Source organism: Gallinula chloropus, assembly GCF_964237585.1.
Source record: "Gallinula chloropus genome assembly, chromosome: 22".
Lineage (NCBI taxonomy): Eukaryota > Metazoa > Chordata > Aves > Gruiformes > Rallidae > Gallinula > Gallinula chloropus.
In genome coordinates this window covers 7,096,327-7,229,666 of record NC_140107.1, presented here as the reverse complement: position 1 = coordinate 7,229,666, position 133,340 = coordinate 7,096,327, and the positions used below count along the sequence as shown (strand labels likewise).

General features: G+C 59.9%; 12 protein-coding genes and 2 long non-coding RNA genes across 18 annotated transcripts in view; 3 read left to right on the top strand and 11 right to left on the bottom strand.

The window, feature by feature from the left end:
• The window catches only part of TCEA3 (transcription elongation factor A3), a 6,825-nt gene extending 130 nt beyond the window's left edge, over positions 1 to 6,695 (bottom strand). The window contains exons 1-14 of the mRNA XM_084274250.1: positions 6,464 to 6,695; positions 4,790 to 4,852; positions 4,571 to 4,676; positions 4,123 to 4,294; positions 3,840 to 3,908; positions 3,571 to 3,639; positions 3,364 to 3,447; positions 3,037 to 3,114; positions 2,776 to 2,930; positions 2,417 to 2,472; positions 1,408 to 1,563; positions 702 to 848; positions 532 to 603; positions 1 to 400 (exon numbers count right to left, since the gene is read on the bottom strand). The exon at positions 1 to 400 is cut by the window's left edge and continues 130 nt beyond it. Coding sequence (XP_084130376.1) covers positions 392 to 400; positions 532 to 603; positions 702 to 848; positions 1,408 to 1,563; positions 2,417 to 2,472; positions 2,776 to 2,930; positions 3,037 to 3,114; positions 3,364 to 3,447; positions 3,571 to 3,639; positions 3,840 to 3,908; positions 4,123 to 4,294; positions 4,571 to 4,676; positions 4,790 to 4,852; positions 6,464 to 6,532 — 1,305 coding nt within the window. The 5' untranslated portion in view covers positions 6,533 to 6,695 and the 3' untranslated portion in view covers positions 1 to 391. The remainder of the gene's footprint in view (positions 401 to 531; positions 604 to 701; positions 849 to 1,407; positions 1,564 to 2,416; positions 2,473 to 2,775; positions 2,931 to 3,036; positions 3,115 to 3,363; positions 3,448 to 3,570; positions 3,640 to 3,839; positions 3,909 to 4,122; positions 4,295 to 4,570; positions 4,677 to 4,789; positions 4,853 to 6,463) is intronic.
• Positions 6,696 to 7,439: 744 nt separating this feature from the next.
• Positions 7,440 to 24,914, bottom strand: ASAP3 (ArfGAP with SH3 domain, ankyrin repeat and PH domain 3). The gene is made up of 26 exons (XM_084274067.1): positions 24,713 to 24,914; positions 20,984 to 21,056; positions 20,435 to 20,580; positions 18,631 to 18,705; positions 18,290 to 18,339; positions 17,853 to 17,979; positions 16,059 to 16,144; positions 15,251 to 15,326; positions 15,037 to 15,123; positions 14,628 to 14,737; positions 14,021 to 14,090; positions 13,218 to 13,305; positions 12,777 to 12,825; positions 12,490 to 12,677; positions 12,233 to 12,366; positions 11,739 to 11,833; positions 11,295 to 11,475; positions 11,004 to 11,089; positions 10,788 to 10,903; positions 10,636 to 10,703; positions 10,387 to 10,494; positions 10,027 to 10,270; positions 9,660 to 9,933; positions 9,090 to 9,234; positions 8,768 to 8,890; positions 7,440 to 8,498 (listed from the first exon to the last, which is right to left on the bottom strand). The coding sequence occupies exons 1-26, from the start codon at positions 24,833 to 24,835 to the stop codon at positions 8,424 to 8,426; spliced, it is 2,997 nt and encodes a 998-aa protein (XP_084130193.1). The 5' UTR covers positions 24,836 to 24,914; the 3' UTR covers positions 7,440 to 8,423.
• Positions 24,915 to 27,708: 2,794 nt separating this feature from the next.
• E2F2 (E2F transcription factor 2) lies at positions 27,709 to 35,129 on the bottom strand (the record flags this gene model as incomplete). The annotated part of the gene is made up of 6 exons (XM_084274143.1): positions 27,709 to 28,194; positions 28,478 to 28,592; positions 28,749 to 28,919; positions 29,037 to 29,256; positions 29,655 to 29,742; positions 34,845 to 35,129. 6 exons carry the CDS (start codon positions 35,127 to 35,129, stop codon positions 27,709 to 27,711), a joined length of 1,365 nt encoding a protein of 454 aa, XP_084130269.1.
• An 8,481-nt stretch (positions 35,130 to 43,610) lies between these two features.
• ID3 (inhibitor of DNA binding 3) lies at positions 43,611 to 44,885 on the bottom strand. The gene is made up of 3 exons (XM_084274201.1): positions 44,392 to 44,885; positions 44,160 to 44,231; positions 43,611 to 43,921 (listed from the first exon to the last, which is right to left on the bottom strand). The coding sequence occupies exons 1-2, from the start codon at positions 44,710 to 44,712 to the stop codon at positions 44,175 to 44,177; spliced, it is 378 nt and encodes a 125-aa protein (XP_084130327.1). The 5' UTR covers positions 44,713 to 44,885; the 3' UTR covers positions 43,611 to 43,921; positions 44,160 to 44,174.
• Positions 44,886 to 53,036: 8,151 nt separating this feature from the next.
• On the bottom strand, positions 53,037 to 54,896 carry LOC311200155 (peptide methionine sulfoxide reductase MsrA 1-like; the record flags this gene model as incomplete). The annotated part of the gene is made up of 6 exons (XM_084274336.1): positions 53,037 to 53,333; positions 53,477 to 53,583; positions 53,879 to 53,983; positions 54,163 to 54,282; positions 54,407 to 54,475; positions 54,824 to 54,896. The coding sequence occupies 6 exons, from the start codon at positions 54,894 to 54,896 to the stop codon at positions 53,175 to 53,177; spliced, it is 633 nt and encodes a 210-aa protein (XP_084130462.1). The 3' UTR covers positions 53,037 to 53,174.
• A 2,352-nt stretch (positions 54,897 to 57,248) lies between these two features.
• On the bottom strand, positions 57,249 to 75,603 carry YTHDF2 (YTH N6-methyladenosine RNA binding protein F2). The gene is made up of 5 exons (XM_084274187.1): positions 75,329 to 75,603; positions 74,983 to 75,007; positions 74,618 to 74,697; positions 68,969 to 70,555; positions 57,249 to 58,233 (listed from the first exon to the last, which is right to left on the bottom strand). Exons 1-5 carry the CDS (start codon positions 75,353 to 75,355, stop codon positions 58,210 to 58,212), a joined length of 1,743 nt encoding a protein of 580 aa, XP_084130313.1. The 5' UTR covers positions 75,356 to 75,603; the 3' UTR covers positions 57,249 to 58,209.
• A 1,213-nt stretch (positions 75,604 to 76,816) lies between these two features.
• Positions 76,817 to 86,575, bottom strand: GMEB1 (glucocorticoid modulatory element binding protein 1). 2 transcript variants are annotated; one of them, XM_084274382.1, is made up of 9 exons: positions 86,144 to 86,575; positions 85,108 to 85,190; positions 84,046 to 84,170; positions 83,152 to 83,255; positions 82,571 to 82,725; positions 81,511 to 81,639; positions 80,728 to 80,865; positions 79,532 to 79,654; positions 76,817 to 78,549 (listed from the first exon to the last, which is right to left on the bottom strand). In XM_084274382.1, exons 1-9 carry the CDS (start codon positions 86,269 to 86,271, stop codon positions 77,843 to 77,845), a joined length of 1,692 nt encoding a protein of 563 aa, XP_084130508.1. In that variant the 5' UTR covers positions 86,272 to 86,575; the 3' UTR covers positions 76,817 to 77,842. The 2 variants fall into 2 exon arrangements, with proteins under 2 accessions (XP_084130508.1, XP_084130509.1); XM_084274383.1 differs by lacking the exons at positions 85,108 to 85,190; positions 86,144 to 86,575 and adding an exon at positions 84,881 to 85,002.
• LOC311200195 lies at positions 78,168 to 80,145 on the top strand. Its single transcript, XR_014617809.1, has 2 exons — positions 78,168 to 78,257; positions 79,783 to 80,145. It is a non-coding gene; the product is annotated as an uncharacterized lncRNA (long non-coding RNA).
• A 1,572-nt stretch (positions 86,576 to 88,147) lies between the features above and the next one.
• LOC311200087 (discoidin, CUB and LCCL domain-containing protein 1-like) lies at positions 88,148 to 97,918 on the top strand (the record flags this gene model as incomplete). The annotated part of the gene is made up of 15 exons (XM_084274255.1): positions 88,148 to 88,253; positions 90,846 to 91,067; positions 93,122 to 93,289; positions 93,674 to 93,725; positions 93,924 to 93,996; positions 94,231 to 94,364; positions 94,542 to 94,579; positions 94,702 to 94,896; positions 95,626 to 95,744; positions 95,837 to 96,005; positions 96,112 to 96,204; positions 96,385 to 96,475; positions 96,680 to 96,717; positions 96,895 to 97,017; positions 97,371 to 97,918. The coding sequence occupies 15 exons, from the start codon at positions 88,148 to 88,150 to the stop codon at positions 97,805 to 97,807; spliced, it is 2,058 nt and encodes a 685-aa protein (XP_084130381.1). The 3' UTR covers positions 97,808 to 97,918.
• A 566-nt stretch (positions 97,919 to 98,484) lies between these two features.
• TAF12 (TATA-box binding protein associated factor 12) lies at positions 98,485 to 104,324 on the top strand. Of its 2 annotated transcripts, XM_084274170.1 has the most exons (7): positions 98,514 to 98,581; positions 99,516 to 99,662; positions 101,093 to 101,344; positions 102,235 to 102,312; positions 102,605 to 102,719; positions 102,939 to 103,027; positions 103,880 to 104,324. In XM_084274170.1, exons 2-7 carry the CDS (start codon positions 99,594 to 99,596, stop codon positions 103,913 to 103,915), a joined length of 639 nt encoding a protein of 212 aa, XP_084130296.1. In that variant the 5' UTR covers positions 98,514 to 98,581; positions 99,516 to 99,593; the 3' UTR covers positions 103,916 to 104,324. The 2 variants fall into 2 exon arrangements, with proteins under 2 accessions (XP_084130297.1, XP_084130296.1); XM_084274171.1 differs by lacking the exon at positions 99,516 to 99,662 and having other exon boundaries at positions 98,485 to 98,581.
• Positions 104,325 to 105,313: 989 nt separating this feature from the next.
• Positions 105,314 to 106,641, bottom strand: LOC311200040 (ras-related protein Rab-39B-like; the record flags this gene model as incomplete). Its single annotated transcript, XM_084274200.1, has 2 exons — positions 105,314 to 105,746; positions 106,427 to 106,641. The coding sequence occupies 2 exons, from the start codon at positions 106,639 to 106,641 to the stop codon at positions 105,314 to 105,316; spliced, it is 648 nt and encodes a 215-aa protein (XP_084130326.1).
• Positions 106,642 to 107,091: 450 nt separating this feature from the next.
• LOC311199995 (ras-related protein Rab-42-like) lies at positions 107,092 to 108,491 on the bottom strand (the record flags this gene model as incomplete). Its single annotated transcript, XM_084274142.1, has 2 exons — positions 107,092 to 107,506; positions 108,232 to 108,491. 2 exons carry the CDS (start codon positions 108,489 to 108,491, stop codon positions 107,092 to 107,094), a joined length of 675 nt encoding a protein of 224 aa, XP_084130268.1.
• Positions 108,492 to 109,313: 822 nt separating this feature from the next.
• Positions 109,314 to 114,476, bottom strand: LOC311200136. 2 transcript variants are annotated; one of them, XR_014617801.1, is made up of 7 exons: positions 114,358 to 114,476; positions 112,935 to 113,055; positions 112,150 to 112,316; positions 110,977 to 111,070; positions 110,354 to 110,412; positions 109,911 to 110,024; positions 109,314 to 109,584 (listed from the first exon to the last, which is right to left on the bottom strand). It is a non-coding gene; the product is annotated as an uncharacterized lncRNA (long non-coding RNA). The 2 variants fall into 2 exon arrangements; XR_014617802.1 differs by lacking the exons at positions 112,150 to 112,316; positions 112,935 to 113,055; positions 114,358 to 114,476 and adding an exon at positions 111,436 to 111,659.
• A 2,258-nt stretch (positions 114,477 to 116,734) lies between these two features.
• Positions 116,735 to 132,066, bottom strand: TRNAU1AP (tRNA selenocysteine 1 associated protein 1). Of its 2 annotated transcripts, none has more exons than XM_084274305.1 (9): positions 131,914 to 132,066; positions 128,229 to 128,326; positions 127,365 to 127,464; positions 124,664 to 124,716; positions 123,179 to 123,310; positions 120,727 to 120,846; positions 119,109 to 119,271; positions 118,513 to 118,546; positions 116,735 to 117,233 (listed from the first exon to the last, which is right to left on the bottom strand). In XM_084274305.1, the coding sequence occupies exons 1-9, from the start codon at positions 131,938 to 131,940 to the stop codon at positions 117,097 to 117,099; spliced, it is 864 nt and encodes a 287-aa protein (XP_084130431.1). In that variant the 5' UTR covers positions 131,941 to 132,066; the 3' UTR covers positions 116,735 to 117,096. The 2 variants fall into 2 exon arrangements, with proteins under 2 accessions (XP_084130431.1, XP_084130432.1); XM_084274306.1 differs by having other exon boundaries at positions 119,109 to 119,196.
• Between the last annotated feature and the right edge of the window lie 1,274 nt (positions 132,067 to 133,340).

Here is a 133,340-nt window from a genome sequence, read left to right as displayed (position 1 = left end):
CCTCCACGTTCACCCACTGCGTGTGCTTAGGTGAGGAAGGTGTTTGTGGCCCTTCCCCACCCCTGGGACAGCGGCACAGCCCCACATCCAGGAGGCAGCATCCCTCCTGCCCCCCCAAGTCCTTCCCCCAGGGAAAGGCAAACTGCCCAGGTCAGACCAGAACCTCTTCCCAGGGCCATGGCTGCTCCCCTCGGGCCCCTGGCACAGCACAAGCCAAGGACAGGTGTTTAAATGGAGAGTCAGCTTGGAGCCCAGTGCAAGGAAACAGGGAGTGGGGATGTGGGGACCAGTGCTGCCCCCATCAGCCTCCCTCCCCACCGCAGCTGCCCGGTGTGGCCATCACAGCATCCATCATCTCACATGTCCCCTCCAGCCCCATCGCCAGGCACCGTCAGCAGAACTGCAGGAGAAGCAGAGCCAGGAGCAGACAGTGAGTCCTCACCCAGCCCTGGCACGGGGTTGGGGGGGCTCTGCCCCCTCCCAGGGCCAGGGAAGGGCTGGGGCACAGTGATGCCCACGCTGGGCACGGACCTTCCAGCGGTTGCCGCACTCGTTGCACAGCACGAAGGTCGTCATGGGCTCGTCGGCGCTGCGGGTCTGCACCTGGCAGGGAGCAGGGGGCAGGCTCAGCAGAGACCCCCCCAGCCCAGGGGTCCCCAGGGGCAGGGGGAGGGTGATCCTGGGGGGCTTCTGGGGCTGACCTGGTTGTAGGTGCAGTTCTTCTTCTTGCATTTCCCACACTGGAAGAGGTCGGTGACTGTGCCGCCCGTCTTGGCCATCTGGTGCTCCCGAATGGCTTCCTGGGTCATGGCATTCCTCAGCTCCTTCAGCTCATCGCTGGCCATCTCCTGCCACCCACACAGCAGTGTCAGCTCTGCCCAGGGGCTCACAGCACCCCCACCCAGCACCCCTGTGACCCAGCACCCTCCCCATCCTCTCCCAGCTGGGGGCTGATCCTGCTCTTGGTGCTTGCCAGAGGGCTCAGGCCCACCAGATGAATATAATCACCCAGCCTCAAACCAAAACTGGTCCCTGCAGGGCCCTGACACCCCCCCCCCATGGGTGTCAGGGTGAGTTGGGGCTCCCAGGAGGGTGATTTGGGGACCCCCAGTTGAGTAGGAGGGACTGAGGCCTGACTGCTGCTGGGTGACATCCCATGCCTGGCTCTGTGATGGGACTGGGGAGGGGGTTATAGGGCTCTGGAGGGGGGTGCCAGACAGTGCCCAGATCTTTTTGGCTGCTGCACCCATGGCCTGATGTTCCCCAGGCCCCAGCCAGCACGGGTGGGACAGGGAGATGCTGGGACAAGCCCAGTGTGGACACCACCCATCCAAGAGGAACAGAGAGGCTGGGTTGGGGGGTGGGTGGGGGGGTCTCACAGCCCCCTGCCCCCCAGCCTGGGCTCACCTCAGCAGTCATGCGGGCGATGAGGCCGGGCAGGATGGCCCCGCACAGCACGTTGCGCCGCAGCCCGGGGTTCTTGGGGTCCTTCAGGTTGCTGATCCTGCTCCGCACGCGGTTGCGATACTTCATGTCTGTGCTCTTCAGCTCCTGGAAGATATGTGGAGCCTGTCAAGGAATCAAGGGGGCAACGTGGGGCTGGATGGGGTGTGGGGGTGGCTGAGCCCAAATGGGGTTTAGTCCAGGGGGAACACGCTGGGTGCTGGGATCAGGCTGACCCCCCCCACCTCCTCGGGGGTGGTAGGATAAAGTACAGGGGGGATGGCAGGAGGGAGGAAAATGACTTTGCATTTCCCTGCTGTGGCACCCAAAGGCTGTTGGGGCACAGGGACAGACACCAAGCCCTGTGCTAGGACACAGGGTCCTGGAGCAGAGGACTCAGCCTGCTCTCCTCCTCCCAGGGTGGCCAAAAAGCCACCAGCTGCCTGCACAGGCGGAGAGGCTGAGGTGGCAGCTCTGGAGTTCCATGGAGCCCCAGGCACACACGTCCAGCCCTGGGATGCACCAAAGCCTGAAGTGTACCCGGGAGGAGAAAGTATCTTGGGGCTGGTCCCAGTCTTGGGGGGCTGCCAGGAGACCCCAGGCTTTGAGCTGGGGGTCAGTGGAGGTGGCTCCATCCCTGGCCGACAGCACAGACACGGCACAGCAAGGGACACAGGAACCACAGCCAGCCCAAAAAGGAGACCTGGGCTGGCTTTGGGGTTTATGTCCCAGGGGACGAAGGCAGGTCCCTGAGCAGAGCGGTCTGGGGGGGCACAGAGACCCCTGCGCCGAGCCTGGCGCCCGAGGGATGCTCAACTCGGCATCGGCATCAGCATCTGCCTCTACCCGGGCTCGGGGCTCCCTCTGCAGGCGATGGGGGCAGCGGAGCCCGTCACCCCCCGTCCTGTCCCACCACCACGTGCCCCCCTCCGCAGACGCAGCCTGGGGCTCCCCAGCCCCCCCAAAGGATATGCTCCTCGATCTCCGATGCCATCTTCTCGCAGTTGACACCGAACTCCTTGTAGTCATCTGGAGGGCAGAGGCCAGGGGTGACTTTCAGGGGTGAAACCCACTGGATCTCCTCATGCACCAAGAGACCCCCCGGGCAGTAAGATCTCACCTCCCCCCCCCCTCAGCTTGTCCCAGGCACCCCATCTCTAAAGGAATTCCCATCCTGAACCTCCCAAGACCTCACGCCCTCATCCAACCCCTTCCCAGAGACCCTACCAAGCTCCTCCCCCCATTCTGGGGCTGCACATGGAGCTATAAGCCCCTCAGCCCCAGCATCCCCTCAGCCCCAGCACCCCTTCAGCCCCCCCCAGCCCCACTCACCGCCCATGCGGAGGGCGGCCGTCAGCATCTCGACGCACTTGTCCCGCACCGAATCCCCCGTGAGGTAGCAGGGGGCCAGGAAGCAGGGGCTGGGGGAGAAGGAGGGGCTGGTGGGGGTCCGTGGCGTCTCCACTTTGGCCTTGCTGCTGTTGGCTCTGCAGAGGGGCACATGGGGAGGACAGGCAGGCTCCAGGGTCCTGGCAGAGCCCCAGGGGACCTGCCGGGGGTCCCGCAGGGGTTTTCGGGGGGGGTCTCTCCTACCGTTCGTCTTTGCTGTCACTGGAGTTTCTGCGGGAGCTGGTGGGAGCTGGTGAGGGGCTGGTGCCCACAGAAGCTCTCCTGGGGGGAAAAGTGGTGATGGCACCAGGGACAGGGCAGGTGTGGCAGGACCTCAGGCACCAGGACACCAGTGGGAGCAACAGGAATCTCCCCAGGGGAGGATTCGCTGCTCATGGGGAACATCCCAGTGCCCGTGGCAGGATCGGGGCTCCCAGCCCTCCCTACCCACCCCATGGTCAGAGCATCCCCCAGAGGTGACCCCCCCCACCAAAAGCAACCCCAGGCTGCCTGCTGATGCCCCCTCCTCACCTCTCCCCTGATGGTCTCTTCTGTGGGGAGGAAGAGGAGGAGACGGACGAGGCAGTCGAGGTCCTCGAGTCAGCAGAGTCTCTCCTGGCAGGACGAGCCCCATGTCAACAGGGACCAGGAGAGGGGTCCAGGTCCAGACCCCCATCCGCCGGCTTGCAAGGGGCTGAGGTCCCACCTCTCCCATCCCCACCCAGCCCAGGCTCTCACCTCTCCTTCTTGCCATCTGGATGTGACTTCTTGAGGGCGGCAGCGGAGCCCCGGCCATCGCTGGACCCTCTGCACCGCGGGCACCAGAGGGAGGGAGAGATGCTCTCAGCGAGCATCCCTACCTCCTGAGCTGCACCCTGCCCACCCATCTGCACACCTCAGCCTCCCTCACGCTGTCCCCAGGCCCCACCAGTGCCCAGGCTGCCAGAAAAGCCTCCCCTGGGCAGGCAGAGCCCAGCATGAGGGTCAGCACATCCTTCAGCAGGTACCTCTCTGGGTTGGAGTCTGCAGAGTGGCCCCGGGGGGCGGTGGTGTGAGAACCGGACTTGCTGGGCTTCCTAGGGAGAGAGGGAGCAGGGCAGGGTCAGAGGAGCACTGTCCTGACAGGCCTCTTCCAGGGAACGAGCTGGAAATATGCTGCTAGCACCCGTGGACAGGCAGTGATGGAGAAACCACACCCCCAGGGACTGAGCAGGGGGTGGGCTTGTATCAGCCCCACCGACGCCTTGGCCATGCAGCTGGTGCCCCCCGACACCAGGCAGGAGCCCCCACCTCTCCTTGTGCTTCTCCTTGTGCTTCTCAGATGAGGTCTTGGGGTGCTTCACCCCTTCACTGGGGCAGCTGGGGAAATCCAGCCCCTTCTCCTTCTTCTCCTTCTCCCCGTCTGTGTCCTTCTCCTTCCTCCCATCCACATCCTTCTCCTTCTTAGGGGTGGTGGAGGACTCTGGGGGGGAAGGATTTGGGGGGGGTCACAAGCACATCTCAAACCAGCACAAGGCACCTGGGGAGCTGCATCCCAGGGCAGAAAATCCACCAGTTCTCCCCTTTGCCTGGCAGGACTGGGTTACAGCAGCTGCCATGCACAGCCAGCTCACCCTGGGCCAACCCTGACCCCATCCCCCAAGAGCCTCAAGGGTTTGGGGTGCCAGGGGAGGGTTGGGGCTGGGAGGGGGGGGTTGGGGCTGGAGGGGGGATCCTGCCTCTCCCCAGCATCACTCACCCAGCAGCCGTTTCCAGTTCTTGATGAGGATCCTGGCAGAGGCCACCACCTCTTCGTCTGAGCAGTGTTTCCGCACCGAGTTGACGGCCACCCCGATCCGCGTGCTCTGGGGACACACAGCAGGATGTGCCAGCTGGCACGGGGGGGACACGGGACAAGCCACCCCCATGGGGTGTCCCCCCGGCCAGGGACTGCCACCCCCCACCCAGACCCCCTCACCTGGAGCAGCTGGATGGTCATGGTGTAGCCAGTGAGGGACCTGAGCAGATCCAGCGCCCCTTCCTAAAGTGGGGAGAGACCACAGAGGCCCTTGAGGAGCCAGAGGGAAATGGGGGGGGGGGGCATGCTGAGGCAGCACACATCCCTCCTTCCCTCTCGCCAGCACCAGGGTGGGCACCCCCAGGGGACCCAATAGTTCCCTGGGGACCACTGCCCCCCATCCCCCAGTGATGCGCTCATACAACACCCCCAAATCCCAAATCCCACTGGATCACCCCAGCTTGGGGTCACCCATCCCAGCTGGGAAACAGGAGCTTCCCTTAGAGCTGGGGAAAACCCCTCTGTATGAAACCATGGGGGGCTGAGTGCCCCCACACAGGGGTGGGGGGGTCCATGGGACATGTGCCCATGGGGTTCCAGCCTGATCCTGGGTGCCCAGGCTAAACATAGCCAAACACAGCCCCAGCACCCAGCCCTCCTGCTCCAACGAGGTATTTTTAGAGCCCCAGCAGCAAACGCCAGCTCACAGGTATCCCCCCCCCACAAACCCCAGGGGATACAGCCCTGTGCCAGGCTGGACCCCCACCCCACCAGGAGGGGCTGGATCCGCCCTCCCCAGCATGATGGGTGAGGGGATGCCCCAGTGCTGCAGCTGGACTCAGACTCTGTCCCCCTCCCCAGGTACAGGGTGAGGGGTGGGGGGGGCTGGGAGGGGTCAGTCCTGACCCTGGCGTGGTTCTGGGTGGGGGTCTGACTCAGTCCCAAGTGTTGTCATCCCAAAAAGTGACTGGATCTGGGAGGGGTGGGGTGTGGGGGGGTGGCAGCACTGCACACACACCCCCCCCCCCGCCCCTGCCTGGGAGCCTGCACCTCCTTGGGGCAAAGGCCAGCAGAAACGGTCAAATATTAACTCCAAGGGCCGGGCTCACCTCTGCTCGGCCACGCGTCACCGGATCACCAGGATCCCCGGATGGATCCTCACTGGGTGCCAAGGGCTGGGCGCCCCCCACACCCCCCAGCACACCACGGCCAAAGCCACCCAGGACCCCTCACTCAGCCCCCTCCCCTCCCTTTGCACGCCTGTGCTCACTCGTGCAACCAGCAGGGCTGTAGCTGGGCCTCGGGGGGGTTGTGCCCACCAGCCCCCCCCCCCCTCCAGGAGCCTGAGCTGGGGGCACTGGCCCTGATCGGGTGTTGGCGGCCGGGACGGGGGCCAAGCACCTGTCACCCACGTCCAACCGTGGTCCTGCGCTGCCGAGGGACACACAGAGCTGCTGCCCCAGGATGGGACAGACCCCCCCCTTGTCCCCAGACCCCACCAGCCAGAAGCAACAGGGTGTAAGAGAGCCCCAAACTGGAGGCAAAACAAAACACCCCTGGGGGCCCTGATATCACAGGGCTGGGCTGGGACGGCACAGGCAGCACCCCCAGGGTGCTGGTGGCACATATGGGTGCTCAGCACTCCCTGGACCCGCTCAGCACCCTCAGAACCACGAGCAATCCAGGGGTCACAAAGCAAAACACCCCCCAACATGCTTCCCCTCCCCTGTCCTGAGCCACCCTGCAACGTCCAAACACACTTGCACACACATGTCAACGTGCACACACGTGCCCACACGCACACACACACCCAAACACCCCCCACACACACCCCGTGCACCCGCTGGGCCTCACCGTGCTCTTCCTGGCCACCATCTTATCCAATTTCTTGGCGATCCGCACCAGCTCCTCAGCAGGCCCCATCCTGGCCGCCCCTCGCGTGGGCGGCCGGCCCAGCCGATGCCAGGCCGCAGCGGGCAGAGCTGGGCGCTGCCAGCATAGGGGTCCCGGCTGGGCAGGAGCAGAGAGGAGAGGGGGGGAGAAGGGGAGAGAAGGAAGGGAAGGGAAGGGAGAGAAGGCAGAAAGGAGGTGGGGCTGTCCCAGCCAGTTATAAACTCCTGCCAGGCAGGCGAAATAGCACGGGGGAGGGCTAAATATAGCTGGGAGCAGCGGGCAGGGCCGCGGCTGCCGGGGCTGGGGGGAGGCGCGTGGCGGGGCGCACCGGGACACCCGCCCGTCCCCGCTGGAGGGGACCCCAGGGTGCTGGGGGCTGGAGCCCAGCGGTGGCAGGGAGAAGGCCCAGGACGTGGCTTCGTGGCTGGGATGGCTCACAGCCAGAGGTTCCCAATGGATGACGCCCCGATGGCTCCCCGGCCCTCCCAGTGTTGGCTCTGCCGACCCCCCAGGGGTGCCAGGACCCCCCCAGCATCAGCAGGCGCAGCAGGGGGGATGCTGTCCCCAGGTTGGAGTGGCATGGGTGGGTGGGTGACAGCCACCATGCCACCCTTGCTTGTCCCTGTGCTGCCACCCACCAGGGGTGGCTGTAGGGCCAGTGCCCCACTCCACACCGGGCTGGATCCATCCCAGCACCCGGGAAGGATGCCCATGCCCCTACCCCCAGCCCAGCCCCACAGCAGCCTGGCTGCCTAAAACCCCACCACTGCCCCCCCCAGATAGTGCTCCCCTCCCTGTGAACGCCCCAACATGCCCTGGCAGGTCATGGAGACCCCCCAGTGTGCAGGAGCCTCTGTGGTCCATCACTGGAGGTATCAGGGATGGGGACTGCCAGCCAGGGGCACTGTGCCCCCCCCACACTGCCAGGCACTTACAAAACCAGCGGCTTTATTAGAAACCAGAGACAGAAAACAGTAAAAAAAAAACAAAAACAAAAGGTTTTGAGATGAAACATTTGACGCCCAAAGGGGAGAGGGTGGATTGGGGGGGGATTGAGGCAGGTGGAGGCTGAGACACCAGCACCCTGGTCCCAGAAAAACCTACAAAAGCCCCTGGCAGAGTGCCCCAGGGCTGGGGGGTGATCCAGCACCCCCTCCCCAGGCAGGGGACATGGGCTCTGCGGTGCTACCTGTGTCCCCCCCCAAATCACGGAATGGCATTTCACTACCAGCTCTGGGGAAGCTTTGAGACATCCCCAAGCCCCAGCAGCCCAGGCAGCTCCCAGAGCCTGGGGGCAGGGGTGGAGACCCTCCCAAGCCCAACACTCCCCCCACCAGGTTAATAAAAGCCTGTTCCATTCCCTGCCCCTCTCAGAGCCTTCACAGATGGGGTAGAGGAGGGGGCCGGGGGGTGCACTGCCACTCCCCAGCCCCACTTCCCCCCTGGGGAGGGAGGGAGGGTCCATGGGTCCCTGGCAGAGGGTGAACGGCACCAAGCGCAGCTCCCCCAGCCCCCATCCCTTGCAGATAGGGGAGAAGGCAGCCCCAGGGATGGCCAGAGCCCATGGAGGGACAGGAGAGCAGCGGGAGCTGGGGAGACTGAGAAACCTCAGCCCATTAGTGCAGTGAGTGCGTCTGTTCTCTGCCCTACCCACAGGGTGAGCGGCAGCCACTCAGCTCCCTGCTGCTGCTGCCCATGGACGGTCTTCCAAAGGGGAGGGGTGTGTGTGTGTGTCTCTGAGCCCCCTTGGAGGGCAGAGTCCAGCCGGGCTGGGTGGTCCCAAGCCAGGGACATGTGTCCGTTATGGCCTGGCTCTGCCAAGCCCCCAGCCCTGGGGCTGCACCTGAGCCCTCGGCGGCTGGTGAGAGCTGCCTGGGGTCCCAGCACGGGGACGGGGACAGGAGGGGCCACTGCTGCAGCGTCAGTCTTGCAGGAGGTGGACGAAGCTGGCGGGGAAGACGCCGGTGCGGGAGCCATCGCCCTCGATGAAGCCAACCTGGGGGTGGGGGGTTAAGGGGGTGAGGGTCCCGTCCCAGGCAGGGGAGAAGCTTTAGGGCCAAGATCCCAACTCCCAGAGGGATTCTGAGAGGCAAAGCCATGGAGACACAGCAGTAGGAGCCCCCCCAGCCCTCCTCCATGCACAGGTGGGGTGGGAGACCCCCATCCACACACCCCCATGACCACCCAGACTCTGCTGGAAAAGAACTGGGAGGAGAGGGGCCAGGGTGGGGACCCCACCATCCATCCCTGCGCCCCGACACTCACCCAGCTCTGCTCGTCCTCCTCCCGCGTCACCACGATCACTTCCCCCTTGGAGAAGGTCAGCTCCCGCGCCTTGTCCCCCTTGCAGTCAGCCACCGCCTTCACCCGCTTCTGCCTCCCCTTGGCCTGCAACCAGGTGGGCGAGGGGGTGACAGACCACCCCCCCAGGCCACCCCCAAGGGCGGTGCGGGGCTGCGACACCCCCGAGCCCTCCATCTGCCACCCCAGGTTAAGAGGAGCTGGGATGCTTGGGGATGCAGCAGGTGACCCCCCCACCCCCACCCCATCGCAGCCCCCCTGAGAGCCCCCACCCCATGGCACCTACCGGAGCAAATCTCCTGGGCATGGGCACGGGTGGCACCTTGCTCAGAGCGGGGTCCTCAGGGCCGCCGGGGCTCTGGGGGGACATGGCTGACCCCCCCTTGCCCACCATGCCGCTGATGCGGCGGTACGAGCGCGTGCTCTCTGAGCTGCGGGGACAGGAGGGCTCTGGATGGGACCCAAGGGACCAGGGTCCCACCCACAGCCCCCCAGGGGCTGATGGAGAAGCACCCATCCCCCCCTCTGCTGAGCCCTTCCCACCCCAATCTCCAAAAGGAGGGAAAATGCATTCGGGGTAACTCGCATCCCAGTCCCGGTGTCACCCCCAAATAACCTGTGTCACCCCCAAATAACCTGTGTCACCTTCTCCAGGGACAACCCAGCACCCCGTGACCACCCTTGTCCCCTCCTGTGCCCATCCGCTCCCCTGGGGACTGTGTCAGGGTGGGGACCCCTGTGCTCCATGACCCCCAGGGACAATTTGGGGTTCCCTATGGCCAAAGAGGACCCAGCAGGGGTTCAAGCCAACCCCCACACCCAGTGCACCCCAGGCTGGAAGGTGGGGGGTCCCTACCTGAACTTGACGGGGGGGATATCGGGAGCCGTACTGCCCGGGGGAGGCTGCCCGGGCGGGGGGCTCAGGTCCGGCCCCCGCCGGCTGCCACCGCTCTCCATCTCCGAGCGGGTCTCCCAGTACGCTGCCCGCCGGCTCTCGGGGGGGCTACGGGCGCTGGGGGCCGGGGGGCTGGCGGTGCCATCCAGCGTGGCGGGCAGGCTGCGCGGCGCCGGGGCCTCGGCCGGCCCGGGGAAGTGCGGGTCTGACGCCTGGCGCGGGAGCTCCGGGCGCTCTGGGACAGGACGGGACACACGAGGGTGATGATAGACCTGAGGGCTGGGCAAAGGGACAGCCCGTGACCCCCCCACCCCCCCAGGAGACTCACCCGTGGGGCTGTGGCCGGGTTTGGGGCGGGAGCCGCCGCGCGTGGGGTTTTTGAGGGGCAGCGGGGGGGGGATCTCCTCGCTGTGGGCCCGGCGGGGCGCGGGGCGCGAGGGCACCAGGATGCTCTCGTAGGTCTTGTTGGTGATGTCCATCCCCATGCAGCTCCAGCGGGTCTGGGGGCAGGCGGGCGGGGGGCTGGCGGCCAGCGGTGACGTGCCCTTGAAGGAGCGCTGGAGGGGGCTCACCTGGGGGCAGACACACAGCTCCAGGGCTGCCCCCGCCACTACCAGCCCCCCCACAGGGTCTGCACCCTCCCCCCCAGCCCCTTCGTGGGGACATGGGGTCCCTCCCACCGCTGTACCTTCTCCTCCAGCTCGTCCTCACTGTCGTAGGGGAACTCCTGGGGAGGGTCCCAGTCGTAGTCAACATGGATCTGCAGGGAGAGCTTCCCCGCCTGTGCCTGCTCCAGCTGCCGGACAGGGCAGGTCAGGGGTCTCAGCACGGGGGAGACAGGTCCCAGCAGCCCCCTGCCTCCATGCCAGCCCCCCACCAGCACCTCCAGTGCCTCTCCCCAGCCTGAGCACCCCCCACCCCTCTCCATCCCACCTACCAGCTCTTCACACTCGCTGTGCTTGAGCCTCCTCGCCACATCCAGAGCCGTCTCACCCGCCGCGTTCACTGTGCAAGATAGGAAAGGGGCTGGATCCAGGCTGCACCCCTGGTCCCAGCACAGAGCCTCACAGCCCCAGCCCAGCCCCATACCCATGGTGAAGGTGGCTTTGCCCTTCAGCAGCAGCTTGAGGCAGTTGGGCTGGTTGTAGAGCGCGCCGTAGTGCAAAGCCGTGTTCCCATCCGGCGTCACCCGGTCCAGCGTCCCCCTGCACGGGACCAGGGGCAAGAAACTCAAGGCTCCAGAGCTCCCAAGCATCAGGTCCCTGTCCGTGCCCATCCCGTGGGGCAGCGGGCGGGGGGACGTACCCGTTCTGGATGATGAAGTCCACCAGAGGAAGGGAGGACCTGTCGGCGTGACGCACGGCCATGTGCAGTGCCAGCTCGCCCAGGTCCTGCCACGAGACAGAGGGGAGAGCTGAGCTGAGGATGCTCATCCCCCCCGAGGTGGGCTGGAAAGCAGAGCTGGGGCCAAGGATGCTTCACCTCCCCTAGGGTGGAGGGGAGAAGGGCTGGACCCGAGGATGTTCACCCTCCCAAGAGCACACCTCCACCCACGGGCCCGGAAAACCCTGGCCACAGGCAGGGAGAGGGGCTCACCTGGCCCTCGGGGCTGGCCAGAGGCTTGGCCAGATCGTGCCCCTCGGCGAAGGCCTGGAGCAGGGCCAGGAGGTCCCGGGCACGAATGGCTTCCCAGAGGCGGTGGGGGTCGTCGCGGCCGCTCCTCTGCACGTAGCGCCGCTCCAGGTACTTGGCCAGGATGTATTCCTTGCGGGCTGCCCTGCGGGGAGGGCGCGGGGCACCGGCTCAGACCCGCACGGACACCGCAGCTTCCCCATCCCACTGCAGCCAGAGGCACCTTGGGCTCCTGCCTCCTCCTGGGATAGGGGGGGAACCTCCAGAAAAGGTGCAGAGCCCCGTGATGACACCACGATGCCACCTCCCCCATCCCCACGCTGTCTCAGAGCTGCACAGAGGCACCGTGCCCTCTTCCTCCTCCTCCTCCCAGCCCGTGCCACATCCCCAGGCCAGTGGCCAACTCACATATCGCTGCTGGCTGAGGGCTTGGGGCAGTCCTGCGTGGGCAGCGTGGCCTCCATGATCTCGTTGAAGCGAGTGTTCCCGACGCTGACAGCTAGCTGCAGCAAGAGAGGGGTGGAGGGGGGACAAGCTCTGCTCACACACTGCTCCAGCAGAGGGAAGGAATCCACTAGATCCACTCAGGATCTTTGTGGAGAAGCACCTTCCCCGGGATGATGATGTCTGTTCTAACAGGGGGCAGGTCCTGGGGGGCTGCTAGCATCCCCTGGCCTTAGCAAGCGGCTCTGCAGAGCCCCCCCAGCTCACCAGGGCCACCACGCTGGGGGCTGCAAACTGCTGCTGGGGAAACTGAGTCAGGTTTGCAAAGCACTGGAGCAAACCAGGCTCTGATGGGATGGAGGAGGAGGAGGGATGAACTCAGCATCCCAGGATGTTTGGGAGCTGCAGAGGGTGGTTACCAGCAGCCACGAGACCTCCAGGCTCAGGGAGCAGCTTACCAGCAGCTCAGAGGTGCTGAGGACATCCAGGGTGAGGGACTGGATGCGGGAGTAATGCACACCCAGCTCCCGATGGATGCCGGAGCACTCGATGCACGTCAGGATGCCCAGGTTGGTGGAGAGCCACGTGGGGTCTGTGGGGTAGGGGGGAAGTGGGGTGGGGCTCAGCACCCAGCCCCATGGGATGCTCCAGTTCCCCCCCACAAGGTACCCAACCCCACCTGGGGATGGGGGTGGCACCCTGAGCCCCAACCTACCCGGGGCCCCGCAGTCACAGCACTGCTTGTTCCCTGGCATGTTCTTCACCTCGCCGATGACCAGCCTGGTGAGCTCCTGCACGCTGCCGTCCGCCCCGCCGCCCGCCGCCACCCCGCCGCCGTTGGGGTCCCCCTTGAAGGCGTTGCTCAGGGCTTCGTCCTTGCTGTTCTGCAGCACCGAGACCCACCTGGGCAGGGGGGAGCCCCGTCAGGAGGAGGAGGAGGAGGAGGAGGTTGGGGAAGGCTGAGCAGGATCTGGCGCTGCAAGGAGCAGGATGGGCACTTACACAACACACTCCTGCTCGTCCTCGGCTTGGAAGTGATACGTCCTGTTGTCTGCAGGGATGGGGAGAGGGGGGAGAAGGTGAGGAGCGGGATTGAGGGATGCCCAGGACACCATGAAGGAGCTGAGACCCCTCCAAATGGGCTGCTTGAAGCTCAAATTAAATAATGGCATGACATTCCATCAGCTGAGCCCTGTCACAACCTCATGTCGCCTTGGGCTTGCGAGATCTCCCCAGAGAGGTTGGTCCTCCCTCTGCAAGACAGCTGGGGAGATGCCCAAAGCTGGACTCAAAGGGCAAAGGGTGCCCAGGTGCCGCTGCAGGGCCAGTGGAGGGGCAGCCATCCACTGGGGATGCTCTCCTCCCACGTCAGAGTTCCCACCCACACCCAGGCAGCTCCAGGTCCAACACCCCCACCCCAGCATCACACCCCGGGGCACTCACGTGTCACCAAGTCGAAGCATTTCTTCTCCTCAGCGTGGGGCCGCACCTGGCAGGTGAGGAGGTTCAGCTTGACCGGGGGGCGGTTTATCTGCAGGGCACGAGGGGCAGGTGAGAGGACTGGGGGGGGGGAGGCCAGGACATCCAGCACCTCCGATGGCAGCGCCGGCGGGACAGCTGCCACTCCAGGCGGCCCCTCTTAGGATACCCCAGCCAGAGGGACCCCCTCCGGATACCCCGGCCAGAAGGACCCCCTCCGGATACCCCGGCCAGAGGGACCCCCTCCGGATACCCCGGCCAGAGGGACCCTCTCTGGATACCCCAGGCTGAGGGACCCTCTCCGGATACCCCGGCCAGAGGGACCCTCTCCGGATATCCCGGCCAGAGGGACCCTCTCCGGATACCCCAGGCTGAGGGACCCTCTCCAGATACCCTGGCCAGAGGGACCCTCTCCGGATACCCCAGGTTGAGGGACCCTCTCCGGACCCTCTGCAGGACAACGGGCCCCAAGTTGTCCCCGAGCCGCCGTTCACAGCCTCCACCACCAGGCGGCAGCACTGCCCCCACCCCCCGTTGGTCTTGTCTGGACCCTCAACACCCAACTCGCTGCCCCAGCCGATCCCAGCACCCCTCCCAGTGCCACCCATCAGCACGGGGCTCCCATTCCACAGGGTCCCCACTCCACGGGGTCCCCATTCCACGGGGTCCCTACTCCACACACCCGGCCCCAGTTTGCACTGGGCTGAACCCAAAATGCAGCGGGTGCTCCCAGGGCCTGGCCCATGGGCCCCCCCGCTGCTCCTCACCGTGCTGTGGGAGATGGTCAGGCAGCCGTACTTCACCCCACACTTCCTCTTCTGCCAGACTTTGCGGATCCTGAGGAGGAGAAGGAGGAGGAGGAAGAGGGAGGAAGATGTGCTGCACAGCCCTGCTCACCCACCTACACCCGCCTCCCGAAACACCCAGGGCAGACCTCACTCAGTGGTGGTTTTCAGGACGTGGGCTTGTTCCTCCTCTAGCTCACAGAGCACAACACGTACCCCAGTGTGCTGGCCACGGGCCACGCTGGCCAACAGCACCCAGACCTGAGAGCCCCAGGGAGCTCAGGGGCCTCAAAACCTACCACTGAGAAGGTGAAGACACCTCTGGGGCTCAGAGGGCTTGATTTTTCACCCCAGGTGATCCAACCAGGACTCCTGTGCTCTCCATGCCCAAGAAACAGGGAATCTCCTCCCATCAGCCTCACAGCACAGAGCTCCTCGGGGTGAGCCTGGCACCCAAAGATCTAACCCAAATCCCTGCACCCCGGGATGTCCCAGCTCGGGGGCTTCCCATGAGCCTGGTGCTCTCCCAGCCCACAGCAACACCAGGACGAAGCCAGGAGCTCCCCAGGGAAACACCTCTCGTCCTCACCCATCGCTCTTCTTGTAGAGAAACCCCGACTTCTCCGTCCCGTACTGCTTGTTCCCCTGGTGCTGGTGGATGCTGTAGCCGCTGCCTGAGTTCTTCCTGCTCAGATTCTCCTGCGCTCCAGGGGCAGGGGGGGTAATTAAAAAGCCACATTAGAGGTGCCAAGGCGGCTGCTGCCCCAAGAGACCTCACCCTTACATGGGTGCAGCACCCAAAAGGATGCCAGAGACCCCCAGCCCCTCCCAGGTCTCTTGCTCTGCTCACACAGATGTCCCTTTGGTCCCCAGCCCCCCTTTTCCCTGCTGTTCCCCATCACCAACCTAACGCTGGGGCACTCACCCCTCCCTTGGCACCCAGCACCCTCCCAACCCTCCTTCCCCATCCCCCCCCTTGCCCACCCTGGGGGTCTCACCTCCTTGTTCTCCAGCTGCAGGATGCTGCGGAGGGAATCGCGGGTCTGTGTCAGCTGCTTCACCTCCTCCTCCTGCGCTTGGTGGAGCTGGAAAGGGAGGAGCTGCCCTCACTGCTGCGCTGAGTGCGGGCGGTCTCAGGGGCTGGTACCGGCTGGGGTGGCACCTCAGGGGGGCACGTCTGAGCGGTGCTGGATGACAGGCTGGGGGACTTACCGCATGAAGGGACACAGCCAGCTTCTCAATGAAGGGGTAGAGGTTCTGGGCAGCCTTCCAGCCGTCTTGGAAGAAACTGGGCATTGATTTAACACGATTAAGATGCAGATGGGGAGGATGGGGGGTGGGGGGAAAGGAGGGGATTAGAGAAAAACCTGGCAGAGACCATAGCAACCCCCTGGGAAGCTGCTCTTGCTTTGTGGCTCCTTGCTAGTGGGACCTGGAGACACCCCACCAAAGGCCCAGCCCAGCCCATGGAGCCTGGATACCCCAAACTTTTGGGGGGGTTGGGCTGCAGGATTGGCCTCTGCTCAATTCCAGCTCATCTCACTGGAGCCCAGACCCTGGGGGGCTCCGAGTCACAGCCCCAGCTGAGGGCACCCTCTTGGCCAATGCAAATGTTCCCTCCCCTGCCTCAGTTTCCCCACTCAAGAGCTGGGGGAGATAACATGACCCCCCCCAAAGCAGCAGGACAGGCCAGGGGATGTTGGCCTGTGCTCCCAGCGCCCTCATTCCCAGCCCCAGGGCTAACAGCAGAGCTGAACTCATCCCTGGAAACCTACCCAGAAACCAAATCATCGGATATATCCCAAGCCAACCCCCTCCCCCAGCCCCCACGGACACGTTTGCAGCTCCTCAAGCCAACAAAGCACATTACAACTCCTTGGATGCAACCGGAGAGCGATGGGCTCTTCACCGACAGCCTTACAGAGGTGGGGTGGGAGGAGGGGTCCCCAGAGCCCCAGGGACACCCAGGGGTGACAAGAGATGCTGGGGATGAGCCCCCCCCAACCCAGGTAGGACCTACTTGTGCTGAGCATGGAAAAACTTGATGAGGCTCTGCAGGAAATCTGGTCCCTGCTTCATCTGCGACTCGCTGGCTTTCAGCAGGTACTGGAGGAGGAGAAGACGCCCAGTTAGGTGATGGAGACAGGGACCAGCTGATAGTATCCTAGAGGAAAAATGCTGGGGCCTGCCTAGCTCCTGCCTCCCTTCCCAGGGTTAAATCGCTGGCTGGGCTTCAAGAAGTCGAGTCACGATGTCAGGAGCTGAAGGCAGCTCACTGGGGACCACCCTCAGAAAACCTGGCTCTGGAAGCCCTCCAAGCCCTGAACAGTTCAAGGGCTGAGGCAGGCCCCCGGGGCTCCAGCCAAGCACGCTGCTCCCGCTGCTCATTCCTGCTGGAGTTAATAAATAACCAAAACCCAGAGCAGCTCGTGGAGGGAGGGAGGGAGGGAGGGGGGAGAAAAAGAAAAGGAAAGGAAAAATAGCTCAAATGTTTTTTAAGACCTGACCCCTCTTGCTCCCAAAAAAACCCCCGTTCCAAGCGGCGAGCGCCTGCGGCACGTCAGCCCCGGAGGGCTGCAGCCCTCACAGAGACAGCCTGTGGGACAGAGGGTGTCAGCTGGCTGCCTCACACCCACCCATCAGCTGCGGGCAGAAAACACACAGAGCCTTCCTCACCCCCAGCACAGCAAGCAGGGGGCGGTGGGAAGAGATCCCCCCCACCACCACCACCACCACCACCCTGGGGGCTCCTCTCCAGGCTGGTGCAGCTGCTGGAGATGTTTCTGAGTGGGAGCTGCAGCCCTGAGCTCCAGGGGGTTTCCATGGTGTCAGCAGGATGGAGCCCCTGGGATGGAGCCTCCCCGGGGTCACCTGGGCTGAGGAGGTTGTTGAGTTGTTCTGTGCCAACTCGGAGATGCAAAGTCAACGCAGCATCCAACCCGGAGCCCTGGGGTGCCTGTGCCAACTGCCCCCCCACCCCAACCAAATTCCCAGCTGGAAGAGGCCACAGGTCCCCAGGTCCAGCCAGGGACCTCCCTGCCCTGCCACACCCCTGAGTGACGGTGGCAGGGAAGAGTTCTGGCCAGTGCTGGCTGAGACCCTCGAGCAAAGGGATGCTCCCAGCACCATCCACCCCCACGGCCCCCAGGGCTGTGAGACGTCCCATGCTGGGGAGGCACAACCACCCAGAGACCAGAGACCAGCACCCACCCAGGACAGCGCTCCCCCCACCCTGCTTCCCAGCAGGCTCCCAGGGAAGCACCGGCTCACACGCAGCTCTTTGTGGGGCTGGGGCAGCGGCCCCCCACCCCCGGCCTGTCCCTGTGCTGTTATTTATCTCACAGTGGTGCTATTCAAGGCTGTGACTCATCTGGCCCAGCCCCAGCTCCCTGGCCCCGTACCCGGCCCTGGCCCCGTTGCAGCAGCCCATCCTCCTCCCCACACACCCTGCCCCACACTGAGGGGGGGACATGGGGGCTGCACGGGGTCCCAATGCTGCTGCCAGGCTCCTGAGGATATGGGACACCCCTGGGACAAGCCAGTGGGGACTGGGCCCCTGCTCTGTGTCTCTCTCAAGAGGTTTATGTGGTATCTGGAGCCGACATCTGGGTTCCCTCCTTGCTGGAGGGCCTGACATCGGGACTCCATCCTTCACCTGTTCCCATCCTGAGCACGGACCCCCAGGATGGCTGGGGAGCTGCAGCCACTCCTGTGGGGCTGTGCTGCTGGTGGGGATGGGGACAGGCTCCACGCACAGGGGTCCCCTGCACCCCAACAGCCCCGTCGTGCCCCCCCTCCCCAGCACAGCCCCCACCTCACACATGTGGAGCTGGAAGAGTCGCCGCTCCCTCTGCATGTCCTCGGCCACCTCGGCTGCCGACGGCTCGGCCTGGATGAGCCCTGCCAGGCGGGCTCGCTCCTTCTCCTTCTCCAGCTTCCCCCTGAGGCAGGACAGCAGGTCGGGCACAGCCGCGCTCCAAGGGGGTCCCATGAGGGGTGGGTGTCCCATGAAGGGGTGGGAACCCCATGAAGGGGTGGGCATCCCATGAAGGGGTGGGCATCCCATGCCAGAGGCCACAGCAGGGATGGGATGAGGAGGAACATCTCCAGCCCTGGAGCTGGGAAAGGCTGGACCAGAGCCCACCCAACAGCCAACCAGCACCGACCAGTGCCCAGCACCAGCCCCGGGACAAAACACCTCTGTGCAGGGTGGGATTAGGTGGATTTTGCCAGAGGCAGCAGGTTCCTTACACTTTGGTCTCGTAATCCTTCCAGGCCTTTTCGATCTGCTTCTTGGAGTCCTGCAGCAGGAGAGAGGGGATGGCAGCTGTCTGGGAAGGCACTGAAGTGGCTGAGGGCTTTGCTCTGCCTCCCTGCACCCTGCCCTGCTCCCTGGGGGCCAGGAGCATCCCCACCTCACCTTCACCCCTCACTCCTGTCATGCCCAACCCTCCCTCCTGCCTTCCAGCCCCAGTACTTGCTCGGTCCTTCTCCTGGACACAGGACCTGAGCTTGTCATGGAGGGGGGGGCTGGCTGCAATGTCCCCAAACAGGTGACATGCCACCCCAGGGACAGTGCTGGGGGGACTCACCAGGCGGCCATCCTTCAGCTGCCCCTTCAGCAAGCTGTCCAGGGGGAAGGAGACGATGTTATTCAAGTTCTGCACCTGCAGAGGGTAGAGACAGGGTTACGGTGTGAGGGTCCCCACCTCAGGGCAGGTCACGGGGCCCCAGCTCCTTCCCAGTGCTGGGGTACCCCTGCCCCAGCTCCGGCGCTGCCCCACGAAGGGTTAAGGCTGCTGGAAGAGGGCCGGACCCAGGCGCAGGCAGGCTGGGGCTTGTCTGGCGCTGGCTGCAAGATGTCTGACTGGGGCCCTTCCCACACACACACCAACACTGAGGCTGCCAGAGCCAAAGCTGCTCCCCCATCGCCTCCCTGTCCCCCCCCCCACGGTACCTGGCGATGCCACCAGCAACTCCGTGATGCCAGGAATTCCCCCCACGGCTCCAGACATCAAAGGAGCTTCCCAAAACATCCCCTTTTCCTGGGGTTTGGGGACAGGAGCATGGCCAGCACCGTCCCCACCGGTGCCATACAGGGCTCCATGGTGGGGACACAGGGGCCAGCTCCAGTCCTGCATCCCTCTGCGGGGCAGCACCCTGTTTTGGTGCTGCTGGAGCGGCTCCAGCACCCCCCACCCCTCCCCACCGTGCCAGGGTCTCTTTTAAAGGCTCCCAGAGGTTTTGGCCCAGGGAGAGACCCAGCTGTGGGGCAGGACCAGCCCCAAATGAGGCAGGATGGGGCACCCCCCTTTGGACAGCTCTGGGGTGACAGGGCACCCCGCTTCTGACCCTGGGAGGGGAAACCTGGCTCTGCAGATCCAGCTGGGGGTCCCAGCACGTGATGCTGCCCGGGGAGAGGAGGGGGAACGTGGCAGCTGCTGTTCCCATGCTGGCAGCATGTGGGGCAGGAGGTGGTGGGGGTCTGGCACTGCCCCCACCCAGGAACGGGTCTGACCCTCTGCCAGGACAGTTCCCACAGCCCCCCCCACAGAGCAGGGGGGTCTGGCCAGGCTGCAGCAGCAGGGAAGGGGAGGAGTGGGGAGGCCCGGGCTGGGGCAGAGGAACACACTGAAATCCCAAATTCTTGCTGGGGGAAGGGCAGCCGAAATAAATCTCCTCCCTAAGCAGAGCCAGAGGCCAAACCCACCCTCTGTGGGGGAATTCGAAAGCGGCTGGGAGGGGGGGTGCCAGCAGCACGGGAACCCCCCAAGGGGCCTTGCCAGGGACCCAGCTCCCTCCAGGAACCCACTTCCCCACCGGAGCCGTTCCCGTGGTGGGGAAGGTGCTGCTGGCTCAGCTCGGAGCTGCTCCCCACGGCCCCACTGCGCAGCCCAGCGTGGCTTTGATTTACTTCTTGGCAGGAGAGATCAGAGATGCAATTGATGTGAAGGGAAAAAAACCCAGAAAGGAGGAGGGAAAAAAAAAAAAAAGGGAAGAGCAGCCCCAGCCACCCGTGGAGTCCCAGCAGCAGCATCCCCAGCCAGGCTGGAAAACCAGCAGCGGGGGGAATGGGTGCTCTGGGAGCACCAGGAGTGTGTCCCCAGGCCAGGGCTGGGAGCTGGGGATGGCCAGCCACAGAGGAGGGCAGCTAAACTGGGAGGAGGGCAGCTAAACTGGGAGGAGGGCAGCTAAACTGGGAGGAGGGCAGCTAAACTGGGAGGAGGGCAGCTAAACTGGGAGGAGGGCAGCTAAACTGGGAGGAGGGCAGCCACACCGGGTGGTTTATCCCACTCCAGAGGGATCCTGGAGGTTTTCCCAATAGCTGGATGCAGAGAACAGCCCCAGGCTGCCCCAGGGACCCCCGTGGTGTCACCCAGGGTGGGTGCAGCTCACCAGGTTCTTGAAGAGCGCGGTGACCTCGCGGGTGAAGACAGCCAGGTTGAGGAAGCCAGTGGAGAGCTCGTGGTTGTTCTGGGAGAGGTGGTTGTTGCCGAAGCTCTCCAGAGCCTCGCTGTACTGCTCCTCGTTCTCCACGTGAGCTGCGCGGGGAGACACCCCTGAGGGACGTGGGGGGGCCCCTGCAGCACCCCAGCCCTGGGAGGTGCCCACGGGATGAGGTGGCTCCAGCACCTGGGAGGATGCTGGGGTGCCCCAAAGCCCTCTGTGCCCCCTCCAGCACCCACTTCCCCGAGGCAGAGCTGGGCTGATCCTGCTGCTGTGTGCCCCAAACAACCTCCCCAAGATTCCCCATCTCCCTTTGCACCCCTTTTCCATCCAGTTGTGGGCTCCTCACCCCATTGCCAGGCTGGCCAGCACCCACGGCCACCCAACTGTCCGGCTACATCACCCCAGGGACAGATGTGACCAGCGCTGGTGCAGGATGGGACCCCCAGGGACCCCTCCACCCTGGGGACACCCATCAGCTCTCCAAGCACAACTCACTGAGCCCGGAGACATGAATGGCTTTCACATATTTCCTGATCCTCTGGAGCACAGCTTGGTCCCCATCCAGGCTCTGCAAAGCAAAGAAAGAAAACAAACGGCGCTCGTTACCCCTGCCAAACGCAGCCACCCCCCAGCACACCCCCCACAACCCCCCCCCCCAGCCCAGCTGGGCCCTGGAAAGGCAGCTCTGCCATGCAGATGTGTGGGGCAGCAGCCAAGCTGCCGGGCTGGGAGAGGAGCCGGAGGCATCCCGGGGATGCCGGAGCCGCGGCGTCCAGCCGGTCCCCGGCCAGACCTGCGGTCCCTGTGGCTTCTGCTGCCAGGCAGGGCTTTGGCTGCCCCTGGAGAGCGGGGCTGGGGGAGATGGCAGCAGGGCGTGAGAGGCTCGGCGCTTCCTTGGATCCCAGCAGCTTCCAGTAACCATGGACAACACTCCCCTTTCTCCCACAGGGGCTGCTCCAGCCAAGGAAGGGCGGGGGGAAGTACCACACAGCACCAGCACACCAGCCCATGCCCAGCACCACAGCACACATCCCCATGGCTCAGCATCAGGCATGCTGGGAGAGACCTGTGAGGATGCCCAGCTCCCCGCAGAGCTCTGTGACAGACCCAAACCCAGAACCCACCTCCCAGCGATGCCCGACAGGCACACACATCACCCAAACCCCACAGCTGGGGATGCAGCTTTCCACAACCCCCCCCTCCCAGCTCCTGACCGTGGCCCCCAGCACCACAGACCTCCCCACAGCCCCTGCCAGCCACATCCTGCACCCGCTTAGAGCACTCCCCACCCCCAGCCTGGTCCCCCTGACTTTATTCCATCCCTCCCCACCCGCACAGACCCCGTTTGCCCCTGACCAAGCACCAGGGCAAACTCATCCCACCCTCAGTGCTGCCTGCAGAGCATCACAGCCATCAGGAAAGGGTTAAGGGCGGCTTGGCTGCAGGTACCAGAGGCATGATAACAGGCTGGAAATATTTAGAGGGCGTGAACAGCAAGAAGGGCGAGGGATGAAACCGCGGAGGAATTACAGTGAAGAGGCTCTCTCTCTCTCTCTCTCTCTCTCTCTGCACTCCTGCTCCTGAGGAAGGTTTTCAGGCTGATGTCAAGGCCAATTTCCTGACAGTGGGGTCAGCCTGGCCTCGGCCGCTCTCCCAGCCCCTCACCATTGCACGGGATGCTGCAGACAAGCTCTGGCCAAGAGGAGCTGGCTGGAATGGGATGGGGGCCGAGGTGGGAGCCAACCCCCCTGCCTGGAGGGGTCCTGCAATGCATCTACAATGGGGAGGGTGTTAGAGAGCCACAAAGCCCTCTGTGCCCCCTTGCTGCACCAAATCTGGGTGCCCCGGGCTCTCTGGAGCAGTGGGCTGGGGCAAAGGCATCTCCTGTCTCTGGGCAGGAGGGGGGTGCCAGGGCTGGAGACAGGGATGCCCCCAGCTCACAAACCTGGCAGAGCCTGGGGAAGGGGAAATCGAGGCAGCAGGAGATGCTCTGGATGTGAGGAGGCACTGCATGAGCAGGGGGAAGCAGCTCCCCAGTGTGCCGGACTGGCTGCTGAGACCACAAGCCTTGGCTGCACAGGGACAGCCCTCTGGAGCAGGGACAGTGATGTCTGTACCCCCATGGCACCCATCACCCCTGCCCCAGCTCAGGGATGAAGGCTCCTGCTTGGGGAATTGGGGGACCTCAGTGAGTAGGGACAGAGCACCAGAGATTCCCATGGGGACAGAGGAAGGGACAGACCCACACCTGCAGCACAGCCAGCCAGGCTCACAGCCTGGGGACCCCAAGCAGCCACTGCCACCCCCACCCAGGATGCTCAATGGGGGCCATTCTTCTCCCTCCCTCCCACCGCTGGCTCGTGCCGCCCGGCGAAGGAACCGCTGTGGGTACCAGGGGCCAGAGCAGCGGGGATGCTGGGCCAGGAGCAGGATGCGGCGCTGCCACGGGTGCAAAGGGCAGCACATGGCAGGGACATGGTATTATTTACGTGGTGACAGGGTGAGCTGGGAGCCCAGCTGCCAGCTCTGACACTGAACGTGCTGGCAGCCCCTACCATGTCATCCCTGACCCAGACCAGAGGTGGCCAGTCCCATGTGACATACGCACAGCATCCAGTCCAGACCCAAGCACCAAGGGCTGGATCCAACCTCCCAGCCCCTTCCTGAGACCCCCACAGCAGCCCCAGGGACCCCAAATCACACAAGGCCCCAGGAGGGATAGCCCTCTTTAGTCCCATGAGGGAAACTAAGGCACAGAGCTGCTCCAACCAATGCCAGGGTGTCTCCTCGGTGACAAACACCAGCCTCCAGCCTCTGCCCTACTGACCCACTCCACTCCTGCCCCCCAAACATGGGACCAGCTCCCAGAGAGGTGCATGTGGCTGTGCCTCAAAGGCAGCAGCGCCCTGTCTTGGGGACCTGCTGGGACACAGTCACCCCTTCCCACCCAGCTCACTCCTTCCTGCTCGCCAAACTGCTGGCTGGGATCTGGGGTGCTGACAGGGAAGACTGAGGCTGCGTTTGGTCTCCCAGTGCTCCCCAAAGCCATCACTGCTTATTGCCCCTGCCCGATGCTATCCCCCCATCAAGGCTCAGGGGGGTGGCAGGGGCTGGGGCTCCTTTGGCTGCATTTCCCTCTTCCCCTCACGCTGCAGCACGGGGATGCTGAAGGCCTGACACTGGTCCAGCCCCCCCAGGAGGATACCCTGAAGTCCTGGGTGGGAATGCCTGGGCTCAGCCCCACAGCTCCAACGAGGGTGGTCACGACTCCCAGCTCTCAGCCGCACTCATTGGAGCTTCACTAAGCCCGCAGAGACCCCCGCGGCTCCCAGGGGATGCCTCTCCCCCCATCCCCATCCCCCCCTTAACCGCAGCCTCTCCGAGCAGCCAAACAAATTCCTGCTGCTTCCTCCTGGCCGGCGCTGCCTCCTCATTCCCGGACAAGAAGACGACCCAACGGCAGCGGCCAGCACGTGCTGGCAGGGTTTGGGATGCTCCACACTGTCCCCCCAGATTCCCAGCTGGGGGGCGCCCATCCCGCTGCCCCCGGGGATCCCGGCAGCCCCGGCACCGGGGGCCCCGCGCTCCCCGCCAGCCCTGGCTCCCCTTCAAAGCCATTCCTTCGCTAAGAGGAGTTGGCAAAAGCCACGGGACCAGCTGGAAACTGCCTGTATTCCAGGCGGGAGAAAGGGGGGGACGCAGGCACCCCACCACCTCTGCCCATCCCTCTGCATGGGGTTTCGGGGGCGGGGGGGGGGGGGTTTAGTACAACTCCCCAGGGTTTCATCACGGCGCGGGGTCGGGGGGAGGACACAGTCCCCCGGGGACACCACATCCCATCAGGGAGCTCAACCCACCCCCGGGGGGATGTCCCGGCCCCTGGGTGGCACCTGGAGACAAACCCTGTGCGGGAGCTCTGCCCCTTCCTGCGGGCCTTACCCCCCCGACAGCACGTGTGGGGCTGCTCAGGGGGGGCACAACCAGCCCCCCACCCCAGCCCGAGAGCCCCGAAACACCCCCTCGGGGTGCCCCGCAAGCAGGGCCGTGCCCACCGCCCCTCCTCTCCTCCCGGGTCTCAGCGCGCGGGGGGGGGGTGGGACCCCCATAACCAGAAGCCCAAGGCAGGGAGGTGCCCCCCGGGGCGGGCGCTGGGTGCCGGGGCGAGGGAGGGTGTCCCAGGGGGAGCGCAGCCCGTTCCCTCCCCCCCCCCCAAGCCCCGCTCACCTCCTCCAGAGCCCCCACCGCCCCCCGGCACTTCTGCATCTTGGAGGCGAAGGCGGCGGCCGGGGAGCTGAGATCCTCGCCGGTCACGGCCAAGAACTCGGCCACGCTGAGCTGCTCGGGCATGGTGCGGGGCGGGGGGGATGCGGGGCGGGGGTGCGGGAGGGGGGGGATGCGGGGCGGGGTGGGAGGGGGGCACAGGCGGCAGCGCCCCGTGGGTGCCGGCGGGACCCGGCTCAGCGCCCCATGTCCCGCACCGGCCGCGGCTCCGCCCCCCGTCACGTGGGCAGCCCCTCCCGCGCGCCCCTTAAAGGCGACGAGCGGCGGCCCCGCCCCCGACAAGACCCCCCCCACCCCCCCCTCCCCCTCCCCGCCCCGGTGCCGGTGGGGTCCGGGCAGCGAGGGGAAGGGGACAGTCTGGGGTGCTGCTGGATCCCCCCCCCCCCGCCCCTGCAGCCCCTCGGTCCGCACCCGGCGCGGGGGGAGGTGGAACGGAGCGGCCGAGGCCGGGCCGGGGTCTCCCCCCAGCCTGAGGATCGCGGGGGGGGCGGGGTGGGGGTAGGGGGTGGGGGGGTTAACCCGCCCCCCCCCCCACCCCGAGCTCTGGTTTAACTGGAGGCCGCCCTCGCCCCGCCTCGGACCCGCAGCCGCTCTTTGGGCAGGGGCGATGCCCGGAGCCCTCGGCTCTTCACGGGGGGGCTCAACGACCCCCCCGGAGGGGACCCCGCGGCCACCCGGCCCCTCGCCCCACAGATCCGAGGGGCCGGGGTTTGGGGTCCCGGACCCGGGTCGTTTGCTCTTCCCTGAGGCTGGGGGGGCCCAGACACCCCCGGGCAGGTACCGGGGGTCGGGCACGCTGCGAGCACGGGCGGGGGGGGGGCAGGCTGGAGGGAAGGGGACAAGGAGCCTCAGCCAACTCTGCGGGGGGGCGAGGTTGGATTGCGGGCATCCCCCCACCCGCCCCTCGCAGCAGGAACCCCTCAGCCACGGTAAATCGGGAGGTGACAGACCCCCACCCCCCACCCCGTCCCCTTCACTGGGTCTGGGGTGCCATTTGGGGAAGGCCCGGCCCCCGCCGAGGTCCCAGGACGCGTCCCTCGGCAGAGCTGGGACAGGCACAGCTCAGACGCGACGGGAACAGGAGGAATTGGGGGTTCCCCATGGGTAAGAACGACCCCCCCGCCCCCCCCGCAGCCAGGCACCCCCAGAGCCTCCTCAGGGGGACACAGCATCTCCCCCGTGTACCGCGGGGTCCCCACGGGCGCCGGGCTGGGGACTTTGCTGGGGTGGCCCCGCCACCTCCTGGCCGGCCCGGGGACTGCGGGGGGGGGGGGATCACACAGCCCGGGACACCCCCAGCCGCTCCGGGACACCCCCAGCTGCTCCGGGACACGCAGCCCCGCGGGGGTGTGGACAGGACCACCGACGGCAGTTTGTGCCCCTCACCCGGCTCACCTGGCCTGGAGAGCTCCTCTTCTTCCTCCTCTTCCTCCACCCCAGCAGAGCAGCGATGCGATGCCACTGTGTGCCACGACCCCGGGTACCGCCAGGCATCACCCGGCACCACCGGCATCAGCGGGCGACACTGCAGCTTGACAGGAGCAGCACCCTGGGAAGGACCCCCCAGGGTCTCGCTCCGCAGCCTCCAAACCTGCCCTCAAATCAGGGGGCACAAGCCCACCCAGCCCTGGTTCCTGCAGGGACCTGGCCCCCAGCCCCAGGGCTTTTCCCAAGCTCCTGGTCCAAGGGGCTCATCCCGGCTGGAAATCAGGGATCCACAGCAGCTCAGACCCGTTTCATTCGCTGCAGCCATCACCTCAGCTCAATCCCCTTCTCCACCAGCTCCTCCTGAGCTCTGGTCAGTCCCAGGGCCCCAAACCAGCCTGTTTCACACTGAAAACAGGAGCAAAACCAGCCCAACACCTCCATCCTCCCAAACCATCCCAGCCTTTCTCTGCTCAGAGGAGAACATCCCCTTGTAACTCCAAAGATTTATTTTATTTCACCCCCTCCCAGGCAGAAAACATCAAGTGCCACAAGTTTTTCCACACCAAAACACACTCCCACCCACGCCACCCCCAAGCCAAAGCGCAGGGGAACCAACCCAAGGAAGGACAACTTAAATACACTCACTTAAAGAGCAAAATACCAACCCACCCCCCCCTCCAACGCCAAAAGGGGGGGGTGCTGCCCCCCCCCCCCATATAAATACAGTGCAATAATTACAAACATTTCACTATGGCACAATGAAAAGCTGCGTCCAGCCCCCTGCCCAGGGGCTCATCCCACACCGCTCCCCAAGCCCCTCTCCTCCACAAGTGATGCTCCAGCCACCAGTTGATAGCATCCCTCCTCCCAATATACTCCAGTTTCAGTACCGCCAGCACCAGTCGCTCTGAGACTGGAGGGAGCTGGTAGGGACTGGGGGAGATGTGCCACAGCCCCCCCCCCCCAGGAAATAGTTCTGGGTCCCAGCCAGGGATTTGCTGGAGCCACCGATTTCGGAGGGGCAGCACCCACACATGAACTGAGCTGAAGGTCACTACAGCTTTGCTGGTTACTGTTCTAGGGCTGCCCCAGCCATAGCAGGGGGGGTACCCCACCCAAAAAGACCCATCATGACCCCAAAGAACCAGTCTAACTGAGGAGGGACTGGAGTAGTCCCAAAACATGACATCCCCCCCCTACATGGCCCAGTCTGGGCAGGGGTTTCTCTGCCACCCAGAGGTGCCCCTAGCCTCACCCCATGCACCCCCAAAGGCACCCCCAGTCTGCCAGCAGCCCCAGGGCAGTGGGGCATTATGGTGGGGGGCATCAGCACCAGTGCCCCATGGTTTATGGCTAGTGCTGGGACAGAAGACATGAGCCCCCCATCACCACCCTCAGAAAACTCAACACTCCCCAACCCACCACACACGGTCCAGCTGCCCGCAGAGACCCCACGCACTCGGGACACAAGTGACCAGAGAGGGGGACAAGGCAATGGGGGGCAGGGGGACTCAGGGCTTCAGCAGGTCCCCAAGGTCGTACGCCTCGAAGAGGTCACTGACACCCTCGCCCTCCAGCCCCCAGAGGTAGTCATCCTGTTCCAGGGGGGGCGAGAAGGTGACGAAGGGTCCCGAGTCCAAATGGAAGGGGGCACAGGGCAGCTGGTCCTCTGTCTGCTGCAAGAGGTGCTGGGGCGAGCCCAGGAGCCCAGTCTCCACCTCCAGCAGCGAGCTGGGCCCCCCTGGGACAGTGAGAGGCAGAGATGGGGGTGAAGAGGGGGTTCTTGTGTCCCCCCAGCTCTGGGGGATGGCGTGGGGCGGCTGTGGGGCTGGCCCAGGGCTGTCCCGTGGGGAAGGCGGTACGGTGGGGTCTCGTGGGGAGGTGGGGGTGGAGGGGAGGCCGTGGTCCTTCGTGGGGCTCTCCTCTGCGACCTCCTCCGGGCAGAGGTACACCTCGATGGGGCCACTGGTGCTCTTCAGGTGGAACTGGAAGTTGTCCTGGGGGGGGGGGGGCGGGTAAAGGCTCAGAAGGGCACCCATACCCCACCCCACTGCCCCCAACACCCACAGGGCCCAGACTGGGCACTGCAACCCCTAAAGGGACCAGCTGAAGGTCAGGGAGTCCCATGGAGACACCCCAAAACCACCCAGGGGCACGCTGGGCTGCCCTCTTGGGATGCCCCAGAGGAATCTACCAGGGATGGTGGGGCTGCCACAGCACCCACAGCAGCACCCACGGCCCAGCCCCGAGGGGGGAATCAGTTCCCAGCCCTGCTCGCACCTCGCTGAAGTCTGACACCTCCAGCTGCGTCTCCGGTGGCGCCTTCACAGTGATCAAGGTCTGCTCCTGGAAGGTGCTGATGGCCCGGAGGTCCTGGTGGGTGACGTACGCCAGCGTGGGCAGGGAGGGTGTATAGGAAAAAACAGGGCTGCGAGCAGGACCCATCCCCACAGCGGCTTCCACACACCCCCCCAGGCTGGAGGAAGCTCACTGGAGGAGAAGGGGCCCAGAGGAGTCCCCAAGCCCCTGTCCTCCCTCCCCATCTCCCCACCAGCAAGGATATCTCTGGTTGGCTTCGTCATCGGCTGCCTGCCGGAGCTGCAGGGCACAGTCCTGCAGCAGCTGGTCCAGCGTCCTCTCCATCCCGGCCAGTTCAACCAGCTCCCCCCGCAGCGCCTGCTGCTTCGCCGTCACCGCCACATCCTCAAAGATCCCTGTGCCCCTGCCAGCCGAGACAGCACCTGAGCAGCAGCACACCCCACACAGCCCCCCAGGCCACCACCTGCCCCCCACCCTGCCCCACCACACACACACCCCCCCCCTCCCCAGTGCCACCTACATCCACTGGATGTTGTTCTTGGACTTCTTGCGGATGAGCTGGATGCCCTCCAGCACGTTGGTGATGTCGTAGATGCGGCGCTTCTGCACCTCCAGCGCCTCGGCCGCCCGGTTCAGATCCACCACACCATCGGGAGACTCGCTCAGCAAGCAGATGAACTTCTTGGTGAGCAGCCCCAGCGAGGTGTCGTAGCGAGTCTTCTCCCCAGGAGACTTGGGGGCTGTGGGGAAAGCAGAGACAACCCCATCCCCTCCTTAACATGGGACGTGGGCTGGAGGTGACACGGGGCTGGAGGTGACACGGGGCCGGAGGTGACATGGGGCTGGAGGTGATATGGGGCTGGAGGTGACACGGGGCTGGAGGTGACACGGGGCTGGAGGTGACACGGGGCTGGAGGTGATGCTAAATTATCCCCAATCTCCTGGAAAAACAACCCAGGAATAACCCCCCCACACACACATCCCCCATCCCTGGGAGTTTCCTGCCCACACCCTGCGTTGAATTGGCTGGGAGAGCTGCTGAGCAGCAGCAAGGGGGTGCTGGGGAGCAGCCCACGGTCCCCACACCACCCACGGGGTCTCTCCCCCCACAGGACCCCCCCCCCCCAGCACTACTTACTCCTGGGGCTGGGGACATGTGCCAGCGTCCTGCCCTTCCCCTTGGGTGTGAGAAATTCGGGGCCCTCCAGGTCCAGCTTCCTCTTGGCCTGGAGCAGGAGAGAAACCTCATCAGGGCCGAGCCAGGCACCCCCCAGCCCCCCCCCCCCCCCCCGCTTCTCCCCAGGGCATCGGCCCAGTGCCGGCTGCCACAGCCCGGGGGGGGGTGTGGGGGGGTGGTGTGGGGAGGGGAGACCTTGCAAGAGGCTCATCCGGTTGCAAAACCCTTTCTGCACCCAGCAGGACGCGGGGCAGCCGGGAAAGCCGGGGTGGGAAGGAGACGGGGGTCCCGGCATCCCCCCCCCCATACCCTCCATGGCTTCCTGCCGGCTCCCGGCACAGCACCCAGCCCGGCCGGGCGCTGCCCCGGCAGCCGTGCGGAACCCACCGGGATTTCCCCTCGCCCCCAGCTCCTGGCACAGCTCCCCGGCCGAGCCCTGGGAACGCAGCAGCTCGCAGGCCGGATCCCCGCCCTCCCACCCCGCACGCCGGCTGGTCGGGGTGCAGGGTTTCACCCCCCCTTCCCCTTCCCCCCCCCCCCCCTCCTCGTACGGCTGGAGGCAGCCGAGGGCACCCAGCTGCCACGGGCACACCTGGGGCCGGCGGGGCTCAGCACCCCCCCCGCCCCCCAGGGACCCACAGGGGACCCGGACACGTGCACCCAGCTGGAGGGAAACTGGGGCAAGATGTGGGGGGGGTGGGTGCGGGGTCCTTCAAATGCTGTCCCCCCCCGCCTGGGCGAGCAGCTCCTTCAGATCACCCCCCAAGAGACCCCTCCCCTTCCTCCAGCACCACTCGGAGAGGAGAGAGCCAGGGGGGTGTCGGCAAACCACCCCCCCAGCCGGTGCAAATCCCTTCACATCCCCAGCAGAAAGCAGCCCCCAGCCCCATCCCACACCCCCCCAGTACCTGCTCCCAGGCCGGGCTGTCCCACAGGGTCCCCCCCAGCACATCCCGCATGGTGCCCAGGTCCCCGTGCCGGCTCCGCGCGGCTCCCTGGGGAGCGCACCCCACTTTGTGGGGAAGGGTTGGGCACCTCAGCGGCAATTCCCACCCAAAGGGGCCGGCGGGAGAGATGCCGGGGGCTGTTTTCCACCCCCCCCCACCCGCCCCCGGGGAGCCAGGTCGGTCCCAAGCTCCTGTGGGAATCCGTTCCCTCCCTCTCTTCCCCGAGCAGGTTTTTCCCCAGCGAAGGCGCCTCCATCCCCAGCCCCGCGCCCCCGGATCTGCCCCCGAGCTGCCGGCACCCCAACGGTTAATGCCGAGCGCATGGGAAACACCTGCCCCGGATCAGACCCCAACACATCTGCCAGCACGATTTAGGACGCTGGGGGAGTGGGAGGGGGGGGGATCATCCTGCCCCCCCCCCCCCCCTTTCTGCTGGCAGACCCTTGCTTCTCCAGACACTGGTAGTCATGGCCACCTGTGTGTCCCCATCGCTGAGGGGGGGGTCAGCTGCACCCCATCTGGCCAAGCAATGGGGAAACTGAGGCACATGAGCAACACAGGGCAGGTCCTGGCATCCCCAGCCACCTCCCTACCTCCCCCAGCCCCCCCAGCCACAGCCACCAAGGTGGTCTCCCCTCCCCACGTGCAAGAGGGGACAAAGGGGAACCCCTGCTCTGCTCCCCCACATGCAGTTTGGAGAGCAGGGTCAGGACCCCACGGTGCTGGGACACACCAGCCAGGGACAATGAACAAGGGGGTCCCTCCTGTGTCCCAGCTGCTGCCCCCCCCCCCAGCCAGGCAGGATTAGGCACACGACAGCTGAGCGTGGCACGGCGAGGGGCTCCCAGCGCCCTGGGGAGGGGAAGGGACGGACCAGAGCAGATGGGGGGAGGCAGAGACCAAACCCCAAGACCAAGACACCCCCCTCCCCACTCTACTTGCCAGGTCTCAGCCGTCGCTTCCCAAGACAGGGGGTGACACACCAGCTACACCCCAATAGGATGCTGCGGAGGAGACTTGACCCCCACCCCAGGGTGAAGGCAGGAGACTGCTGGGGGGACTGAGGGGGTGGGGGGGGGAGCCGGGCCCCCTGCCAGCTCTGCCTGCCAAGCAGCCCTCGGCCCAGCCCTGGCGCCAGGGGCTACACCCTGCGCCCAGCCCAAGCATCAGAGCAGCCCTCTCCCCCGGGGGGCCACGGCAGGCTCCTCCTGCCAACGCTGCCTTTCAACAGCACCCGCTGCCTTCTCCAGGCTTGCCCGGGCCCTGCCCTCCTGCACCCCCCCCCCTACCTTCCTGTGCCAGCCCAGCCACCCCCCTCCAGGGCGTGGGAACACATCACCCGGGGATGGGCACTGGGGGGGGGGGAGCATGGGGCACCCCTCGATGGTGCCATCACACCAGGGACACTGCCCGTGCCAAGGGACTGCTGGATCAGTCCCCCCAGGTGCAGCCACCCCCACCTTTTGGTATGGATATGGGCTAGTGGGGCACAGGGGAATGCAGAAATCCCAGATTTGGGGGGGGTTGGGGGGGGTGAGGGGAGCTTTCAGCTCCTGGCTGACACCAGCCCCACACCCAGAACAGGGACACTTCACCCTGCTCTGGGGGGAAGGGCAGTACCCCCCACCCTGGGTACCACTCTGAGACACAGCTGGAATCTCCATCCCCTCCAGCAGCCCCGTCCCAGCACCAATGGAAAAGGCCTGGCTGGAGACATTCCTGGCTGGAGATGTTGCCCAGCGCAGAGGAGCTGGGGGCTGTAAAGCCAGAGCCAGAAAAAGCCCCTCCAAGGGCGCCAGGACAGGACAAGGATGACATTTTCCCACCCATCCCAACATCCCCTCAGCCCCCTGCATCCCCAAAATTCCCCCCCCCCGCCCATGCAGGGGATCCCTCAGTGGGATCAGAGGAGGCCGAGATCACCCTGAGTTACCCCCTGGGATCCAGGGTGGTGCTGAGCAGGGGGGGAGAGGGCTCCAGCCCAGCACCCATGGGGGCTGCCACCCTCCTGCTGCCCTGGGTGCTCTTTGCACGGGTGGCTCGGCTGTGCCAGCTCACCCTGAATCCTCAGTGGACTCTGAACGCCCTTTACCCAGCACAGAGGAGGGAGGGAGAGCCAGAGCTGGGGCCTCACAGCAGAGACATCGCTCTCTCTGGGACTCCTTAGCAGCCCTAACGCCCTGGAGAGATCCCACAAGCCCAGGAGCAACGCAAATGCTCAGGGTGGGATTGGCACAGGCGAAAACCACTCCAAAATACTCCTTTTCGGGGGAGGGAGCACATATTTACCCACTCCAAGATACTCAAATCAGGGACTGAGGGAAACCAGAGACTTTTTGTGGCCCCTGAGATGACCCATCCTGCTTTCCTCTGGCAGGAGCGGGGTGATGGGCTCCCCCCAGCTGGACCAGGTGACCCTGGATCATTTAAACGGCGCAAACCCCGTGTGCAGGTGGGAGCGGCTGCAATTGCCCTGGCCGGGAATTGGGAGGAAACGCTCATTATCTGATTGCCCCGGATCTGCACACAAAGGTTGTGCCCATAAACGGGGTGTGGGGTGGGGGGAGCCCCAGCTGCCAGGGCTGCGATGTCACCCCAGGGTTGGAAATCGGCGTCTCCAGCGCCAGGAATGGGGTCACGACGTCAGGGGATGGGATGGAGGCAGAGGGGACACTGCTTGTCAGCCACCAAGGGGGATGCAGGAGGACTTTGCGTTCCCAAAGCACCCCCTGAGCCCCTCGCAGACCCCATTCAGGGCACAGCCGTGAGCAGGAACACCCCGAGTGTCTCCTAGCTGGGCCCTGGCATGGGTGATGATGATGATGGTGATACTGCCAAAGAGGCCATTAGCCCAAAACCAGCTCTGTAGCAAGGGAAAGGGTACTGTCTTTAGGGGAGGGGGCAGCAGCAGGGGTCTCTCCCTACACAACAGCCCCTGGCGAGTGCAGGATGCAGCATCTCACACAGTTCAGAGACAAAGAGGCCGAGGAGGAGACAGGTGGCCCTGGAGCCCCCCGGGACAGGGCTCACCATGGCCCCAGCCAGCTCCGCAGGGGCGGCACAGAGGGGGGAAGCACAGACACCTCCTCTCCCCCAGCCACAGCGCTGTCCCCAGCTGGCACCGAGCATCAGGGACCAGGGGAAAGGAGGGGAATGAATAAATAAATCAACCCTTGAAAAAACGAAACCCAAGTTAGCGGGGTCTGGGATCCCTCCCAGGACCCAGGGAGAACAGAGGCTCACAGTGAGGGCTGGACACGCGCCCGGGCTGGGGTGGCAGGAATTAAATGCCAGCTGCCAGCGGGGCCGAGCGGCTGGGGGCTCGGCAGGGGCTCTCCAGGAGGAGACATGGGCTGGCAGAGCCACCCGCACACCCTGATGCCGACCACGGCGCCAGCGCCCAGCCCAGGCCTCGGCTTCCCCATCCAGGGGTGATGGGCTCTGCGAGCACAGCCCGGCCCTGGGGGACAGGGACACGGCCCCAGCCCTGGGCTGGGTGACAGGGACACGGCTGGGACAAGCAGCCCCTTCCCCACACCAGCCCAGCACGGCTCCCAGCATCAGGGCCCCCTGGTTCAGAGCCTCGGGGTGTCCCACGGGGGGGTGGGGATGGCTTTAAATTCACCCCCCAAAAAAAGGCCTTGCGAGCTCCGCTGCACCCGCAGGCAGGAACCAAGCTCGGGCAGCAGCGCTGAACCCCCCCCCACCCCCCCACCCCCACCCCCACCTGCCCGGGGACGGGTCACCCCGGGGGTGCAGCCCTAACGCGGGGGAGGCGGCGGTACCCCCGCCCGCGGAGGCCCGAGCCCGGCCCTCGGCTCCCCGGCGCGGAAGGAGCCCGCGAAGGGCCTCGCAGGGCCGGTGTGGGGCACGGCCCGAGCCCTCCGGCTGCCGGGGCGGGAGGCCGAGGCCGGGCGGGCCCGGCGGAAGCCGGAGCTCTGCGGGCAGCGCCGGGCGAGGGGAAGTTGAGAAACGTTCGAGCCATCGCACCGCGACTTGTGATTTCCAACCTCACCCCCCCACCACCACCCCCCGGGAGCCGCCCGAGGGAGCCGCAGACCCCCCCCCCAAAATCAGCTGCAGAAAGCCTGCAAAGGGAGGGCAGCGTGCACCCTGCCCCCCCCCCCCCCCCGCACCGAGCCCCCCAAGCCCCTCGCCCCACCGGAGCGGTGCCCAGGGAGGGGTCGCGGGGCAGACACCTTACCGGCAGCCGTCCCGCCGAGGCCGAGCGCAGAGTCCTGAGCTGGGGGCTCTGGGGGGTGGCATAGAGACACCCCTCCCGCGGAGCGGAGACGCTGACAGCCGCCGGCGTGTAGGCTTGGGCGAAGCAACCGGCAGGTAGCGAGGGGCTACCCAAGCTGGAAACCCCCCTCTCCACGGAGCCCATCACCGACATGACCTTCTTCGGGTGGTGGGGAGGAGGGGGGAGCGGGAGGGAAACGCCCCCCCTCGCCGGGGCGGGGGACACTCCCCTGGGGAGCCGCAGCATTGCAAAGTCCTTTCCGAGAAGCCCAGGCCGGGGGAGGGGGTGCAGAAGCGCCCGGCGCTTCCGCAGCCAAGGCGGAGAGGACGGGGCGTCAGGGCCTCAGCGGCGGCATTGCGGGGCAGCGCCGGCCGCTGACACCCGCCGGCACCCAGGGACACCCCAAAAACCCTGCAGAGAACCCGCGGCGGCGGCGCCAGGACCGGGCGGGAAAAGCCGCCTGCGCCCCGCCTGCCCGGGGCGCGGCCCCTCGCCCGGTGCCCCCTGGCCCGGGTGGCCCCGGCCCCGGTTCCTCTCCCGCCCGATCGCGTTCGGCCCCGATCGCTCCTTTTTTTTTGGTTGTTTTTTTTTTCTTTTTTTTTTCCTTCTCTTTCTCTTTTTTTTTTTTTGCCGCCAAACGCGTCCCGCGAAATTCGGATTTCCCGCGGGCAGCGCCGCGCGCTGATTGGCTGCCAGCGCCGCAGCCCCGCCCCCCCACTCGGCGCCGCGCCGGGAGGGGCCTTAAAGGGGCCGCCGAGAGGCGAGGGGGGCGGCGCCCTGTATGCAAATCAGGGGGGCGTGGCCTGACCCGGGATGGGGCGGGGTCACTGGGGTGGGGATCCCGGCTGGGGTTGATTATTTAGGGCGCCCCCCCCCCTCCCCAAGCCCGCTGGGCTCCAGTTTGGGGCTGTGACCGCCCCCCACCTCCATCTGCGGCCAGCTGGGCTGCGGGGGGTGCGTCTGTTTGGGGGACAAACCCTTTTGGGGTGCTCCAGGCAGAGCCTGTCTGCCAGCAGCACCCCCCCCTTCCTGCTCCCCCCCCCCCCGCGGCAAGGGCAGGGAGCAGGCAGGGGTGGGCACTGCTGAGGGGGACACCCTCAGATTCGGTGTGAACAGGTCGGTGCCCTGGTTCAGTCACACCAGTTTAGCCAGCTCACCACCCACTGTGCCCAGTTCCAGCCATCGGCCACCCACCACATGTCCCTGGGGTGCACCAGGTCTGCCTGGCAGAGGGGATGGAGAGGAGGGGGTACGGGCTCCCCATTTGGCCCACGGAGTATTTCAGGGTGCAGCAGTGGCAGAAAGCACGGAGGCAAAGATGAATCCCTGGGCAAGGGCAACTCCGAGACTTACTGGGACCAGTAAAAGGCCACCAGAGCTGCTGAGCTGAGCCACAGTTTAATCCTGCTGAGGCTGCAGAGCCACGGCAGTCAGTTCCTCACCATCTCCTGGTTCTCCATCAGTATCACACACACACACCCCCCACCCTCCTCCTCTCTGCCATTCTCCTCTCCAGCATAAGGCAGCTTCACACCCAGGTCTGGGATGGGGACGTTCATCTGCAGAGATGGACTTTCTTCCAAAGAAGCTTCCTAGAGGATAGGCAGACAGACAAACGGACACACCAGCACCACTGCCTCGTGCTGTGGATGAGGATGGCCACCAGACCTCCGGACTCCAACTCAGCTCGGGGGAGGACACACAGAACTTTGCCAGGCGCCTCTGACCCGGGCCAGCCACGGGCCTCCCACTGTGCTGGGCTCTGAGGCAGAACACAAAGCCTGGCAGCAGCAAAGCCACGGCCCGGCTGGACACCCTGTCCCTCTGCCAGCAGCACGGCTGGGCTTGGCAGCTCCACTCACCCAGACCTCCATCTCCTCCCTACGGGGAGAAGGCAACTGCCATCTCCATGTCAGTGCACAGAGACAACGCCGCTCCCAGCATAGTGGATAAATCAGTGCCACTTCACTGCCTTGGGCTGGCTTCAGGGTGACCCTCGGGACAGGGACATCATTGGGGTAGCAGGAGGGCCTTGGCTGCAGGGACTGGTGCTGATGGGTCACGGCCTTACCTCCTCCAGCTTGGAGAAAAGTGGAGATGGTGTCCCCACACTTGACCAGTGTCACCTCGCTGGGGTGAGGGCTGCAGAGGAGGTGGGGTAGAACAGCTTCTGCTGAGCCACCTTGTGCTGCCATGAGGTGTTGGACACCATGGTCCTCACCTCATCCACTGTGCTGAGGGGCGCAGCCAGATGGGGAGTCAGGAGCATCCTTCCCCCAGTACCTGCTGAATAAGGAGTCAGGAGCATCCTTCCCCCCAGTACCTGCTGAATGAGGAGTCAGGAGCATCCTTCCCCCAGTACCTGCTGAATAAGGAGTCAGGAGCATCCTTCCCCCAGTACCTGCTGAATAAGGAGTCAGGAGCATCCTTCCCCCCATACCTGCTGAATGAGGAGTCAGGAGCATCCTTCCCCCAGTACCTGCTGAATGAAGAGTCAGGAGCATCCTTCCCCCAGTAGCTGCTGAATGAGGAGTCAGGAGCATCCTTCCCCCAGCACCTGCTGAATGAGGAGTCAGGAGCATCCTTCCCCCAGCACCTGCTGAATGAGGAGTCAGGAGCATCCTTCCCCCAGCACCTGCTGAATGAGGAGTCGGGAGCATCCTTCCCCCCAGTAGCTGCTGAATAAGCCTTCTCTGGGCTCTCCAGCCGTGCCTTTCCACCAGCCCCTCCTCCAAGGGCTAAGCGAAAGGTCCAGCCCATCCCAACCCTCCTCCCGTCACCAGAGGAGCCCAGAGTCCAGCGCTCTGGGGGTGGCAATCCCGGCCTTCGAATGCTGCTGGTGGGTGCAAAGTGCACCCCCTCACCCCCCCAGGAACACCCCCAGGGAGGCGGGGGCTGCACGGGGTGGGGGTGGGGGGGCACAACTGCCCTGGCAGCAGCCTGGTCCCGGGGCGGGGGGGCGGGGGGGGGGGGCTGTGGAGGAGGTCCCGTCCCTCCCGCGGGCGCGGGGCGGCAGCGCGGCGGGGCCGGGAGGAATCCGCGCTCTTCCTCCTCTCCCCGGGGGACGGCAGCAGCGAGCCGCGGCTGCGGGGCGATGGCCGCGTCCCCTCGCCCCTGTGCAGGGGCCGTGGTGCTGCAGCGCGACCTCCCGAACCACCCCGCGGGGGGGGGTGACGTCACGCTTCCCTCTGACGTCACCGCTTCTCCCCAGAAAGGCGGAGGGGTAGAAAGGGGGGGGGGGAAGGGGGGGACCAGAGAAGCGCTGTGGAGGCAGAGAGAGGATAATGGGGACGCAGCTCCCCAAACTGGCCTGGCTCCTGTTTGAAACCAGAAGGATGCTGGTGGCTTCAGAGCTGCCCCGGTGCAGCCAGGGAAGGGTGAGGGGACAAGGGACATGTCCCCGAACTCCCAGAGCCAGGCTGGGCCAGTATCACCTCGGGCCTTTCCCAGTTATCCCAGCAGAACCCCTCTCTGTCCCAGTTTGTCTACTGCAGCTGCAGTCACTTCCCTCTATACCAATGGGGAAACTGAGGCACAGAGGGAGCTCACAGACCCACACGGCCCCAGGTTTTGTTGATAGAGAGCCAGGTTTCTCTGCTGACACAGCCCAACACCCAGGGTGACCTTCCTCACATCTCATCCATCCCCCAAACACTCCCCCATCACCCCATCCTCACCCACAGCCAGGGCCATCCCCCAGCAGAGCCCATGGGTCCACCACCAGGTCCCCATGGGTGTTGGCAGCTCAGGTCTCTCCAGGTGATCAAGCCCATCCCAAAGCTTTGTGCTCCAAACCCCCTCGTTAATTAAAACCCCCACCAGTAACAAACTTCCTCTGCTCCAGGCTGCAGCCCCACCCCCAGTGGATTTGGGGGCTGCTTCCAGGTGCAGGGGGACCCCTGCTCCCTCTGTGGGACGGAGCCCCGCTGTCACCCGCGGGACAGGGAAGGTGAGGGGCCAGCAGGAGCAAGCAGGATGGCTGCCAGGATGCTGGGAGGGTGGTGGGAAGGGGGCTTCACTCTCCCCACCTGTAAAATGAGGGGAGGGGCAACACTGTTTGTTCCCTGTTAAAGGGACGGGGCAGGAATAGTCCGTCCCCCCCCCTCCAGTCCCACAGCACCACAGCAGCTCCAGCCAAGGCGGTGCTGAGCTGCACCATGGCTCAGTTTGCAGGATGAGGCCTCCCGGCCCAGCACTCGGGAGCCTCTTGGGTGGAGGGTGCCAGAGGAAACCTGGGGCCTCTAGAAGGGTGTGAGGGGGGCTGGGGGTTGTTCACCCCTTCACCACACTGGAAACCTCAGTGCTGCCTCAGTTTCCCTACTCGGTGCTGGCATGGGAAGTGCAGCAGGGTGTGGACAGTGCTGGGAACACCCTGCGCCGGGCAGGATGGAGCCAACAGCCCACGTGGGGCTGGTTTGGGCACCATCCCCAGCAGAGCCCAACATACGCCAGCAGCCTGGAAGGGCCGCGGGGTCCCCCTGGGGAGGGCTGGGGCACGGCCCCGGGGGTGGGGAGGGCTGCGTGTGTGGGTCTGGGGTGCTGTGTGTGTGCACACGCGTGGAGCTGTGTGTCCCCAGTGGCTGGGCTGTGCGTGTGTGTGTGTGTAACACGCGTGTGTGTGTGCCCCTGTTGAGGGGTGCGTGTGTTGCACCCTCACTGCAGCCCACGGGGATTAGCACACGTGTCTGTGCACATGCGTGTTTCGGAGGCACGTGTACCTCGTGTGCCCATGGCTGCCCCAGCACATGAGTGCACACGCGTGTGCCTGACCCACTGTGTGTGTGTGTGTGTGTGTGTGTGAGTGCAGATACATGTGTGTGAGCGTGCACAGGGATGTGTGTCAGTGCACAGCACCGTGAGGGCATCTGTGCACATGTGTGCACACCCACACCCACATGTGTACACACAACCCCCATGCGTGTGCACACACACCCCCATACACACACACGTGTGCACCCCCCCCACACGTGTGCACACAGACCCCCATACACACACATGTGTGTGCACACCCCACACACACATGTGCACATACACGGGTGTGCACACACACACTCACATGTACACACACACATGCACACACACACACGTGCACACACTCCACACACACGTGTGCACACACTCCCCATACACATACACGTGTGTGCACACCCCCTCCTCCCACGCGTGCACACACCCCCATACACACACACGTGTGCACACACACCCCCACGTGTGTGCACAACCCCCCCCACACGTTCACACCCCCATCCCACGTGTGTGCACACCCCCCATACACAAACACGCGTGTGTGCACACCCACACACCCCCATACACACACGCGTGTGCACCCCCCACGCGTGTGCACACCTCCCCACACACACATGTGCACACAGCCCCCCATACACACGCACGCGTGTGCACACACACACACACACCTCCCACGAGTGTGTGCACAAGCCCCCCGTGTGCACACCCCCCTCCCACGCGTGTGCACCCCACACACACACATGTGCACACAACCCCCCCATACACACACACACACACTCGTGTGGACACACACACACCCCCCCACGCGTGTGCACAACCCACACACACACACGTGCATACAACCCCCCATACACACACACATGCGTGTGCACATACACACCCCCCCACGCGTGTGCACACCCCCCCACGCGTGTGCACAACCCCCCCACACACGTTCACACCCCCCGTCCCACGCGTGTGCTCACCCCCCTCCCATACACACACACACGCATGTGCACACCCCCCCCCCCACGTGCGCCCGGCCCCACGCGGGAGCGCGCCCCAAGGCCACGCGCGTCAGCGCCGCGTCCGTGCCGGGCGGGAGGCGGCTGGCGGGGAGCGGGGAGAGGAGGGAGGGAGGGAGCGGGGGGGGGGGGGGGGGCGGGGGCCAGGCCTTGGCCGGGCGGCGGCGGGAGGAGGCGGAGGGAAGCGCGGCTCAGACAGCGCGGCGCCAGCAAACACCTGCGCACAGCTCCGGGCACACAATGGCAAATACAGGTGGGAGCCGCGGCCGCCCCGATTGCATCAGACTCCGGCTGCTGCCAAGAGCCGAGCGAGCCGGCCCGGCCAGCGTGCGGCGGGGGCCGCCGGCCTTCACCCCTCGGGGGTGGGGGGTGGGGGGGGGTTCCTTGGTGAGGAGGGGGGGGTTAAAAAGGTTTTGATGGGGTTTTTGCCCCGCTCGCCCCATCCTCTTTGTGCACCGAAGCGACGGACGGGAGCAAAGCCCGGGATGCTCGGCGAGGGAGGGGTAAGGGGGGGGGTTCTTGCCCCGCATCTGCCCCGCAAGGAAAACCCGGCCCCAGCGGGGCAGCAGCAGCTTCTTTAATTGTGTTTTATCCTCCCCCTTTGTTATTTTTAATCAGGGTTTGCAGTGTGCCGGCACCGTGCCGCAGCCCAGGCTGGGGGGTCCAGGCAAGGTCTGTGCCCCCCACCACCCCCCCAGCCATCCCCGGGGCCTGGGAACAGCGGGACGGCTGTTCCAGGAAAGGCGCCGGGAGCCGTTGGCCGTGGAGGAGGCGGCGATGGCCCAGGGAGGCTTCCTGGGAGCCGGTGCCAAACTCTCACCCTGCCAAACCCGGGGCCCTCAGGGAGCTGTGGCCCCAGATTTGGCCCAGGGATTCCCCTGCCCTGACCCCCCCCCTCCCGCCCCAGCGAGGGGACAGGGACAGGGGGTCACCCCCGCTGCCCCAGGCTGGGAGTCCCCCTGCGCCTCCCCAGTGCTATTTACATCTGAAAAGCTCCAGCCGGACTGGTTTCTCCCACCCGCTTCTCCCAGTAACCCCAGCCTCACACTGGGATCGTTAACGGCTCCCACAAGCCCAGGATGTCCACCACCACTGCAAGCCGGGGTGCTCACACCATGGGGATCCCCATTTTGCAGCTACTGAGACCCACCACCTCCTCCAGCTCATTCCCAGGGTGCTTCCCCCCCCATCCCAATTAAATCCCTTTGGCACAGCAGCAGCAGCACGGCTGGAGGACCAGGACACCGGGGTGACATCAAGGATGGGACAGGATGCTCCCCCCTAACCCACCCCTTGCCTTACCCTCCCCCAATCTGAAATGCAGCAAGAGACAGGAAAAGCCCATCTTTAGCTGTCAGGAATCCCTTCCCAGCAGCGGTGGCTTCCAGCCAGACACCCCCACCCTCCTCCCACCCTGCTGGGACAACCCTGCTCACCCCATCCCATCCCACCCCACCCTTGGGTGCCAGAGGGTAACCTGTGCTCAGGGAGCCTGAGGAACATCAGGCCAGGAGGAAGGAAGGATGTTCCCAGGGGGGTTGTGATCCTGTTGGACCAGCTGTCCCCATGTGCTGCTTTTCCCTGTGGAAATGCCTACGGACAAGGAGCAGTTGGTGGGTGCCAGCTGCACCCTGAACTCACACCAGCCCTCAGCAGGATGTGGGCTAAAACCAGAGCACATGGAGGAAGGCTGGCATCATCCTGTGTCCCAAAACCCTTCCTGCATTCCTCCTTTCTTGCAGCCCCCAGGCCCTTCCAGCTCACTGGGATGCTGGAGCACCCCAGGGACACCCCAATGCCATGGGGTGAGCACCCACACTGCATGGCTGAACCCCCCCAGCTGTGAAGCCAGAGCCTGGCACAGGGGATGAGGAAGACTGTGCTCCAGGTGGGGGATTTTAACTCAAAGCCCAGGCAGAGCAGCCAGGCCTGACCCTGACTGCAGGCAGGCCAGCACCTTCCCCAGGGAGCAGGATCCGGCCCAGCTGTGCTGCAGCCATGGGGCTCGCAGCTGAGCCGGCCAGCGGGTCGCATCTGCTGCGGGGCTAAAGGCAAACCACAGCATGAATCCAGAGGGAAGGAAAGGCATTTCTGCCCCAAACAGCCCTTCCCCAGGGTGCTGCCCCCCAGCCCCCAGGGGTTCCAGGCAAGGCAGGGGTGTGCAGGCCAGATGCCACCCAGGGAACTGCAATAAAGCAGCTGAAATGAAGAGTCCAGGAACTCCTCTTCCCTCGGGAAGGGGTCCTGGGGGAGCAGCACCCCCCTGTCAGCCCCAGAGCAGCTCAAACCCAGCCCCGGGGCATCAGGCAACCCTTTTTTTTTCCCAAGGCAGAGCACAGCAGCCTGGAAAAAGCATCTTTCCCCCCCTCCCAGGGCTCCAGCTACACCTCCAGATGGTCCCCGGGGCTCCGCAGCGTCTTCACTCCTTCCATATCAGATAAGCGGGAACAGCACCCAAAATAGCTGGCAGACACCTCAGCCTGGGAGACGACAGCCTAGGGTTAATTCCTCCCATACCTGAGCTGACATTTCAAAGCTATTAAACAATTAGCCAGATTCCTACTGTAACCCTAGAAGTTACAATCGAGAGGGTTCAGGGGGGCTCCCAACCCACCCCACTCCCCCACCCCAGGGTTCTGCTCTCCCACCTCTGGGTACCACCACCCCAGCTCCCTTCATCCCAAGGATGGGAAAAACAAAAAAAAGGATTAAAACCGACGTTTTTATTATGTAAAAACGGTAACTTTTATAAAAAGTTTATAAAGCAAGTACAAGGCGTGTTCGCAGAAATTCACCTTCCTGCACAAAAGGTACAAACGTTATACTCTAGTATAGAGCTCCACAATACACGAGGCCGCAGCCCCAGAGAGTTTGGTTCATACTCGAGGATATTCCCAGCCCCCCCCGGTCCCCAAACCCCCCCCCAACCCTGAATTCTCCCCCCTCCCCCCCCCCCCCATCCCCATCCCCATCCCCATCCAACACCTTTGAAAAAAAAAGGACTCGCTGCTATAATCCAAAAATATACAGACAACCGCCTGGCCGCCAGTCTATCAACAGTGTCTCATCCGGGTTCGGGTCCAAAGTCCTGCTGAAGCCGGGGTGCTGCACGCCGGGCTGCGGGGTGCTGGCGCTGGAGGGACGGGGGGGGGTCGGACGCCCCGCCTGCGGTGCCCGGGGGAGGCGATGCCGGGGCCGGCAGGTCGCAGACAGCCCGGCGCCACGGAGGAAGCTGCTATTTACCTCCGGCTGATAACGAACCAGGAACCGACACTCGCTGCCTGTTTGCTAATTGGCACCGGGAGGGGAGAGAAGAGCGGGGGGAGGAGGAGGAAGGGGGGGGGGGGAGAGAGGGAAAAATACCATTAGTTGGGTGGTAACTGCGGGCTGACGGGAGGGGGGAGATGGGGGGCGGCAGAAGTGGGGGGAGATGGGGGTCCGGGGTGTCGCAACCCGGGGATGCTGGTGCTTGGGGGGCGAGGGATGGCTTGGGAGTGGGGGTTGGGGGGACCGAGGGAACACTCACCTGATGAAGGAGCCGTTAGTGACATAAACTTCTCTCGTCTTTGGAGCAGAGTTCAGACGCGAGCTCAGCCGCCTGCGGAGAGGGGGACAGGGCTCAGGACCACCCCAGCGCCGGGGGACCACACCTCCCCCCTTCCCCACCCCGCCAGCAGACCCTCCTCAACACAGACAGCACCATACCCCATACGTGTGCCCCCCAACCCAACTCACCCCCAGCCCAAAGGGGCTCTTACCTTAAGGGAGAGCAGGGTGGCCTCGGCGGAGGAGTCGCGGGCCTTGGCCCCCTCCTCCAGCACGATCTGGAGGTCGAAGATGTAGTCGATGACATGCTGGAGGATCTCCACCTGGCTCACCTTGGTGCCTTGCGGGATGCCCGGCACCAGCTCCCGCAGCTTGGAGTAACAGTCGTTCATGTCGTAGAGCAAGTTCATGGGCTCCTCCAGAGCCGGGCTCTTGTTGCTGCTCCCCCGGGCGATGGCCAAACTCTGCTCCGAGAGGCAGCAAACGGCTTCGTAGCAGCTCCGGACGGACCGCACCGGGCTGATGGCTTTCATGGTGTGTGGGTGCGGGGGGGAAGCTCGGCTGGGGATGTGAGGATGAGGAGAAGAAGAAACGCCTCTGGTCGTGACGGTGGGTGTCGCGACAGCCGGAGCTCTGCTGGCACCTCCGAGCACCGGGACCGCCGCCGGTTGGACCACCGAGCCCCACGTCCCGCCAGCCCCGAACCCTCGGCCCTCGCTGGGAGGGGGCTGCCCGCCGCCGCTCTTATATGGGCAGCCCGCGGACCCCGCCCCCCGCATGCAAATGAGCCGCGTTTTATGCAAATGAGGCGCTAAACCCCACCCCCGCATCTCAATGAAGCGAGAGGCACCATCCCAGCCCCCCCCCCCCTCCCCGCATCCCCCCCCCCAAATGACCCTCGGTGGCCGGGGTGCCCCCATGGTGGGACACACACACACACGATCAGGGGGTTCCCATCCCCACCCCATAACCGGACCCTCTTGTTGGGGGATCTCCCCCTTTAACCCCCCCACAAGACACCCCAACCCCTTTTAACCTGCCCCCCCCCCGCCCCCATCCCAGAGGGTCCCCCTCTTTCTAGGCAGGACGATGGGGTTCCCCCCGCACCCCCCGCTTTTACCGGCCGGTCTCGGAAGGGAATTAGTGCCGCCCCGTTCCCCGCTCCGCTCCCATCTGACCTCCAGACTTTCTGGCGTCAGGAATTATCTTGTGACCAGCAGAAAAAAATTAATTGCGGTAAAACTGAGGTTACGATGGAGAAACCAGATTTAGGTCAGCGCCGGGAGAGGCCTGGAGCCCGGCTCTTCTTTGGGGGGGGGGGGCTTTTTTGGAGAGGGGGGGAGAGATTTATAGGCACGGGAGTTATTTCGGTAGAAGTGACATGGGGGGGGGTGAAGGCAGCACCCCCACCCTCCCCACCCCCAGCCATCGCTGCCTCTACAAGGCCAAAGCTGGAGGGATCTGGGGTGCCTGGTGCCCATGGGGGTCCTGGCAGCGGGTGGTGGTGGCACATGGAGAGTGTTGGGCAGGGGGGGGGGCACAGTCCTGCAACACCCAGGTTGTGAATCCCTGTTAAAATCAAGGGGCGCTGCTCCCCCCCCCCCATCTTGTTTTGGGGGAATTTCCATAGGTTTTGGTTATGGGGGGTGAGTGTGGGAAAGGGATGTTACAGCCAGTTGGGTGGGGGACACCCAGGGACCCTGCTTGGCCCCGGGGGGTCCCAGCTAATAGGGGTGCGGGGCGGGTGAGGGAAGGGGGGGGGCGATGCACCTGGACCGAATTACGCCTGCCCACAGCAGCAATTTATTCCAGATCTGCCCAAATCCCAGTTCAGTGGTGCTGGGGGTTGTTTTACTCCTTTGCACCCCCCCCATCCAAGGGCCTGGGCCCCCCCTTCTCCCCGAGCCTGAGAGCTGCTCGATGACCCCAGGATCCCCCCCCTCTCCAAGCAGCATCCAAACATTTTTTGGGTTGGGTTTTTGTTTTATTTCCCCCCACCCTCCCCACGAATTTCCTGGGAAATCGCCCGTGTGTGAAGAGTCGTAATAACCCAAATTAACCAATTAACCTGCTCCGGGCGAGCGACAGGGGCTCCCCCGAAAGATAAAAGTATAAAAAAGAAAAATTGGGTGTTTTTTTTCATTCCAACCCATTGAAAACCCCTTCTCGACCCCTCGAAGTGCTTTTTACCCGGCTGAACAACCCCCCAATCCCCAAAACATCATCCTCTCCACCGACCCCCCTCATTCCCATGCCGCCCCCTCCCCACCCCCCACTTCCCCAAGGGTTGTGGGGGGGGGTGTAGAGGGGCGAACCACCCCTGCTGAAAGGCTGCCGGGGGGGGGGTGTGGGGGTGGGGGGGCGGCGCAGGCTTTTGTTTGCAGGGGGGTTGTTGGTGGCGGTTCCCACAGGCGCTGCCTGGGCGGCGGGACCCGCTGCCTTTGCCCAGCTGTGGCGCGAGCCCTCCAGCTGTGTTGATCTAACTCCCGGCCCCAGACAGCCTGGCGCCAGCCCTGCGCACGTCATGCATTCACACAGGGATGCGTGGCCAAGGCAACCCCCCCCCCGCCCCCCCCCTCTCCCCGGCACACACACCCCCCCCCCTCCGCTCCCCGGCCACGCCGCCGCCAATCAGCGCCGCCTCGAAATTTCGGGGAGGGGGGGTGGGGGGTGGGTTATCGTGGGGTGCCCCGAGCGTGGGAGCGAGGTCCCGGAGGGGGGGGTATGAGATGGGGGGGGGTCGCAATCTGCTCTTTATCCCAGCTTCGGGTCATATCTCGGGGGGCTCAAGCTTTTGGGGTGCCCCCCCCCCCAGCTCTCCGGGTGTGGGGTGTCCTCGCTCCGTGGCTGGTGGGGGGGGGGGGCTGGGGGCTGATTTCTTGGCACGGAGGAGGGAAAAGGGGGGTGGGGGGGGGAGGAGCGCGGGTGCCGCGGTGGTTCCGCGGGGAGAAGCGCCCGCGGTGGCGTGGGGGGAGCTGGGGGGGCTCGGGGTGACCGGGCTCGGTGAGCCCCCCCAGGAGATACCTCCCGTGTGTGTGTGTCCCCCTCGTTACAGCTCGGCTGCCGCTCACCTCAACCTTTCCCCCTTCCCGGGACGGGTCGTTAATCCCGTGGGATTTGCCTCCACCCTCCACATATCTGCAGAGGTCCCGGCGGCTGGGGGGGGGGGGGGGGGGGGGGAGGTTGAGGGGGGGTGTCACAAGCAGCTGCAAACACCCACTCCGCCACCCTCCCCCCAAAATAAAAAGAGAACTCCCCCCCTCGGGCTGGGGTTTGGTCTGAGATTCCTTTTTCCTTAAATAAATCGGTACAGGTGGCAGGATGTGAAGGACGCGCGGGAAGGGCCGGATCCAGCCCGGCTGCCGCGGGGCAGGGAGGACAAGCGAGGGGGGGGGGTCCCGCAGATCTCAGGGTGGGGGGCCCGATGCTGGCGCTTTTGGGGGGAATTTCTTGTGTTTTGGAAGCCAGAGGCTGCCTGGAAGCGCTGGCTGCAGGGAAGGGATTTGGACGGGAGAGGGGAGGAACGGAGACGTGGCAGAGCGCCCAAGGCAGCTACAAAGGGAAGGGCTCTTCCCGGGGGTCATCTGGATTCGCTTTCGGGATAGAGCTGGGGTATAAATCCGTCTCCCTGGGATCTGCGGAGGCCCGCGGGATCCTTCGGCGTGGAGGGAAGCTGGGGGGACCCAGCCGGCTGCGCTCCGACTCGGCACAGTGTGGGAGCAAGAGCCGGGCCACTGAGGGAATGCATCGACTTTTGGAGGGGTGTGGAGCCAAGCAGCCAGCGTGGGCGGTGGCATGGCACGGCATGGCATGGCATGGCACGGTGCAGCACACCATGGTGCAGCATGGCACAGTGCAGCATGGCACAGCACGGTGCAGCACGGCACAGCACGGTGCAGCATGGCATGGCACAGCATGGCATGGGACAGCACGGTGCAGCATGGCACAGCATGGCACAGCATGGCACGGTGCAGCACAGCACTGTGCAACATGGCACAGTGCAGCACGGCACAGCATGGCACAGCGTGGCACAGCATGGCACAGCACAGCAGTGATCCAAGGGCTTCTGGTGCTGCAGAAGAAACCCGGCTGGATGCTGAACTTGTGGCTTCTCAGACCGGCTCTGAAATCTCCTTCCCACCTTGTCCCCAGGGCACCCAGAGCAGGGAGGCTGCCCCATGCCACGCTGGGCTGGGCTGTGGTGAGGTTTGGTAACCACGCTCCTCCTTGGGGTCCTGGCTCACACCAGGGCCCAGTGCTCCCAGCTGGGCATCAGGTCCAGGACAGGCAGGGACAGACATGGTGGTGGGATGTGCCCAAAGGCACAGCTGGCAAACACGACCTCCCTTGGGCTCCCTGTGGTCACCGTGACCGCCCTGACCTGGCCTACAATGTCCTGGCCTGTTTTTGGGGTGTTTTGAGATAAAAGAGGGTTATATTTGGAGCTGTCAGACTTGGATGGACGTGCCTCAGTGACACAAGGCTGACAGAAGAACATCCAGGCAGGGTGGCTTGGGAAGGAGCCTGTCCCAGACCACCTGCCTTGCCCTGTGCCTCAGTTTACCCCTTTGCCCAGCACTGACCTGCTGCAAAAGTCAGACAGCACTGGAGGCTCCTGTCTGTGCTCTGCATGAGGCTGGATGTCCAGGGAAATGGTGGTGGTGGGGGGGGGAAACTAGGTGGGGGGCAAGGAGCAGCACTGCAGGGAGTGGGCACCCAAAAAGGGGTGGTGAGCCCCATCCCTGAGCCCTGTCACTAGGAGACTGGATCCAGCCCTGGGGAATGTGCAGCTGTTTGTGCAGGGGATTAGACCCAGGGACCCCCCCCACCCCCTGCGCTTGAGGCAGGGAGGGAGCATTGTGCCCTGGAGCTGCTCCAGGGGAGCCTGACCTGCCTGTCAGAGCCTGCAGGCTGCGGGTGGATGGGCACTGCCTGCTGGTTATCATTAGGGGCCAGAGTGAACATGGGGGTGCATTGTGTTGTGCAGAGCACCCAGGGGAGGGAGAGGAGCACACGCACCCCTTTGGAGGGGGCCCATGACCCCAGACCAGGCCAGCCTCATGCCTCAGCTTCCCCAGACCTTCCCCTCCAAAGCAGCCAGGAGCAGGAGCCGTGGCTCCATCTCCATCCCCCACAGCACCAGGGGCAGCAGAGCCGCTTCTGCAGGGCAAATCCTGGGCACCCCCAGCGCCCCCGGAGCCGAGAGGCAGGGGTACTGAGAGCATCCCCGGCGGTGCCCAGCTGCGGAGGGGAGGGGGGTGGCCGGGGGGCAGCGGGGCCGGGGGTCCCACAGGCGTGGGGGTGTCGGGCGGGCGGCCGCGGCCGTTCCCAGCGCCGGGATTCCCCGCAGCTGCTTCCTGCCGCCCTATCTCACGGGCGCATCTGGGGGAGCCGGGAGCGGTGCCCCCTCCCCCGGCGCTTCCTGCGCCGCTCCGACCCCCCCCCCGGCCCCAGCCACGTTCTCACGGCCTCCCCTCAGGGTAAGACCCCCACCTCGGGCCTGACTCTGCAGCAGCCCCCTCCCTGTGTCCCATCTGCACCCCTTGGGGGGGGTCTTTATCCCCCACTCCAACCTTTTTTAGGCATCCTCAGCATATGGGGGGGGGCTGGAGCATCACACCCCCATATCGCCCCAAAAGGGCCAAGGCTGCCCATGGGGTAAGCACGGTTTGTGCCATGCGACACCCCTCCCCCTCCCTAAAACATCCCCCCCCCAGGGGCTGAGGGGAGTCCATGGCCACGTGAGTGTGCCCCCAGCCCGTGGGTGCTGTACCACCACCGCGGGTACACCCACAGTTTGGCGCTCAGCCCCCCCCCCCCCAATTGCTCTGCCCCTACCCCTTCGGATCCCCCTCCCCTCATTGCATCCAGCATTTCCCCTGCAAGGGGAGGAGGAGGAGGATGGGCCTGGGGAGAGGCGCGAAGGCTGCAGGTGTGAGCATCCCTGCCCCCGGCCGCTGCAGGTGTGGGGACACTGGTGACTCAGAGGAGCTCGGGCCCCGCTGCCACCACCGAGGTGGCAAGCGAAGCGCCTCCCGCCTCCCACGATATCCTCCCGGGGCCGGGCTGCGGCAGCGGGCGGGGGGGGGGGCCGGGCAGCAGGCACCCGGCACTGCCTTCACCGCAGCCCCCACCTCCCCCCTCCCCCCGCCCCTCCCCAACTGCGAGGTGGGGTGCTCCTGCCTGGGAAGGTCTGGAGAGGGGAAACTGAGGCACGGGGAAGGGGACCCCCCAGCACAGGTTTCATGGGGGTGGGCAGAACCCAGGAGGGGGTTTTGTCGATGTGTGTGTGTGTCCCCACCCCAATCCCTCCCTTTCTCAGGCCCCCAAATTCCTCCCCCCCGGGTCCTGCTGTGCTGCAGGATGTGGCTTTGCCAGGCTGCCTCGTTACACCCAGAGAGACCGTTACAACTCATCACACTCCCCGACCCCATTGCTGCCCAGCCCCGAATCACACCGTCCCCAGCAAAACACATCCCCAGAAAAACTAACCCACCCCCCCCCCTCCATCCCCATCACCCTACCCCCCCCAAATCCTCCCCCCAAATGACGCAAGCCCCCAGCCAAACCATCTGTCCCCATCACCCCCCGGCACGTCCCACGGCACCGCACAGAACAACCTCCCCACGGAAAAACACAGAGGGGGGGGGGGGGAAGATGCTTTATCTCTGCCCCATCGGCCCCTAATAAGGCAGCTTTATTTTTAGCGGAGGTGAAAGCCAGAGCAACCAGCTCAAGAGCTTTTTCCACTCACATCTGCATTTGTACAATTTGGGTTTCCTGTCGTGGTTTCGGCGCTTTTCAAACCTGCCTGAATTGTTATTTTGTTCGCTGGGTGAAGAACCCCCACAGATACCTCCCCTGGTATAAATATCTGAGCATCCCCTCCCTGACCTCCTGGCTCATCCGGCCCCCCCCCCCCGCCCCCCCCCGGCACCCTGCTTTCTCGGAATAGGATCTGAGCATCCCCCCCCGTGGGATTTGGGGGCTGGTGAGGGGCTGGACCGTGCCTGGATCACGACTTTGCAGCTGCTTTTCAGACCCTGAGTGGGGAAACTGAGGCATGGAAGGAGTCAGCACCAGCATTTGGGGATGGGGAGCCCCATCTTGGTCCCTCACAGGGGGTCCTTGGATCGGGCAGCTGGGCTGGGTTTAAACAGGAGGTGAAATGTGTTTGTTGGGCAGTAAAGATCAGGGACAAAGTGCGGGGCTGTTGAGGGTTGTACCCCCCACGCTGGGAGTCCACCCCTACAGGGATGGACTGAGACCTGCCCAACTCATCTCATCTCAGCTGTGCCTGGGCCAGGGCAGCTCAGCCCCTCAGGGCAGGTGCTGGGGGGGGGGGGGGACAGCTGGGTGTGTTGTCCCCTCCCTGCCCGGGCCGTGCCCCCCCCCCACTTCCTCTGACACAGAGTTTCCATCCGCCCGGAGCAGGTGCCAGGTGAGGGGTGGGTTGGGGGGGTCGAGAAGGGGCCCCCCCATCTCCTCTCCTCAAGCTGCATCCCTGCAGGGTCCCATCAAGCAAAGAGCCTCCCAGTGCGTCCCAGTCCTCCCCCGTGAAGCCCCACAGCGGGTGCCCGTGCCCTCTGCAGGCCCATCCCCGCCGGCGAGGATGAGGAGGTGTGAGGCTGAAGGCTCCCCGGGCCCAGCCCCTGGCGCAGGCGGCGTGTGGCAGCTGCGGGGCCGGATGCGACCTGCGCGGCTTTTGTTTATCTCTTTCACTCTCCGCTGACCCGGAGAACTTCACTTTCTGAAACAACTGTCCCCGTGTGTGTGTCCCGTCCCCCCCCCTCCCCGCCCCGGGCTGGGGACAGCGCCCGGCTGCGCCCGGCCCTGGCACCGGGGGGCACCCGGCTGTGCCCAGCCCTGGCACCGGGGGGCGCCCGGCTGAGCCCGGCCCTGGGACCGGGGGGGCACCCAGCACCCGGCTGTGCCCAGCCCTGGCACCGGGGGGCACCCAGAACCCGGCTGTGCCCGGCCCTGGCACCGGGGGGCACCCGGCTGAGCCCGGCCCTGGGACCGGGGGGCACCCGGCTGGCCGGGGGGCGGGGGGTCCCTGGCGTGTGGCACCTGCAGCGCCCAGAGGCTCCCTCGGGCCCTGTCACGCCCCCTCCCCCTCCCCCCCCAAAACTGCATCTCCCGTCTCTCGCTCCTGTTTCACTCACAACCTTTTAGGGGAGGGGGGTGGAGGGTCCCGTCTTTGGTTTAACTTCTTGCCAGCCTTTGCGGTGTGAAGCCCCGCACAGCCCCGCACAGCCCCGCACCCCCCGCACAGCCGGCACAGCCCCGCACACTCTGTACTCCTCACACCCCCCGCACAGCCCCGCACACTCTGTACTCCCCACACCTCCCGCACAGCCCCGCACCCTACGCACAGCTCCGCACACCCCACACCCCCCGCACAGCTCCGTATACCCCGCACTCCCCACACCCCCCGCACAGCCCTCACAGCCCCGCATACCCCGCACTCCCCGCACAGCCCCGCACAGCCCCGCACCCCCCACACCCCCGCACAGCCCGCACACTCCGCCGCTGCCCCCTGGCGGGCGGGAGCTCACGCGGCCCGACACTGCCCCCTGGCGGAGAGCGCGGGAGCGCAGCCCCCGCCCCGCGGACACCGCCCCCCCCCCCCTCAGACCCCCATCCCCGCGGACACCGACCCCCCCCCCCAGACCCCCATCTCCACCGACCCTGAGCTCCCCCAGTCCCCACCCTGGGGCAGGGCCATAGGCACAGCCACCCCCGGGTCCCTCCCGTGGGGAAGGGGGGTCTCTCCCCCACCCCAGCGACCACCCCGCAGCCCATAGAGCCCCCCCGCCGCACCCCTGGGACGGCACAGGACGGGGTGGGTGTGGGGGGGTGGGTGGGGGGACCCCCCCCCCGGCTTTAATCCCGCTGGGGCGGTGGGGAGTGCAGGCGCCGGGAGGTGAGGCGTGGGGCTGGCTGCTGCGCCCACCCTGCCCCGCAGTGCCTGGGGGGCACGAGGAGGTGCCGCTCAGGGTCTGATGGGGCAGGTGACACCGGTGCCCCTCGGGCCACAGGACCCCCCCGGCACCTTGTGCAGGTACTGCTGGTGCCGGTCCTCCGCGTAGTAGAAGTCAGCGGCCGGCTCGATGGCGGTGGTGATGTCCCCCCATCGCCGCTCCCTCAGCTCCTAGGACAGTCCCACGGTGGGGTGTGGGGAGCCTGGATGCCCCCCACCCCCCCATCCCACTACCCCACCCACAGCATGGCTGGTGTCCTCAGGGTGGTCCCAGTGTCCCCCGGGGTGGGGGGTCTTGTGCTGTCCCCACCTACCTGCTGGTAAGCGGCCTTGCTGCGGAGGGCAGCTGCCTGCTGCTGGGGGCTCAGGGTGTAGATGTCAGAGCGGTACTGGGTGCCCCAGTCCTCCTGCTGCCGCATGCCTAGGGGGGGGGAAGCACCCAGGAGGGGGTTATGGGGCACCCCCTGGCCCCACCGGGCACAGTGCAGTGGGCACTGCCTTCACCCGTGGAGGGTGAGATGGGGGGGGCATAGCTGCAGAGCTGGGGGGTCCTGCTAAAGGGCTCAGTGAGGGAAATATCCCACCCCCAGTACCAAGGGATGGAGATGCCCAGGACCCCGTGTTGGGGCCAGTTTGGGGTTTAGCTCCCCTAGACCTGGGCCCCAGGACTGGGGGAGGGCCCACGGCCAGTGCCCATGGCAGCAGCTCATCCCTACCTTGGGTGGGGTCGTGGTTCTCCCAGAAAACTTTGAGAAGCCCCTCGTAGCTGATCTTCTGGGGATCAAAGATGACCCTCACCACCTCGGCGTGCCCTGTCAGTCCTTTGATGAGAGGGGGGTTCAGCATCCAATGGATGGTGGAGACCATCCCAGGGGAGTGCAGGCCAGCCCAAGGCAGGAGCTGCAGGACACCCTGTGATGCTGGATGGGGACATCACCCCACCACAGGTGTGGGGGACACTGGGGGGGTCCCCATCACGGGAGGAGAAGCCCCTTGTTACCTGTGCGCACTTCTTCATAGGTGGGGTTGGGGGTGAAGCCTCCTGCGTAGCCCACCTGGGTGGAGAAGACCCCCGGCACCTTCCAGAACAGCCGCTCTGCTCCCCAGAAGCACCCCATGCCTGTGGGGGGGGGGCAGGCAGCTGGTTGCACTCACTCAGGGAAGGGGCAAGTTGGGCTGGGGGGTCCTGGGGGCAGCCTGGGCTGCCAGGAACCCCCTTCCCTGGCACCGGAGGACCCACTCACCAAAAATTGCTGTCTGCATCTCTGCTGGGAACGGCGGGACCGTGGGGTTCCCATTGACGGCATGGGTGCCTGCAGGGTGGACACAGGGTCAGGACCCCCAGCTTGTCCCCAAAAGTGTGTGGTCCCCTGCCCTTAACCCAGCCCCTGTGGGCTGCACTGGCCACCCCCACACCCCTCAGGCAGCAGCAAAGGGAAGCTGAGACCTGGACACTCGTGACACTTGTGGAACACCCTGCCACCTTGCTCTGGGGACCGGGCACCCCATCCCCCAACGGCGACACTCCCGGAGCAGCCCCCCCCCTCCCAGTAAAACCCACATAAGGGTGCCCAGAAGAGGCAGGGGGGGCTCAGCAGGGTCCCACCACCCACCTCCCTGTCCCCAGGGAGACCCCGCCGCCCCCAGCCCAGCGCTGGTACCTGCTACCGGCAGCCCCTGGGTTCTGCCCGGCAGAGCCTCGGTGGGGCTGGGGAGCACCGCGGCCCCCGGCATGGCCCCGCTGCCCCCGCGGACTGCGGGAGGGAGCTGAGCGTGCTGGGAGAACTGGGAACACTGGGAGGGAGGTGGGGGCGGGAGGCCGAGGAGGCTGAGCCTGGACCCAGGTGCGGGGTCACGGGGGGAGGGACTTGGGGGGAGTCACGGGGGGGAGGGAGTGGGGGGATTACGGGGGGAGGGACTGGGAGGGTCACGGGGGGGAGGGAGTGTGGGGGATCACGGGGGGAGGGACTGGGGGGGGTCACGGGATGGGACACGCGGCTTTGTCACACACGGGGACGTGGGGACGGGGCGCACAGCCCCGGGAACATCCCCCTCCCTTCCCCCCCGCGGGACCCCCGGACGGGGCCAGGGCAATGAACCCCGACGGGGCGGGGGGGGGGTGCCGGTGTGCCCGGTCAATCGTTAACAGCCCCGCGGCCGGCGGGGCCCAGGGTCAGCCCGGGACGGCCCCGCCAGCCCCCAGAGCAGGATGGGGGGGGGCTCCGGACCCCCACAGCCACGCTGGTGCCCAGGCAGCACCCTGGGGCTGAGGGGTGGGGGGGTCTCGGCCGCGTCCCACCCCGGGCCCAGGCCTCAGGGCCTCAGGGCCTCAGGCAGCGGAGCGCGGGAGCCCCCCCGCGGCCGCCCGGGCCCCGCCGCCCCGGCCCCGCCGCTCCCTCGGCCGCAGCTCTGCTGCCGGGGCGGAGGGGGGGGTGTGTGTGTGTTTTGGTTTTGGGGTTTCAAGCCGTGAGGTCTCACGTTTTCCAGCCTTTCCCGTTAACGTGGAGACCCGGAGGGTTCCCACCCCGCACCCCTGGGCCGGGGCGCTGCTGAGGTGGCCCGGGCAGCACAGGGAGAGCACAGCCAGCTGCTGATGTACAAACTACACGGGGTTTTTGTCTTCCCCTCTCGGGTTTGGGGTGAAAAGGGGCTGTTTCAGGTCCCTGGGTGTGTTGGACTCCCGCTCCCTTGGGAGGGGTTGGTTTCCATGGGAGTAACACCAAGGCTGAAGGGGCCACAGGATAAATCCAGCGGGGAACAAGGTGTTGGGAGTGTGACATCCCAGTTCTCCTCCTTGGCCTTCAAAGGAGGAAAAGAAGAAATAAAACAAGGGGGATTTTAGCTCTGACACAGCTCAACAGGGCAGGGAATTTAAGCAGGGGCAGCAGCAGAGGCACAGGGCCAGCCCAGGTTAGGGGCCACTGACACCCCCTGCGCACAGGGCCGGGTTTTCTTAGGCACAAGAATCGGGCTTCAGCCCCTGACTTCCTCTTCCTCACACAGCTCATGTCACTGCTTGAAGGCCAGAAGGGGGAAGGAGCTGGGTCTGAGCAGGGGAAACCAAAAACCCACCCCCAGCTTTTTTGTTTGTTCTTTACCCCCCCACAACTGGGATTCTCTCAAAAGACAAATTGGCTCCTTTGGGGCTGTAATCAAGTCAAGCTTTCTGCCCTTATTCCCTCCAAACAATGCGGGTCTCACACTCCCCATGAGGACACCAGCAAGGAATGTGGGGTTTGGGCCAGCTCAGAGGCCAAAGGCATCGAAGAATTAACAGAGAAAACAAGTCAAGTATCCCAATAAAACACCAGTGGCCACAGAGCTACTTCTGACTCCAGCCCACAGCCCCCCCAGGTCCTCACCCGACAGGGATGGGGTTGGGTTTTCTTTCCCTGCTTTTCAGAATCAGGAATTAGTCAATAAAAAAATTGAGAATTCAGTAAAGCTTTAGGTGAGCCCAGGGTGGGAGAGCAGAGCTGGGGGGGGAGCAGCTCCCCAGGCTGATTGTTCTGCCCAAGGTGTGAGGTGCTGAGCCCCCCCCAAGCTGCTCCAGGCATTTCCCAACTGGGATTCCCTACCCCAGCTGTTAATAACTGAGCTGTTTCCAATGCAGCACAGCTTTGCTGAGGATGACCCAGCAAGGACTGACAGTCAGAGTGCTGCTCCTGGCTCAGTGTGTGTGTGTGTTTGTGGTGCTTTTCCCCTCCCAACAAGAAAACCTGGATTTCTGATTTCGTGACCTTGAGGGGTTTTCCCAAGGGAAATCCCATGGGATGGGAGGTGTCTGCATTTCATACACCCCTGGAAGGAGCCATGTAACCCCCAACTTGCCTGTGACAAGGGAATACATTCAGAACAGTGCCAGCTCTCTGCCCGGTGCCACCAGACAACTTCCCACATCAGGGAGCAAAAGTGACCCCAAGGGACCAGGAATAAACCCCAGGAACCAAGCTCAGGCTGCCCAGAGACTGGTCACAGCTTCAAACCCAAGGAGAAACCTTGTTATTCTGAGGGTGAAGAGAGCAGCCAAGCCCCCTGGGTGCCGTGCAGAGGGGGCAGCGCTGAGAAGGGAGCAGCAGACACCAGTGATGCTCAACAGGATCTCACGTTTATTATTGAGAAGTGATTAATGGTGAAAAGAAAGGCAACGCCCATTCCTCATTGGCTTAACAAGAAACTGAAGAAACATATTCACTACACAGTTTACAATATTTTTTCCTTGGTTTTGTTTTTTTTTTTTGTCCAAAATTAATTTTCCTGTAAACAAAACAAAGTTTTTACCACTGTTCTCAGCTTTCAAAACCAAAAAAAAATCAAATTAATCCAGGCTTAATCTGCAAATCTGTATAATGCACAAGAACAGAACGTTTCTGAGGACTCCTAGACTTCTGAGTATAACAAAAGGGTCAGAGAAAAATGAGCCACCTTTAAAGACACAACCTCGTGGACAATTTCTGGTCAATTCTTCTTAGGCCAAAATCCCCAACTTCCCTGTGGAATTCCTCCTCTTCTTCCAGGTGGAGGGAGAAGAAGGTAAAGAACCAAAAGGTTATATTCCACTTCCCGTGGTCGATGTTACAACCTGATGTTCCAAGTGCAAATGTCAAAACCAGGGGGGGGAAGGAAGGAAGGAGGCGTGAGGGGGGGTGGGGAGGAAGCAGCAGGATTTAAAAATTAGAGGAAAAAAAAATAAAAATAAAGGCATATGCCACTTATGGGCTTGAAATCCCAAAAAAAAAACATAGTAAAAAGACAAAAACCAAAGCATTTGCTCTGAAATCACAACCAAAGCCAAAAGAAAGGGGACAGTTTTTACCTACACTCTACCTAGAAGGGGTATTTTTTTGTTGTTTTTGTTTTTAAGTCCTATGTCTGGTGAAGTTCCAATACTTCCTTTGTAAGAGTCAATGAAGTTATGGAAAAAAAAACCAACCCCAAAATAAAAAGAAGTCCTAATTCTCTCTGGGATAGTTTTGCTCTTTCTTTCCCTCTCTGAAAGATAGCTGGGATGCAATCTGCTGCAGTCTCTGGGGGAGGAATGGCCTTTCTACTTGACACGGCCTTGGCGTTCCTGCAAGAAGAGAATAAAGAGCATGTTAGCTGAGAGGGATTTTCTTCATCAGCACTTTGAGCCATGGACCTGTGAGGGAGGCCTGTCCCACACCAGCTAAGCCAGAGGAAGAGCCTTTTTCTTTGCAAAGGAGGCACTGCAGTGGGGTATGGCTAATGTGGTGATGTGCTGGGTCTGCCAGTTCATCAGAATTCTCTGCTCACAGCAGCATCACAGGCAGAATCATGGGCTCTCCCCAGGACAGATGTCACCAGGCTGCTCCAACAGAAGAGGTTTAACAGCATAAACAGGAAAAAAAACCAAACCCAACCAAAAACCAAGTAAAAAAAGGACAAACTGAGGAAGAATTGGTAAGAAAAGCGAGTCTCTGCCAGTGCTGATGGTCTGCAGGGGTGTCAAGTCCCCCTGCTCCAGGACACCAACCCACAGGATGCCTCTGCCATGGCCAGGCTGGAAACCAGCAAAGCAGAGCTCTGGGCTGGGCAAGACCCAGGCTGGATGAGAGCAGGACCCAGGGGGCTGCGGGGTCAGACGGGGCAGCGACTGCCGGGGCTGTGGCACAGCCCTGCCTGGCTCCCTGGTGCTGTGGGTCTGGCACAGCCCTGCCTGGCTCCCTGGTGCTGTGGGTCTGGCACAGCCCTGCCTGGCTCCCTGGTGCTGTGGGTGTTGCACAGAGCTCACACAGGGTGGCAGAGCAGGCCTCTGCCTTGGTCTGCAGGGACTGAACAGCCTGTGGCTCCCAGCACAACAGGCAACTCAGACCCATGGATGGCATCTCACCTGAAAACCAGCAGGACTCCCAAGGGTCGATGCCCCAGGGATGTCCCACCAGCTGCTGCTCCCACCCCTGTACCGGCCCACAGCTCTCCTCCAGCGCTGAAGGAACCCACCCTCCACACTTCTCAAGGCAGCACAGCATCAACCCAGGCACCCAGGGCTCCTCCAGCTTCTCCTGGGCCCCTACCATGTGCCACAGCCTCTTCTCTGCTAAACCCAAACCCAGTGAACTGCAGAGAAGTGGCTCTGGACCATCCCAAGGGGTTCAGAGATGCTGCCCAGCACACACTCCAAGTGCTATTTCCAGATCACCCCAAAAGTAAAACCTGTCAACAGCTGAGGGGCTCTGGGCTGATGCTCCTCCCTGCCTCTTAACCACATCTTCTCCCAGCACAGCCAGGTCCCCACAGTGTCCTGTGCAGGGCACTACAGCCTTTTGGCTCCTGTGCTCGGGGTGAGGCGAGGTAACCACTGCCTGATCCAGCCCCAAGGTGCCAAGTCCCTCCCATCTCCACCACAAAGCAGCCCCCATGGTGGGTGATGCTGTCAGGAGAGCAGGACAATCCCAGTTCTCTCTTTTGTGGTGAGTAGAGGGAAGGGAGCTGTTAGGGTTCTGAAAGCCAGGTCTGGCTGTTTCAGCTCAGGATGCTCCTCCCTGCTGCCCATTTCCCCTGCCCCAGGTTAACCAGCTCAGAAGCATCTTCCCTTCCATGCAGCAGCTCGCTGGCAGGGGGAGCACACAGCCCCTGCCACAGCTTGTCTGAGGAAACATCCTCCCCCCCACACACACTGAATCTGCTGAGAGCTGGTCTCAGAGAAGCTTCCATGCTGGGCAAACAGCATGTGCAGCCATCTATTCTCAGCAGCCTTCCCCAGGAGGGAGAGGCCTTGTGCCCAGCTCAGAGCAACACCCCAGGCTTTGGCAGCCCCTCAGCCACACGCACGTGGCGACCCAAGGAGGTGTCAGCTCCAGCTCCTGCACACAGCCTGGATGGCAAAGCAAGCCCTGTGTGATGCTGTGCACAGACTGCCTTCTGCAGAGAGGGATCAGATGAAGGCTCACACTCTCTTCAGGAACATTGGCCTCACATAAGTCAAATGAATTCCCTACTTCTGCCCAAATCTGCTGCAGGTACTGTTTGTTCCTAAAAAAGCAGCCACTGCACAGGAGCAACATGAAACTCCTGTGGAGGAGAGCAAAGCCAGCCTTGGGCAGAGGGGAAGCAGCACGTGAGGAGGAAGGTGCCAAGCCCTGTTCCTGCGCTGCTGCCAGCACCTTATGGTCACCAGGGACAGGTGGCAGTGTGACACATTCCTGCAGGAAGGAGCCACAGCTGCCTGAGCTGAAGCCTCTGTCTTCTCCAAGGGATCAGCAGGCTGCCAGGCTGAGCTGCCCCATGCTGGTGTCCTGGGTGAGCTGCAGATGGTGGCTGAGGGTCCTGCTGGGCACATCACCCTGTTACTGACCAGATGGAGCCCCATTACTCCCCTCTCCCCCAAGCTGTGGAGGTGAAGCTGCTCCGGAGGCCAGGGTATGGGTAATGGAAACATGATCCACCCTCAGTCCAAAACTGACACCCCCCAATACCCCAGTGTGCCGTGACAGAGGGCAGTGCCTTCAAGAGACAGGCTGGAGCAGATGTCCCCACGTCCCCAAGCTACAGACAGGACCAGACAAGCTTGAAGTGAACCTCTTAACTTCAGGGTGGATTATAGAACAACTTTCCCCTAGCCAGTCTTCTCTTTAAAGCCTCCTGGCTCTTCAGCCTCAAAGCATCAACCTGCTCCCCTCCATCAGTGCTGCAAACAGCATCCTACAGTGTAACACAGAAACACAGTGTGACATCTAAGGGGCTGACTCCAACACCCACCTCAGGCTGTCCTGCCCTCTGCACAGAGCAGTCTTTGGGCACAAACCTCTGTCCTGGGAGACACAGAGGCACCAGCCAAGAGCTCTACCAGGGAAGCTGCCAGGGAAGGAACAGCTCTCTACTGATTTCAATATTGCTCCTCTGGGATGTTCACTGCTGCTCTCTGGCAGCTCCTCCTGGGAAAAGGGGGTAACCAGGGCCTGGGGGATTTTTACACCATCTCATCTGCCAGCCCAAGGACAGCAGATCCCATGAAGACATCTCTGTCCTTGGGGTGATGTGGCATAACAAGCACCCAAGCATTGCAAAGCAGCAGAGGGATCTAGCAGAACACACAGCAAAGGTCAGCGTGTTGCAAACGTTCGTCCCTCCTGGCTCATCCCCCTCAGAGCTCGTGGGCTGGGGGATGGTGTAACCCACTGCCCACCCAGGGGAAGGCAGAGCAGGATCTGCACACACACATGCTGGGTGTTGCTCTGGCACACAGTCCTGGAGGGCAAAGAGATTCCATCTGAAAGGGTTTTACTCTCCCTGGCTGCACTTTTATGTGAGCCACGTCTTCCCAATCCATGGGGAAGGAGCAAGGGGGAGACAGGAGCTCAGGCTCCCACCTCCACCTCTTGAGCCCCTGAGCACATGGAGGGGCAGAAGCACCACAGCCCTGGCATGGCTGAAGCACAGAGCTGGTGAAAGGAGGACACAGGCCATCGCTGAGTCCAGTGCTGGCACCACACAGCACCATGAGCCTGTTTCTGGGCTGGTGGCACCACGCTCAGACAGGGCAGGCGTGTGCATCATCCTGCTCAAGCCACTTCAGTCCTGTCCCTGCCATCTCTGGGGGCTGCAGCAGCATCACCAGCCAGGTCCTGATAACAGCAACTGCCCCAGCTGGTGGAGAAGGCTGATGGGAGATGATGTGACCTGGTCACGCTACAGGGAGCCAACAACAGGCACAAGAGTGTGTGCTGAGACTGACTGGAGATGGTGACGCTGCTCTTACCTTGGGCAACAACAGCATCCAACCCCCACACTCCACAGGCAAGGTAAGGACACCACTGCCACGCTCCAGATGGGGAGATGGAAGGCTGGTAGCTAAGGGAAGGCCTGGAGAAGAGCCAAGAGCACAGGTCCCAGCTGTGCAGCGTACCAACCACAGCCTCCTTTACACACTGAGGTGGTCCTACATGCCAAAGGCATTGCTCACCCAGTAGCTGCCCACACAGGAACAGGAGATCACTTCCTTGGTGTGATCTACACTCCCAAAGGGCAGAGACACCCAGCCATCAAGCACTGGCCTGGAGACACACAGAGCCCTCCCTCCTCAGGCTGCTCAGCAGCTCCACACCAGCTGCAGCAGGCTGCTGTCTGAGTGCTCCCAGCACTGCTCATCCCACCCCAGATGTGATCCCAGCAAACGATGCAGTGGGATTTCCACGTGCCCATGTCCAGGGCAAACCTCTGACTCTCCTCAGAATCCAGGGGTTACAGCAGCTCCCTGCCTCAGATGTGCCCCAGGCAGCCTCCCCAGCAGCACAGCTCACAGGTACAGTCAGCACAAGTGGCTGATGATGCATCACTATTACACTCATCTGCTCCACACACAGCCTCAAGACCTAACTAACCAAACACAAGGTTTTCCTGCTGCCAGCATTAGAAAGCCATCTGAGCTCCAGAGCAGAGCTACATCCCAGTCAGCCTCACCCAGGAAGGGGGATAAAAATCAGACACAGGGCTCTGGTTATACCCAGACATCTTCATCCCACCCCTCACTCAGAGCTCAGCACCAAGAATGCAGACAGCAGAGACACAGATAAAAGCAACTGGAGGCACCAGGCAGGCCAGGAGCAGTGTCCTTTTCAAATGTTCTTTCTCAGATCAGGAAGGACCTTTTGCTTTACAGATCAAAATCTAACACAGCAAACCCAAAGGGCCACAGAACCCAAGAGGGGCAAACTCACATGGCTGGAAAAGCAAGAGCCAAGCAGGGGTGCAACTGGTCAGCCCCTGAAAAATCAGCCTTTGCCCCCAAAGATGCTGAAGGCAGCAGGAGCAGCATCCCCACTGCACAGGCAGGGCTGGGCAGTTGGGAAGCTCTGGCTTCTCTCAAAACCAGAGCACGCTGGGTGCTGCCACACACCAGCCCCCTCACCCTCCAGTCAGAAGGGAGCAAAGTCACAGAGAGTGAACAAGGAACAGCAAGAGCAGTTCCCTGTACACCCCTGTAAGCCACCAGTGCCTCAACACCAGTGAGCATGGGCACAATGTCACACGTTCAGTTTCCACACCACAGCAGCTAGCTGGGGGGTAGGGGGAAGGAGCACGGGGTTTGGGCCAGATGTTCCCCTGGCAGTGGGTTTTACAGGAGGGAGGTGATGCCAGCAGCCACACTGCTGCTCCCCAGCATCTTTCAAGGCACCTTTAAAACTGATGCAACCAATTGCAAAGAACAAACCTCTCCCTGCTTAAACATCACGTTCGATTGCATGAATAAAGCAGCCTGATTCCCATAAACACTTCTAATTGCCCTCCCATAGAGAGCCTTGTCCCACAGGGCAAAACTCGTGCAGTACAAAACAGAATGGGGGAAAAGCTAAGAACAAACATAAATATTTAGAGCAAAGAGCAAGGCAGCACAGCCTGGGAGCACTCCCAGTGGCTTTCTGTGCTCCAAATAGGGGCTGGAGCTGGACTTGCTGGCTTTGGAAAGCACAGATAAAGTAACAAGTCCTTAGGAAGGAAAACACAATCCTGTGCATCTTAATCCATGGAGGTTTTGTTCCTCCCTGTCCAGAGGACTGGCCATGTTTCTTTTGTGCAGTCTGCCAACACTTCCCATCTGGGAGCTTGAGCTCCCCACTGCAGAGCCTGGCTCTGGGCTTTGCCCTGTGTATCCACACTGAGGTGCTCACAGAGCAGGGAAGGAAGTTAAGAGCAGGGATGTAAGTAATGCAAGTACAACTGAACACACAGCCTTAAGCCAACAGCATTGAGCTGCTGACAGTGTTCACCCCAGGCTGCCTCTGAGCATCACTCCAGAGCTCTGCCCTACACCAGAGAGTGAGGGGATTCTGTCTGTGAACAGACTAACACTCACATGACGTGTGTTTCACGACCTTGGTTACCTTAAATCATGGCTCATGCAGTGTTAGCACCACACACCACAGCAGATGGCATCCAGTTACAAGCAGGGGAGAGAGCAGAGCCTTCACCCTGCCAATAGGCAGGGAAGGAAACTAAGAGAGTGTGGTTTCTTTTCTACACAAGATTAGAAACAAAAGACAAAGCTTTAGGTAGATTTTATCTTCTTCTAAACTGGTATTACATTACAAGAAACAGCTCTGCAGTTAACCACATTAGAAAATAGCTCAGCATTGTGCTTTTAATAAAATAGCTGAGGTAGGACAACTGCTGCCAGGTACAGGCACCAGCATCCCAGAAAATGAGAGTGCTTCAGTAACTGTGCATCTCCACAGCCCCTCAGGATCCCAGACTGGGCTGGGTTGGGAGGCACCCCAAGGATCACAGAGCTCCAACCCCCTGCCACAGGCAGGGACACCAACCTCCAGGCCTGGAGCTACACAAGGTTGCCCAGGGCCCCATCCAACCTGGCCTTGAACATCCCCAGGGACGGGGCACCCACCCCCTCTCTGGGCAGCTGCAACAGGTCAACTGACTTTAAAATTGTGTATTAACATTTTGTGAATGTTGTTTAAAGACTGCTACTGAGATACTAACTGTGAGGGGCAAGGCTACAAGAGAAGTGCAACAGGCTTGCCCTCCCACCACTCTGCTTCCACCCTGCCCACAGTGAAGTGGCTCATGCCTGCTCCCATTGCACAGATGAAGAAACAAAGTCCTCACCTTACAAGAGAAAAGGATTAGAGCACCAGCTAGATCCAAGCCTTCCTCTCCTTTCTCCTGCCTGTAAACAAAACTAGAACACAGCCAAAACCATGTGAGAATGCCTGAAGTGCTTTGCACTTTCCTGGCTTAAAGATATCTTAAAGATAAGGCACTCCTTATGTCCACCAAACCACTACAGTAAGCAGTAGGGTTTCTGTTTCCTCTGTTACTGGGCAAACACATGAGCAGAGACACACAGAGAGGATTGAAAAGGCCTGGAAACAGCTGAAACAATGTGCAGTACTGAACAGTGGAGGGTACTCACAGCAAGGAAACTCTGTCCTGGTGCATCAATCAACTGCACTATGGCCAGGACTTGGAGCAGCAGCAGCAAATAGCCTTGGGATCCTGGGATGAGAGGAGCAGTGCCAGCACAGGCAGCATTCCCTTGGGTCTGCTGGAAGCTGTTGGCTTTGCCTGGCTGTGCAATACCCAGGAACAGAATCTGGTAGTCAGCAGCACTGTCCTGCTGGGTCTGGCAAAGCCACACCAAACTGCACAGTACCAAGAGGGAGAAAGGAGTGCCAGCCCATGTTAGAGGCAATATGCTCTTTCCCCTCTGAGATTACAAATTAGGAAGAAAAAGAGCTTTGCAAAATACATCAGGAAACATCCTTTTTTTTCACAAGGACTGAAATACTCTGCTAGTTTCACACAGTCTCCTGTAACACCACTGACTCTTCCCTGGAATGAGCCCTGAAGGGGGGCAGTGACACTTGCCACTATTAATACTCCTCGAGCCCGCGGACGGTGTCAGCTGAGACACAGAGCAGCTCCTTTCTGAAAATAACCACTCCAGGCTGGCCAGTCACACCTCTCTGTTTCGGTGCTGGTGCACCTCAGCACAAAAAAACCCTGCAAAAACCCACCCCACAGAGCTGACTCAACCCCCAGGTCGCAGTCAGGGAGTCCCAGCTGCAGCACTGTGGCCCTGGAAGGGACAGGACAAGACTGGTTTGCATGGGGTGGCCTTCCTAAAATCCCTGGAACCTGCAAGTCACCCAACCCTGGGCAAGGTGATGGGAGAAAGAACCACAACAAACTTCCCTTGGAGTTGACACTCATTGTTTTTTCCCCCACAAAACATAAGCTATTAACCTTTTGCAGGCAAGCAGATCACTGCCTAAAGGGCACTGCAACATCCCTAGAAATAAAGGTGTATTACTATGGGCTAGGGATTTTCATTATTGGGTTTTTACTGAAGATAAAACAGTCCTTACAGTGAAAAAGTCAGAGACACTTTTGGTCTACCACAAAAGCAGCTGCCATGGGTTTCAAGAAGTCCTAAAATGCACTGGGAGTCAGCTTCATCATTTTGGGTCAGCATCCAAACCTTTTAAAAGCCTTGATTAGTGGAGAAAAGGCCCTTAAAGAATGGAGATTAGTCTTTGAGAACAAGATGTGCACAGGAGACACAACAGGACAAGCAAGAGCATGATGACAGTTTCCAACACTGAACCATTCACCCTCCTTCACTGTCTGAAGGGAACAGCACACACACCAAGCAGGGCATTTTTCATATCACTTCTGAGAACTATTTTAGGGAATTCTGAAAAGGTGACTAAGGATGAGAAGTATAAAAGAATATTCAAGAGTTCCCAGAATTTCACAAGAGCTCATCCATCTGCTTGGGTAGCAAGCAGGAGCCAAATTGCAGATCAGACAATGGTTCAGGGGAGTTGAAGTCAAGTGAAACAACTGCAGCTCACTAGAAGTTCAAAACAACCCAAACCTTGAGACATTTGAGCTTCAAGGAACAGGAATGCAGAACATTAACATACTGCCACCATCCAAAAAACCTGTGGCAAAGACAGAAGAGCTGGTAGCAATGGGATTTCCCCAACACAAAAGCAGCATGACAGACTGCAGGCAGGGAGCTGTGCCACCAGCTGCTGCCAGAGCAGGATTTGAACTTTCCAGGGCCTCAACTCTGATTTCTGATTTATTTTTTTTTAATCCAGGTGATTACCTGAGATGCTTCAAGGCAGACACAGCATGGCTTGGGGCTTGGGGTTTTTTTTTGCCACTCACAGTCCCATGGTGACCATCAGCATTCACTCCAGGGTGGGGGAGGTAAAAAGCCCTCCTTGAGCAAAGTGACTGCTTCTCAATGAAACCATGGAAGGAGCAGTTACAAAACCCTCAGCCATCTTCAGGGCTGCATCAGCAAGGGACTGAGGAGGTCAAACTGCTGCTGAAAGAAAGATCAAGTCACTTCCTCTGTGCCGGATGCAACAGGGCAGGGGCCCTGGGCACGCAACAAAGAGTGAGTCAATGGCAACAGGCAAACACCAGCTATCTACAAGGCTCCTCTAGAGCTCTGAGTTCCAGAGACAAATGACTAAGTTTCCTTTGAAAGAACATTTTCCTAACCAACTGCTTCTGCCCTGGAACGACACACTGAATGAACTCAATCATCATTGAGAAGGGAGACGCCTGTCAGCTCCTGTCACTGCTTCTGACCCTCGCAGGACAGGACCTTTCAGGGGAGAAGAGTTCACAATCCCACTGGAAAGATGAGTAAAGACACCTCACAGCTTAAGAAAATTGCTGAGTCACATTTTTAGTATCTCCCCAGTTTTCAGACATTGCAGCTCACAGACACCGCAGCCTCCAGCAGCAGAGACCATCAGTCTGTCCACCTTTCCCCCAGCCTTCCCCACTCTGCTGCTTTTCCTTCTGCTTGCTACCTGCTCCGTTACCCAGCACTGCCCCCTGCCCACCCAAACCCCACCTGCCTCCAGCAACACCCCCCACCCTTTGCATTCCTGCACCTTGCTGAGGTCTGTCCCTTTCGCACTGCAAACCTCTGCTCCCTGAAGTCACACCTGGAGCACATGAGAAGCCCCAACTCCTAAGAGATCCTGCACAGAGTGGTTGTCTGATGGAGTTCAAAACCTCAGGTAGTGAAAGAGAAGCCACCACTTCAGCACAGGCTGGGTACCACACAGGAACATTTCAGGACGTGACACGTCTCACAGGTTCTCACACAAAGTCAAGTTTACAGCCCTGCACCTCACAAGCTGTTCCTCCCTTGGAAAGTCTTCTTCAAGCACAGTAACCACCACGGTATCAGCTACAAAATGTGACCCCCCTTTGTGTATGGCTGATACTATTTATACTGACAGTGCTCCAGGTAAGAGGCAGAGATAAACAAGTCAAAGCTGCATCCGCTGTCACAGTGAGCAGTCACTGCTCCTGACTCAGTTCAGCTGCCAGGTGGAAAATTCCCCACTGCTGAAACTAGAGAGATCATGGGGAACCTTGGTAAACTCCCACAAAGCTGTGCTGATGCTAATTAGTAATTACTGTTCTGATCAAACACAAGCAACACCCCTACTGCGGGGAGGGTCGGCTGCAGCTATCACAGTTGCACCCAAGGAAGATTCGAGGTCCTCTGGTCAGAGAATTTCAGGCAGGCTTTTCAATTAGCAAACCTCCTGTTAAGGAATCACAGGTGACAGCAGGCGTGGAGCCAAGCAGCAGGCCAGTGCAGCTCAGGTGCCATGCTCTGGGCAGTGCCCACCTGCTTCACACACAGCCCAGCTCGCTGCCCAGGGAGCAGGACGACCGCATCCACCCAGAAAGGACAAGCACTCATGGGCTTAAACTGCACTGAGGCAGACTGAGGCTGGGCACTACACAAAGCCTTCTAATGGGAAGGGTAATTAAGCACAGGAATAGGTTGCCTGGGGAGGGACAGGAACTGCTGTTCCTGAAGGTTTACAAGTGGTGGGAAACATCTGTCAGGTTGACCCTACTTTGGGCAGGGGGTGGATTAGTGGCTGTTCAAAGACCCAACTCGTCTCTAACTACTCCCCAAACCCCTCACTGATCTCCTACTTCAAACTGTTCCGATCCAGGAGCTGACAACAGCACAGGAATACACTTTGTTTAGATTCCAGTACTTGGGCAAAGGCTGAGACTCAGAGCAACTGAAGGGCAGGCAACTGCAGGCAGGGCCTGGGTGAGCCTCCTCACCCTGCTCTGCTGGGGTGCTGCCACCCATTTCCAGCCCAAACAGGGGCTGCATTTTTGGGTAGCAGGTTCCACATGTGAGCACGCAGCTAGCCAGAAGGCAGACTGATGCTTACAGCCTCACACCCCGGATTTAGCCTGGCACAAGGCAGCCCTCCTGCATCTCCTGCCCCACAGGACTCGGCCCAGACAGACAGACAAATTACCTTTTTAACATTTTCCTCCTCCTCTTGGCGTTTCTCATAGTGTGAGAAGTCATCGAAGATGGAGGTGGTGTGCTTGTAGGTGGCAATGATTTTCAACACCTGCTTAGCCTTTTCCAGAGGCACCTCCTGAGTGTCCCTGGAGTTGGTCACTGGTTTATTCTCGTTGTTCTCTAGGCGGATGTGTCGCAGCTGGCTGTTGGGAACGTCCTTCACAAAAATCCACCTGACATCAAAACGTCCCTTCCACTTGTCCTGGGACCACACACCCGCACACGTGTTATAGTCCACAGCAGATTTCATCTCTGCTACTCCGCAGAAGTGACCACTACCGTTGACACTGAACAGTAAGTACACGGGGCCCTTCCCGTTCATGGAGCGATAGGCAGCATCCAGTCTCTTGTTGCCGTGCTCTGTGCTGCACCAGATGTTGTATTTGATGGAACGGTGGATATCGTCCTCAGAGTAACTCTTAATGATGAAAACCCGGCCGTGCTTTGGGTTCCAGTCAAAATCCTTGGGGTTGTAGTTGTTGATGGATCTCAACTTCTCCAAGACCGGGTGAGGCTCCGCGGGAGCAGAACCAGAACTGGCCTGAGACGGTGCCACTCCGTTCCCATCCACTCCGTTCTGACCAAACCCACTGCCACGGTTACGAGGGGCAACCCAGCGGGCGGGCTGAGCCGCCTGCTGCGGCACGGGCAGCTGGGCCGGCTGCGGGGGCGGCGGGGGAAGCGGCTGGGGCTGCTGCCCACCTGCAGCCTGTGCCACCGGTGGGCTGGTATTGATGGGCTGGCCCATGGGTTGGGGGGACACCTGGGCTGGCTGCTGACCAATATTCTGAACTAAAGCCTGCGAAGGGGCTTTTGCCACTGGCCCTTTGTTATCCCAAGTTCCGATATCCATGTTATGTTTTATCGGGGGCGGTGGAAGACTCGAACCTGCAATGCCATTCTTGGTCTTCAGCTTGGGCTGCTGCTTGGCTGGTTTGCTAGCGATGTCAGCCCAGGAGGTGGGCTTTGGGGGAGCGATGGTAGCCGGGGGCAAACTGTTAGATGCCACGATGTTACTGGTAATGGACCCGCTCCCGACAGCCGAACCGACGACTTTGGGGACGCTGCTGGCGACGTCCGTGCTGCCCAGCTTCAGAGCCGCCATCCCTTGGTCGATGGTGTTCATGCCAGGAGCCTTGTTCAGAGTCTCGTTAGCAAAGGCAGACTGCCCATCGATCATGGCTCCACCCAGTGAGCTAGGGGCATAGGCGTAATTGCTACTGTAGCCAGAGCTTTGAGTGGATTGTCCCTGAGAACTGTTATTCCCCCAGGCCGAGAAGTCGATCCCGCTTGGGAAGAAGTTAAAGCCGTGCTGCCCGAGGAATGGAGTGCTGCCCAGGGCCCCTGGCTGCCCAAACATGGCATCTGGGAGGAAGTGAGGCTCCCCGTTGCTCAGCTGTCCGTAAGAGGTTAGGTAGGGCATGGGGGGATCCCCCCCCGTAGACCAGGCAGCTTCACCTAAGGAGTAGGAGAATCCGATGGAGGGGCTGTAGTAGTTGGGTAAGTAGGAGTCAGACATGGCAGTGTAGGCATTGTTCTGAAAAAAACACAACACCAAACAGACAAAGAGAGAAATAAGCACTGAGTGGTGAGGAGGAGCTGAGCAGCTTTCAAGGGACCAGGAATCAAAGCCATCTTAGATTTCCCGTGCCCCACCCCTCCATACCTTAAGGCTGGGCAGATAAACAGGCCCGGCCTTGAAACACCTCCTTTGTTAGGAGCACTCTGAAAACTGTTTTATTGCCAGGATGATTAAACACAAAGGCTTAGCAAGCTTCCCATGCTGGAACCAGAGCACACTGTGCTCCTGATGGTGTGGGATGGGGCACTGGACTGCCCCACAGCTCCCGCTCAGGCTACCAACAGCTTCTTACCCAGCGCCTTCTGCCTTCCTATCTCCTTATCTTCTACTGCTTGTAGCTTCTACCACAGGGTTTTCCTTTCCTAACACACCTATCAGCTCTTGTTCTGGGGTTTGGTGGAGGGAAGGGGAATACACCAGGAAAAAGTCCAGTGGAACTGCCCTGCCAAAACCACACGTGTCTCCAGCTGCCTTAAACTTACTACCCAAGGAAACAGCTTTATCCCCACAATTTAAGGTTTCAGAGCTCAAAATATCCCAAGAACTTGCAGACAAATGGGGATTTAAAGCTTATTTGTCAAAACACAGACTGCTCCAGTGTTGTGGACACATACAAAAAACACCCCAACCTGAAAGTGGAGGGTAATTAATGGGGTTCCAATAAGTAATCAACAGGATTTCCGTAAGAGCCTTTTCAGCATGGTGACAGCGACACAAGAAAGCAGGCTTCAGACTTGTGGGGAAGGGGAAGCTGTTCCATGCCTTGGTTTCTCTTGTAATATCCACACAGCCTTCAGGTCACAAAAAGAAATGCCTGATTTTACAGTTAGGGACATCTCAGACATCACCAGGATTTGCTTACATGGGAACAGCTGTCCTTTGGCATCCACAGCCATGCTCCCCAGGAGCAGTTAAAAGCCAGGCTGATGGACATTACCATCCCATAACCTGTGTGCAGACAGCCCCATGCTGCACAGCCCTTCCCTGCCAGCCCAGTGCAGCTGAGAGGAGGAGTCAGGTCCAGTTCCTGTTGGAAAGCTTGGCTCACAGCAGGCTCTGCTCCATTTTTCATTCAATCACGTTTTCACGTGCCAGGCGCAGCTCCCAGGGGACTTCATGCCACACTGGATCCGTGGAGCCTCTCAAGATGGCTCTGGCACCCTCCAGAAATAGCTGGCTTGCCTCTCCACTGAGCTACAGCAAAGCAACAGGTTTGGAGCTGTAATAACCCAGCCCCAAGTGTACAAAAATCAATAGGGACTACTGAAGATACAGTCCTCAGAGACAAGGTGTGTTCTGTTGTAGGGAACACTGAGGGCTTTCTGTGTAACTCCATGCTGTGGGCACATGAAGACTCAGAGGTGTTCTCCCCTGCTTTTCAGAGGTGTTCTCCCCAGCTGTTCTGCTCTCCCAAGGAAGGGATCTCAAGAGCAAATCGCTCACAAAACTCTTACCCTGGGTACAGTCTTACTGAGGAACTCAGTCCAGCTAAACCCAAAGCAACCAGCAATCTTGAGGGTTTCATCTGCCCAAAACCACTAATACTGACACAACTAATTTGCAAGACAAATGAAGGAACTTAAAAATAATATATACAGTTTTGCACCAGCAAAGTCTGTTTCTAACCCCCTCAGCTTTAGGAGAAACAACACACTCCCCTGGAAACGAGCTTCAGTGGCACATCAACATGCCAGCCTGTACCTAAAACCTGAGCCCAGCAGGCACAGCAGCAGCTCCCTCTCTGCAGGACGTTGCTGTCAGGTGAAAACCTATCCCTCCCTGTCACCTCAAGACACTGTCTTACATGCTGTGAGGTATTGCACTTCATGAGGTATTTCACACCAGGTGCATGAAGCTGTTACCTGCCTTCAGCAGCTCTACTCACACAGCAGGGAGGCAGCACGGGCAGCTGAGAGCAGAGTCCAGGCTGCTGTTCACCCCACTTTGCTACCAGACCACCTCACTCTGCTCCTCTGCACTCACACAACTGACAGAGTTACTGATTACTATGCAAATAAAACTTCACTGGCTCTTAATTCTCTCCCATGACTAAGCCCTTCTGTCCAGTTATTTCCTCAAATACACTCCTCTTCACAGGAACAGAACCAGGGTTTAAGTTCACTTATTGCTGCTGTCAAGCTTTCCTTTTAAACTCTTGAAGAATCACTTACTGTGTACCTGAGCTTTAAAATACAGGGTAAGTAGTTTCCTAAGCTGAAATTGCACCCAAACCAGCAGCTCCTGAGCAAAGAGGCACCAAACCTTAGAAGCTGTTACCCAGTGCCTGCGTGGAGCACTCCAAAAGCAGCTTCAGAAGCCATGTGCACCACCCTGTAGCCATGGTTTGCACTTAACTCCTTCTTCAGAGCCTCATCTCTAACCCCCCATCCTCAGAAACAAGGTGCAGGCTTCGTGCTGCTGTCCTGGGAGCCCAGCTGGTGGGCTCAGCAGAACCACAGTGTGTCCCCCCCAGACTGAACCCGACAGCGCTGGGGCTTTGAGGGTGAAAACACGGAGCTGAGAAGCAGCACAGGGTGGACAGGAGCTGAGATAGTCACCCTAAAGCTTCATTCAAAGTTAAAGCACCAGTTTTATCTCACTCCTGCTGAATTTCTGGAGGAACAGCCCCTCCTGGGGTGTGCTCCAGTTGCTTCCTGACTTCCAGAGTTTACTGTTACCAGCATGACACATGCAAAAAGAAACCAAACATCCAGAAGTTCTGCACCAAACATGCAAAACAGGGCAGAGCATGTTGCTCTGAGCACCACAGGAACACTCATTCCCTCCAGGAGACTGAAATAAAACAATGATTTGTGAGAAATACTTCCACATTCAGGAAGAAGATGGAAATTGGTGATGTTAATTTCTGGGATAGAGGGAAAAAAAAAGCACAATTCAGTGATAGCAACCAGGGAAGTAGCTGGTTTTATTCAAGACTTGAGAAAGTAATCACACTCTCTTGCCCTGTGCAGGGAGAGTTTAGGCTTGAGAGCTGAAAGCAGCAACAGGTTGAATCCTAAACTTTATCAACTGCTGAAAGGAGCTTAAAGGCTGCTCAGCCTCATGTCTTTAGCACTAACTAGGACAACACTTGTTGAAATTTTAACTGAGACAGAGATTTGTCCCTCTGTTCCAATAAAACATGAAAAAAAGATGCTGACTAGTACAAACAATCAGAAAAAATCCAGGAAAGGCAAACTAGAGCAGCTTATTTTTACTGATCACAACTGGAGAGGGAAGAGGAGCCAGGAGAATGAGCTAACTGCTCCAGTCCTACTACAGATGTTTATCTCTAATGCTCACTTGTACCATCTAATCGGCTGAACTCCATCTGTTGTGTGTCACACTCATTAAGAAAAACAAACAAAAACCAGCTAACAGTGGAGCTAACCTTAAATAGAAAGCTGGGGAAAAGTGGCTGGAAGTTTGACTTTCAGGGCTCAACTTCTAAAGTTCTCCAAAAGTCTTACCAGCCCTTATCACACGTGTGTTCTGTGGGGGGTTTTTTTGGTGAAAAACACAGAAACCCCCATGACACAGACTTTCAGTTTGCTTGGTGGAGAGATAAGAATGTTGATTAGATCCTCCAAAAGCCCTGGGAGTGTAACTGCACAGTGTGAAGCAATGTCACAGGGTAGCACAGAGCATCTCTCCTCACACAGCATGAGGAGCCAGAAAGCAGCAAGGAAACAAGGTCACAACAGTAAAACTGAAAGAGCAGAAATGGTAACTGCAAGGCAGTGACATGGGAAAGGAGGCTGCACACCAACTGTAGGAAGTCCTTACACCCTCAAGAAGCAGCTAAAACCTTCATACCTCACCCACCACGGCCTAAGGGCGCTCAGGGGTTTCTACCTGGTGAAACTCAGGTGTGAAATGGCACAGTTAGGGTAAGAAAGCCAGCAAACACCAAAACAGGGTGAGCAGGGAGGCAGGAGAACGGCCAAAATCCACTTTCACTAGGAAACAGCCGGGCTCTGGGCGCTCCCTGCCCCTCGGCAGGTCCTCTGTACTCACCGGCCTGGCCTGGGGGCTCAAGTAGGGTTCAAAGTCATCATCGTTTAACCCATCCTTCTGGTGCACAGAGCCGTTTTGCACTGCGGAGAGACGCTGCGCGTTAGGAGGAGCCCTGCCGCCCGACCCCAGCCTTTCCCCCCCGCCTCCCCGAGCCACAACCCCCAGCGCCGCGGGGAGGGAGGGAGGGAGGGAAAGAGGGAGCACAGGGCGCTTCACCGCCGCGCCAAACTTTCCCCCGGCCCCAGCAGCGCCGGCGGGTTCCGCAGCCCGCGGGGCGCCTCCTCCCTCCGCTGCGGGAAGGCCCCGCGGCGGGGATCCCCCCCCACACACCCGCCCTCCCCGCGGGATCCCCCCGCGGCTCTCACCTTTGTTGCCTTGGCCCTTGGGTCTCTGGCGCGGCGGCGCGACATGGGGGAGAGAGAGAGAGAGACAGAGCGGTGAGTCAGGGGCGCGAAGCGGCCCCGGCGCGGGCGGGGAGCCCGGCGAGGCCCAGCCCGGCCCGGCCAAAGGGGGAGGCCCGGCCGCGCCGCAGCACAATGGAGGCGCGGCCCTCGGGGAGAAGGGAAGCGAGGAGAGCGGGGAGGCCGCGGCCGCCACCGCCAGACCCGGCCCGGCCCTCACCCCCGCCGCTAGGCCGCAAGCCGCGGCCTCGCCTAGCGGGCCAGGCCCGGCGCCGCGAAGGGGAAGGCCGGGCGGCGGGACGACTCCTACCTGCTCCAGGAGGCTGCTGGCCGACATGGCTCCGCGGCGGGGCTGCTGGCGGGGCGGGGTGGGGCGGGGCGGCGGCGGCTTTGTCCGGGGCGCGGGCGCGGCGCGGCTGCCTGGCGGACTCCGACTCGCCCGCGGCGGCGGCGGCTGCCTGAACTAGGGTGACGCTCTAGCCGCCCGCCCCCCCCCCACCCCCAACCCACCCCCCCCCTTACTACTACCACCACCTCAACTCAACTCCGCGCCTCTCGCCTTCTCCTTCCGGCCCCCGCGCCTCTGGCCCGGGCCCGCCGCCTGCGCGCCCACACGCGCTCCCCGGGCGTCACGCGGCACCTCCGCGCGCGCGCGCGCCGCGCTCCCAGGCACAATGGCGCGGGGGGGGGGGTGTGTGTGGGGGGGGGGGGTGTGGGAAGGGAGGGAAGAGCATGGGGGGGGGTGTGGGGGGGCGCGGTGGATGCCGGGCCGGTGGAGGACCGGTGGGATGAGCGCCCCCTCTCGGCCGGGCGCGGCGGGACGAGCGGCGCGCTCTTAAAGGGCCAGGCGCCCCCAGATCCATCCCCCCCCCCGCCTTTGCGAGGCCCGGCTGCAGCCCCCCCCCCGCACATCCAGCCCACCCCCCGTGCTCGGGGTACGGCGCCCAGATCCCCGGGGCTCTCGCAGCCCGCCAGGACCCCCCCCCCCCCCAACCCCCAAGGGCTGGGCGCGGATCAGCGGGGACAGCCCCGCCTGGATTTGGGGGGGGTCCCCTAAACCAGCCGCCCCCTCCCCAGCCCCGGGGCTGCCCGCGCAGCACAAGGCCGAGGGGAACGGGCTGCCGGGTGCGGGGAGAGGCTGAGCCGCGCTGCAGCTCCGCGGGTCGGCTCCCGGGGCTGGGGGGGGGGGGGGGTGGGGGGGTAACGGCCGAGGGTCCCGGCTGGAGCAGGGGATCCCCCCCCTCCCCATCACGCTGCGCTCAAGGCGCCGGGGCTGCGGTGGCCCCGCCGAGGAACCGTTGCGGCTTGGGGCGATTTTCCCCCTTTTTAATGCCAAAAAACCCAGCCCAACGCCCCCTCCTCCTCCTCACCCACCCCCCCCCCCCCCGGCTGAGGTTCCCTTGCTGAATATTTCCAAGCAAAAGCACCTGCACCCCCCCCAAAACCTTCCACACCCCCCCCCCAAACGTGTGTTCCCCCCCCAACAGCAGCGCCCGGTGCTCCCCCTGCCCCCATCTCCCCACTGCAGGGTGTGGGGGGGGGGGGCGCAGAGGGACCCCAGACCCTTCCCCCCGGGGGGAATGAAACGAAGGGAAGCGTGAGAACAGCAGAACGCACATGATTTCAGCAACGTGCCGGTTCCCCATCCCTGCCCAGGGAGCGGAGGAAGAAGAAGAGAAATACAAAAATAAAAACCACCGAGAACAAGTAGCCACAAAGCACACGGGGCAGCCCCAGCACAGGCTGTAAACAGGAGCAAACCCCCCCCCCACCCCCCCCCACCACCACCCCGATCCGGAGTCCAGCTCTCCTGGAAAAGCAACAGCACAACATGCTCTGTACAGCCCGACCGGTCCCTGCGGCGCTGAGCGGCGGAGGAGGAGGAGGAGGAGGAAGAGGAGGAGGAGGAGGCTGTGGTTTTAAGCTGGAGGTGGGTTTTGTTTTTGTTTTGCCTTTTTGCTAAAGGTTAAAGTGATCTCCCAGTCTCCCAAGCAGCGTTTGCAGCACCACCGAGCCTGGCCAGGCAGGGAAAGGGATGGGGAGGTGAGGGGAGGGGGGGAAAGTGCTATGGGAAGAGGTGGGATTTGGGATCCAGGGACCCCCAAGACCGGTGGGAAGCAGGTCCAGGGCTGTGCAGCTGGGGGAATCTGGACAAGAGAAGGGAGAGCAAACAATACCAAAAAATACAGATATAAAACCAATTTGTGTGTGTGTGGGGGGGGGGGGGGGGAACATGAACAGTAAATCAGAGTTACTGTTGTCTCCCCCCCCAAAGCAAGAATAATAATTAAAGTCCCAGTTGAGGTGACAGTGGAGAGTGGGACAGAATCCCCTTCCCTGGGGGAAAATAAAGATACAAATGAGGTACCGTGTCCACCCCAAAGCTGCCACCCCTCCCCACAGTCACGCCGACGCTCCAGCCACTGGTTCTTGTCTCTCTGGAATAAAATCCTGGGGCCCAGGGCAGGCCTGGAGCAGAAGCACCATGCGTGTGGCTGGCTGGGAGCCTTGTCCTGTTCCTCCCGGGTGGGTTGTTCAGCACAGATCCAGTCTCTCCCTGACCCCTGCAATCAGAGGTGGTGGTGTTCAGTGCTCCACGGAGCCTTTGCCAGCCTCGTGTGTTTCTCCAGCTTTGTTTGTTTGTTAAAAAAAAAACAAAACCCCAACCAACAACTCTCTCTCTTTCTAGTATATACAGGACACTGAAAATATCCATGGAAAACAACTGGGGGGTGGCTGGAAAAGATGCTTAACACAAAAAAAAAGCCCCCAAAAATCAAAATAAATCCCCAACTCTTCCCCAAACTGATGCTTGCCTTCTCCTCTAGTCCTCCAAGACCACAATCTCCACGTTATGGACCTGGTGCTGATGGTCCTCCACCTCTCCCACCACTTTCTCCTCAGTCCTCAGCTCTGTCTCCAGGATCACGGCTTTGCCTTCCGCCTCCTCCGCCTCCGCTTCGGGGTCCGGCGCTGGGTCGATCTCGATGATGGTCTGTCCGTCGTCCGAGGTGCTTTCCACGGCCTGGATGGTGGAAGTCAAGCCAGATTCCATGGCCACCAACTCCACGGGGTTAACCACAGCTGCCATATTGGCCAGGGCACCGCTGTCCTGCACGGCGGCCGAGCTCAGCAGCGCCAGGCTGGAGGATGGGTGGAGGGTGACGGTGTCGGAGGAGCTCGTCTTGGAGGATGACACCACCGTGGCGTATCGGAAGAGCTGGGAGCCAGAGGGCAAGGTATGAACAGTCACCGGGCTGGAGCCTTGGCTGATGGTTGCCACTGGGATGTTGCCCACAGAGAACTGCTGTCCGACGGGTGCGATAGCGATGGGGGAGATGACGGTGAATTGAGGCTGCTGGATGGGGGTGGAGGGGCTGAGGACGGTGGCCGAGGCTGGGCGCTGCAGGCGGGGTCTCTTGGGGGGTTTGGGAGCGCTCACGGGCATCAGCACCACGTTCTGGATGGTTTGGGACTTGGCCTTCTGGTCTTTGGCAAGTTTCTTCTGCTCCTCCAGCTGCCGCTCCAGGTCTGCGGAGAGAACCGGCAAGCAGCGTGTGGGGCCGGGGTCAGGGTGGGGGGAGCTGGGTGGGGGGCTCTCCTGGGGACTCAGGGGCCATTACACCCCATGTTTGCCACAGGAGGTCACCCAACCACCCAGTCATGCATGACATTAGCAGGTCACTCAAGATGAAACTGCACTGAAGGGAAAAGCCAGATTCTCCCACATGCCCCCCCCAGACCCCCACCCTGTTCTGCACCCGCTCAGCTGGCTGCCTGGGCAGGGAACAGGCGATGCTCTGGAGCAGTTTGTTACTCCTGCTGCCTTCCCACTGAGGAGAAAATGGGCATTTCTGCTCCCCAAGCCTGACCCACCTAGAAGGGAAGGTGAACAAGCCCCTCCAGACAGTAGGAACTGCTCCCCAGGGAGCAGGGCTGCCTGGGGCAGTGAAACATCTCCCTCAACCGTGGGAACACTTGAGTCAGCAGCAGCTCAGTAATCTCATTTATCCAGGGCAGTAGGGGACTAGGACATCCTGGATAAGAACAGGTCCTACAGGACACGGTGAGGAGGGAGAATCCAGGTCAGGTTATTGGATGCAGCTCAGGGGAAGCCGCACAAGACACCTGATAGCTCCACACCAACTCTGCACCCTGTATATGGAGAAGCCCATGAGCTCGGCCCTGCCTGCAGCTCAGGTGGCAGCTGCACAGCCCTTAGCTGGCAGCACCTACTTCCTAATCCCAATGGGATTGCACCCCCAGCACCCTGGCTGCAGCACTTTGGGGTGTGCAATGCCCTGAGCCACTGCTCACCATGAGGCAAGGGAAGAGGGGAACTTCCAGGCAAGCCCTGGGATGGACAGGGATCAGGATGTGTTTGTTTCAGGGCAGCACATATGGAATAAACATAAATAAAAATATAACCCAAACCCTGTGTGCTGGGGGTGTGTTGGGGGTTGTGCCCAAGGGCAGCAGCAGGGTGAGAAGCCTTCCTGGGCGCTGGCCGTACCTGCCAGTGTGTAGAGGAACTGTTCCTCTCCCTGCTCTGTCTGGTTTTTCCTGTTGTCCAGAACCTTCTTGACTGTGTCCATCAGGCCAAACGTGTGGGCAACGTTGTTCAGGACTGCAGCATCTGCCAGGGAAGCACAGGGGGATGAGCACCTTGTCCCGGAGGTGGGATTCTGTCGGGTGCTCAAAACATGCTTGAGTTACACCAGAATTCTCTGCTGCTTTTTGTTAAAACCATCTCTGCTCTTTCAGGAGGGCTGGCTGACAAGGGCAGACCCAGCTCCTGCCTCCTTCTGACATCCAGGGACTCAATAACCCCACTCACATGATAAAGAAAATGAGAGCTGTGTCACCCAAGCAACTCAAAATTGCTGCAAATGAAAGTGTAATTTGCAATCACAGAGATACAAACGAGCTCTCCACCTACAAATCATCACCCCATGCTGCTGACAGTGTCATTAACATGCCAGCTCTGCTGAAAGCTGTGCAAAATGTCTATTATAATCCACTGACTTCAATCACTCGTGGCTTCCAAAAGCTGCCACCAACCAGACACAAGGATCCACCAGCCCAAAGCTAAATTAGAAAATAAAATAAATAAATAAATAAAATAAATCTCTTGTGTAGAATGAAGTTTGTGGCTACATGGATGTTCTCTCATGGATGCTCTCCAGCCCTGTGCTCACAGGGGCTTGGGCTGAACTGGATTAGGGAACTGATCTGAGATAAAAATAACCCTAAAGAGGGGAGTTATTTTTAACTCAGATCAGTTTCCTCATCTGGTTCAGCCCCCAAAACAGGTTTTTTGACACAAGACAGAAGGAGAAGTGAGGGGGCAGGGCCTGTGTAAGGCTGCAGCATCACAGAGAGAAGCCAGGACCTCTGGTCTGAGCTGAGTGGGTTTCCCCAGGGCTGGGACTGGTCTCAGCACAGAGCCAGGGTGATGGTGCTGAGGAAGGGAGGGGGTGCCTCGTGTCCCCGTGCCCCACAGTGGTGTAAGTGAATGCACTTCACAGCTGGGCAGGCTGAGACCACCCCCATGCTCCCACAGCTCAGCTACTGAGCGATAACCCGCTGCCCATCCTGCCTCAACAGCTGGAAGTGGCAGCGATGCATATTCAAGGCTCCTTATTTTTGGCTCCAGCTGCCCTTCTGCACATCCTCCCCCCACTGCAGAGCCAGAGGTTCACAACCTACCTGTCATCTGGAAGGGAGACTGACCCAACCTCTGCTGGACGCCTCTTAGGACTTCTTCTATCTCCTTCTGGATGTTGCACACGACCTCTTCCATCAGCCCCACATCAGCTATTCCTTTCCAGAACATCAGCGTGTCCTCTGGCACCAGGAGAGGGAAAAAGGAAGTCCATACACACAAGCATTTGGCATTTCCCCACCTTAAACCTTCCAGGCAAGAGCAGCTTTGCAAGAGAACTCCTCATATGGCCCTTGGCTTGGATATGACATGCACAGAGCCCCTCCACAAACCCCTACGTGAAGCAAAACGGACCCAGGCAGCAAATCATCTGCTTCTGTTCATCTCTGCAAGATGCAGAGCTTAAAACCTTTGAGGAAATCCTGCCCAAGCTTCTGTGCTGATCCTAAAAGGGAAGGTAGGGCACCGCAGCCAGAGCGACACGGCCCGGAGAGCAGGCAGGGTACTAACAACACACTGCTCGCTGATGGTCTCAGCCTAGCTCCAGGCTGCCAGACATTTGCATCCTTCAAATGAGCAAAAGACAGAAAAAAAAACCACCCCTCTCTCTAGTAGCAAGTGATCTGGTGGATCATGCACCAGGCAGGAGGCCTCTGCCTGCAGCGGTGAGGAGCTTGGCTGCGCGGGACGCCGCACGCCCGGGAAACGCTGGGGTAGCCAGAGGGCTGGGGCCAGCCCTGCCCCTGCCTAAACTCTCTGAATTCTCAGGATCTCAGTCCCCAGGTTGAAAGAGGTGAGGAGAGGGGAAGAAAACAGCCTGAGCTTACCCGAGATCTCCTCCGTGTCCTTCTTCATGCCCTCCTCAGTGGCCATGGTGACGGCGGCTGTCAGCGCTGAGTTCCACTCGATCCCCTCCTCCATGCTCTCCTCTGAGAGGGCAATCTGGGTGATGCTCCCTGCCAGAAGGACATGTCAGCTCTCTCTTGCAGCACCTGGAGCTTTGCTTTCCACACACCCCCCCACACCACCTTCCAGGCCCTTTCTCACTCTCGTGGTTGGGTTGGTGGTGCCTGGCCTCCTTCAACCAGCTAAAAACCAACTATTGCTGCTTCTCACTGGGACTGACCACAAAAGCCCTGGGGCTTCTGGAGGGAAAGAAGGGAAACAGATCCGACTGGATCCTAAACTTCTGGATCAAATCTGGGACTAAGCCAGCCTGCAGCCTGCAGGTTTTACTGTGTGCCTTCCAGGAGAATCTCCTTAGCCTGTGGGCAACTCAGGGCTGTAGAGTCGCCTGCCCAGCTGAATGATGCTGCACAGTTGGGAGTATCTGCTCCCCTAACCTCAGAAGAAGGTCAGTGTCTGCTCTGAAGCATGGGATTCACTCAGTTTGCAATTAGGGTGATACTCAAATCCCATCTGGCCATCAAAGCTCGTTCATAGGTGTCCAGGTGATGTAGAGCAGGCTGCTCTGGAAGAGCTCAGTGTGCCTAGACTCATTCCTGAGCATCAGCCCATCTCGTGCCTTTGTAATAGATCCTCATATAGGAAAGACATCAGGAGATGCTCTACGAGCTCTCCTGGGGGTTTGCTCACACAGAGAGCCCAAACCAGGGATCCCCTCAAGGTGAACCTCCCCTGGCTTCCAAGGCTGCCTCTAGTCACTGATCACATCAGCTGCTCCCAGCCCTTGCAGAGCTCCCTGACAGCTGCTGCGAGGAGCCCTCCGAGCAAATCCAGGATGCCTTTTCCTTCCCAGAAACCAGAGCATTCTCCTTGCTAGGCCTGTGGAGAAGCTGTCAAGTGTATGTGGGGGTCAACTCGATTTGCTCAGCCCAGAGAAGTGTCAGAGGGACGCTCAGGTAGCAGAGTTCAGTGGTTTCCTACCATCAGCTGATGTGGGGGTCTGCACCACGCTCTGCTGCCCCGGCACCGGCGCCCTGGCGCTGCTGATCAGGAGATCAAACTTGGTGCTTCGACAGGTGTTGGTGCAAACTTTGTCGTGCTGGTAGAAGTCAATTTGCCCTGAGTCCATCATCTTCCTGTGCAGGGAGGGAGTGGGGAAAAGAACCAGGCTCAGCTCAAGTCTCAGCCAGGAGACAAAGGGGAGGAATTGCAGGGAGAAACACTGTGGCCACAGGAAGGGTGGGGAAAGGGAGACCCAGCGCCACTCTGCACACCAAACATCTCCTGTAGGGCATTCAGATGACAAATACAAGCCATCCCCCAGCTTCACACACAGGGCTGAGGTCCTGTTCCATGCCCAGCAAATATCAGGTCTGCCACTTCTGTACAGGATGAGGAATCCTGTACCCCTCAGACCCTGGGCCAGGATCTCTGCAGGCTGCTGGCCAGGTAACCCAAACCTCCAGGAGGTGTCCCAGGGACTGCAAAGCATGTCAAACACCTGCTCTGAGCTGCAGTGATGAAGCCCTGAAGGTGGAAACGGTGGCAGACAAGTCAAATACCTCAGCATGATTCCTCCAAGGCGAATGGCTCTCTTCCAGTCCTTGAGGGTAGACTTCCCAGCCAGGTGAACAAAATGCTTCGGGCTGATCAGTTGGTCATTGAACTGAGGAGGAGATAAACAAAGGCTCAGCAAAGAGAGTAACATTGCTTCAGAAAGACTGTCTCAGGACATCCAACCCAGCCAGCCTACAGCTCAGCTAAGCCCCCACTTCTACCCAGAAAGAGGAGCTGCTCCTCAGGTCCCTGCCAGCTTCGATCCCCTGGGCACAGCAATACTTCTACCTCCAAAACGGGTGTGTTTGCAGGGGTTGGCACCCAAACTGCACACCTCCAGCCAAGAACAGCCCCCAAGGCTTTTGGACCGAGCACGAACCAAATCATGAGCACAGACAGTCATCCTGGACACCACTCCTGTTACAGCAAAGAGCTGAGCAACATCTGACACAGCCCAGGCACCTGCTCCGTCCTGCTCCTGCACACAGGGACCTCAGCACATCAGCTCTTCCCACATTCTCAAGTGGAAAAAGGGGAACAGTGAGATTTCTCTTCTCAGCACAACCTGTTCACCGTGGAGGTGACAGGAGTGGAGTATGAGGACACCAAGGGGCAGAGACAAGCTCTGCCAGCCCTCAGGGCAGATCACCCACTCCCCTTCAGCTCCAAATCCCTCATCAAGTGTCAGGCAGGACTCTGCTTTAGACTATGAGGGGGGTGACAGACATTCACTCCTGAACCCACTCTCCACCCCTGCTTTCCCCAGGCTAAAAGGAACTTCAGCAGTAGTGATCCAGCTCGCTGCAAAGTCCCTCAGCACCAGGACAAGGCATCGAGTGAAACAGTGAATGCCCAGACCTGGAGAGCAGAGAAGGGGTCAGCTGCAAAATCTCCCTTACCTTGACACACTTGACATTAATCCCTGGACAGACAAACTTCTTCCAGAGCAGGATGGCTTTGCTCTCCCCACAGGTGATGGGATAGGCGATCTCGATTTCCTCGTTTGTTTCAATGGCGCTGGGGTCTGAGGGAGGAAGGGGGTGAAAGTGAAACTCCTCACCCAAAAAGCTCAAATCCCCCAAGGTGAGAGCAGAAACCTCCCAGGAAACAAAAAGGAGGAGCTTTCCCTGTTCAGGATCACTCCTCTCTCAAGTCTTCTCAAATGACTAGCTCTAACAGCAACCAGCATCTGCTTTTTAATACAGCGACACTCAAAATGAAGCTCATCTCTCAGAGGGACAGGAGCTCAGACAACCAACAGGTCTGTGAGGGGGGCACCACTGAGAGCAATCTTTGTGAAAACAAGATGCCTTAAAATTTGAAGCACAGATCTCTCCTGGATTTCTGGGAGCTCTGGTTTGTCTTTAGCAGCAACACCAGATATTAACTGGTAATAGATTCTCTTTGCAGGCAGAGTTTCTGATAATGCTGCCAAGAGACCCACGCCCACGCAGGAAGCAGAACATCCAGCCACAGCCCCTGACGACAGGAGCCTTTTCCCACATACTCCTCAAGACAGGAGGGAGCACTGGGAGCCAACCTGCTCCCTTCTTCCCAACACCCCACCCAAACCGCCAGCCTGTTCACTCAGCACAGAGCCAGCAAGCAGAGTCCGATGCTTCCCCTGGCACAGACACAGCCACCGTTCTCACACCCATCACTCCTGCCTCCCTGTGTCTGTGCATCAAGACCAAGGTGAAATCTCGGCTCCCCTGTCCCCGTGGGAGCCCTTACCATTCATTGCAGGAGTGCCAGGATCTCAGTTCCAGGACTTTGAGACCAAGCAGTAACAGCAGGCACTTATTCCAGAGCATGCCCAGCCCCTGCACCCACATCCATGCCTGGGAAACAGCATCTGCAGGGGCAGAGCCAGAAGGAAGCCCAGCGAACTGGAGACACCAGCTCAGCAGCGACCGGCCCTGCAGAGGAGGGGATTCTGCCCACCCCAAGCTGGAACTCACCGATCCCTTCCTCTAGCTTGTGGATGGTGTGGGTTTCCACAGCCACTACGGCAGCGCTGGCCTCGGAGCCCTCTTGGTAAATCCTGTTGTGAAAGCAACCATGGACAAAGGCACGATGTAAAGGATGGAAAATCAACACCCACAGCATGGAATCACAAACCCAGGTTCTTTCTTTCTGGCCTGTCCTGGAGGGATGTGGATGTTGTTTGGTACGGGTTCAGCCACAGGCATTTTTTTTGGGGGGGGGGCACGTGGTAACGATCCCCAGGACTGACACAGGCGTTGCCAGCCCTGTCATTGCACCCTCCACACTGCCAGCACCACCCAAGCGGCTCTGCAGAGCGCTTCCCTGCGCCTCCTCCTCTGTCTCTGACACAGGCAGTTACCCACCACAACAGGAAGGGGAGCTCAGTGCCCCAGGATTTCCCTTCCAGCCCTGTGTGACACTGCAGCACAGGGGATGGCGCAGGGAAGAGCCACCCTCACGGCTCCAGCCCCCCCCTCCTCTTGTGAGCATCATCAAACTGGTACCAGTACATCCACATCCCGACCCATCCCGAGTTCGGGATGAAGTGCCTGGTGGCAGCCAATTCCCCACAGCAGCCGTCAGGGGGTCCCACAAAATCCCCCTCCAACCTGCCAGTGTCACCAGATTTTGGAGGAGGATGGTTTTGGAGGGGAACTCTGGGCAGCAGAGGCAGCAGCTGCAGCGTGGCACAAACCCACCCACCCTGGGGATGGGGAAAAGGAGAGCGGGAGGACGCGTGGCTGGGGCAGCACCACGGCTGGATCCATGGGGGATCCAGGGATGGCACCGCAGGGACACGGCACTGCAGGACGGTCGCAGTCCCCAGAGGGGCCCTGTGACAGCAAAGCTTTTGTGTGGCTGGGTTTATCTTGCCCTTTGCCTCGTTCCTTTTTACTATGAGCAGCACAGAACCGACACAGACCTGGACGATGCTGTCCTCAGGGGTGCACCCCCCCACCCTCCTCTCACCCCCCCCACCCCCAGACACACGGGGACCATCCAACTCACCCTTGCTGCACCGGCTGGAGCTGCAGGATCACTTGGGTTTTGGTATCCTCCGGGTTCTCCCCTTCGTTCCCGTCACTTGGTACAACCACCACATCCCCCACAGGGACGCTGACTTCGGCATTCGCCATCTCTCACATGAAGCCCGGCCAGGGGCCGCGGTGCTGCTGCTGCTGCTGCTGCAGAGGGCAAAGCAGAGGCAGGTCTGTGCCGCGCCGGCCCCGCAGCCGGTGCGGGGAGAGGGCCGGGCAGCCGTGTGTAAGCATGATCCGTCCCGGCACGGCACCGGCCGGGCTAGCACCGGCCCGAGGGGCAAAGCTCCGGCTCCCCGGGCAGAGCCTCCGGCTCCCGGGAAGGCGCCGGGTGGTTTAAATTCACCAGCGGAGAGAGATGCCCAGCGCCTGTCACCGCCCCGGGGGGTTCGTCCTCCTCCTCCTCCTCCTCCCCCGTCAATCGCGATAGGTGGGAGCATCTCGCCGGGTGATACACACGCAGCAGCCAGATCCCCCCCCCAAACACACCCCGCCGGTAACCCCCGAGCCGGCAGCCCGGTCCCACCGGGCAGAGCCTCACGGCGGGTTCCCGACACGGGCCCGGCCCGGGGCTCGCCCCTCCCTCTACGGGCGGGCGCTGCCAACCCGGTACCGCCGGGCCGAGACCTCGCTCGGGACAGCGCTGCACCGGCACCAGCCCCCGCGCCGCGGGACCCCCCCCACCCCGGGGCGGTGGGTTCCCCGGGACCCCCGGCACAGGGGGGGGAGCACCGGGACACACACAAACCGCGGCGGGGCCCGGGGCAGCCTTCCCCCCATCCCCCCCCCCCCGCCCCGCCGCGGCGGTCGCCAGGCCCAGTGGGGACACCCCGGTGCCGCCGCGGGCAGGGGTCGCCGAGCGAGGGGTCAGAGGTCAGCGCCCCCTGGGGCCGCAGCCGCCCCCCCGCGGGGGCCAGGCGGGGGAGACGCGGGCCCCCCCACCCCCCCCCGGTGCGCGGCGGGGCGTGGCCGCCCGGGGGAGGGGCGTGGCCTCCCCTCCCCTCCCTCCCCGCGGGCGGACGCAGCGGCGCGGCCCCCCCCCCTCCCCGCCGGCCGCCCCCCCCCCTTCTCCCTTCCCCTCCCCACCCCCCCCGCGGCGCGCGCGACGTCCGCCCTCGCGGCGGCGGCACGTACGGCGGCGGCGCGCGCTGGGGCGCCCCCTCCCCTCCCCTCCCTGGCGGGCCGGGCCCCCTCCCGCCCCGCCCCACCCGCCCCGCCCCGCCGCGCCGCCGCCTGGCCCCTCCCGGCTCCCGTAGCGCGGCGCCGGCCGGCCCTTACCGTCGCCGAGCGGCCGAGTCCGGGGGCTGAGCGAAGGGGGAGGGGGGGGGAAGGGGGGGAAACGGGCCGGGCAGGACGGAGCATGCGCGGTAGTCGCCGTGGCCTCGGCCGCCAGCACTTCCGGCCGCCGCCTGCCTTAAAGGCGCCGCCGCTGCTGCTGCTGCGGGGCCACTCGAGCGCGCGGCGCCGCGCTGCCCCCTGCTGGCGGCCGCCGCCGCCCCGCGGTTCCCCCCCACCCCCCCCACGACGTCGGACGCGAGTGACTGATCCGGGGGCCGCGGCGGGTCCGGCCCCCGCCAGGACGGGCCGGGGAGCGGGGAGCGGCGGCGGGAGTTCCCAGCCCACCCCCGCTCTCGCCGGCGGAACTTTCCCGCCTCCCCTGGTCCCCGGGGTCATCTCTGACCCCGCCTCGGGGCTCCGCGGCCCCCGGTCCTAAACGAGGCCTGTCCCGGCTGCCCTGCACCCCGCACCTCCCGGCCGGTCCCGTCCCGTCCCGTCCCCCCCCCTTATCCCCCCCCGCCGCGCCGCTCCCGCCGGGCGGTACCTGCTGACTGACAGCGAGGCGGCCCAATAGGGACGCGGGGCCGTCCCGCCACAGCCAATGGGCGGGGCGAGGCGGGCGGGGGCGGGCGCAGAGCGGCGGGCGGGGCGGGGCCGCGGCGGGGCCGCCGGTGGCGGCGGCGGCGGCGGCGGGAGGATGCGGGCGGGCGGCGGGGCGGCGCGGGGAGCGCTGGCGCTGGCGCTGCTCCGCCGCTGCCTCCTGCTGGGCCCGCTGGGGCTGCGCCCGGCCGGCGGACAGGACGGTGAGTGGGGATTGCGGGGCACCGGTGGCGGGGGACCCTGTACCGGGACCTACCGGCACCTCAGGGATTCCTCTTCCCTCGTCGGGATGGGCCGTGCACCGCGCCCGGGAGCGGGACTGAGTGGGGTGGGGACTGGGACTGGGAGCGGTGGGCTCTTCTCTGCCCCGTTACCGGGACGGGACGGGCTCCTCGCTGTGTCCGGACCGGGATCGGGTCAGGATGGGCTTCCCCGTACCGATCCGGGACGGGTCCTGCTGTCCCCGGACCGGTACGACGCCGGGATGGGATCCTCGCCATCCGCTTGCCCCGGTCCCGGACGGGACAGGCTCCCCGCTGCCTCCCCCGCATCACTCCTGTCCCGCACCCGCTTGGTTTCCCCGCAGCCCCCGCCCCGCTCCCCCCTGTCCCACTCTCTTCCCGGTGCCGGGGCGCTGCCGGGGGTCCGGGGTCCGTTCCGCCCGCGGGGATTTCCCTGGGAACCCCTAATCCCCGAGGACCCGACTCTGCCCCGGTTTAAGAGGATCGCCGGGGCTCACGGTGAACAGCTGGGAGAGCCGCGGGCTCCATCCCGGGGATACCCGGTGGGTGGGGGTCCGGGAAAGCCCCGAGGGGATGTTCAGCGAAGCCTCATCCCGAAGACGCGATTTCCCGGTGCTTCTCGTCCCCAACTCTACCGAGAGCGAGGAGATGAGGGCGGGACAGCCAAAAGCATCGTCCCCAGCCAGGGGAAACTGAGGCACGGGTCAGGATGGGGCTCACCCGGGGGGCAGAAGCCCGCTGCCTTCCCCGCGCGTGATCTGGGGGACATCCTACGGCGCGTTCCCGCCGCTCCCCGGAGCTGCCGGTGGAGGAGGCGGGGGCGGCTCTCCCGGGGCCGGCAGCGTGCGGGAGGCGGGAGCGTGCCGGGCTTTTCCCGGAGCATCGCCCTGTTGTGTCTTTCCTGCATCCTGTGAGAAAACAAACAAACCCCTGGCAGGGATGACCCGGGGGGGTGTTCAGCCTCTCCCAGCGGAAATCCAGTTTTCCCATTTGTTGGCAATTGGGGTTTTTTTTTAGGGGGGGGGCAAGTGTCGTGTCCCCCCCCCCCGTGGCTCTGTCTTCACAGTTCCCAGCCCCTCGGTAGCATCTTTGGAGCCAAATCCCAGGGTGCAGCTCTCAGCTTCTCTCTGCCATGTGCTGGCCACGCTCGGGGGGTTTGTTCCCAGGGTTTTCTTTCCCGGGATGGGCCCCCCCCAGCCCCTCCACACCAGCTGGTGTGGGGTTGAACCCGAGGGGTCCATCCAAGCCCCCCATCTCGGCTGCCTGTGCCTGGCTGTCCTGGCCAGAGAGGGTTTTCTGTGCAGATCTCAATAGCTCCCACCTTCCTTGCCAGAAACTCCCCCAAAATAGCCCAGATTTCTCTTCCCCCAGCACAACAGCCCCTCTGCGAGCTGCTTGTACCAGCAACCCCCGGGGTCCCCTATGCCATTACCCCATCCAGCCTGCCCCGGTGCCCCCCACAGCCCCTGGTCCCTCCTGGCTCTGCTGTAACAGGGGCTGCTCCCCAGCCGGGGTGGGGTGAAGGGAACAGAACTTGGGGGGGGGGGGTTCACCCAGTCCTCCCTCAGCCCCACAGGGGATGGGGGGGGGGGGGGGATGTCTCACAGGATAACACACCCCGGGTTGGCCACCAGCCCTTCCCGCAGGCTGGGCAGCAGTGGGCTCTGTGGGGATGCTGGAATCTTCCACCTCCGGCCTCCCCCCATCCCCTGATTTCCATCCCCTCAGGATTTTCCCCCGCCGGCGCTTTGTGGCGTCTCCGGGCGACGGCCAGGGCAGCCAAGGCAGGGTGAAGCCCTGCCCGCCGCCGCTTTTCTTTCTGGCTCCGCCAGGATGATGCTTGGCAGGAGCAGCAGCGTTTTGGGGATGGGATGTGTGTGTGTGTGTGTGAACGATGGGCCCCTCCAGCCCGTGCAGGGGGGATGCTGAGCGGTGCTTCCCCCCCCATATCCCTGCCCTTCCCCACGCCCCAGTCCTGCGCCGCCTCCACCAGAAATCCCCGATGGTCCCTGACACCAGCAGCTTGCAGCTCGTTTCCAGGATATTCCCTCGTGCTGGGGGGGGGGTGGCAGATCCGGAGAAAAGTCCCTTTTGTGGCTGGGGAAGGAGGCGCTGGGGGTGCAGCTGCCTGAGGGTCAAGGTCCAGGCTGCAGCCAGGGGGTCCCGGGGGACACACACACACACTCAGTGCTGTACAGCCCTATGTGGGGGGGAGTATTTCCTCCTCACATCCTTTTGTATCCCCCCCCCCAAAATTGTGGTCCTCACAGCCTGGGGGATGGAGAGGAGCTGGAGGTCTGCATCAGGTGGTTGTGGGGGAAACTGAGGCAGCTTCGTTCCTGGCATCCCCCCACCCCAGGGGCTGTTTCTGGGGGGAAACAGCCCGAAAAGCCACCAAAAAAAAAATAAAGGATCTATCAGGCAAGAACATTCGAAGGGGCTGCAGGTGCCCGTAGGGTCTCCCCAGGGCTGTGCCAAGTGGGGAAACTGAGGCAGGGAGCAGCGTGGCTGAGCTGTGTGCACCCCCCTACCCCCCACCCCATCTCTCCACAGGGGATGGCTGTGGCCACACGCTGCTGACACCCCAGAGCGGCACCCTCAGCTCCAAGAACTACCCCGGCACCTACCCCAACCACACCGCCTGCCGCTGGCGGCTGCACAGCCCCCCGGGCACCTCCCTCCTCCTGGCCTTTGGGGACGTGGACCTGGAGCCCTCGGAGCACTGTGCCCACAGCTCCCTGCTGCTGGCAGACCCTGACACCGGCACCGCCTACGGTAAGAGGGGTCCCCCCGGGGAGGGAAACTGAGGCAGCGGCCACCCCAGGGGCTGCAGGCAGAGGGTGGGGGTGGTGGGGTGGGTGCGATGCCACGTTCTGTAAAGTCCTGGATGAGGAAAAGAAGAGGGAAATCCGGCTCTTTTTTTAGCTGATTTCATCGTGGGGAAGGGGTTGTTGAAGGAGGGGAGGATCTGAGGAAGGGGATGTCCAAGGATGGGGTACCCGAGGAGGGGGGTGCTGTTGCCAAGCTGAGGGGAGGGCGCCCAGCCAGGGCCAGATGCAGCTGCCGATTGATTAATTCTGCTGCTGCCCAAACGCTTCCAGGATTTTCCCAGAGAGATTTAATGGTCTTGGAGGGATTTGACAGCACCAGGAGCGTGGGAGGTGCTGGGGGAGGCGTCCTGGGGAGGGGGGGGAGAGGAAGTGTCACTACTGGGGTGTTGATGAGGTGGGGTTGAGGAGCAGCCCTGAGGCCTGGTGAGGGGCAGGGGATGCTGTGGGAGGGGTGGAAAGGACCCGGCTCCCAAGACCCGGATCTTTCCCTGGTTTTCACCCCTTCCAGGCTGATGCCCAGAGGGGAACCAGTGCTCCTCATCCTCTCTGCCGTGGCCTCAGGGATGTGTTTGTCCCCATCTCCCAGGACCCAAAGCCCAGAGGCCACCTGGCCCCAGCAATGTGGGGATGGGGACCCCTGGGTGATGCTCTGGGGGGGCACATGGATGTGGCAGGGACCCCGCAGCCCCTCTGGGTGCCTGTGTCAGGGCTGTGCGTGCCTGCAGGCCCTGGGTGCTGCGGGGCTGGGACGGGGTCCCTCTCCCTTGCCTGCGGCTGACGCTGGCCCTTGAGAGATCCCAGATGTTTTTCGGGAAGCGGCCGAGCAGGGGGAGGCTGTGGGCTGCTGACTCAGCCCCACTGTCTGGCGCCTGGCTGGGGTCCCCGTGGAGGGGGGGTGTCAGCCTCCAGCCCAGGGCTCAGCTGAGGGGTCCCCAGCACCCGGGGTGGGGGGGGTGGTCTCTGGAGCTGCCAGCTGGTGGGCACTGTGCCTGTCCTGGCACCGCTGCCGCAGCGTCTGTCCAGGGCAGCGCTGGCATCTGGCAGCGCGTGGGAAATCCGTGTGTGTGTCATCGGCGTCTCATCTGCACAGCAGGCAGAACCCCCCCCCCCCCCTTCCATCCTGTCTGTGACCCTGTGACATCCCAGCACGTCCTACGTCCCCTGGGCTCAACCTCCCAGTTAATCTGACCCAGGGACAGTGAGGGTGTGGGTTGGCGTGGGGAAACTGAGGCACGGCACAACCCCCAGGGTGGGGGTTTCACTGCCAGTCCCTTGAGGACCTGGGTCCCCCTCCCCAGGGTAACAATGGCATTTGCTCAAAGCACCTCGGGGCGCCCTGAGGCTCAGATGAGGGACATGATGCAGAGCAGAGACTCAGGAAGGAAGGGGTGATGGCAGTCCAGGGATTGGGGCCACCTCGTGTCCCTGTTTGGGACCAGGGATGTCCCCAAGGAACCTGCCTCCTTGCTAAGCCGAAGTTTTAATCAGGGAGATGGAGACTGCAAATTAATTTGGATTAAATGGGGGTGGATTTAGGAGGCAGCTTTGGTGGCGTCTGTGAGAGGGGAGATGGGAGGGGACTGTGACACAGCCCTTGTGGGATGCCAGCACTGCAGTGGAATGAAGAGGCCCTGGGAGGAGGCAGTGGGGGGGCCCTGCTTGGCCCACAGCCCTTCTGTCCCTGCCTGGGGACCTCTCAGGGTGGCCCCTGGGTCCAGCTCCGATCCCCGTGCCGGGATGCAGGGGGACAACATGCGCCCCAGGCCCCCCCAAGCATGGATGGATCTGCTCTGGGGCTGGGACCAGCCTGGGCATGGGACCACCCTCAGGATAAGACCACCCGGGCGGGGGGGGGGTGGGACCACCTGTGGGGATGGGCCACGCTTGGTGTGGGACCACCCTAAGCACAGCCCGAGTGCCTGAGCCCCCAGAATGCCTGAGCCCCCCACCCCAGCGCTGGCGAGGGAGGTGGGGGGTGACACCCCCGGGTCTGGGGGGTCCTCTCCACGGCCCCCTCCCTGCCCACAGGTCCCTACTGCCGGAACGCCGGCCCTGCCACCCCACTGCTGCTGCTGAACTCCAGCACCGTGACCGTCCTGTTCAACAGCACCAGCCACCGCTCGGGACGTGGCCTCCTCCTGTCCTACGCCTCCTCGCAGCACCCAGGTAGGGGGGAGCATCCCCCAGGGATGTAGAGATGTTCCCCCACCCCCCACCCCCCCAGCCTGGGGCACGGCTGGGGGGTCAGGGGTCTCCCTGCTGACCCCAGGGTGGGCTCACATCAGCCCCAAGCTCCATGGAAGACGTGTGTTCTCCCTGGCTGGGGACACAACATGGATGATGCCCAGGACACCCCAGCCAGCTGGGACCCCCCCCAACACCCTGGACCCCCTGGTTAGCGGGGTCCCCATTGTCAGACAGCGCTGCAGTCGTGGGGCTGGTGGCTGCAGGGACTGAGGGGCCATCCCTCTGGGCCCCCTAGAATGGGGTGCCCTGGGCAGGGGAGGGTACCATAGGGGTCCCTCACCCCAGGGTGTCCCTGCCTTGCAGACCTGGTCTCCTGCCTGGTTCGAGGCACCCACTACACCCAGGAGCACGTCAGGTGAGTGGCCAGGGGTTGTGAGGGGTCCCCACTTTGCTGGTCCCCATCAGCCCCAGTTTCATCCCCATCCCTCTGCTGGGTGCTCTGGCCGCACTCGCCTGGGGGCTTTTGGGGCACAGACATGGTGGGATGGGCAACAACGTGGGATTTGGAGGTGGGAGTGAGCCCCTGATCCCCCCACCTCTCCGTGTGTTCCAGCGTGTACTGCCCTGCAGGCTGCAAGGACATCGATGGGGACATCTGGGGCAACCCCAGCCAGGGCTACCGGGATGTAAGTGCAGAGCCCAGCCAGCCCCACGGGGCACCCACTGCACCGGGCAGCACCCTGGGTGGCACCCAGGCTACACCCACCACGGAGGGTCCCCGGCACGTGTGGCTATTGCTTGTCACCCCCTTGTAGACCGCAGGGGATGGGTTTGGCCATGCAGTGCCCCCTGGGGTGCCCGCTGCCCCCCACCCCCCCATCCCTGGGGGGCTGCTCTCACCCCTGCCGCGCTCCCCGCAGACCTCAGTGCTGTGCAAGGCGGCCGTGCACGCCGGGGTGATCGCGGATGAGCTGGGCGGGCAGGTCACCCTGTCCCGGGAGAAGGGCATCACGCTCTACGAGTCGGCCTTCGCCAACGGGCTCCACTCCAAAAGGTGGGCGAGGGGTGAGGTGTGTGTGTGTGGGGGAGGGCTGAAGACCCCAGCTGCACCCCACTCAGCCGCAGGACTCCTCTGCACCGACACGAGGGACCTGCCACCCGTCAATTTCAGAGGCCCCCAAGGTTTGTTCACTTGGGGTGTCCCCCCCCCACCCCGCTTTCCTCCCCACAGGGGATCCCTCTCCGAGAAGCGGCTCATATTCCACAAAGGTATTTTTCAACATTTCCCCTGACATTAAGCCACAGTTTTGGCTGCTGAGCCCAGTGCCACCCCCTGTAGCCGTGTCCCCGTGGGGGTCCCGGACTCCCAGCCCACCCCCTCTCGTTGCCAGCCTGCGGCGATGCGCTGGACGTGGCCGCCTTCAACGCCTCGTCCTCATGGCACGAGGTGGATGCTCTGGGCCAGGACCGAGCCTGGGCGGCTGAACGGGCAGCACTGGGCACCACCGGCCACTCCTGGGCAGCTGAACCGGGCTCTGAGGGTGCCTGGCTGGAGCTGGACCTGGGCACCCGCAGGAACGTCACAGGTGAGCTCCAGCCCTCGGTGGGGAGGTGGCAAGAGCCACCTGTACCACCCTGTACCACCCCAACCACTCTCCTCCCCTTGGTGATGGAGGTGCCAGGCAAGACCTACCCAGAGCAGTTATGACCCACCCACAACCCCCCCAGTAACTCCCAGGCAGCACTAGAACTCCTTGTGCAATCATTTTACTGGTGCAAACTGGGATGCAGAGAGCACCAACCCTCCCCCCCTAATCTGTCCCCTGTCCCTGCTCCCCCCCCCCAGCCATTTCTGGGACGAACAAGTTAATATTATGCTCTTGCATCTGGTGCCAGCGAGCGCCTTTTGTTCGCCCGGAGCCTGCAGAAAGCGGGGGCTTTGTGCGGCGGCGGCTGGTGACCACGGGGAAGAAAATGGGGACATTGTGAGGCCGGAGGCTGGAGGAGGGAGGAATGCAGGGCTGGCAGCTGGGGCCGGAGGTTATCAGCTCCTGGGGGCAGAGCGGGGGGTCTGCCACTTGGATCTGCCACCCAGCCCCTCTCCCCAGGCTGGTGACGCGTCCTTAACCCTCGGTGTCCTCCCAGCAGGGGCTCAGGTATCCCAGAGATGGGGGTTATTCCCACTTTGTCCCATGCAATGGGGGATGCTGGTGCACAGAGCAGCCCCCCCAAGTCCTTCCCCAGCCCCCAGCTGACAGCAGCCACCCCCTCCCCACACACCCCCCCCCACCTCGGGCTCGCTCCTGCACCACCAGGCATCATCACGAAGGGCTCTGAGCCATACGACTACTACGTGTCGTCCTACCGGGTCTCCTCCAGCCGTGATGGGAAAAACTGGAGACCCTACAGAGGCAGCAGCAGCCAGGAGGACAAGGTGGGCACGGGAGGGGACAGCAGGGAGTGGCACAGACCCCCTCCCCATGGACACGTGGCTATCGGCGCCCTCTCTTCACCCTCTCTTCGAAGGTCTTTGAAGGAAACGCTGACAGCCATGGGGAGGTCTCCAATGCCTTCATCCCCCCCATCGTCGCCCGCTACATCCGTGTCACACCCCAGAGCTGGCACCAGCGCGTGGCCCTGAGGGTGGCCCTGGTGGGCTGCCAGCTGGCGAGGGTCCGCGCGCCCCGGCCCTACGGTGAGCCCCTCTGTGGGACCTCTCACCCTGCACCCCCATCCCCCAAATGTCCCCCCCTGGGACCTGGTGGTGGTCCCACGCTGATGGTTCCCGCTCTGCCCTGCAGTGCCCAGCATCCCCAAGGAGGACCCCCTCCCCACCAGCCCCCCAACCAGCTACACGTCCATCCCTGGTGTCGCCCTGGACACAGAGAAGGCAGGTGGGTGCCATGGGGGGCTGTTGTTGGGGGTGCACTGACAGACCCACCCAGGGTTTAAGTTCCCCCTGTGATAACACATCAGTTTTCCTTTGCTGGTGGCCCCGGGTGCGCCCCTGGCACCTATGGGTGCAGAGGGGTGGGATGGGACACCCGGGGGCTGATGCTGCCCTCCCTCCCCAGGCTCCACACTGCTGGTGATGCTGCTCATCGGCGGCTTCATGCTCCTCTGCTCCAGCCTCCTGCTGCTGGCTTTCCTCTGCCGCAGGAAGAGGTGGGTCCCATCCTGCCCCCTCGCTTTGCCCTGGGGGGACCCAGCATCGCCTCCCCAAAGCCTGGCAGCTCTGGGCGGCTCCATTCAGCTGCTCGTTGGGTGCTGAGGGGTGTAGCCCCCTGCGTTGTGGGTGTGAGGAGGTGGGTGGCAGCAGGCACAGGGAAGCTGGGACCCCTCACCTCCACCTCGCTCTCCCCTTGGCAGGAAGCTGGCAGCAGAGCTGAACAGTGGGAGCACAAAAGGTAAAGGGTCCCCAACCCCTCCCCGGGGGTCGTGCCATGATGCAGGGCATAATTCAGGAGGGGGTACAGCTGTGTTACCCGGTGCTGCTGCCCAGCCCTCAGCCAGAGGCACCGGCACGGCGCTGTCTGTCCCCAGGGGACAGCAGGTGACAACTGGGGGTTCTGCTCTCCGCTCAGGGTACCCCAAACTGGAGCCGAGCCAGGTGTGCTCCCTGCAGAGCCTGCCGCCCCCCAGCTCTGTGCTGGCCTCCTTCCCCACAGCGGCCGTGCCGGAGGACCCCAGCCAGACCCATTCGCCAGGTAACGGGGCCATGGGGGCGTGGAGCGGGTCCCTCAGCGCAGAGCCGGAGGCTCTGGGGCGTCTCCCCCACCGCGTCCTCGGGCTCCCGTCCCACCCCTCCACCCCGCCGACCCTCGTCCTGCATCGCAGCAAAACAGAGACCGGGCAAGGCTTAATGTTTTCATTGATAATCCGCCTCAGCCGGGCGCGGCGAAGGGGGCTGGGGGGGTCACCGGGACGCGCCCGTCTCCACGGGGCGAGTGTCCCGCCCTGGATGGGCTCCGGCGGCGCTCGCCCGGCCGCTCCCGGGCCGGGGCCAGGCGTGCCCGTGTTCCCACCCAGCCCACCCGATCCCCCCCCCTCCCCGTTGCAGAATACGCCGAGCCGGACCTGGTGCAGGTGAGCCCCGGGAGCCCCGCGGGGCCGTCCACCTTCAAGCCGCTCCTGGACGAGGGCTACACGCTGCCGCTGGTCACCAACCACTACGACGTGCCGGGAAAGTACCACGAGTACGCGGAGCCGCTGCCGCCAGAGCCCGAGTACGCCACGCCGTTCGGCGAGCCCGAACCCGCCGGCACCCGCCGAAACCTCTGCGGCATCACGGGCTTCCCCGCTTCCCCCGTGATGCGTTACGATGCGCCCCCGCAGCGCCCCGGGGAGCTGCCTCACCTCCGGGGTCTCGGCGGGGCGCGCACGGGTCTCCGGGCGGAGCGGACTGCTGGCCCCGGCGGGGATGTCCCCTCCCCGGAGGGGTCCCGCCGCCAGCTGGGGGCCTGTCCCCTCTCACACGTGTATCACGACGCTTTGTGAAGCGGCGGGGGGGGTCCCGGCGGCAGCTGCCCCGGCGGCACCTCCCGCGGAACACGGCTATTTAAACACAGTTCACGGCTGGTCTCCGCGCACCGCGCAACCTCCGCGTCACCCCTCCTTGGGGATAAACCGCCCCTAACCCGGTAACAGCGGCAACACCCCGCCGCTCCCCACCGGTTGCCCCAGCCCCCCGCTGCGCTCTGCTGTTGACACGGTCCCGGGGCGCCGGAACGGGCGGTCACCGGCGACCCCCACTGCAAAAATTGTGCTTCCGAAATCTCTTGATGTCGATTCCGCGGGGGCGGCCGGTCGGCCCCCCCGTGCCACGCACGGCAGAAGCCCTTTTTAAAGGCGCGCCTCCGCCTCGCCGAGTCCCGAAAGCGCCAGAGTGCCTCACAAGTCACGGCGAGGCGCTCCCTCACGCGACAAGCAGCACCGACGTGTCTGTTTCCCCTCTCTCTTTCTCCCCCTACTCACCGTCATTCCGTCACCGTTTATGACTGTTTTTAACCCAAACTCCGCCGCCTTCCCGCCTGAATGGCCCAAAACCGGTATGCAAATCGCGCGGGGCATGCTGGGCCTCCTCCACGGGGAGGGGGCGGGAGCTCCTGTGGCGGGCATGGCGGCGCGCAGGCGCGGGGTGCGCTCTCTCCTGACGGCCGGTGCTGGGAGCGTTTCCGGGTGGCGGCGGGCGGCGCCCCGGAAGGGCTCGCGGTGCGCGGCGGAGGGAGCGCGGCCGGCGCGGAGCCTCGGTGCCCCGCGGGCCATGGGGAGGTACGAGCCGGGCTGGGCCGGGCCGGGCGCGGGGCCCTGCGCGGCGGCGGGAGGGCCGGGCTGGGCCGGGCCGATCCTCACCGACTTCCGCAGCCGGCGGGGCCTGGGGGTGGGGCGCGGCTGCCGCACCCCGCGATGGGCCGCGCCTGGAGCCGGCGTTGGGCCCCGCCAGGCGGGACCAGGCCCGGTGCCGGCTCCAGGCCGCTGCCGGTGACCTTGGCCGGCCCGTTGGGCACCGGGAGGCTCCGCCCGTCCCGCGGTACCGTCCCCGTGGGGCTGCGGAGCTCCCGGCGCCGAGAAAACCCACCGGGGAGGGGGGGGGGGGGATGGGGCGGGGCTGGGGCCGCCCCGGCGGCCGGCGCTGCGGGGCGGAGGGCAGCTGGAGCAGGAGGAGGAGGAGGAGGGGGCTGCGGGGTGCCCTCCGGCGCCCCTGGAATGAAGGACCGTGGTGTTCTCCGCCCCCTTTTAGCTGCTGCGCCGGACGGGTGAGCGCCCGGCCCGGTGCTTCCTCGGGCAGCGGCAGAGCGGGCTCTGCCCCGCCTCTGTAGCACAGCGTGGGGTCCGCCTGGCTTTAGCTCGGGCTGTGGTCGCAGGTAGGACCCCGCGCTGCCCGTTCCAGCAGCTCCGCCGGTCGGTGCTGCTGTTCGCAGCCGCCAGACGCTGCTGCAGGAGGCCGGGCAACACCTGCACCTCGCTGTTGACCCTCTGTCTTCTGACAGAAAAGCTGGATTTTAGCCAAAACCCGTACCTCGGGAGGACCCAGGGGAGGTGCCTCTCCCGCAGCAGCGGGCGCTCGCCACGCTGGGGGGTGTGTTCTGATAGAGAAACCCCTGGAGAGACAGGAAGGAGCAGGCCTGGCTCCCGTGGGGAAGCTGCCTTCCCCCCATCTCCCCATGGGGATGGGCGGTGCCAAAAGTGTCTGGTGTTCCTGTAGGAACACGAGTTAAATGGAAGAGGAGGAGGCGGGAGTAGGTTTAACGCTGCCTGGGGGACCTGCTGGTGGCTTTGGGAAATGGCCTCTCCGTTCGCTGGCCCCACAGCGGTTGTGGATGTAATTAAAGACCTAGACACTCAGATAGCTGTAAGTAAAGCGCCGGGGCTTGCCAGGGGCTGGCATGTGGGGCTTGTCCCGTGTTTAGTCTGGTGTCTGGTGATGGCACGGACAGGGCGCCACAAGATCAGGAAATACCTGAGTGAAATGACTGATAACAAAGTGGGGTTTGCCCAAGGACACTCCAGAGCTTTCTCCCCTGCATGGTGGGTGAGAGTTCCTGCTGGAGCTAAACCCAAGGCTGGCACGCTGAAAGTCCCTCTGGATCTTGTGCAGAGCTCCTGGTCCAGAAATGCCAGCTGAGAGCGTGGGGGTGTAACGGTTTTACATCGTTAATGCAGTTAAAATGGAGCTGGAAACTTCCTGAGGGCGCTGCAGAAGTGCATCTTGGATCTAAACTCTCCTAAAAGAGCTCCCTGCCTGGCGGTGCATGAGTGTGTCCTGGATGCTGCTGAGTGCTGTGTGGTTTCTGGTTGGGTTTTGCTCTCAATTAATCCCAACTAACAAAGCCCCTCTGATGAGGGGGTAAAAAAAAATCTCCCTGTGTAGCTGAGGTAGCAGCTGCTCAGCTCCTGGCTTTGTGAACCTGTTCTGAAGCTGTTTAAACACTCTCTTCTTCTCTCCTGAGTCAGTTCACCCTGCAACGCACAGTGGTCGCTCTCAGCAGCTGCTTCTCACCCATGGGCCCAACACCAGAGCTTCCAGTCTGGGTTTTAGAGCCTCCTAGCCATGAAATCCAGCAGTTCCCAGTGTGTTGGCTCAGTGACCCATAACAAGCACTGAAGGGTGAAGCTGGAAGATCTGAGCACCCAGTTCAGCCACCACAACCCGCTTCTGGTTCACCTCAACAGCTCATCTCAGCTCATTGACTGTGGCTGTTGGTTTTCTGGTGCCAGAAGAACACTCAAAGGTGTCAGTGTGCAGGGGGTGGGGGTGTTACCTCTGTGTACCCACACTTGGGCTCTCAGAACTGGAACCAGCCCGTATTGTCACCCTGGCAGTGAGGAGTCTCTGCCAGCCGGGCTTGTGGAGTGATGGTGCCCAAGACCAGCCCTCCCACCCGTGCAGACCCCCGAGGGAGCCCGATCCTGTCTCCTGAGTCCTCCTTACTGAGTCCTCCTTTGTGTGGTCTCTTCCTCAGTACATACACATTGTGGCCTGAGTGAGGCACGTTCAGAGGTGCCCTGGCCTCAGGATTCAGCCTGAGGAACGAGCCAGCAGGTCGGTGCTGCTGCAGAGCTGCCACCTCTCCTCCCTGCTGCTCTACTTCCCATGGCAAACTTCCTCTTCCACCTACCAAGGAGCTTTCTTCCCTTCTTATAACTGTTTTTCCTCCTTTCAGCCAGACCTGATCTGCTACAAAACCCCTGCTGGGACACTGTGGTTCCCTCTGGACAAGGTGCAGTTGCCCCGTTGAACCCCTTCACTGGTTGCTAACTGGCTTTCGCTTCCTTCCCCAGTTGATTGGTTTGGGTCCCCACAACCCCAAGAAGAAGCAGGACCTAGATAAGCTTTATGACCTAAAAGCTAAAGCCCAGCAGATTATGAACCAGTTTGGCCCATCAACCTTGATCAACCTCTCCAACTTCTCCTCGATCAAGCCGGAGCCAGCCAGCACCCCCCCCCAGAACTCCATGGCCAACAGCACCGCCGTGGCGAAGATGCCTGGGACACCCAGTGGAGGAGGAAGGCTCAGCCCTGAAAGCAACCAGGTAACCTCATCCCCGAGTTTAGGACGATGAGGATGAGACACTTGGACCTGCCTGTGCCTTCATTCCTCCCTAAACTCCCAGTAAGAATGTACCATCCCCAGCAGCAGCAGTCAGTGAGCAGATGTCGCTGTGTTTTCCTCTGGTCCCAGGTGCTTTCAGGCTCGGTGGGTCTGGGCACTGCTGTAGAGGTGGTTTTTAGTCTTGGGGAAAATGGTAACTGGGGGAGAGACACCAGGAAATTCCCTGCCTTTTGGTATAAATGAGCCAGGAAGGGCCAGAACCTCCCCTGGTGTCGCTCAGCCATGTGTATCTGGTTCATCTCCCCAGGCTGACAGGCACCTTCCTCAGCAGCCTGTGTGGTGGTGCTCAGCAGCAGTAAAATCCCAGCTCCTTGCCATGTTTGGGCTGAGCAGGTGCTGCCTTCTGCCCCAGAATAACCCAGCAGGCCCATATCTCTGTTTCCCCCTTGAAACACTAACACTGATAAGCTCTGGGGACATGGAATGAGTTCCTTTGTGCCCTGAGCACTGGTTTAGTCACTGATGTTTTTTCTGTCTGCCTCTTTAGACTTCTAGTGTGGCCTTTGTCCCCTTTTGAAGCAGCTTTGCTTCAGCCAGTGGCATTTCAGTGCCAGTTTGGTGCAGGAGACTTGCTGATCCTGGCCTGCTGCATTCCACCTTCAGGGCACCCACTGAGAAGGACTCCTCAACACCTGATATTCCTTATCTCTGCCATTCCTGAACTGATAACCCTGCCTCAAGGCTTGTGACTTGGGCCTGGGGGGGTGGTGCTGGGGCAGGAAATCTTTTGTGGCTGTGCTGCCTGGGCTGCTGCTCTGCTCCTCTGCTGAAGCAGGGCAGTAAATCCTCCTCCTTCTCCCACATGCTCAGGTTTTAACCAAGAAGAAGTTGCAGGACCTGGTGCGTGAGGTGGATCCGAACGAGCAGCTGGATGAAGATGTGGAGGAAGTAGGTACCAACGTGTGGCAGGAAGAGCTAGCATGGGATTCCTCATGGACTGCTGGCCTTTTGCCCAAGGGAGGGGGGTTGGGTTGGTTTATGCTTCTATATCCTCCTGTTCACTGCAGCCTTCAGCCAGCACAGTCTGTTTCTCCAGCCCAATCTCAGAGAAGAGCTTTAAAACAGACATTGGCACAACCCCCCTTGAAACCCTGGCTTCTGCCCCTTCATTTCCATACCTCCTGCATGATCTCAGCTGCTCAGCACTGACAGGGCTGCTTGTTGTCCTTTCCTGCCACAGATGCTGTTGCAGATCGCCGATGACTTCATAGAGAGCGTGGTGACAGCTGCCTGCCAGCTCGCGCGGCATCGCAAGTCCAACACCCTGGAAGTCAAAGACGTCCAGTTGCATCTGGGTGAGTGATTTTTAGGGGCTTTTCCCCCCCTCAGCTACAAGCTTGAAGTCAGTTAGGGTGGGAAACCACAAGTAGCTACTAATTCTTTGCTGCTTAACGATCTGTGGGTGAACAGGGGGTCTGTTCCTCTAACCACCCCCTGTGGGTACAGTGAGGTGATGAGGCTGCTCTTGCAGGGGGTGGTTGGGGCAGTGTGCTGACCTGTGTTCTCTCTTCCAGAGCGTCAGTGGAATATGTGGATCCCGGGCTTTGGTTCTGAAGAGATCAGGCCCTACAAAAAAGCCTGCACTACAGAAGCTCACAAACAGGTAAGGAGCCCTGGGGGACACTGGAGAATCACGTGGGAGAGCCCTGATACGGGGAAGCGCGGACTCAGGTCCTGTAGGAAGTGGATTTGTAGCCTCTCCCAAGTGGTTTGGACTTGGAATAACTTCTAGAGTCTCCCCCCTGTTTGTGGAGAGAGGGTTGAGGTTGCTTTGGCTCCTCTCTGGGGTGCAGTGCAGGCTGTGCCCCGAGAGACGCTGTGGTATTGGCTGGCTGGAGGGTTAAAAACTACCTGAGAGCTGCAGAGAGGAACTTTTTGGCTGCCTCCTGTGCTCTGTCTTTGCACCTCTGCACTTGGCTGTAGGGGCTGTTAAACTGCTCCAGGTTCCAGGTGAACTGCAGGGCTCAAGTTCTATCCAGCTGCTCGTGAGCAGCATCTGTCCAGAAGGGTCCAGCCTCCAGCCCACTCACAGTCTTTAGCATTAAAACAGCTGCAACAAAGCCTCAGAGCCTGGGGAGGTTCTGCAGAGCGCGCTGCTGGCCTGGGGATTCGGATGCAGGCTGGAGCTGAGCAGCTCTGGGAGGCTTTTTGCCCCCCTTTAGTTTTGCTTTGGTCAGAGCTGGGGAAGGAGCTGCGCTGCAGGAGCTGTGGGGGGCTCACAGGTGGTGGTGAGTCCCTCCTGAAGAGAAAGGCCTTGAAGTGGGGGGTGGTCCCACGCACCGTTCAGTCTCACTTCCCACCTCGGGAGGAGCCACAGACGCTCCTTCCCTCTGGCTCCAGCCTGCGACTTGCACGACCTGTGTGGAAACAAGTTGGGTGGTGTCCTGAGAGGACCCCAACACCCTGTTCCTGCTGTAACCTCATCTGAGACACTCTGCTTCCCTCTCACTTGCAGAGAATGGCACTGATCCGCAAGACCACCAAGAAATAACCCCTGGCAGAGCCGGGAGAAGACGCCAGTGCATTTGGGATATCTGCCTCTCCACCATGCCACATCCATGGGATATTTTTTTTAATGCTTTACAGAGAAGCATATATTTTTTATTAATGGTGCAGCAATATCTTGACTTTCTGAGGAGACCTGCCAAAAACCATCCTACGCCCCCTCCCTCATCTCCCCTCCGAGCGCAACGTATCTCAAAGACTCTTATTTGTGACTTGATTTATCGTCTACGTGATTATCCAGGGGACAGAGCGTTTGATCTTGTGTGGGACAGTATTAGAAGCATCTGTAGAGGTTTTTGTTTCCTCCTTCCTGCCCCTACCTGCTCCAGTACTTTGTAATGTCAGTGTTTATATAAATACTTGCGTTTGTTTTACATGAATAAAGAAATTATTAATCTAAAACCCCAGACCTGCTGGTCTTGTGCTCTTCAGAGGGAGGAATTGCAGGTGAAACAGGCAGCGCTCGCCTTGCCTGGTCCCTGCCCTGGTAAGAGATCTCCTGCCCTGAGGTAAGGGGAAGGATTTGGGCTGCCTCTGCTGGGCTGAGGGGCTGGGCGGGTGCCTTTCCCTCCTTATGTCCAGCCCAGGGCGAGTTATTTGCTCATTGCTTGGACATTTGGCCTGTGAGGAGAGGGAAACAGAGGCAACCCTGGTCCTCTGCTTGGCAGAGATGTAAGGAAAAGCCCCATCCCTCTGCCTGCTCCTGTTCCCTCTTGATCTTCACTGCAGAAGTCACAGGTGGGGAGGAAGAAGCCAGCACCCCCAGTTCCCTGCCCACTCCAGCACCGGTCCTTGGCCTCTGGGTACCTACATGGGAAACCCCCTTGGCCACAATAATTTGGGAACTGGTCTGGGCTCTTTCCTGCTTTCACTGGCTAAAGAGCCCAGGGAGTGGGAGACAGGCACAGCCTGCCCTGCTCGGGGCGGAGGGCTGTGGAGCTGTCTGCCAGCAGCTCCAGCTTGGCTGGCACTGAGGAGCTGCTGCTCAAACCTGAGTGCCTTGTCCTCCCTGAGTGCAGGGAGAGGCTGAGGCAGGGAGAGTCTCAGGCAGAGAGAGGGGGTTCTGAGTGGGGCAGGGGAGGACCTGTAGTTCCTCATGGGAGGATGGGTCAGCCTTGGGGAAGGGGGCTCGGAGGGAGAGCAGAGGAAGGGGTGCCACCCCTCTCTGCAGACCTCTCCTGCTCAGAGGCTCCCAGGACAGTCCCCATCCTGCCTGGGGACTTTGGTGCTGGCTGCTTCCCTATCCCCAGGAAAACACAAGCAGGCAGCAGTGAACGGGGATGTTTAATGTGTCCCTGCTCCTGCCTGTGCCCCAGCAGCTCCCATCCTGTGCATGGCCACGGGCAGAGCCGAGTGTGTCCCAGCCCTGCCAGCATCCCCAGCTCTAGCACGAGCATCTCTTCTGCTTCTCTTCCTTCTCCAGCACCCGAACCTTGCGCGGCACCGGCACGGGGACGCTGCTCTTCACCCCATCCCACGCCTCAGTGGGAGCCAGCTGCCCCGTCTGCAGCGCCTGGTAGATGCACAGGGTCAGCATCTGGAAAGCCTGGACCACGTTGCTGGCATCCTTGGCCGAGGTCTCGATGTAGCGCACCCTCAGCGAGGCTGCCAGCTTCTCCGCCTCCTTCCTGCCCACCCGCCGCTGCCCCACCAGGTCGCTCTTGTGCCCCACCAGCAAGAAGATGATTTGGAACGGCTGGACCGTGTCCAGCACCTCCCGGTGCCAGCGCCGGACGCTCTCGAAGGACGCGCGGTTGGTGAGGTCGAAGAGCAGCATCCCCCCGGCCGAGTTGCGGTAGTAGGAGCGCGTCACGGACCTGGGGCGCGAGGAGAAAGGGGATGAGCAGCCCCAGGGGTTCTCCTGTCCTGCCTTGGGCAGCAGCATCTCCCCTGCCTGCAGAGCAGCCCGGCCGTGCCCCCGTCCCTGTGGCCAGCACACTGCTCCTAAGCCACTCTGAGGAAAGCTAATGGACACTTTTGCTGTGTCAGCACGCCCAGGCAGCTCTGTCCTTGCTCAGCCACCTCAGCTCACGTGTGTCCTGCAGTCACAGGCCTGCTGGCCTCCCGACCCCAGCAGCCATGTCCCCTGAGCTCCCGTCCCCAGCAGCCCTGGCAATGAAAGGTGAAGGCTCCTGGCAGCTGAGCTGAGGAAGATGCTTTACCGAGCTACCAGTAAGCTCCCAGTCTCTTCACCCAACCCTCTATGGCTGGTGGTGCTTGGGGATGTGTGTAGGGGTGTCCCATACCCCCTTTGGGGCTTACAAGGGAACCCCAAGGGCTCCTTTCCCTGGTGACATCACTGGCTTTGGCTCATCTTGCCCCCACAGCCTGCTCAGTGCTGGCCATTGTTCCTCATCCATGGGCATCCCCCAGCAAGGGGACGAGTGGGAACAGGACCCTATCCAGGACCTCCCTGGGACTGCATCACCCCCTAGCAAACCAAAACCAGGGGGACACCCAGCCCCATCACCCCTCCACACCCTGCAGCTAGACCCACCTGAACCGCTCCTGCCCGGCTGTATCCCAGAACTGCAGCTTCACCCGCAGCCCCGGCTCCAGCTCCACGAACTGGACGTAGAAGTCCACCCCCACCGTCTCGTTGATGGTGTCCAGGAAGACTCCCTCGGTGTAGCGCCGCAGCAGCGAGGATTTCCCCACCGTCGAGTCCCCCAGCATGATCACCCGGAACTGGTACTGCCACCGCGGCTCCATCGGCACCGCCGCCGCCTCGCAGGCCCCGCCGCGCCGGGCGCATGCACGGGCAGGCCGCAGCCTCCCCTCCTCCACCCATGAGGCGTTCCCGCCCCGCCATGGGTGCTGGGTGGCCCCTTTGCTCCCTCTGTGTTGGCTCCATCTGGCTGGAAGCTGTTGGGGAGGGAGGGAAGCGGGATCCCACGTTCCCAGGGGACACGAGGCGCAGCAAGTGACGCGGCCACAGCAGCCGTGGGCGGTGTGTTACCCCACCAGTGACCCAGCCCCAAAGCAGAGCGCCCTCCACGCCAGGGGTGAGCAGGCAGTGTGCCCCTGCCAGGGCTCTGGCGCTTGGCACAGCCTTTATTGAGTGGGAAAAGCCACCTGCACAAAGGGCTGCAGGGTGCTGGGTGGGGAGAGAAACAGCCCCAGGTGGGGAGGGGTCCTGTATCCCCCCCCAACCCCTCCCCATCAGCACCAGCAGCGCTCCTGGGGCTCTCCCTGCACAGGGGGCTGCCGGCGGCTCTGGCTGGGGATGAGCCTGACGGCACCGCAGCCCCGGTGAGGGGTGAGACCCTCCGGCCCCAGCGCCCGCTGGATGCCCCCCACCAGTGTCTGGAAGGCCAGCTCCACGTTGGTGTTGCTGTGGGCTGAGGTCTCCACGAAGGCCATGCCCAGGGTGGCTGCCAGGTGCCCGGCTTCCTCTGCCGACACGGCTCGCTCGGCTGCCAGGTCACACTTGTGTCCCACCAGGACGAAGACGGGGGGTCGGTCCCCAGCAGCTTCGTGGTACCACTCAGGGATGTGCTCGAAGGACGCCCGGTTGGTGAGGTCAAACACCAGCAGCACACCAGCCGCGCTCCGGTAGAAGGACCTGGTGATGGACCTGGGCACAGCACAGGCATTTCTGGAGGGGGGGAGGGTACCCTGGCACCCACCAGGCCCCATGCCCACTTCTCCCAGACAGGGCTTGGGGGATTTCAGGTCCCAGTTGGGATATTGAGAGCAGGAAGGGGAGACCTGCATGGTCCCCCTGCATCCCCTTTTCTATTCAGCAGCTCCCCTCCAGACTGGAGGGCTCCAGAGGAGACCGGTGGGGTTTCACCCTGGAGGGGCTTGGGGGTCCCTCCCTCCATCCCCACGCTGTTCAGTGGGGTGGAGCAGTACCTGGGGGTGGGTGCTGATCGAGCAGAACACTGGGCAGAGACAGCGTGCCCCCAGACCAACCCTGAGCCCCCTCCAAAACCTCCCAGGGATGGGGGCAGCATGGGAGTCCTGGCTCCAGCCAGAGCACTCAGCTCTTCACACCCCATTTGAGACTCTTTCACACTCCTGGCTTCAGCCTGATGCAATCAGGAAGGAAACTACCCAGCCCACCCAGCATCCCAGGACCAGCACCCAGCTCTGCTCCCTTAGTTGCCCCCCAAACCAGCTCCAGCTTCACCGCAAGCTCAGCACTAGGACTCAAGAGCCCTTAAAGCATCACTATCCCAGCCAGCCATCGCTGCCCATCCCTGCCCAGGGACTTTACACCCACCTCAAGGTGAGAGGGGAAAAAGCAGCTGGGTGCTGGGGCCCCTCAGGGGTGCCGTGTCCCTGTCCCCACCTCACCTGAACCTCTCCTGGCCGGCCGTGTCCCAGAGCTGCAGCTTGGCCTTGCCGGTGGGCGGCAGCGGGATGATGCGGCTGTAGAACTCCACTCCAACGGTGGGGCCGGGGGCTGCTGCCCTGCTGCCCCCCCAGCCCAGCCCCTCTGCGAAGCAGCGCAGCAGGGAGGACTTCCCCACGGCCGCGTCCCCCAGCACGATGACACGGAACTGGTAGTGACCCCCCAGGTCAGGGTCCTGGGGGGGATCTGTCACTGTCCCCATGCTGGTGGCTGCCTGCAGGAAGGCTGAAGGCGCTGGCCTGAGGCTGGCTGGGTCCCTCTGCTCTAGGTCTCCACCCTTGTCCCCACCCCACAGCACCTTCGCCTTGCACCCACCCAGATGGACAAACAGACTGTCCTGGGGAGGAGGGAGAAGCTCCATCCGTGTCCTTCTCCCCCCCCACTCAGGCTACTGAGTTTGGTGTTGTCACACACCAGCTCTGTCCCACTGCCTGGTCTTGGTGACAAAGATGGGGACAGGCAGGCAGAGTGTGCAAACACGCTGCTGGTGCTCCCCAGGAGGGATGAGCTCTGTGGGAAAAGGGGAAAAACAGAGGCAGGGGGCAAAGGCAGGGACTCCCCCCCACCCCCCAGCAGCTGACTGCAAACAGCCCCAACTGCCACTGGCCTCAGCAGGTGCAGGGACTGTGCCACAGCCCAGCTCCCCTGAGCAGAGACCAGTTACAGCCCCACCACCCCCCAGCACAGCTGAGGCCATTTTCAGCCCCTTCTGTTGTGTCCTGAGCACACAGATGACTCAAGGCTACAGTGGAAGATGGTGCCTTTGCCTGGGCAGGAGCCATCCCACAAGTTCCAGGACAACTTTCCAGCACTCCCAGGGCTGCTGGGTGACCCTCTGGTGTGGGGAAGGGAAAGCAGACACCCACTCCTGATGAACACAGCTCTGCTGCACAAAGGGCATCTGCATTGGCTCCCCATGACTGGAACTCCCTGCAGAGGGGAGCACCAACACACACACAGACAGTCCACCAGCACTACCAACACACCCCAGACACAAGCACAGCAGACACAGCAAGTTCCCAGTGATTGGATTTATTCACCTTTAACAGGTTTTACAACCAGCACCTCTCACCCAGGCTCTTCTCCTGAAGTAAACTCCACAAAAAGGGATGGCTCTTCCATGCCAAGGGTTTAAACAGCAGCTCTAGCAGCACCAGGAGCAGCTGTTCCCACCTGGGGGAGCTCAGGACTCGGGAAGGGGCTCCAGCCTCAGGAGGAGGGCTGGAGAGAAGGAGCTCTGGCACCACAGCATGGAAACCTTCTGGGACTGGGCTCGTCTGCACCTCTACTTCGACCTAAGGAGGGGATACAAAATAAGGGGGCTGAAGGAAGAGCAGTTTGAGTCAGCAGCTGTGCAGGGGAAGCTCTGTGCAGGGGAAGCTCTGTGCAGGGACTTCACCTGGCCTCAGCCCCATATCCGCAGGATTCATCCAACCGTCTCCCAAGAGAAGGGTCATCACTGACCAGGCTGCGCCCCAGCTGTGGCACAACTGACCTCACCCACCCTCCCAATTAAACACCTTCACTAATGAAGTCCATTGCTCCCAGCTGCAAAGCCCAGACTGCCCTTTGTCCTCTGGCACTGGGAGCTGCCTCTCACACACCCACAGAGGACACTCACGTGCTCCATGTTCACAGCTCCCCATGATCTGGGCTCCAAGGACAACAAACCAAGTCCCTTTGCTGGGAACAGGGGCTGAAAAGCTCTCAGCCTTTTCCACTAAGTGAGTGATTCCTGTGAAAAAGAAACCAAAACAGAGCCACATAAGTACCCAAAGTCGCTGATACACAAGGAATCACCAGATCTAACCTGGTGTTCATCCCTTCTCTTGAGCAGGGGGCTCCACTCCCACCCCAGCCTTCCCCAAGGAGTAAGGCCAACGCAGACTTGTCTTCCAACTGGCCCCTCTCAGAGCAGCACTGCACCAGCAAAGAGGCTGAGACCAGTCTGAATTTCACTTTTCCTCCTTTTTCGACCACGAGATCGGTATTCAGATCTGATGGGAAAGGGATCTGGAGGGCCAAGTGACAGAGCTGTGACAAGGGTGTTATGTATGTGCTTACCTCAGCTCCATCCAGCAGCCACACCATCAGCTGAGTGAGCTCTGAAACACCAACCAACCCTGGAAGACATCACAACCCCCACCCCGAGGTCAGTGGCAGGCTGCAGACTCCTGAGTACACAGCCCTGACCAGTGCCCTGCAGAGAGAAACACCCCAATTCCCAGGAATATATAGGAGGGGCGAGTGACAGCAAGAGGCAAGAGAGGCCCAGCAGTCAAAGACCTTCCCGTTGCTCTTGCATGTTGTTGGAGACCTGTAGCTATTGCACAGAGCCACAGCTCTTGGATAAACATGCAGCCAGCACCCAGCTCCCCTGCTACAGCTCCGGAGCCGCAGGCAGAGTCAAGGCACAGGGAATTATCAGCACTGGATCACATCCGATCCCCACGCCTGGAGACACTGGGGAGAGAAAATCACCTTGTCCCACCCATAGAGGATCCTGACCAGGAGAAATATTGGATTCTGGACTCCGGAGAGACTTGCCATGGGCAGCACAAAGTCCTCTGTACAGAGCCTAAGCCTGCAGAGGACTCACACTGGGCTGCTCTGGCCCATCAAGGCCATGATGGCCACCAAGTTCCCAACGCAAAGGGAGACTCTGGACCCTGGATCGTGCATCTCACCTGCCTGATGTTACGAGGTGAGGTGCTGCTGGGCTCCCCTTCTGTGCCAGGGCGCTGCTGGGGAAGCAGGACAGCCCTGAGCTTCGGAGGGACTCTAAAAGACAGGAAAACCACGGTAAAACGAGAGAAAAGCTGCAACACCCCCTGCCTCCCGCTTCTTCACCACCAGCTGAGACCCCAGCACATCTCCTGGGGTATTCGCCTTCCCCCGGCCGCAGCTCGCCCAGCCCCCCGGCCCGGCCCGGCCCCCTGTGCTTTCCCGAAGTGTTGCCGGACAGTTACTGAGGCTCCAACTGAGCGGCGACCGTCGAGGAAAACCCTTCGCTCTCGGCTCCTTTTTGACTGCACCTGCCACACCACCGAGGCAGGCGCAGCTTCGATAGGGCCGGGCAGGCCGCAGGGCTCCTCCGCCCAGCAGCCGCCTCTCCCGGGCGGGCCTTCCGCAGGCCGCTCACTCACCCACGGCGGCCCCGCACGCTGGGCCCGGTGCGGGGAGGAGGCCGCAAGGCCCTCCCGCGGCCCCCGGGGCTCTCCGCAGCCCATCGGAGCGCCCCGAAACGCCGCCGCCCGGCTGCCGGATCTGCGGGGCGTCGATGTGGCGGAGCCGAGCGGCGGGAGAGCCCCCGGTGAGGGCGGATAGCGGCGGATTGTCCCCGCGTCGTGACCACCCCGCTCGGCGACCGCCATCGGCAGGAGAGACCGAACGCCGCCCGCGGGGGCTTTTAATAGGGCGGCAGAGCGGGCGCTGATTGGCTGCCGGCGCCGCGTTCTCCCGCAGAGCCTTCTGGGAGTTGTAGTTCGTGGCGCGTAAGGCCCTCCCTCCCGCGCCAGGCCGTGCCAGGCCGTGCCATACCGTCCCGCTCCCCCCAAAGGATAAACGCGCCCCTCTCCTCCGACAGCAGCAGGGAAAATCCCACCCCCAAGCAGTCAGAGCACGACTTGCAGCCCCTCCAGGCGCACTGCGCTCCCCACCCTGCCGAAATGAAGGCCCAGTGTGCCTGGCAGGGCTACAGCAACCTCTCTCCGCCCCACCACGCACAGCTCAGGCCTTGCCCCTCGGAAAGGTGGAGGCAGCAGCCACCTTTTCCCTACACCCTCCTCTCTTTTGGGAGGTGATGGGAACCCCAATCCTCAGGTTCTTTGGGAACAGAAGTCAATCAGCCACAGCAATACCTCTGCGGGGTCTCTGGCTCGTGGTCCATCGTCGGTGGGAAGGGTTTAAACTGAGGGGCCCGCTGGTTGGATGGACCGATGCACCTTCTGCAGGGACAGATCCTGAAGCCACAGCTGCCATGAGAAACAGGCGTGACAAACCCCAGACTGATTCTTGCCCCTGAGCCCTGGAGAAAGTTCAAAAGGGATGAGGGAGAAAAATCGTTAGTTGTGAATTTGTTGTGAGCAAGATGCCCAGAGGAAGACATCCACCGTGCCCAGGAACTGCCCTTTCAAGCTGGTGACCCACCACAAGCATGCCAGAGTACCAACAAAATAAGCCTGGCACCCATTTAATGCAGAAGTCAGTGTGCTAATGAGCCCCCAACCTTGCATGGCCAAGCTTTTCTAAAAAAAGCCCTTCTCAAAACTGGCAGAGACAAGTTACAGGCAGTTGGTCCCATCCTCCACCTCCTCCACGGGCCTTGCAGCTGCTCTGCCAAATCAGGAGTCATTCCCTGGGCAGCCCAAGTGCTCCTTGGCACAGCAAGTCATCCACAGTGAACCTAGAAACCTCCCTGTCAGATCCTAGGGCAGGATAGAAACTGGAAGTTCACTGCAGCAAAAACCAGCCCAGCCCAAAGATTCAAACCTTGGTAAAACATCAGGTGTTTGGGAAGAGAATCTTCCAAATGATAAATGCAGAGAGTGGCCAGAGAGTGATACCAAAACCCAGCGGATGCTCAGCAGAGCTCAGCCCATCAAAGAGGGATGGAGACCCAAAGAGGAGCAGAGAAGAATCCCACCTCATGTCTCCAGCTGGGAGCCTCCCATCAGCCTCTTGTGGGAGTAAAAGCTGGAAGAGACTGCAGTTCCCTCCGCCGGACAGGTGGGAGCAGACAACCCACAGGGAAACGCTCTGAACAACTAACAGGGAAAACAAACACGAATTAGTGATCCAGGCTGCGGTGCCTGCGGCTCCTGGGGGATCCTGTGTGCCCTGGCCACGTACAGCTCTTAAGGTGTATCTCCTTAACACTGTTATCTACCATTGCTTTGGGCCTGGAAATAATTTTACAGTGGAAGCAGCATGATATGATCTGAGAAAAACAGAGAGTGTGCCAAGCAGTAACCCCCAAGCCCCTCTTAAAACACTGACTGCACTTGGTGAAACTCTTTTGTCTGGGGACAGCTGCTGAGGAAGAAAAGCAGAGTAACTTGGGAAAAAAAAGGAGGAGGAATCTGCAGGCAAAAGGTCAAGTAAGCTTTGTGACAGCAACTTTTTCTGAACTGGAAATTCCATCAGTTTCTGAATGTAGCTGCTGCATTCAAAGTTCCTACCTTATCCTGCCACTGAATTAACTTCATGTCTAAGCAAATCCAGGTTCAATCCACAAACTGGTGTATCCAGTATGCTTTACAAGATGTGCTGGGAGATAGAAAGGCTGGAAGGTAAAAATTCCTTTCTGATCTTGTTTAGCAGAAGCTGGGGATTAGCAAGTCAGTAATAAGATACTGAATAAGCAAAGATCAAACATCTCTGTTCCTCAAAAGGGATTCAGAGAAATACCCAAGGGTGTTTGGTGCTTCATGGTGAGCAGGATATGAACCTGCCTCCTGAAACAGGTCCAAGTAACAGGAATTTTCCCTAGTCAGACACACAGGGAAAGGATCAGCACTGGCCCCCATGAGACCCCTCAACCCACACACAGGACTGTGCTGCTACAGACCCACATCTGCTCAACAGATGGTTTCCAACTCTACACCCCACTGGAGCCTGGTCAGAATTCCTCAGAGGCCACCCCTGATACTTTACTGTCAAGCTTTTAATTAACACACCTTAATGGCAACAGGACACCCCCCCAGTCTTGCAGCTTACACTTTGGAAATCACCACTTCATGCCCAACAAACAAAGCAACACCCACACCATTCCAGCTCTGCAGCTGGCAGAACGTTTCCCACTCTGTGTAGCTCACAGGGTGATCTGAGAGTCCCTGTAACTCAGAGTCATCTAAATCAGATCACCACAACCTCATCAAGTGACACAGAAGAACCTTTGAGTGTCTTTTGTAATTGCCAGTAAACATTGCAGGCTGAAAGGCAAAACTTCATAATCTCAGTCACAGATTTTGATGCAGTTTTTAAGAATTCTGTAACCCCAGTGAGCTGTGGTATTATCTACTGTGGATCTCTTGCCTTTAGCACATAAAGATGAAAGCAGAATGTACCTTACTGCATGGAGTCCTTGTCTTTGATCTTGTGTTGCACTGAATGGTAATTTATCAGGGCTTTTCCTGTAGCTGTCCACAAGAAACAAAATCCCACACTTGTTTAACTTGGATTCCAGAACACAAACCCTATGGATCCAGGTGACCAGTTGTTTTGTAACTCCACATAAAAGTCTCCTCTGTATTTCAGATGCTGCAATAGTGGCCAGGAGCTGGAAACAAACATGAAGATGAGTAAGTGATACACAGGAGGGGCAAAAAAAATTAAGTGCAGAGAGATGAAGAGCTCAGCTTGGCTGAGATTCACACAAACAACCCAGAAGGCTGGCTCAGACACCAAGGGAACGTGGCCCAAAGCCTCACCTCAACCTCTCTCCCAAAACGTAACACAGGAGCTATTTTAAGCTCTGCATCTCCAGCAAACAGGCTTCTGTGGGCAATCTTTGCTGGGCTCTACTCCAGAATTGCTCTCTGCCTAAGAGACTGAGGGTCTGTATATCTGCAGCTCTCCTAGAAACTAGGGGATGCCACTCAGGATGGCTCAGACCAACTGTTACCAACTTTCTTTCCACCACAGACACAAGAGCAGAGAGCAAACAGGGTTACTGTCTGTGAGGGGAGCTGTGCCACCATAACCTGTCCCACTGTCCCCCCAGAGACAGACAGACAGATGTGCTTTATCCACCCATTAAGACATATTACATGGAACAGCCCCATGGACCAGCCTCAGAACAGCAGCATCAGTTTGTATGGATACAGTCAGTGTGGCTTCAGGCCACCTCACAAAGCAAACTGGGATGGCTGTATTGGAAGAGCTACAGTTTAGGGGGGATCAGGAAAGACAGGTCAAAAGGAGGAGAATAAGGGGGATGGGAATAACATGGAATAATGGGAATATGTTACTACAGTAAGAGAACAGCCTAGAAAGCATTTAACACCAGAACATAAAGAAAACCTTCTTTACATCACCTCTGAAATGCCACTCCAGGGAACTGGTACTCTTCAGGAAGGGGCCACCGCCTGGGTGTTGAGCACCAGTGAGCAGCTCCACCAGAAGGAGAACAGCACCCTGCTCTCTTCCACCTCTGCAGCCCCTGAAACACCAGCATATGCAGGGAACAGTCCATTCCTGAAGTTCAGAATTACTGAGGGTTGAGGACACTGGGAACAGCCCAGGGCAGAGTCAGATGCACAGCAGGAGGAAGAAAAACCACAGCAGATGAGAATGCAGAGCTGCAGGAGTCCTCCAGTTCCAGGAGTCCTCCAGTTCCAGGAGTCCTCCAGCTCCACTTGCTCAGAAATAGGCTGAATTCAGTAGGCATCACCACTCCCCTCGTGTTCACATCCTGTTTCCCATTGCAGTTGATAAAAAAGACCACAGACTGACAAAGATATCATAATTATGGACACAAACAAAGGCGTAGTAGAAGTAGGCTTTATGAAAGTATCTAAATTTCGTGGCAAATCTCTGCATCAACATGGGCAGAGAGGCAACTCCATGCTTTGCAGCAGCAATTTCAGTTACCCAAACTATTTCTTGGATAGACATTTATTACAGGTAGTTTATCTGCTCCTATTTCTCAAAGAGTTTAAGGCACAAAAGCCTGAAAAGGGCTTATAACATGTACATAAGTGCTATTATTTTTGCTGTCACCTCTAAAGCGACATAATATTAGCTTAAATATATTGCTTGTCCATCCAGCTTATACAACATCCAGTAGAAAAATGCTTTCCTGGTTAAGCAACAATTTGTTGCACAATATATATTGATTAGATTGCTCTGACCCGTTTTTGCTGCAAGATCTTCAGTTTCACCTCTGACAGGGCAGTGGAAGACACTATGAAATCTTAACATCTCAATGAGACCATCAAGGTGTGTCCACAATGGGGGGAAAAAAAGGCAGAAAAGAACAAAAAAAAAGCAAAAAAAAAAGAGCATGATACACAAACCAACACTTAGACAAGGTTGCTGGTAGGAGTGTTTTAAACTGTTTGACTGCTGGGGAAGTATTTCCTCATACACAGGTGGAGAGGCAAGCCAAACATGCAAGAGACCACCAGGTAGTGTTTACAATGCTCCTTTCTGTCTTTACTGTCCAAAATGCTCTTCAGAGAGAGATTAAAGAACACTGAGCTATAAACTTGCTAGCTCAAGAGCATAGCTTATGTAGAACGTGAGCTTTCATCTGCATGGTTCTTTCCTGTGCTCAAGTTACAGCAACCTTACCCAGTCACTAGAAAGATTTGAGACATTTTAGTGGCATCCAACAATGACTTTTGTAAAAATAAGACATTAATGAAAGTTGGATTGGATGACTGGAGACAAATAAATGGGCAGCAAAACAAAACAAAAAAAAAAGATGGGCAGGAACCAAAATGCAAAAGGTAATTTTACTTAAAAGACCAACTTTTTTATTGTATGTTGGAGTAGAGTCTTTCCCCTGTGCCATCTGGTTGAAAGTTTATAAATTACAATTCTCAAGAAGTATTCAGAGTTCATTTCAAGACAAAAGGGATAAAACCACTGCAGTTCTGGCTTTCATCGTGAATAAAAGTTACCATGATGCTCCTATGATACTCATTCTGTACAGGAACGGCCACAGGCCTCCCATACTTCAAGTAACAGACCTTGGGGTGGAGAAAGGGCCACCCCTCACTGCTGCAGGATCCAGGTGCAGCGTAACAGTCCGGAGCGCGCTGGCAGGCTTGTCACGCAGGCGCGGGGCCTCAGCAACGAGGCTATAACACTGCTGGGATCTCTGAGGAGACAGTGTCCAAAGGCTGCCAGTGACAGTCCATCAAGGCATCGTAGAGCTCTTCACTCTGTTCCATAAACTGTTTATTCGCTTCGTGGACATCCAGCTGAGGTGTGGGATCTAAAGGAGGGATGAGAGACGGGCAGGTCACACGCCAAAGGGAAAACCCAAGCCCTGTAAACACCTTAAGCTTTAATAAAACAAATGTGGGGGGAGTCACAAAACATTCCCAACACCCAATTGTTACATCAGCCCTAGTAAACCTGCCTGCAGTGGGATAAGAAGTAACTACACCCCAGCACATCCCTCTTCCCAGTGGTGACTGCCCCCAGGGCAGAGTCACGGGGCAGAACGTGTGCCTGCGCCTCGCAGCCCAGGGCAGCCACTTACTCTGCCAGAGAGGATGGGCTGGCACTAAGGCACCAGGCTGTGCAGCCACTTACTCTGCCAGAGAGGATGGGCTGGCACTAAGGCACCAGGTTGTGCAGCCACTTACTCTGCCAGAGAGGATGGGCTGGCACTAAGGCACCAGGTTGTGCAGCCACTTACTCTGCCAGAGAGGATGGGCTGGCACTAAGGCACCAGGTTGTGCAGCCACTTACTCTGCCAGAGAGGATGGGCTGGCACTAAGGCACACGTTCCATTCTGCTCCCTCTGCTCAGAGTGGCTGGGGCTGGGACGCTGCTGCAACAAGAGTCACCAGAGCTCATCTGCCAGAGCCTCCAACACCTCAAAGCACTGCACAGTTAGTAACCAAGGAAGTGCCAGTGACACCCAGTGAATGACTTACCACTACTTCCCCTATTTTACTGTTTGTAAAGCATTTTGGAGCTGGAGAGCGACCCAGCAGGTGATATTCTGCTTCTACAAATGTACACTTTACATTTCACTAAAACATTGTATCCCCAAACCACTTGTAGGATGTACAGCTCACCCAACAACACCCACAGTCTGAAGCTCAGGTTATCAGAGTATCACAATCACGGGTCAGTGAGTGACTATCAGAGTGCAAAGCAACTACCTGACTGAATGGAAGAACTGCAAAATGCATCAGGAATGAAATATCATAAACACTTTTGGTTGTACATGCACTCTAAAGTCCAAGATTTCACAGAAAAAGAGAGTATCTATATTGTTTTTGTAGCATAGCAGAAAAAATACTAAAAAATGGGTAAAAGTTTGAGTAATACAGAACACAGGTTAGAGACTGAGTAATCTCAGTCCAGCTGTGACACAGTTCAGACTAGGAACAACCACTGTGACACACACATTTTCTCAGATCTCAGATTTACTCAAAGATAAAGGTGTATTATACATTGAGATTAAGGGCCAATTTGAGGAAGACTCTATTTGGTGCAGAACAAACAAATAACTTTAATATCAAATTTGAGAAATGTACCTTCCAATGCATCCTCACCCACTTCTTCATATGTCTGTAAGAGAAAAAAAAACACTTAGAACAGCAAGCATTTGTCTTTTATGAAATTAATCAGTCGATTGCTGCTGTTGTATACTGACTTTTATATCTGACTCATTACACAGAATTCTTCACACATAACCCCCCTGTTCCACTCCCAACAGACTTCACGGGGCAGATCCCACACTAAACTTCTAACAGAGACAGGATTTCTTCAAATCTCTGCTGAGCAGTGTGTGGCCACCCTGATCCATTTTATCCTCTAAAACAAGGCTTATGAAGGATGCTAGAAGGCAGTCTCAGCACTGTCTGTACAGCTGCCTGGATCAAGAGAACACTTCTCCCACAACAACTGTATTAAGAGACCCTTCGTAGCCTCCAGACATTTCACCCCTCCCATCCCAGCAATATCCCCCCCTCCACAAGTCACCAGTACACCCAGGGTGTGCTGACCAGTTTTGCTTCCTCACAAAGTAGCTATATTAAGAGCTCAGAGTTGAATATAGAACATGCCCATCATGATGCTGTGTTTCTGTTCTGAGAGACGCTGAGGAGCGAGTGCGTCGCGCTGTCCTGACCTGCATTGTGCTCTGCGTGTATCCGTACTGGGGATAGCTGTAGCTGTAGCTGCCGGTGTTCTGGTCGTAGCCCCACTGGGCATAGTAGCTGTGATATTGTTGGTAATATTGGTTATAATTATAGTTGTACATCTGATTGTATTCCATTGGTTTCACACGATTACTTAAAGAAATAAAGCATACGTAAGTTGCAAACAGTGCAGAAGGACTGTGAAAGCAAGCAGTGAATAACTCAAGATACAGTATGGCAGGCAGACAAGGCTTAGTCTAACATGCAGATTTCAGTCTTTAAAAGGTATTCACTATTTACTGCAACAGTATTTCTCATTTACACACGCTTGCAGGAAGAAAGAAGTGGTTTAAATTTAACGCCCTTTTCTGTATTCATATTCATCTTCATTAATAAAGACCACATTCATCCTTTATGAGTTAATTTGGTATCACTTCCTGGCTTTGGGAAGGGAGGAGTTCAGGACTGAGCCTCAGTTTAGTATAATCCTGAACCATGATCCAGATTCTTGGGCCCTTTTTCCCTTCTGATAAATAGGATGAAGTTAAGTATTCTGCAGCTTCCCGGGACAAGGTACTGAGTCTTGCTTTACATGGAGAGATAAAGACTTAGAGCCTTGCTAAAGAGTTAGGGTTTTCTTGAGAAAGAGTGGACAAAACCCTCTCCCTTCTGCCACTGTTGTACAGAAGCCCAACCAACAGACCGGTTGTCCCCACTCCCACTGAACTGGGTGGTCTCCAGTGCACACAGTTGGAAGAGCTCACAAAGAAAAAGGAACTACAAGTCATTAAAAAACTACACTTAAATAGTCTGCGAGAGGACTAAAATTCCCTCTCCTTGCCATGAAGTGGCAGCATTCCCAAGGAGCTGTGAGTCTCACCTGATTATCAAGATTTGAAATAATGAGATGACAAATATTGTTTGGAAATGAAAATGTGTCACACATAAAGCTATGTCTAATGATGAAATAAGTGAGAAGTAGGAAGAGGGAAACATCAATCTTCTCACCACGATACACCCCCTTTTTCTGCTTCTCTCTTCCTTATCCCCCCAAGACTTCTGAGGTCACTGAAAATCTAAATATTATTCAAATAGGGAGCAATTACTATTATTCGTATTACCCTAGTGCTACGAGCCCCAAGTCAGACCAGGATCTCATTGTATCAGGTTCTGAACAAACACAGAAAAAAAAGTTAATCCCTGCCCCAAAAGACTTATATTTAGTAGACATTATAATAGTATTAGCAAGGTAATTGAGCTTTGCTAGCCAGAAATCAACAAGCATATTTAGACTATTTCCACTTAATGCAAAGGAATACATGCTTCACAATAATCATGTTTCAATACAGAGAGTGTACATGTGTGTGTGTTTATTAATGTATACAAACTAAAACAGTGGAAAATGCTCAGTCTCAGTCTAGTATTATATATTTTTTCTGAATTCCTGTGCATTTTTGAGCCTCTAACTACATATATTCCTGAGTATTCCTTCACTTTGTGATGGCAATGCCCAGGAAATGAAGCCCAAGCACTAGAAGGCATGTAAAGCCAGGTGTGCCTTCCCATCGCGCTGCCCGTAGCGACCCGCCTGGCTGCTGGTATACTCACGCTTTCGGTATAGCCACACTCAAGCGCACGGGCTTGGAGCCCAAGCCCACAGCTCCCTGACACTCTGTCAGCGCCCGTTTCTGTTCCAGTTCATCTGTGAACTTCACAAACCCGTAACCTCTGCAGAGACAGAGAACAACTCCCATGAAACAGCAAGAAAACAGCCACACCAGCTATTTTTTTTTTTAAATTCATTATGTTTCAACAAAGTCAAAATTGTGTTTGAAAACAGAACAACTAAAACCACCTTCACAGGGCTGTCCTCAGCAGAGATTAAGTGGTGCTGCCTTCCAGTTTCTTTTGCAGAAGGCTTCAAACTGCACATCCAAGCTTTGGCAGTGCTTGCAAGGGCTTAACAAAAAATAATGTAGTTCTTGTGCCAGTGGCTTCTGGGGAACTGGAAATGAGCTGACATGTCACCAGACATGTCAAAATGCATGAGCAGACAGTAGGAAAGCCTCAAATGTGTACTGGGAGGATACAGATAATCTAAACAGTTGCAAGTCAGCACAGGATTGACAAGACAGAGGCACCATTTATATCAAAAATTGCCCCACTGTGAAGGAAAACATTCCTGCTCTGTGTGAGATATGCTTTCCAATCAAGTCCTTTTTTCACCAGGAATATATTCAAACAGGCTTCCACTCATTCCTAACAAGGGCACAGCTCCATCAGCATTCCCAACAGTGGGCCTGAAAACGAGCTCTTAAGGTCAAGTTGCTAAAATGTGCTGTGACAGCACAGCTTGGGCAGGGACAGCACACCCCCAGCAACCCCTCCACTCTGGGAATCCTTCACTGCAGTGCTAGCCAGGAAGCATTCACTCCCCTCCAACCCTACAGCTCCTCTGCGTGGGATTTTGATGCTGTAGTGAGTCAGAAGCAACACAACAGCATCCAAGAGGGCAGTGCCAGGATCCCAGGATGGGACGGGCTGCCTCACGCAGCAGAAAGATCAAAGACTTCAGTGTGGGAGGGAAAGAGGAATCCATCTAGTGAAGGAAGGAGTTTGGGAGGGAAAGGGCTTGTTTATCTGGGGAAAAGAACGAGCCGTAAGCAAGGGTGTAAATTTACAGCATATTATCTATTCTGTGGGAACTCTTAAACACCAAGCAACAGATTTTGAAAGCAGCATCACCCAGTACTTGTAGTAGGTCCACACTGGGAGCAGCTCATGCCCTGCAGAAAGCACAGCAAGCTATACACCCAAGTCCAAATATGTATTTGTTACAGACAGATGCATGTAAGTGTGTACTCCTCACGTAAAGAAGAGACCAAATCAAAGCTCAGGTTTATCTATGTGCAAACTGGATAATTAAGGAAGAGCAAAACTCTACAAGGGTACACATTCTGTTCAACCTGCCCTCTGCAAGTCAACTTTGATGTCAGTTTAACGTGTTTGCACACAAAAGTGTTCAAGTTTCTAAGCTGCTGCAAAGACTCCTGCAGCCTTTTGGATGGGACCAGGAGTGCCTAAGAGAAACTGGGAATACTGACAGTTCCAAAATAGAGTGGGATGAGGTGTGCACCTGCAGATACTTGGTGCAGCAAGGGAGACGATTCTTCCAACTTTTCCAGACAGGATGAGGACTTAACAGCCAAAGAGTGACTAGGCAGCTCTGCAGGAAGTTGAAGTTGTACATGAAGAACTTCACTGCTAGGGAGGTAGTGCAGAATTTGAACAGGCTGCCCAGACAGGTTGTGTTATCTCCATCCTGGGAGGTTTTCCAGGCTACACAATTCAGGGATGACCTGATCTAGTGTTGGCAGCAGTCCTGCTCAGAGTGGGAAGCTGAACCAGAGACCTCCAGAGGTTCCTTCAAATCAACATGTCCAAGACTGAGAAACCTGATGTGAGAAAGAGGGGAGATCTACAGCCGCATTCACAGTCTTGTCTCCACATCCTCAGAGGTATCCCATCAGAATATTGTGTTTCCTTGAAGTCTGCTCATCTTGGTTTCGAAAACAAGGATGCTGACCAACAGGCCCCTTTTCTAGGAGAATGCAGTTTTATTTTCTGACTTTTAGGAAATGTTTTAATAACGTTACAAAACCCAACTTTGTGATGAGATGTTCCCAGCAAAGATGAGCAAGACGGCTACTCAGCACTTGACAGTGAATCATAGCTTTGTTTGCCCTACCCTATTTGAAACAACAACCTGTGAAGCTCTGAATGGCCTAAAGACTCTAAAAGCCCAAATCCATCTGAAACACATTTTCCCAGCATTTTCTGAAGTGAAATAACCTACTGCCAACAAAGGACATAATACTGACAGAGGAGTGACAATGTCCTGTGGTGACTACTGTACTACAGACTGATTATCCAAGAACATTGTATTTCTAGATGACTAAAATCTAAGCTGATGCAACTATCCTGTTTCCTTTGTTGCATTATTATCTTTCCTATTGCTGCATGTGAAGTGAAAGAAAAGAGTACATAAAAGATTACTTACTTGGATACTCCTGCCTGGTCCAAAACAACTTTTCCACCTCTACATGAGGGATAAACTTTAACAAAGAATTCATATAACATGCCATCATCCACATCAGGAGTCAGGTCTCCCACAAAAAGTGAGTATTCTGGACTTAAGAAATCAAAAGAAAACTTCTTAAGTACAATCATGCAAAAATAAGAGGCGTGCTGAGTGACAGTTAATGTTTAGCTGAAAGACTTGACTTCACCAAAAAGTGGTATTAAAGGATAATTTAATGGATACTTTAAGGTGTTGCCAGTTAAGTTGCTTAGGTGACTAAAATTTTTACTGATACTGCTTTTTCAAGTAGCACAACCATTGTGGTTTTGACTAACCTAATCAATACTGCTTTTTACTTAAAAAGGAATTTAATTTTTTTAGTTCTCACAGGCTACCTTTGGATTTCTAATGTGGCAAGAACATCAATGTCACATTTATAGATGTGCTATTTCCCACATATTGATCTTAAATTATAATGCATGAATTCAGATACTTAGAGCTTAAAAAGTTTAAGTATTTTAGAAGTCACTTCTGACAAATCTGCTGTGCCACTCAAAAGGTAAAGCATAAAACTGACAGGTGGTCTAAATTATCCTCCTTCTGCTAAAGGTTCACAGGGCAAGTTGCTGGAACCAGAAGGGCAGCATTACTCATCTGGATTTCCAGAGCAAACAGAACTGTAAGAATTAGTTAAATGTAAATCTAAGTCTTGCTCCCATCTGCCACACCTTGAGTCCAACTTCAAAAGTTGTGGTGTTAAAAAATGAAATCATAATAATCTAAAATAAAAATCCAATTGCTGAGATCTGACTGACACCAGAGTAATGAACTGCAGGAGTGTGCTGCTTTCAGCCTTGCACACACCTGCCTGGACACCTCCTTGTGTTATTATTACTTCAACTGTGTAAGCGTTTTTGGGCAGGCATTATGAAAGGTGCTCACACCACCCAGCTCCAGGAGCCTAATTTGGCTCGTTTATCTCCTTAAGCATCTCCATCATCATGGAAAAAGACTCTGGCTCCTCCAGAGGGCAATTCAGAGCACCTCTCTTCCTCCTCCTCGCTGACTGCTGTGCTACTTGAGCCAGTTAAGCCAGGTGGTGTGAAACCACTGCCTTTATCTGTAGGTGCTAAACAGCATTACAATGGGATATGTCCTCAGCTCCTCAGAAAGTGCCAACATGCTACAGCAGCACCAATACCTACAGCGTGTGGCAAGGCAGTTAGATGTTATCTACCTTTGTAATAATGGCATTTAGTCATCTGGTGCTGCTGGGGACACTTTGGGACAAATTTTAGCTGTCTGCATCTCACAAGTGCTCTCCTAGCCAATATTCCCAGCTGCACATCTCATCTGGCAACGAAGGGACTCGTAGGTTTATGTATTTTGAATCCTCTTTTGCAAGGGAACTGATAAAAGACACCTCAAGCAGGCAAAACTCCTATTTGAATATTGAGCATTTACCTGTTGTCGGGCTGTTTTCCATACGTTGCATAATTCAACTTAAATCGCTTTGCCTGAAACAAGGCAAAAAGGAATCCATAATTCCAAATGTTCACACATGAATCCAAACAAATTAGGAAAAAAGAAATACAGTAAGTTTATTTGACACACCTTTCTTAATGCTGAGAGATGTTCAATGCTGTCTGGCCAGCCAGTTAAGGTATCAAGATCAACATTTTGATTTGCCTTCAGTACAGTTTTAATAATGAAAATGAACGTGGAACATGCCCCCAGAGGTTTGGCCTATCTTTATCTCAACAGCTTACAAAGCTAGTGAGAGAGAAGCAAGTCTTACATAGCATCACATTTTTGTATCATTAAGGAAGACAGGAGTTACTAACAACAATCATTACACATTATTTCTAATTTTAAGACCTTAAAATGAAACGACAGCACAGACTGTTGGACATTTCTGATGTACAAGAATGTCTGAGACACTGGAAATATGGCCAAATCCTTTGCTCTGGATGATGTGCTCATTTAGTAAGATCCAAAATGAAGGTTTTTCTGAAAGAGCTGCCTGTCACTGGACACTGGAGGCTTCCCTAAACTTTTCCCCTGATTTTTTTTTTTTAACAAGTTTCCCAGGAGCCTGGATTTGTGCCCACTGGCACATCTGGAACTTCCCACCCTCATCCTACCAGGATTCAGCACCATGTGCCCAACTCACATTCAAGTCTAGCCCAAGATCTAAGGAGCAGCTGGTCTTCTGCCCCAAAATCCCAAAGGTCTCAATCCCATGGGCATTCTTACATGATGCTTAGCACACAATGGCCCAAGCAGGCTCACCGTAGAGTGCAATGGTAATTGCTATTTTCTTCTGACACGTCTGAAAGAGGAAGAAGCAAAGGGTTGCATATGCCTTTACAAGAACACCGGTGTCAGAACTCACCTAGGGAGTGGAAGACCTATGTTGGGTTTCCTCATCAGCTTGAGGGGCTTCAAAACCATTTTTCTATCTCCTAACACGCTTCCAAAGCAGAGATGTCTCTGCACGACACAGTGGCACAGCAAGAACTCAAGGGGGATTTGGCCAAAGAAAGTGAGCCCACTGCCAGTCTGTAACTGACTGCTGAGCAGAGCAGAGAGCCTAGTGTGTTCCTGTACCTTGTGTGATGTGTTTATTTCCCTCAAAGACAGCATGTAATTCTTGGGAAATAGAGCAAAGACTCTAATCATGTTCCTTGCATGCTTGCATTCATCGGTGCAGCAGTACACTCTGTCTGTGCACAATTTCCAACGCTAAATTTGGATTCTACTCTGCAGCACTTCCATCTTTTGTCTCTTTGTTTGTTTGTTTCACTCTTCTTCACAATAATTTGGGTGTAAAATAGTTCAGAGACCTGAGAGTACTACCCCTCAAATGGGAACTGGGGATACTCATTCTACAAAACAGACAGCACAGCACCATGGCACTCTGTTATTCCTTTGACTGATTCAGAATTTAAGAAGAAATAAAAGAGCATGCCACATTCAGTCTTCTGCAAATGGGAAAAAGTGTCTAAACACAAAGGATGAGCTGGACAGTTGCCTGATGAGTGCACTGACCTAGGCTGCTTACGCTGGATCTCAGGCATCTGTGATCCTCTCTGTGTGTTCTGTAAAGCAGCATCACATTTTGCATTCAACTGTGGATAAAGATGAGTATTCCCCAAGCCAAACTTGGATTATTCTACCAGTGCTTGCAGGAGCTGCTCTCTTTCTCTCTCCAGTGAGTAGAAGGCACTGAGGAAGACGAGCTTCCCTTAGCCATGGGCTGTAACTTGCAGTGCTGAGCAGACACAGACACCTCCAGGTCTCTGATCTTTTAACAGAGGACACCATCCTCTCAGGAAATCATTCAAGGAACAACACCTGAACCTCCCAACTCCCTACACTGAGTATGAGGGAGCAATTTACCTTACTGTACCCCACTGTAACAGGTGATTCTAGAGCTGCTTTATGAACCACTCTCCTAGGTACTGCAGCCAACTTCAGTGGGTACAACAGGCAGCTGTGTCAGCTGTCCCATTTTAATCTACCAGGCATTCGAGTCAACATCCTAAAATTAGCCTCTCTGACTATTCCTCCTCTTCCTAACTTCCTGACTCTCATGTATCCCAGACATTTGCTCTGTATCACAATTATACAACGGGCTAGCTCTTTCCTGACTGTAAATAGGTTCAAATAACTTGTTTCCCTAAGGGACAGGAATAATGCAAGGTGTACAAGTGCTGCTTCTCCTGCAAACTGAAGTGACTCAGAACCCTGTGTGAACCTGCAAATTCATCTTATACATATGTAACACCACACACATTGTAACTAGTGGGACTACAAAGGACAGGAGGACAGGGGTAGGTATACTCTGAACTATTTTCCCTTTTTCTTCTCTGGATTCTCATTAGCCCAGCTTTGGTAGCAGCAGCAAGGCTCAGACACAAACACACCACAGCATTTCTATCCCTAGATTTTATCCAGACTTTCACAAGGAAATTGGTATTTTTTTCCCCAACAGTTTTTCTGGGCAAGACCATAGCTGTATGTTCATTAATTTAACTCTAAAGAAAAGAAGAATCCCAGTTTGCTAAGTACTGAATTTGTCTATAATTGTTCAAAACCCAGATTCCACACTATCTGTTCCTTCCCAGTTCTGCTTCTCAACTGGCTGGTTTCAGTTACTCACCGGTGTAGCACCAGGAAGCGGTTTTCCATTGATTTTGTGTAAACATTTCTCTGCAGTAGCTAGATCTGCAAATTCTACAAAGCAATAGCCTGCTGGAATTCTGAACACAGACACGGGAGAGGAGAGAGAAAGATTTCAGATTTCAAACACAGTTGAGGAGGAGCAGTACATTTAACAAAACTGGTAGGGAATTCCCTATAGTTGCAACACTTACAACAATTCCTTTTTCAAAGTATAAATGTTAGCTACCAAAGAGAAGCTAGCCAAGGAATCTTGACTCTCAAGTACAATGACAGCCCTTACTTACCAGTAAGTCAGGTCAACACAAGCACATTAAAAAGTTTTGTGTGCCATTAAGTTTGCTTCCTACTCTCATCACCTATAAAGACTTTCCCAGCCAAGTTTAAACAACTTAAAACTGAAATGAAACTACTTTATTCTGTGTGTAATCACTCATTTTATTCCACCTGAAGGCAAAAGGTTCTCATATTGCTCTAGGTCAGAACTCCCACCTCTGCCAGCATCATGGAGCTGCACTAGTGCAACACAAAGTAGTCACTGAGCCTTCAGCACAGGGGTAGTTCCTGGAGGGACTGTATGGCATACATATGCTGCTCTGAACGAGTGCTGAAACCCTGCAGGGTGAAGGCCAAACCTCAGCTTGTGATCAGGAGGCTGAAGAGCCAGCAACTGTCCCCTCCGTTGCTACCATCAATACAGATGTGTCGTTGGCAGCAACAGTGAAAATACCAAAAGGAAAATCACTCTGATATGGACAGGACCACAGTGATGCCATGCAGAGGGCAAACAGGTTCAATCCAAGTGCCCCAACAGAACAAACTGAGAACAAGCAGAAACAGTTACCCTGTCAACCTGTTTCGAATGATTTTTACACTCAGTACGAGCTCTCCCATGGTGGCAAAGGCTCTTGAAACAAAGTTTTCATCCATATATGGCTCCAGCTACAAAAGCAAAGGAAAAAAAAAGTTAGATCAGGGCATCCACAAAAAGGAGAATATATGTGTCAATGTCACCCTAAGCAGTTAAAACATTATTGAGAAGTATTTTACCCTTACACTTCAAAAAGAAGACTCATTTAAGAGGGTCGATGCCACTCAAAACCAGCAGGCATGCATGAACCAGGCTCAACAGTCTGCAAAGTGGAACCCAAGAGACAGCATGAATTTCAGAGAACAGGGAGCTTTCACAGAAGGACAAAAGCCACTCAGAAACATACAGCAACAAACTGAGGGTTTACTATAGGGAGCAGGGGGTGAGGAGAGGGCAGGCTCCTCCTCTCTATGCAAAGGGAATCCGAGCCACACCACACACCTGGGACAGCCCCTGCTACAGGTACAACCGTGGGACAGCCCCTGGGTGCTGTGTGACATGTGTCAGGTAACACAGCCCCCAGCCAGCTGGGACAGGGGGTGATGGGCTGTGTCTGCCTTGCCTGGAGATACACACACAGGGACACCTGGTGTCGCGCCCCACAGCAGGTGTGCGCTCTGCGTGTGGGTGTACTGGCTGTGTCAGTGTCACAGGGGAGAGGGTGTCACTGTCTGTGTCAGTGTGTGTGCAAAGCACAGGGCAGGGGCTCTGTGGGAGTGAATGTGGTGGAGAGTTGGTGTCTGTATGGTGTAAGTGACCATGGAACAGCACTGCAGTCTGGACCAGACACGTTACAAAGTCCTGGAGGCAAAGGATGCTGCTCTGTGTGACAGAGAGCAGAGCAGGGAACTCACTGGAGTTAAGGCTGTGGGGAGCCCTGCAGCTGACAGCAAACATGGGGCTGGGGGAAACACACCCAGCTCCACATATACACCTACATATCCCCCTGTAAGTAAGACAGATGCCCTTGTGGTACCTGACAGCCCTCCAGCATGTCCTGTGTCTGTCAGGTACCAGGTGGCTCCGTCGCTTGTGCGCGCTGACAGAACGTGAGGGGCTGTGCTGTAGCTGACAGTGGGTGACCACACTGCACTTGCACGTGCAAGAGGAGGCAGGTGCCACACGGTGGTGTGAGTGTGAAGCAGAAACGATGCTGTTAGATGTGCCAAAAGGAAGAAGCAACACTATGTACAGACACCTGTGGGGTGTGTGGGTACAGGAGAGCCAGGCTAACAAAGGCAACAGGTGACTGTTGCTTGGATATGTACCTGTGTGTTGCAGGCAGCCACCTGCTTCTCAGAGGTGATGGGGAAAATAAGATGGGTTGATGGCAGAGAGGGGGTAGATAACTGAGTGGGTAAAGAGAAAAGGGGCTCTACAAGTGTGAGCGTGTGAGCAGCAGACAGTGGGAGGCTCACTGACACCTCAGGGTGTGTGTGCAAGGCAAAGGCAAGCTTGGTGTAAGGGGAGAAGCAGCTGTGGGGATGCTCAGTGAGGTGCTGGGATGTGTGTGCACACACCTGGGAGAGGCTGAGGAAGACTACAGCGTGCATGTGTGTGTGCAGGCAGCCTTATGCAACAGTGTGAGGCTGGTACAGACAGAGTGTGAGACTGTGCTACGCTGTGTCAGGGTGTAGGCATATGCCTGTGTGAGCAAATGTGTGGTGTGAGCAAGGTGTGAGCAAGCACGTCAGGCAGCAAGGCTGCTGTGACACAGCAGTGGGGCTGTGACTGCACACGAGGGGCAGGCAGTGCAGCCAGGACAGTGTGATTGATGTGTGTGTGGCAGAGGGCAGGGAGGGGCAGAGGGGCAGGAATTCCAGGGTCCACACAGTGCAGGTGAAGGGGACACTGTGGGGTGTGGAATTTTGGGTGAGTGTGCCCACAGCATGAGGATGAGGATGAGCAGGAGGTGAGACATCCCAGGATGAAGAGGCACCTGTGGATATGGAGTGTGCTGCCAGGAGCACGAGCAGGCAGGAGCCAGGGAAAGGCTGGGGTGTGCACACAGGGGAGTGCAAACACTTAGCAACGTGTGTGTGTGTGTGTGTGTGTGTGTGTGTGTGTGCACAGGGCAGGTAGGAGGTGCATGCATACAAGTGTAAGTAAGCACAAGTGCCTACAAGTGGGAGCAAAGGCGTGTGAGCCTGACAGCACAAAGGGAGGTGTGAGCAGGTGAGTGTGTACGTGCCTCAGAGTGTATGGCCACTGATGTGTAAGTGCCTACAAGCACATGAGCAGACCAGCTAGCAGGTACACCCCAGAAGCTTGTGGGGATGCAGGTGAGTGAGTGAGTGTGTGTGTGTGTTGAGAGTGTGAGCATGTCAGTGCTCACAAGCCCACCCACCAGCACGGGGCACCGGGGAAGTGCCACGAGTGTGACTGTGACACTGGCTGCTGGCAGGGGGGTGTGTGTGTGCCCAGGTGTCTGTGCAGCTGCCACAATGTGCCTGCTGGGCTGGGGTTAGTCCCTGTGTGTGCGGGTGTTGTGTGCGTGTCAGCCTGCGCGAGCCGGCCGGCGTGCACGGGATGTCAGTCAGCGGGGGAGTTCGTGTGGGGGGGAGAGTGTGAGGGTCTGTGAGGCTGTGTCTGTGTGTGAGGGTGTCGGTGTGAGGGTGTCAGTTGGTGTGAGAGTGTCTGCCTGTCGGTGTGAGGCTGTCAGTTGGTGTGAGGGTGTCAGTCCATGGGTGTGAGGGTGTCAGTTGGTGTGAGGGTGTCAGTCAGTCAGCATGAGGGTGTCAGCCAGTGGCTGTGAGGGTGTCAGTTGGTGTGAGGGTGTCAGTCGGTGTGAGGGTGTCAGTCAGTCAGTGTGAGGGTATCAGCCAGTGGGTGTGAGGGTGTCAGTCAGTGGGTGTGAGGGTGTCAGCCAGTGGGTGTGAGGGTGTCCGTCAGTCAGTGTGAGGGTATCAGCCAGTCAGTCTGAGGGTGTCAGTTGGTGTGAGGGTGTCAGCCAGTGGGTGTGAGGGTGTCAGTCAGTGTGTGTGAGCGTGTCAGCCAGTTGGTCTGAGGGTGTCAGTCGGTGTGAGGGTGTCAGTCCATGGGTGTGAGGGTGTCAGTTGGTGTGAAGGTGTCAGTCAGTCAGCGTGAGGGTGTCAGCCGGTGGCTGTGAGGGTGTCAGTTGGTGTGAGGGTAAAAGTCGGTGGGCGTGAGGGTGTCAGTCAGCATGAGGGTGTCAGTCAGTCAGTGTGAGGGTATCAGCCAGTGGGTGTGAGGGTGTCAGTCAGTGTGTGTGAGTGTGTCAGCCAGTTAGTCTGAGGGTGTCAGTTGGTGTGAGGGTGTCAGTCAGTCGGTATGAGGGTGTCAGTCAGTTGGTGTGAAGGTGTCAGTCGGTGTGCGGGTGTCAGTCAGTGTGTGTGAGCATGTCAGCCAGTCGGTCTGAGGGTGTCAGTTGGTGTGAGGGTGTCAGTCAGTTGGTGTGAAGGTGTCAGTCGGTCTGAGGGTGTCAGCCGGTCAGTGTGAGGGTGTCAGTCAGTCAGTGTGCGGGTGTCACTCGCCGTGCCCCAGCCCGCAGCCTCCCGGCCGGTGTGCGGCTGTCAGCGCGCCCCAACCCCCCCTCTCCCGGGGGCCGCCCCCGGCCGCTGCCCCCCCGCCTCCCGCCGGCCCGGCCGCCCCGCTGCCGCCTCACAAAGCCCCGCGCGGGTCCCGGCCGGACACTCACGTCCCCCATCCACAGGCTGGCGGCCATACTGCTCCCGCAGGCCCCGGGGCGGGCTCAGCGGGGCCGCGGCTTGCGCCTCCCGGCTCGGCTCGGCCCCGCCGCCGGCGCCGCCTCACGCCGAGCCCGCGGCCCGCTCCGCCGCCGCGCGGCCCCGCCACCTCCTCCGCGGCGCCCGGCGGGCGGAGAGAGAGCGGCGCCCCCGCCACCAGGGGCGCCCCGGCCCGCGGCAGCGCCCCCTGCCGGCAGGAGGAGCGCCAGCGGCGCGGGCGGGGGTGGGGGGGCGGTGGGGAGGGGGAGGCGCAAGGTGGGGGCGGGTGTGAGGAGGGGGAAGAGGTTTGGTGGGGGGTGGAGGGGCGGGGGAGGTGGGGTTGGGCCTGGCGGCGCCGTGAGGAGGCCTGAGGTGAAGGGGAGGGGAGGCGATGAGGGGTCCAGGGCTGGAGACTGGCGGGAGGAGGAGGAGGAGTGGGCTGAAGGGCGATGGGGAGGGGGTGGGTTGGTGGATGAGGCGGGGGGGGGGGGCAGGCAAAGGCTGTGGGAAGCCATGAAGGGCTGGAGACGGGGTACAGGACAGGAGGGTCCCTGTGGGAAGGCAGGGAGGAGGAACCGAGGACCGGGAGGAGATGGTGGCTCCAGGCTGCCCACCTGAGGCTGTGCTGGGGTCTCTGCCCCTGGAGTCACCCCATGCCTGAGGGTCTCAGCTCTTCCTGAGAAGGGACATGGGCGCCCAGCCCCTTCAGCACAAGAGAGCAGCAAGAGAACGGCGCCTGTTGCCTAGTCCAGAGCTTGATGTGTGAGACGACAGGGACAACAAACCCCACATTTCCTGACTAAAAGATCCTTGTGTTTTCTGAGACAGGACTTGAATTCATTGTGTCACTCCAAGCTGACACCCCAGGGCCCCCATACACCTTAAAAAACCCATCAGTCTTTGAAACTAAAGAATTAATTACTTCATACAGTACTACACAGGCCCAGGCAGCCAGCACTCTGCATAAATATTCATTGTAGTAAAGGGATAGTATTAAGATTGCTTTAAAAGCCCTTTGGTCATCTCTTCAGGGTTTCCTCACAGTTGGAAGGGCTGAAGTAAGCAGCGTGGAAGTGGTTGAGTTGTCCTGTTGTCAGCGTGCAGTGCTGGTGTGGCACGTGGTTCCAGGCTTGGACACCCGTTGACAAAGTCATCAGAAGCTGAAAGGCTCCGTGTGGTTCACTGGGGTGAAGATGTTTGTGAGGTGCTGAATTCCCTCCTCAGGCTGTGCTCCTAAAACCTGCCAACCCAGTGTGTCCCCCCCCACACACACACACTCTGAGGTCAGCCCCCTGCCTCCTGCTTGGCAAGGCAGGAGGTTCAGTCTTTGGGGTTATCAGCCCAGCACATGGGGCTGCAGTGGGGATGCTGGAACCCTCCCTCTTCTCCTGTTTCCTCC

What these genes read in the sequence shown, in the direction of transcription:
- ASAP3 (XM_084274067.1), bottom strand. Translation starts at nt 24,835, where the DNA reads ATGCCCGAGCAGCTCAGCGTGGCCGAGTTCTTGGCCGTGACCGGCGAG. An exon ending in CATTCATGTCTCCGGGCTCA is followed by an intron (nt 20,581 to 20,983) that starts GTGAGTTGTGCT and finishes CTCCCCGCGCAG; the next exon opens with CTCACGTGGAGAACGAGGAG. An exon ending in ATCCCCCCCGTCAAGTTCAG is followed by an intron (nt 9,235 to 9,659) that starts GTAGGGACCCCC and finishes CTGTCCCCGCAG; the next exon opens with CTCAGAGAGCACGCGCTCGT.
- ID3 (XM_084274201.1), bottom strand. Translation starts at nt 44,712, where the DNA reads ATGAAAGCCATCAGCCCGGTGCGGTCCGTCCGGAGCTGCTACGAAGCC. An exon ending in CCACCCTGCTCTCCCTTAAG is followed by an intron (nt 44,232 to 44,391) that starts GTAAGAGCCCCT and finishes CCCTCTCCGCAG; the next exon opens with GCGGCTGAGCTCGCGTCTGA.
- YTHDF2 (XM_084274187.1), bottom strand. Translation starts at nt 75,355, where the DNA reads ATGTCGGCCAGCAGCCTCCTGGAGCAG. An exon ending in CCAGCAGCCTCCTGGAGCAG is followed by an intron (nt 75,008 to 75,328) that starts GTAGGAGTCGTC and finishes CCGCCGCGCCAG; the next exon opens with AGACCCAAGGGCCAAGGCAA. An exon ending in TGAGCCCCCAGGCCAGGCCG is followed by an intron (nt 70,556 to 74,617) that starts GTGAGTACAGAG and finishes TGTTTTTTTCAG; the next exon opens with AACAATGCCTACACTGCCAT.
- GMEB1 (XM_084274382.1), bottom strand. Translation starts at nt 86,271, where the DNA reads ATGGCGAATGCCGAAGTCAGCGTCCCTGTGGGGGATGTGGTGGTTGTA. An exon ending in CTCCAGCCGGTGCAGCAAGG is followed by an intron (nt 85,191 to 86,143) that starts GTGAGTTGGATG and finishes CTTTCACAACAG; the next exon opens with GATTTACCAAGAGGGCTCCG. An exon ending in GGACACGGAGGAGATCTCGG is followed by an intron (nt 80,866 to 81,510) that starts GTAAGCTCAGGC and finishes TCCTGGTGCCAG; the next exon opens with AGGACACGCTGATGTTCTGG.
- TAF12 (XM_084274170.1), top strand. Translation starts at nt 99,594, where the DNA reads ATGGCCTCTCCGTTCGCTGGCCCCACAGCGGTTGTGGATGTAATTAAA. An exon ending in ACCTAGACACTCAGATAGCT is followed by an intron (nt 99,663 to 101,092) that starts GTAAGTAAAGCG and finishes TTCCTTCCCCAG; the next exon opens with TTGATTGGTTTGGGTCCCCA. An exon ending in AGACGTCCAGTTGCATCTGG is followed by an intron (nt 102,720 to 102,938) that starts GTGAGTGATTTT and finishes TCTCTCTTCCAG; the next exon opens with AGCGTCAGTGGAATATGTGG.
- TRNAU1AP (XM_084274305.1), bottom strand. Translation starts at nt 131,940, where the DNA reads ATGGCCGCCAGCCTGTGGATGGGGGAC. An exon ending in GACCAGGCAGGAGTATCCAA is followed by an intron (nt 120,847 to 123,178) that starts GTAAGTAATCTT and finishes CTGTCTCTGCAG; the next exon opens with AGGTTACGGGTTTGTGAAGT. An exon ending in ACACGCAGAGCACAATGCAG is followed by an intron (nt 118,547 to 119,108) that starts GTCAGGACAGCG and finishes TTTCTCTTACAG; the next exon opens with ACATATGAAGAAGTGGGTGA.